We start from the raw sequence: 124,032 nt of genomic DNA, 5'->3' as shown, positions 1-124,032 counted from the left end.
ACAGACAGTCACCCGGTGGAAACTCACACAGACACAGGGAGAACACACCACACTCCTCACAGACAGTCACCCAGTGGAAACCCACGCAGACACAGGGAGAACACACCACACTCCTCACAGACAGTCACCCGTTCGAGACTTCAACCCACAACCTCCAGGTCCCTGGAGCTGTGTGACACTACCTGCACCAACATGCCGCCTTATAACTGTATTGATATAATACATTTTACATAGAAATGTCAGTATACAACTACATTATTATCGCAGTGCTGTGCTGATGTGTAAATAGGCTTCCACTGATATATATATCACAGAGTTCAGAATAATAACAAAGCCTGAGGGCTGATATTGTGAAAGCCTGAGTAAATTTGGTGTGAGGAGTGTGAATAGGTGAACTGTAGAGCAGTGGAGGGCTGTTGTAACAGGGTAAATCAAGCCTGAGGTTAATCAAAAGTCATCAAGAGCGCAGTGAAACTAGTCTATTGTAGAACTAGTGCTGTTTGACTGTAACGTTGTTAAGTGTTAAAGCAGCATTGATCAAAGATCAGGTGCTGAGTCACCAAAACAGATCCTACATCAGTGATAAGGCACACTTTATTTACTTCAGGTAATTTCCAGTCGTGGCTAAGTCCTGGAAGATTAGCACATATCTCCTCTTCTCTTTTCAAACCACCACTTTCACAGTGCCATTGGACAGCGTAACGTGCATGGAGGAGAACGCATTAGCTAACAGTTACCCACGCTGACTAGATCTGCACTGAATGATGGGAAGAGGGAGAGCAATCCCTTTCAGGAAAATTTATCATGGAAATAAGCATGACCATATTCCTATTCTATATATAGTTGATGTAATTACTATAGGCAGAGTTAGCACAGAGTCAGAATTTGCAGAGCGCTCCAGTTTGAAAGCATGTGCTGGGTTTATTGGTGGTTCCAGTGAGCAGGGCACTACAGTTAGTCTTTGTGTTCTTGGATGACAGAGTAAAGCTGCTCTAAATTCAGTCCTTGCTGCTCTGGTGGAGTTTACAGATGCTGTGGTTTTCTCTGCAGCTGACATTTACACTTGCATATATTTATTTCGCAGACATTTTTATCCAGAGCATTTGTATGTGAAACAAAGGAAAGAGCCTTGAGCAACAGCTCTCAGACTAGTTTCTGTGGCCACATCAGCAAAAAACTGTTAGAACTATTTGTTTATAAATATTAGATGTTATTAATCATTAAAATTGAATGTGCCTATCAATCACACACAATGGCCATCTGGCATCTGCTTTATTTAAAGTCATTTAAAGTAGTGGTGCTACATGTAGTGTTGGTGCCACACAGCTTCAGGGTCATGGGGTCCTGGGTTACATCTCTGGTCACTGTCTGTGAGGAGTTTTGTGTGTTCTCACTTTGTCTACGTGGCACGAACACACGTGTTGTTAGGCGGAGTGTGTGAATGTTCGATGCCCCGTGATGGACGGACACACTGTCCTGGTGTGTTCCACATTGTGCCTAACGATTCTAGGTGGACTCCAGATCCGCCACGAGTGGTTACAGGAGATAAATGACAATAGAGATCGTGGTGCATGAGGTAAAGAGAGTGGAGACATATAACTCTTTCCTACGCACTTCTGCCAAATACAAACCTCATTAGAGTTTGGTTTGTTTGTTTATACACTGCAAAAAAAACCTGATGATACTTTGAACTGTCATGTTATTGTGAAGGAAACCATGAGAGCAGACAGGAGAAAGGCTCGGAACATCGCCCAGGGCACAATTTACTTGATATTAGAGTCAGATTCCCACTGGGAGTGCAGCGCACATCTGGCAAGCCCCCAGAAAAAAATGACAGAATTAACTTTCATGCGAGGGAAACTTCCAGTTATTCACAGAAGCAGCCAACACAGGGTCATGTAAACAACCTTTGCTTTTTTTGTTCAAAGCCTCAGCGCTGTAAACACAGTGAACACCCTTCATTCACGCAGAGCCCGTTCTGCAGGAGGCAGATTCAACCTGCTGTTCAACTACTATTTCTCCATGGACGGTTTAGTCCAGAGGTTTTCAAATCTGGATCGTACAATAATCCAGTGCCAAAGTAAATGAGCAAACGAAGAACACTAACAATGTCTTGGCTGATCAGCTACGTTTGATCTAAAAGAACAGCGGTGCATATTTTGACTGAAGGAAACTAGACTAGACTTCGAAGTCCTGGTATTTCACTGATGTAAAAAAAATCACATTCCAAAATCAGGGACTAGAAACTGCATTTGAGGTTGAAGTTAATGCAAGTAACTTTGCACCATTTCTACTGATACATTTGTTCTGAACTTTCATCAGCTGCAAAAGGCAGTTTGTGTTTTATTCATTCACCTTCTGTAACCACTTCCTCCTGATCAGGGCTCTGGAAGGTCTTCCCAGAATCATTGGGAGCTAGGTACTAACCAGAGGCGACTGCTCTAAGACTGCAGGGGAAGCTCAGCTTCCCCTAAAATGTACAAAAATAAGTGATCAAATATATTCTGTTGTGTGTACATGTCATTGAATAAATATGCACTACAACGCACTCAACTTTTGTTCAGAATCAGCTTCTTATCACTGGTAAAGACGCGGCTTTCCTCTCAATCATTCCCGCAGCTTCACAGTGCTTTAAACGGTCCACAGAGTTCAATGGCGAAGCAGCGAAACGAGACGAGTCATTGGATAAATGCTGGGCTTTGTCCCGCCCATCGGACTCTCAGTGTCTCTGGGGGTCTATGGGGCAGTGGGCTGGCCTTGGCTGGCCCGGACGCTCAGCTTCTGCATAATGATTGGATGATCTGTCTGAGGCTGAATCCCTTTTTGATTGGCAGCGAAATGAGCGAATCAGCGATCCTTTGGCATAAAGTTCCGTGGGAGCACAGGCGGACACACTTCACATGGGCCAAGGCGGTTTAAGCAGCATAGCTCTGCTGGCCATTGAGAGGACACTAGTCAAGTCCCTGGAATAGACACCTTGTTGGTACGACAGGGTCACAGATCATTTTCTTCTGGGGGGCAAATCATCACAGGAAATGACACACTCACTCTGTGACTCAGTGAGACTGGAGTAAGGTTGTCTCAGCTGTGGATGCTGAGGGAGGAGACAGTACTGTTCCTTCACTCCCCTGACCCCAGTTTTCCTGCCAGTCAAGGGGATTGACCAAGCGACATTCCTGTTCCAATCCTGCTTCTCTAACAATACGCCACGGCTGCCTAATTGTAGTACCCTAGGATTAACTGGATCAAACGGAGAATCGAAAGCACGATAATAAAGATTAGACCACATGCCTCTTAAGATCCACTTCTGCTTCAAACCCACTGAAAATGAGCATTTCTAATAACTGTCAATTGTTGTAAAAACCTTCCCACTCTGCATGAGTGTATTGTTTATTTGAGGTCATAAAGAGCTTGTATTGATTATTAATATGTGCTAAAAATGACTGGCCTCTGTTAATGGCGTGTGCTATCATATTTCTGCCTTGTTTGTTTCCTCAGAGACTGCAGCTGGAGCTCCACACCTGAGAGAGAAGGACAAAGCCATTCATCTGCAGCAGTGACGTCAACACCGATCGAAGCCTGTGTATGTGTGTGTCCAGTGCTTTAGCCATTAGTGGGCAGTGTGTGGACATTCATGGCCTCTGCGGATCACCAGTGTGAGCGACACTCCCCGGACACCCACACACACGATGCCAGCCATCCTGGGGGTCTGGTCTGTCCAGTGCACAGTCCAGAAGCAGAGGAAGCCAAAAGAAGCCGAAAGGCTCTGGTCCGCCACCGAGACTACGTCAAGATCTCGGTGCCGGATGGCAAGCCCATCCGTCTGCCCATGGAGTGGTGGAAGACCCTGCTCGCCTTCATGTACGCCGGCTGTAATCTGGTGCTGACCACCGTGATGATCACAGTGGTCCACGAGAGGGTCCCGCCAAAAGATAGCAGCCCACCCCTGCCGGACAAGTTCTTTGACTACATTGACCGAGTCAAGTGGGCGTTCACAGTGACTGAGGTCAATGGTATGGTGTTGGTGGGGATCTGGTCCTTACAGTGGCTCTTTCACAGATATCGGTAAGTGGGTGGACACTCCCAGGATTCCTCGCATTATCAACCATGTGTTCAATCGCACATACACAGCTTGTATAATCTCCATAGAATAGCACTAGAAATGTCTAATGTGACTGTGCTCAGTGCAATGAAATTATATATTATTAAATAAAGTTAGTATACTTGTAGGTGTACTATTTCAAAACCTGGTGCTTTTTAATTTATAAAAGTATGCTTAAATATGTTTTTTGTAGTAGTAAATGTAGTAGTAAGTAGTACATTTTGAGTAGAAGACATACATAATGTGAACTAGTTATAATTTTATTTCACTTACAGTGGTAATGGATTATATTATGAATTAAGCCTGTTACAATACTATCAACCCCAGCCTAGTGTTATGGTGAAAATGGACAAATATTCTTAAAAGACCATTCCCAGTGCTCATAAATAGTTTACAGTGAATATCTGGCAACCCTGCGTGAAAAGGCAGCCTTAAAACTTTGCCTAACCCTAACCATAAACTTAAACCTATCCCTAACTCTGCACTTAACGTGAAGACTTAATTGCAGAGTCAAGAAGTTTAGAAAAGCCGTGTTTGTTTATGTTATCACTGACAAGAAAACCCTGCTGCATAGCTCTTCTTTGAGTAAATAACAGAGTTAGAGCGCATGCAGCGAAACAGCGCCACCAGTGGGTAGAGGCTCACAGAGAGAACACAAAATAAATATGAATTATGATGAAGTAAAATGCCCCCAAAATATAATTAACAAAAATTTGGAGGTATGTTTTTTTGGTGGTTTATTTACAACTTAGACTTGCTGAAATGTTTGAAGAATATTGAGTATAAAATGTGAAATATATATCTGTTAGGGTGACCAGATCTGAGATGGTGAAAAAGAGGACACTCCCCGGAAGAGGGGGGGGGGGGGGGGGGGGGGGGGTGATGAGCTCCCGCCCCCCTCGCTGCTGTTGTATGCTTAGCTGAACCTATATGTATTTTTAGGTCCTTTACACCTTTATTTGCTACACAAAACATGGGAATTTCTTTTTTAACTCATCCGAGAACTTACATTTACGTTTCGGCATAGCTGCTCGAGATGAGGGTAGGTAATGAACTTTGCCTGACGTAAACAAGGACTACTGACGTGCAGACTGACCAATTAAATGTTTACAGAGGAGGTTATCGACCAATAACGGTAGCTCTACAGTCAGACCGTCCAATCCGAAGATTTTAGGCTACTTCACCACGCCCCCTTCTCGCTCAAGCGAACCAATCGGAGTAGGGGAGGGCGGGACTAGTTTGTGAACGAAACGCTTCTCGAAAGTTCTATGTAAGCTCTAGAAAAACAAAATGCCGGACGTTTGTGAAATTCCGCCTGGACGTTTTTTTAAGTCTAAAAAAGGAGACATGTCCGGGTAAAAGACGACGTCTGGTCACTCTAATATCTGTGTACCTTTCCACCCCAAACTACAAGCTAAGTGTACATAACATTTTAATAGAATATATACTTTTCTTTAGTGTAGCTTGATCAAAAGATTACAAGTGTACTCCAGATATGCTTAGATATATCTGTATATTTGTCAGTATAGTGGTGTTTAGTATACCACTGATAAGTACATATATTAAACTGAATATATAAAGCTTATTCAGTTTAAAAGCACTATACTAAAAGGACGCTTCAATAAACTTCTACTTGTGAGGGAGAACTTCAAAAACAATCGTCCAAAACCAGTACCTAACCTCACTAAAGCTCTTGTGGCTGAATGCTGTAAAATCATCACAGAAATGTTCCAGCTACCAACATAGATCCTTCCCAAGAGGATAGAGAGAGGTTTACTGCAGTAAATGCAATCTCGGCTTGTTTGGGCTGTTACTCTTTTAGAAAGGTCTCTGGTTACATTTCATTGTCCATTGCTTTGAAATATGCTTCAGATTGAATCTGATTGGATGACACGAGCAAGAACACTGCGCCTGAAGGCTGAAATCGCAGAGTATTTTAAGACTGAATATAAAATGTAAGCAGGTTCAATGCCATTGATTGTCATTATGTTGTTTTTCTAAGCAGCAAATTGTTCTTCCACTTTCAGTGGATGATGTAAATGTTGCAACTGACTGCACAGTGTGGCTGTCACATTACTGTTTCCAGGAACAAATTAGGGAGGTGCCTGAGAATAATGCATGCAGGAGGTGCTCCATTGGAGAAATCATCTGTTTCTGGATTACTAGTAACTGTTATTGTGGCTGTGTTGTAAAATAATACACAGGAGTGAGTTTGTGAGGGACAGTGTGAGTGTGTGACATTGTCCACGGGTGTTGGAGTCCCAAGCATTGCAGTGTGGAGCAGTGGAGCTGTGTTTTCTGGAGACATGGATCTCCATCCAATACTTTTGGAATGAGTTGGAGTGGTATTGTATGGTGTAGGACTTACGTTTGGCACCGAACATGCTCACGTACATTATATTGTTGATGCTGATCAAAACTGGGTGCTGAATTTGCTACCATGTTGGTGTTAGTTCAGTATGACTTCACTGTATGACCTTTCACACACATTCAAAAAATTTGTTTCAAATTATTTGGCTGAAACAAAATGGGTGGAGCCAAAGTTGCACGTAGGATTTGACACCCTGCACTGCTTTTCCAGGTCCATTGTGGGCAGGAGGTTCTTCTTCCTGATGGGAACGCTCTACCTGTACCGCTGCGTGACCATGTACATCACCACACTGCCCGTGCCTGGCATGCACATGTCCTGCGCCCCCAAGGTAAACACTGACCACTAAAACTTCACTGACTACTCTAATAACTCCAACAGACTGGAGACACATTCAGACTGTGGAAAAAGCTGGGCTTAGGCTTATAGGATAACGTTAGGGCTCTCACAATTGGTCCATTACACTTCATCCATCCATCCATTATCTGTAACCGCTTATCCAATTTAGGGTCGCGGGGGGTCCAGAGCCTACCTGGAATCATCGGGCGCAAGGCGGGAATACACCCTGGAGGGGACGCCAGTCCTTCACAGGGCAACACAGACACACACACACACATTCACTCACACACTCACACCTACGGACACTTTCGAGTCGCCAATGCACCTGCAACGTGTGTTTTTGGACTGTGGGAGGAAACCGGAGCACCCGGAGGAAACCCACGCGGACACGGGGAGAACACACTAACTCCTCACAGACAGTCACCCGGAGCGGGAATCAAACCCACAACCTCCAGGCCCCTGGAGCTGTGTGACTGCGACACTACCTGCTGCGCCACCGTGCCGCCTCCATTACACTTGATTTATAAATATCATTATTTAATATCACTGTTTATTATATATTTTTTTATTAACTGACATTTGTTTTTTCAAATTCTAACAAATGTTAGTTACTAAATTGCATATCATTGGGTGTACTAAGTCTTAAATCGTTTTTTGGTGTATTTGTAATTCTGTATTCAAAAACATTCATTCATTCATTCATTCATTATCTGTAAGCACTTATCCAGTTCAGGGTCGCGGTGGGTCCAGAGTCCACCTGGAATCATTGGGCGCAAGGCGGGAATACACCCTGGAGGGGGTGCCAGTCCTTCACAGGGCAACACAGACACACACACTCACACATTCACTCGCACATTCACACTTATGGACACTTTTGAGTCTCCAATCCACCTACCAACGTGTGTTTTTGGACTGTGTGAGGAAACCGGAGCACCCGGAGGAAACCCACGCAGACACAGGGAGAACACACCAACTTCTCTATTCAAAAACAGTCTTGTTCTTTTTAAAAATGACATTCGTCATTATATTCCAGAAAAATAAATAACCTAAAAATCAGGTGGTTTGGAAATGGCAAGGAAAATGCACTGCACAAACATGTGCATCGATTTGTTCTGTTCTTGGAGTTAATAGTGTATCCTTAAATACATGTGAGTTTTGGTTCTGATGATGGTTCTCTTAGTGCTCGTGAATGTAGCATGCTTTACCTTTAAATCACAGCTTCATAATCGTTGTGATGCTCTACTGAGCTGTATGTGTATGCGCTGTTTTATGTTTGCACTAGTTGCACTTTAATGTTGTGTATTGTTTTATGTAGCACCTTGGTCCTGGAGGAACTATTTCGTTTCACTGTATACTGTAAACATTGTATACTGCTGAAATGACAATAAACTTCTTGAACTTAAACTAAAAGGGAGAATAGAGCCTCTGTCATTGCTACCCTGGGCTCAGCACTGCAGAAACTGCTCTATGTAACTTTTGGATGAGGGTAGGAAACCACTCCCTCTCAAATGATTTCAGAACATAATAGTAGTAAACATAATAATAATAGTAAACATTTGTCGTGGACATGTGTGTATTTTCTGTGAGGAGTTTGGTGTGTTTTCCCTGTGTCTGTGTGGGTTTCCTCCGGGTGACTGTCTGTGAGGAGTTTGGTGTGTTCTCCCTGTGTCTGTGTGGGTTTCCTCCTGGTGACTGTCTGTGAGGAGTGTGGTGTGTTTTCCCTGTGTCTGTGTGGGTTTCCTCCGGGTGACTGTCTGTGAGGAGTGTGGTGTGTACTCCCTGTGTCGGTGTGGGTTTCCTCCGGGTGACTGTCTGTGAGGAGTGTGGTGTGTTCTCCCTGTGTCTACGTGGGTTTCCTCCGGGTGACTGTCTGTGAGGAGTGTGGTGTGTACTCCCTGTGTCGGTGTGGGTTTCCTCCGGGTGACTGTCTGTGAGGAGTGTGGTGTGTTCTCCCTGTGTCTACGTGGGTTTCCTCCGGGTGCTCTGGTTTCCTCCCACAGTCCAAAAACACACGTTGGTAGGTGGATTGGTGACTCAAAAGTGTCCGTAGGTGTGTGTGTGTGTGTGTGTGTGTGTTGCCCTGCGAAGGACTGGCGCCCCCTCCAGGGTGTATTCCCGCCTTGCGCCCAATGATTCCAGGTAGGCTCTGGACCCACCGCGACCCTGAACTGGATAAGCGCTTACAGATAATGAATGAATGAATGAATGTGTGTATTTTTTGTCACATATTGTTTTATGTTGTTTTATATAAAATTGAAGGGTTTCCTAGCTTATTTTCCTGTGCGATGTACAATATAGCCAAATGTATTTAGACACTTGCTTGTACAGTATCTCTCTAGACATCAATGGGAGTTTCCAGTCAATTGGTGCTCTGCTGTAACAATCTGTAATCTTCTAGTAAGACTGGGCACGAGCATTCATGTTCTACAGATGTTGAATTATTAGTTCTTGCACTTCAACTCATCCCATGGAGCTCCATCATTCCAGGGAATGCAATTCCACTGCTCCACAGTCTGATGCTGGGGTGTTTTATACCCCTATAGCTGACACTTGACTTTGAATATGGTAAATTTAGGCTCATGTGCAGCTCCTCCAGAGCTTTAATCCCATTCCATTGGCAGTGCTTTACTGGAGAGATCACGTAAAAACCGACTGAACACAAAGTGGAATGATTAATCAGAATAATCAATATATCACTTGATTACAAACAATGAGAAGTACTCAAGAGGACGACTTAAATACTAATGTAATCAACACTGACAGCACATGTGGAAATCTGAGAACATTCTGAGAATTTTAAAGGACAATGATGGGAAGCTTTTATGTCATGAAATGGAAGACCACTTATGGAAATGTTTCTCTCTTCTCTCCTCACCTCTATTTCCCTTCTCTCTCTCTCTCTCTGTGTGTTTCCCTCAGCTGTACGGAGACTCTCAAGCTAAACTACAGCGTGTCCTACAGCTGATCTCTGGAGCAGGGCTGTCCATCACCGGCTCTCACATCATGTGTGGGGATTTCCTCTACAGCGGTCATACAGTCATGCTGACCCTCACATATCTCTTCATCAAGGAGTGTAAGTGTCTGTGCGTCTGGTCCACTTAGTGTCCAGCTCAGATCCATTCATGGTCAATTCTGAGGGCTGTTATAACCAGCCTCCACTTCCTACAGATTCCCCACGCTCCTTTTGGTGGTATCACCTGCTCTGCTGGCTCCTGGCCGCTGTGGGGGTGGTCTGTATCCTGGTGGCGCACGAGCACTACAGTGTGGACGTGGTGGTGGCCTACTTCATCACCTCCCGCCTCTTCTACTGGTATCATACCATGGCCAACGTACAGGTACGCCAACCATGACCAAGCCAGACCAAGATCAATTAGTATCCCCAGAGGCAGATTGTTGCTTTTTGTTGAGCTGTTAGGGAGCAATAGGACTGGAGAGGGGAGCATGCCATTGATACAACATGTCATATACCACCTCAAGTGAGTTTACGGTTGTGAGTTTGGGTTTGGGACAGTGCAAGGCATCCACTAGCTTAAGGGCAAGGCCAGCACAGCAGTTTCTCAATATGGGTTCTTGTGTGTTCTTATGTTCTTGAGTTCTTGTATGACATCATAGTCCACTGCTGAAGTTATGTTCCAGTTCTCAAGAACACAAAAGCCAAGAACAGTTAAAGTGCCCAGATGTTGTTCTCCATCCACCCAAAATAATAAGGATGCATCCGTATGTGACTTGAACGAAACCTTCCTTCTGTTTGGAGTTGCCCCTCGCCAGGGGTTCCCCCTTTCGTGTCCTAGAGTTCCAGAGTTCCTATGGTCGCACAAGCAAACCAGCTGCTACCTCATGACAAATAGCGTCTAAACTCAACAAAAATACAATCATGATTGACTTTTTACAACTCACACACATTTCCGAAAGGATTTTATGCCTGAACAAAAGATTCATATTTCAGAAACATCTGTTTTATCTGTTTCAGAAGCCTACTATATAATGATTTGTGCTTCTATAAATAGATGTACCTCACTCAGAATTCTCAGCAAAGTAATGGAAACACTGTGAATCAGATTATAGATGCTGGGCAGGAGCAAAAATATTTGTCAATAGCTGTCCATATTTATTCTGTTCTAAAAGTACTTGAGTGCTCAAATGCCATGGAGAGAATACAACCCTCACACACACACACACACACACACACACACCTATCCTCTAAGACCTCTCTGTGTGGTTTAGGAAGATTGAAGAAGCCCAGAGCATTAAAAATGGCACTGATCCTCCCGATGTAAGTGTTTACATAGCTCAGAGTAGTCTCTCGTCCATTACGGAGAGCTTATGAGCTATGACTCCCCTGATGGCCTTAAAGTGCGCCCTTACTCCTCCACACACACACAAATCATTTTGAGAGGTGCAAGTCAACATCAGCCTTGAGAGGTTTGACTAGGGTTCAAGTTTAGGAAAGTATACTTTTGAATATGTTCTTCTACCGCATAGGCTTTCCGCCCCCTAGTGGGAAAATGTGTGTATCAAATTTTCATGATCTCTTTTTCTGGAAGGGATGGCCTGATAAAATTGAAAAAAAAAAAGGAGGCAAGTATGTGGACCCTGAGTTGTTTTGTGGGTGTGAATCATTGTGGCTTTTTGTTGAGCTGTTAGGGAGCAATAGTACTGGAGAGGGGAGCATGCCTTTGATATAACATGTCATATGCCACCTGGTCAGTGGCGGATACTGGTCTTTCAAGGAGGGGAAGCTCAGTTGTGGCCTACATCATAAAATATGTCGGTTTATTTATACGTAAATTCTACCCTCCGTTCCTTTTCAAGAAAATGATCTGTGACCCTGTCGTACCACAAGGCGTCTTTTCCAGGGACTTGACTAGTGTCCTCTCAATGGCCAGCAGAGCTAGGCTGCTTAAACGGCCTTGGCCCATGTGAAGTGTGTCCGCCTGTGCTCCCACGGATCTTTACACCAAAGGATCACTGATTCGCTCACTTCGCTGTCAATCAAAAAGGGATTCAGCCTCAGACAGATCATCCAATCATCATGCAGAAGCTGAGCGTCCGGGACAGCTGAGGTCAGCCCACTGCCCCATAGACTCCCAGAGACGCTGAGTGTCCGATGGGTGGGACAAAGCCCAGCATTTATCCAATGACTCGTCTCGTTTCGCTGCTTCGCTATTGAACTCTGTGGATGCTTAAAGCACTGTGAAACTGCGGGAATGATTGAGAGGAAAGCCGCGTCTTTACCAGTGATAAGAAGCTGATTCTGAACAAAAGTTGAGCGCGTTGTAGTGCATATTTATTCAATGACATGTACACACAACAGTATATATTTGATCACTTATTTTTTGACATTTTAGGGTAAGCTGAGCTTCTCTTGCAGTCTTAGAGCAATCGCCTCTGCACCTGGTATATGACAGGTCACAACCAGATAGAATGTGACCAATTGCACCCTCTCTAAAATACTCAGGCATGGATAGCTGAAGCATCCCTGGAAATCAAACTTGCAGACCACTGCCCCACTGTGGCATATATACTGAAAACATGAAAGTCATACTGTCTATTACATCTCAGCACAGCTATATTTGAGGAAGGATGTGAACTGTTTTTACAGCAGGTGTTTATTTTAGCCAAGGATTCATTGCTCATGGGCTCCCCCTAGAGTTGAAGAGTGAAATTCACCTATTAAGCACGGTCCTGAAATCAAGTGGAAGGGGGAGGGAGAGGGTGTTTTTCTTGTGTTCCCAACTTTTTTGAAGCTATACTTTTAATGTAAAAATATTACCTAGTGTTGTTTTAAATGGGACACACTCTACACCTTTTCCTCAAGTGAACATAGTTCTGGGGTCTTAACGAATCAAATGTCTGTGGCCAAAATACCACAAAGATCAAACAACACAACAAATTTCTTACCCTGTCTCAACAGCCCTGTCCCGAACCCTGTTGGTAGGAGCTCCAGATCTTTTAAAACAATTATCTTTTACGTAGTTTTTATGAAAATATTGTGTTGCCGTCTTTACAAATGTCACTGGGCCGGTCAGGGCCTATGTTGTCTGGGGCTGGTCAAGTCAAAGCCTTTATTTGTCATCTCTCTTGGAAGCAGATAGAGGTCGTGGCCTGTAATCTCTGCCCTTGTTTACAGGCTCTGAAGTGCTGCCCCAACAACTACCTCACTCACACCTGGTGGAACCCCATCTTTAACTTTCTGGAGCGCAACGTCCAGTCCCACGTGCCTTGTTCTTTCTGCTGGCCGGTTACGTGGCCACCAGCCTGCCTCAAGAACCCCTGCAAGAAGTACTCCATGGTCCAGAGCGCTCGGGAGGAGTGAGCACTCCACATATCCCCCAGCAGTTTTTCTCTGCCATTATCACCATGCTGTATTTATGGCTGCTTAACATGCTGTAAATAAATCAGACCAAAGATTATTGAAGAGGCTGTGAGACAAGCATTGGCTCAGGTTTAAGCCTAAATAAAGAAATGGTAATCTTATTTAGTTCTTTTTTTTAAATATGCCAAATAAGGCCTTGACTTTTAACCTGCCCCTTTTTTAATACATAGATTATCCAATAAATATGAATAATATTCTTAAGTATTTATGTAGAGTTCTAGAGAGTTAGTTATATTCAGTCTTTAAAGGAACAATCAGTTACATTCGCCACTAAAAATTAGAAAAAAATGTAATCGTTAAATTGATTATTTATTATTTTTAAATATATTTTATAAAGTACAAATCACATGAGATGAAGAGTCAAATTAGTTTTTGATCCCTGAGTAAACAGTATTTTATTCCGTAAAGCAGGTCCCCGGGAAGGGACGGCCATGTTTAAAATGGGTTTAGTATCAAATGATCCATCCAAGTATCAATATAATGACTGTTTCATACAATCATTGGGGAAATTAGCAAGTTCCTTTAGGAAATGTTATTCTGTTTTTTCATCATTTCTATTTAATTTCCTCTTTTTGTGACCACAACCCTGTAAAAAAGGGTTATACCGTCCCAACTGTGCCTTTTAATGCATGCATGTTTTTAAATGTGTATTGTTCGTTATCTATTTTATATACAAATCTTGACAATAAACATTTAATAAATCAATGTCTGCAAGCTGTCTTTTATTTCCAACATATAATGTAAAATATATTACTGTATATGTGATAAATGTTTAAAAAGTTGAATATATATATAATATAGTATTATATATAATATAATATTCATTCGTTGTCTTTAAGTGCTTATCCAGTTCAGGGTCACGTTGGGCCTGGAACCTACCCGGAATCAAGTGGGAATACACCCTGGAGGGGGCGCCATTCTTTCACAGGGCAACACACGCTCACACATTCACTATGGACACTTTTGAATGACCAGTCCACCTACCAACGTGTGTTTTTGGACTGTGGGAGGAAACCCATGTGGACACAGGGAGAACACACCAGACTCACAGTCACCCAGAGTGGGGCTCGAACACACAACCCTAGAGCTATGTGACAGTCACACTACCTGTTATGCCACCATGCCACCCTATAATATAATATAATATAATATAGGGAGGCACGGTGGCGCAGCAGGTAGTGTCACACAGCTCCAGGGACCTCTCTCTGTGTCTGCGTGGGTTTCCTCCGGGTGCTCCGGTTTTCTCCCACAGTCCAAAAACACACGTTGGTAGGTGGATTGGTGACTCAAAAGTGTCCGTAGGTGTGAGTGAATGTGTGAGTGTGTGCGTTGCCCTGTGAAGGACTGGCGCCCCCTCCAGGGTGTATTCCCGCCTTGCGCCCAATGATTCCAGGTAGACCCTGGACCCACCGCGACCCTGAACTGGATAATGAATGAATAATATAATATAAAGTACATTCATAATATTATGACCACCACCTGCTTCCGACGCTTACTGTAAATTCAGCTTGTCTGATCATACATTAGCGTGGTGTAGTTCTACAGATACAGACAGTAGTCCATCTGTAACTCTGCATACATTCTTATCCCCGTTTCACCCTGTTCTTCTGTGACACTGATGTGGTGGTGGTGTTAGTGTGTGTTGTACTGGTACCAGTGGATCAGTCACAGCAGTGCGCCTAGAGTTTTTAAACAGTGTCCACTCACAGTCCATTCTATCCATTCTTGGACCAACCCTAAGGAGGTAAAGTCAGAGATTGTAGTACATTGCGGCATGGTTTGCGTTGTTTGTCCTCTATTCCTTTGTTGGACACAATGACACTACATATTTTTGCTTGATGAACTATTTTTACTACAGGTAGGTCTTCCTAACCCAGTGCTCGTTTAGTGTATATAATGCAGAGCAACAGATGGACTACAGTCCGTAATCGTAGAACTACATAGTGTACCTTTATGGTCAGTGGAGCTGATCAATTGAACAATGTGTTTAATAAAGGGGGTTGTTTTAATGTTTTGGTTGATCCGTTTATATCTGTGGAGGATTGTGTGTTATGTGCCTCAGGCACTGTGCAAAGTAAACACGCGTCCAAGTCGCAGCTGATTGGGCAGCGCCCGATTAGTGCGCCCGCCCATTTTGTTTGATCTGAGCCGAACGACCAATCAGGTTGTGCTGGTATCAGCCAATAACGGGCGGCAGAGGCGGCCACGTCCCAAACACAACAACAACCAGAGCAGCGGCTCTAAAGAGGCTGTACGGGCATGAAGAGGAGGAACTAGAGCTGGAGCTCCGGACTGGGCTCTGAGTCACTACAGCTCGTGTTAAGAACGGTTTAAGCCAGCAACGGCCGAATGGAGAGCGTGCTCCGGCAGCTATGGCAGGAGGTCAGTGTCTCGCCGCTATCTTCCGTCAACATCGCGGCCGCGGCGGTGTTTCTTCTTGTTTTCTTCTTATTGAGGCACTACAGCCGGGCAAGGCGCTTTCTGAACATCCCCCCGGGACCCACCCCGCTGCCCATCGTGGGAAACTTTGGCAGTTTGCTCGTACCTCCGTTCGTCCTGAAGCTGTTTGGGCACCGCGCAGATCTCGAGAAGAACCGCGGGAACACGCTCTCTCCGCAGGTCGGACTCATGCAGCTCTCCAAACTCTACGGAAACGTCTATAGCATCTTCGTTGGGAGCCAGCTCATAGTGGTGCTGACCGGCTACGACGTCATCCGAGACGCCATGAGCAACTACGCCGAAGTGTTCTCGGACAGACCCGACATTCCCATCGTCTCCATCATCACCAAGCGCAAAGGTAACAGGAGCAGAGCCGTGCATTATTCATGCCTTCAGTCAGATAGGCACCAGCAGAGGCCCAGGCCTTCTCCAGCTCCCAGAGCAATTTGGAAGTACACTAAAAACCACACATTTTGAAGCAATGTACAAAGAATAAAAAACATAAGCCTTCAAAGGGGCAATATGTAGTGTTTTTACCTTAAAATGACAGCTTCAAAATCATTGTGATGCTCCTCTGACCTGTAATAAAAAGAACAGAGCCTCTGTAATTGCTGCTCCGGGCTCGGCACTGCATTTAAGTCTGCAAAATAACGTTGCAACACCAGGCTCCTTGGCCCACATCGCACAAGTTGATGGGATTGGTTCCTTAGGATTATGATGTAATAAAACATGGGTGTCTGAATTTGGGGCGGCATGGTGGCGCATCAGGTAGTGTCGCAGTCACACAGCTTCAGGGTCCTGGAGGTTGTGGGTTCGATTCCCGCTCCGGGTGACTGTCTGTGAGGAGTTGGTGTGTTCTCCCTGTGTCAGCGTGGGTTTCCTCCCACAGTCCAAAAACACACGTTGGTAGGTGGATTGGCGACTCAAAAAGTGTCCGTAGGTGTGAGTGAATGTGTGTGTGTTGCCCTGTGAAGGACTGGCGCCCCCTCCAGGGTGTATTCCCTCCTTGCGCCCAATGATTCCAGGTAGGCTCTGGACCCACCGCGACCCTGAACTGGATAAGCGCTTACAGATAATGAATGAATGAATGAATGTCTGAATTTGCATATTTGAGGTTGCATAATCCAATATGGTGATTTTGCACCAAAAACCTGGACTGAGGAGTCAGAAAACCATCAATCTGTGCTTAACATGAGCGTCTAGGGCCTGAATTGTATACTGAACTTTTGACTCCAATACAATGTCATTGTTTTCCTTTGTTGCAGGCATTGTGTTCGCACCTTACGGCCCGATCTGGAGAAAGCAGCGTAGGTTCTGCCACACAACTCTGCGCAACTTTGGCCTTGGAAAGCTGAGCCTGGAGCCTTGTATACATGAGGGCTTTGCCATGGTTAAGGCAGAGCTGCTGAGGCAAAATCAAGAAGCAGGAGAGTCAGGAGTGGACCTGACTCCCTTGATTAGCAACGCCGTGTCCAACGTCATATCATCCATCAGTCTGGGCCGGCGCTTCCATCACCAGGACGAGGAGTTCTGCACCCAGCTCAACCACATGGCCCACGGGCTGGAGATCATCGTCAACAGCCCCGCCATCCTCATCAACATCTTCCCTTGGCTCTACTACATCCCCTGGGGTGTCTTCAAGCAGCTCCGCCATGTGGAGAGGGACATCACGGCTTTCCTGAAGAAGATCATTGCCCAACACAGAGCCACTCTGGACCCCGAAAACCCCAGAGACTTTATAGACATCTACCTGGTGGAGATGTTGGCCCAGCAACAAGCAGAAGATTCAGAGGAGAGTGGGTTTTCAGAAGAATATCTCTTCCACGTTATAGGGGAACTGTTCATTGCAGGGACGGATACTACCACAAACAGCATACTGTGGATGGTGCTGTACATGTGTCTATATCCTGATGTCCAAGGTACACACAGACACCTCGGGTTGGTAGGATAGGGTTACCGCTGTTGTGCATTAGACAGTTTGGTTTGAAATTCAACATGTACTTTTCAGTACTCACATTTCACCTGATATCACATTCCTGCTGTTATAAATTAGCAATCAAACACTTACAACAGTGGTGTAGAACTCCTAGGCTACGTTCACACAGCAGGTAAAAATGGCCCAAATCTGATTTATTTTTTGTTCTGCTGTTTACACTGTGTATATAATATGATCTATGTCTGATATCAGTCTGAACAAATCTGGCTCCTAAACTGACCCACATGCGCAAAAGGACAATCCTTCAGGCTCGGCGACTAGAGGGAAAGGTCAGTCGGTTCCCTCCAAAGCACTTTCGTCTTTGAAATTAAGGAATGGAAACAAACTGGTGTTTTACTGTGCAGCACTGTTTCACAAAACAACCAATTTCTTTATTCGATTCCAGCCTACCTGGAATCATTGGGCGCAAGGCAGGAACGGGGCACCAGTCCCTCACAGAGCAACACAAACACACTCACATGTTCACTCACACCTATGGACACTTTTGAGTCGCCAATCCACCTACCAATGTGTGTTTTTGGACTGTGGGAGGAAACCGGAGAACATACCACACTCCTCACAGACAGTCACCCGGAGGAAACCCACGCAGACACAGGGAGAACACACCACACTCCTCACAGACAGTCACCTGGAGGAAACCCACGCAGACACAGGGAGAACACACCAACTCCTCACAGACAGTCACCCGGAGGAAACCCACGCAGACACAGGGAGAACATACCACACTCCTCACAGACAGTCACCCGGAGGAAACCCACGCAGACACAGAGAGAACACACCACACTCCTCACAGACAGTCACCCGGAGGAAACCCACGCAGACACAGAGAGAACACACCACACTCCTCACAGACAGTCACCCGGAGGAAACCCACGCAGACACAGAGAGAACACACCACACTCCTCACAGACAGTCACCCGGAGGAAACCCACGCAGACACAGAGAGAACACACCACACTCCTCACAGACAGTCACCCGGAGGAAACCCACGCAGACACAGAGAGAACACACCACACTCCTCACAGACAGTCACCCGGAGGAAACCCACGCAGACACAGGGAGAACACACCACACTCCTCACAGACAGTCACCCGGAGGAAACCCACGCAGACACAGAGAGAACACACCACACTCCTCACAGACAGTCACCCGGAGGAAACCCACGCAGACACAGAGAGAACACACCACACTCCTCACAGACAGTCACCCGGAGGAAACCCACGCAGACACAGGGAGAACACACCACACTCCTCACAGACAGTCACCCGGAGGAAACCCACGCAGACACAGAGAGAACACACCACACTCCTCACAGACAGTCACCCGGAGGAAACCCACGCAGACACAGAGAGAACACACCACACTCCTCACAGACAGTCACTTGGAGCAGGAATCGAACCCACAACCTCCAGGTCTCTGGAGCTGTGTGACTGCGACACTACCTGCTGCGCCACCGTGCCGCCCCTTTATTCGACATGATTAAAGTCTTAGAATATTAAAACATGAACGGATGTTTGTTCACTCTAAGTGTCAATTTCCTGGAAATTTCTTGCAAAACACTAATTTAGTTTAATATTTCGAAGATCCCAATATTTTTTTCAAAATTAAATAGCTTTGACCCACAGTCTGTTTCCATGTCCTAAACATTTCAAATGAAAACAAATATACTTTAGAGCTGAGTCCATGAATCATTCTCAACGGTCAGTGAGTGACATTACAAAATTTTGGATTTCAATAACACACATGAAAGTGGCTCAAATCCGATCTAAAAACAATCAGATTCAATGCAATTTTTGCTGTTCACGTGACCAAACAAACGACACATCTGTGTCACATGAAGTAACCACTATTACCTGCTGTGTGTGAACTAGCTGGCAGATCCCTGCACAGTTGACTGACTAATTACCAGGTTTAGCTTGTGTGGTCAAGCTGAGAAGTCAACACTGTGCTGGACTCTGGCTCTCTGTGTAATGTTGTTGTTTCTTTGCCCTCACAGAGAAAGTTCAGCTAGAGATCGATGCCGTGGTGGGATCTGAGAGGGTTCCATCTCTGACAGATAAAGGGACACTGCCATACACAGAGGCCGTCATAATGGAGGTCCAGAGGATGACCGTAGTGGTGCCGCTGTCCATACCTCACATGGCATCCAAGACCACAGGTCGAGAAGTGAAAACACTAGAGGTTTTTCAAGCTGTTGGGAAAATCATAGTTCTGCAAATCAGTCTGGTCTTGTGATCCTTATATCTTGTTTCAGAAAGATGTTTCGGTTACTGCGGGCATGTGGAGAGAGAACTAGAAACCAGCTTTTTAAGCTGAAACTGTCTTTTCACAGAATTCCGAGGGTACACAATCCCTAAGGGCACAGTCATCATTCCGAACCTGTGGTCAGTCCACAGAGATCCCGCTGTCTGGGAGAATCCTGATGACTTCAGTCCTTCACGCTTTCTAGATGAACAGGGACAACTTCTACGAAAGGAGTACTTTGTTCCATTTGGAATAGGTACATATTAGTATTTAAATTCCCTCTTTTTTAAATGATTTATAAAATATAATTTGCAAAATTTGTAGGCACCTGAGAATATAAGCTCATTGACTTAAACATTACTAACAAAAATGTTAAGAAAGTTAACACATAGAAAATGCTGATTATTTGCTTATTTTAAAATTTGAAGTGTATTCAGATTCAAAATTTTAAAAAGTCACAAAACTTTTTAAAATATATTAAAATAAATAAAATGTATCAGAGGTAGTGTTGCAGTCACACAGCTCCAGGGACCTGGAGGTTGTGGGTTCCTGTCGTGCTCCGGGTGACTGTCTGTGAGGAGTGTGGTGTGTTCTCCCTGTGTCTGCGTGGGTTTCCACCGGGTGACTCTCTGTGAGGAGTGTGGTGTGTTCTCCCTGTGTCTGCGTGGGTTTCCTCTGGGTGCTCCAGTTTCCTCCCACGGTCCTAAAACACACGTTCGTAGGTGGATTGGCGACTCAAAAATCCATAGGTCCATTGGTGTGAGTGAATGTGTGTTGCCCTGTGAGGGACTGCTGCACCAAGGGTGTGTTCCTGCCTTGCGCCCAGTGATTCTGGGTAGGCTTCGGACCCACCGCAACCCTGAACTGGATAATCACTTACAGACAGTGAATGAATGAATGAAAGAAAATATATCAGTCAAAATTTAAAAGGAGTAGCTTGACTTTGTCAAACACACAAACAGTAATCAATCTTATTTTTAATAATTTAGTGTAAACAGAAATCCAAAATAAAATCTAGCAGCTGAACCTGAGAAGAAACAAATAACTTTGTCAAATACAGTCAAATAAACAAACATTGTAAACATGCAAACATTTAAAAAAATATACAGCAGCTGAAAATTAGAAATAGAAATTAATAGCTTAAATAACTTGAATTGAAAGTGAATGGATTGGACCCATTTATTTAACACAAAATACCTTTAAGATTAAAGTAAACCTAATTAATAACCATGTAATAAACAGATTTTAAAAACATTAATACACGTTTACAAGTGTAGTATTATTTTAAAACGGTACTGAAATCTTTAAGCAGCTTCAACTTATAGGGTCTAACTTAAATGGGTGGTTTAATATTTCTACACCAGCTTTTTATTTATGCAACTTCTGTACCTTTTTAATGTGATACGTCAACTTCATATAACTTTCTACAAGCTTAGCTTCATGGTAGCGGCACTGTATTACAGTCTACAAACTCAATTCAAGCTTTCTGATGGAAAGTGGAACAGAAAACCTGTACTGAGGGTGGTTGGTTGAAATGATTTTTCTGGTCTATGTTCAGGTCGGAGGGTGTGTATGGGAGAACAGCTGGCGAAGATGGAGCTTTTCCTGATGTTCACCAGTCTGATGCAGGCCTTCAACTTTCGACTTCCCGACGGCCATGCACCTCCCCCCATGCACGGGCGCTTTGGTCTCACTTTGGCCCCCTGCCCGTACAAAGTTTGTGTAACACCACGCTGACACGGGTTGGGCTTCGCAAAAGCAGACTGGCACAGAGATGACCAGCAGGTGGCAGTAATGAAACTTTTAAACCAGTTTTTGCTCAAAGTAAAAAGGATTTTACCACTTCAGTGTTTTTAGAAATAATTGACGCTGAACAGTACTTTGCACCTACACCTCAGCTGGCATTGGAAGTGGGCCAGCTGAGCGTTAAGATGTTGGTTAGTTTATGATTAAGCTGGACCACCAACCTGACTTTGATCATGAAATCACTTTTGAAAATGGGAGGGAAAAAATAATTGTCATAATTGTGTTTTCACCACAGTTATTTACAATAGTTGGATGTGAAATGGTTTATTGTACAGTCTACTGAGGATGTACAAACCCCCAGCCACCCATCTCAGGCTTTAGACACTTCAGACGTCTGGTTCCTGTCACCACGACTATAAAAGTTCTACAGACCTTGACACATTTGAGAATGACTTTATGCAAAATCCATGGTATTCTCCTTTCACATGTGCTCCAGTACATTTCAGTTTTAAGAAAGTTAATTTGAATATTTTTAATGATATATATGAACAAAAATCAATAATAATCATGATGTTTTTACCTTGCATTGATTAGTTTACCTTTTAATATGTCTATTATTCATTCATTATCTGTAACCCTTATCCAATTCAGGGTCGCGGTGGGTCCAGAATCATTGGGCGCAATGTGGGAATACACCCTGGAGGGGGCGCCAGTCCTTCACAGGGCAACACACACACACACATTCACTCACACCTACGGACACTTTAGAGTCACCAATCCACCTACCAACGTGTGTTTTTGGACTGTAGGAGGAAACCGGAGCACCCGGAGGAAACCCACGCGGACACAGGGAGAACACACCACACTCCTCACAGACAGTCACCCGGAGCGGGAATCGAACCCACAACCTCCAGGCCCCTGGAGCTGTGTGACTGCGACACACTACCTGCTGCACCACCGTGCCGCCCTATGTCTATTATAATCGTATTAATTATTGAACAATACCAAAGAGAAGTGGGAAAAACATGGCAATTAACTATTTCAGTTGTTGTTGCACTTTAAAGCCATTGTTTACTATTGAAACAATGAACGGTTCAAAACTCTTGATGGATGATGTTTATACATATTCTACTTGAACATCTTTCAGATCTGCACATTGCATTAAGTCTCATTGCACACAGCACTGAGAATTAACTTGTGCATCTCAAATTAGTATTGAATACTAATTGAAGTAAAATGATGTATGCTGCTTTCTTTCACGCACAATTTAAATAAAATGGTCTAGTGACTGTATTTTCATATGGAGTGGGCCAGCTTTGATAAGCTGCCTTACAGTGGAATGTGCTGTTGATGCAGCCCTAAGGTCCTGAGACTGTGTTACATTATTTGTAAAGTGTATTTTAATATATTATACACATTTTCCAGGCATTCTGCTTTTGCTAACTGTTTCTTACTGGTTCAGACTGCACTATCTGAAGTACTTTTGGTATGAAATGCATCTCGGATATTTGAAATTTGCATATATTTAATTACATTATGTTTTTGTGTAATCTGTTGTGTTTTATGCTTGATGCCTTGTAATGAGGGCCTTAATGGGACTGAATAAATTCACAACATCCATGAGTTCATTCATTACCTGTAACCCTTATCCAGTTCAGGGTCACGGTGGGTCCAGAGCCTACCTGGAATCATTGGGTGCAAGGCGGGAATACACCCTGGAGGGGGCGCCAGTCCTTCACAGGGCAACACACACACACATTCACGCCTACGGACACTTTTGAGTCGCCATTCCACCTACCAACGTGTGATTTTGGGCTGTGGGAGGAAACTGGAGCACCCGGAGGAAACCCACGCAGACACAGGGAGAACACACCACACTCCTCACAGACAGTCACCCGGAGGAAACCCACGCAGACACAGGGAGAACACAACACACTCCTCACAGACAGTCACCCGGAGCGGTGTCTGCCAAATGTCTGTCTGAGAACCCACAACCTCCAGGTCCCTGGAGCTGTGTGACTGCGACACTACCTGCTGCACCACCGTTCCGCCCTCATCCATGAGTATAAGTTTGTAAATTTCAATCCTTCATTCTCTGCAGCACTCCTTCATAACTGTTTTTTTGCATTTGTAATTTATTTGTCAAGGTATCAGCCATTTCTCCAGACATTCATCATATTATATACACACCTAGTGGCCTGAATGTGTATTAATGATGCCTTCAAGTTCTCCTCAGAAATTCCTACTAAGATTTGTAACTTGTAAACACAGCTTTTCCCCTTTCACACATGCACAGTAATACAGAAATATTCCTGACTTTACCCAGAAGATTTGTATGTGTGAATGCATGTGAGATTGGAGTTTTTTTTTGTATGGAAAAGTGTGTGAAAGGTCATGGCCTTGAAGTGAACATTGGGCAGAGAGCCTTCCTCCTGCACCAGACAGACAGAGCTGCACTGAGACTTTATACAGAAATGGCCTTCATCACTAAACAGTTCACCCGAACACTGTGTTCGTCTGCAGCGAGAAACACGGCCATTAAACATATCACTGTCATCGGAGGAGGATTAATGGGCTCAGGAATAACGCAGGTAAACGCAAACACGAGTAGTATGACCAGCGTCAATGTCAGCTAGCTAGCGGCTAACGTTAATTAGCATTGCTGCAAGCTTATTCCATTCTCCTGCATTTCCTTTATTTACAGTGCATTTTAAGCAACTATAGCGCTTAAGTCATAGTCTTTTTTTCAGTTTGCGTTGTCTAATTCGTTTTTACTTCATACACAAACTGAAGTTAGCTTATTTTTCCAACGTTCCGTTCCACCTTAAAAGGCGCCGCGGTAACGTTCAAAGCGCTAGAGCGAGTCACTGCACTCTACAGAGGGATTTAAGGTGGAACGGAGAATTTTAGAAAATTTCTGAATAAAGTGGGCACACATACCGAGGTGTAGCGTTTTAAAATGTGATGTCTACAAAAATACCGCTTATAAATCCCAAAGAACTGCAGCGGAATATGCGTTATTTATTTCATAGAATAGAAATGAAATTAAAGGAAAAATGTTTCAGAAATGTAACTTGCAAAGAAAACAGTATAACACCCCAAAACTCACAGAATTTCGCCTGTTCTTCAAAACTGTTGCATATTGTGTACACATAATGTGTATTGGTTTAATAAGGGCTTACTTCTACCGAGCCTTTTAAAGTGATGAATGGGACCCTAGATCAGCTTACAACACAAATACAACCATTTACTTCAGAGGACGCAAAGGGGGCTTTACACTTCTCTGGCCAATGCTAAAAGACACCCACCAGTGAAAAATGTTAGATTATGTCTCATGAGTGCAGTAAGCATTTCCACCCTGAAACTACATCATTCCAAAGACGGTTTCAAACAAGTCAATTCAGACAGAGAGGGTTTCTTATGTCATAAATGTCAAGAACCAATCGTGTCAACTTAGTTTTTTTTTTTTCGGTTTACAAGCTAGCCATGGCGGGTAAGTTGAGATTGAATGAAAGCGAAGGTGTAGAATTATATCTAAGCCACTTTTAAGGCAATTCTGTTTTATTTTTCCTATCGGTAATAACTTTTTACATGTCATTTTAATGAACAGAGACAAGCTTGTAGGGGTTAGTTCGTGTGCAGCTGTTTGAGAGAATTGCATTTGTTTTGGGGACAGCTTAAAGTAGCTGAATTCACTTATAATAAGGGGTATCTATAAATGTATTAAACAGATTAATAATGTAATACTTGTTTATCTGTTCAGGTTGCTGCAACTACAGGACACTCAGTGGTGCTAGTGGACACCTCAGAGGACATCCTGAAAAAATCTACCAAGGGTATTGAGGGCAGCCTGAAGAGAGTGGTGAAGAAGAAGTTTGCAGACAACCCTGAGGTTAGCTCTCAATAACAGTGAAGTGTCATGTAAAGCTAAGACCAATCCCAGGAGTGCAGGAGCAGCAGTAGAATTAGTTTTTTATTTTCTCTTTCATCCAGGCTGGAGAGCAGTTTGTTCAGAAGGTGCTGAAGAACATTTCCACAAGTACGGATGTCACCTCAGTGGTGAAGAAAACTGACCTTGTGGTGGAGGCCATTGTGGAGAATCTCAAAGTTAAACAGGATCTCTTTTCGGCACTTGATAAAGCGGCTCCAGAGTAAGCGAGAACATTAACTGAGACCAGTGATTCTCAAACAGCTCCACCGAGGCCCAGGAGTGTCCATATTTTAGGTCCAACCTAATTTGCAATGTACAAAGACAGTGTAAGCGTGGGCTTTATCATGCAGGATGATGTCAGTATTGGTCACATGATTAAACATTTGACAGCTTAAATTCTACACCAGAAGTGGGTAGTTGTATTGGCCCTTGGCTTCTGCGCTAAAATAAATATTTATTTATTCATTCATTCATTCATTATCTGTAACCCTTATATAGTTCAGGGTCGCGGTGGGTCCAGAGCCTACCTGGAATCATTGGGCGCAAGGCAGGAATACACCCTGGAGGGGGCGCCAGTCCTTCACAGGGCAACACAGATACACACTCACTCACACTTACGGACACTTTTGAGTCGCAAATCTACCTACCAACATGTGTTTTTGGACTGTGGGAGGAAACCGGAGCACCCGGAGGAAACCCACGCAGACACAGGGAGAACACACCACACTCCTCACAGACAGTCACCCTGAGGAAACCCACACAGACACAGGGAGAACACACCACACTCCTCACAGACAGTCACCCGGAGGAAATCCACGCAGACACAGGGAGAACACACCACACTCCTCACAGACAGTCACCCGGAGGAAACCCACACAGACACGGGGAGAACACACCACACTCCTCACAGACAGTCACCCGGAGTGGGAATCGAACCCACAACCTCCAGGCCCCTGGAGCTGTGACACTACCTGCTGTGACACCGTGCCGCCAATATTTATTTATTTTACTATACAATTAAACAGTTCACTAGAACACTGTGTTCGTCTGCAGCGAGAAACACGGCCATTAAACATATCACTGTCATCGGAGGAGGATTAATGGGCTCAGGAATAGCGCAGGTAAACGCACACACGAGTAGTATGACCAGCGTCAATGTCAGCTAGCTAGCGGCTAACGTTAATTAGCATTGCTGCAAGCTTATTCCATTTTCCAGCATTTCCTGTATTTACAGTGCATTTTAAGCAACTAAGGCGCTTAAGTCATAGCACCCGGAGGAAACCCACGCAGACACAGGGAGAACACACCAACTCCTCACAGACAGTCACCTGGAGGAAACCCACACAGACACGGGGAGAACACACCACACTCTTCACAGACAGTCCCCCGGAGCGGGAATCGAACCCATTAATAAATGTATATTTCTGAATTGTGAATATGGATATGGAAAAACATGGATATCGACATCAGATTACAACTCCCAGATCAGTGCATTCCTTATTAAAAGTGGGCATTAATCAATGCCACATAGGAATTTGTCAATAGAAGAGACACATATATGATCTGGGGTTGGCAAAGAAACAGTTTAAAATATGTTTTATGTTATTTTTACATGGAACCAGGAAGAAAAGTCTTGAAATTGAGATTTAACAAAGTCCATGCAGAATGTAGACTGTATGCAAATGTAATTATAATGATGTAACTAAGCAATATAAAACGAACTGTGCTACATTGTTGGTGCTGGGATAACAACTTTGACCACTGACCTAGAGTTTCATTACTAATCAACAGTGGGACCAACAGATACGATAAATACAGTCATATTAATTACACTGTGTTGTCTCTTTCTGTCAGACACACCATCTTTGCCAGTAACACATCCTCGCTGCCTGTTGCTGCCATTGCCGGCTCTACAGCTCGGTTAGATCGGTTTGGGGGTCTCCATTTCTTCAACCCTGTTCCCATGATGAAGCTGGTTGAGGTTAGTAAGGGTGTTTGGATGTTTTCACCAGGCCTTCTACATACAGACAACAGCCACATGTAAATACAGTCTTTAATATAAAGGGAACAAGTCATGGACACACAAAAAAAGCTATTCTGCGTTACATTGCTGTTGGATTAAAGCAACTTGTTGAACTAAGAAATATTCCCTTTATTTACAGTGTTAATTTATTCTCCTTCCAGGAGCACAATTACTTGACTGTTTGTTGGAATGTGCTTTATTCACTCTATTTCCCCTGATTTTAGGTGGTCCAGGCTCCAGGAACGAGCCAGCAGACATTTGATGCACTCTTTGACTTCAGCAAAGCTTTAGGAAAGCATCCTGTATCATGCAAAGTAGGTGTTACATAGAACACATTACGCACTATGGAGTATCAGGTGGTTTTGCATGGTCTGCTCGTCTTTTATAACATTGCTCTTCTCTAAGGACACTCCTGGCTTCTTGGTAAACCGTCTGCTTGTGCCTTACATGATGGAGGCTATACGACTACATGAGCGAGGTACACACTCCTCGTATACAAGATTAAGAAAAGCATGTTCCTATTACAGCGGATTATGGTTCTGTCAGTAGCTTTGGAAATAATTTCACTGTCTTTCATTAGGTCATGGTTCAAAAGAAGACATTGATGTAGCTATGAAGCTGGGGGCTGGCTATCCTATGGGTCCTTTTGAGCTTCTGGACTATGTAGGATTGGACACATCAAAATTTATAATCGATGGTGAGTTCTGAATATAGATAAAACATCCCTTACCTTCATATTATTTTGAAAATACGTTTATTTAAATGTTTTTGGTGGTGCACCAAGTAGTGTCACTGTCACACAGCTCCAGGGTTCTGGGATTGTGGGTTTGGTATGTTCCCCACGTGTCTATGCGGGTTTCCTCCCACAGTATAAGAGCACGTGCAGGTGGATTATCCGCAGTGTCCACAGCTGAGAGTGTGAGACTGACCGGGTGAGTGTGTTGTGCCCTGTGATGGACATAAATAAATGAATGAAGGTTCCTTTCTGGAATTATGATTTCACACTTCTTTAGATTTCCAATACTGCGTAGGTATCTTAGAAGAAACGATAAAAGCAGGCTATGTCAGGTGTGTAAGGCATTTGAGCAGCATGACTAGGAAATAAGGATCCATTAACATTTATTTATAGAAAACAGAATATAGTATGATGCTATGTTCTATTCAGAAAACAGGGTATTAATGTTTTTCTCAGTGCTAAAAACACATTATTAATTTCTGGATGTGGGATGTGGCCTTGTCCAAAGCTGGTACATTTTATACATTAAATCACCTAAACACATACAGACCAGTATCAGTACCGTGATTTGTGGTCACAATTGCACAGTGCCTTTTACGGTTTGATTTGAGTGGTTTAATCTCATACCGCAGTCTTGATATCGATACCACAGCATTAGAATATTCATTCATTCATTCATCGTCTGTAAGCGCTTATCCAGTTCAGGGTCGCGGTGGGTCCGGAGCCTAACCGGAATCACTGGGCGCAAGGCGGGGACTCACCCTGGAGGTGGCGCCAGTCCTTCACAGTGCGACACACACTCACATTCACTAATACACTCACAGACACTTTTGAGTCGCAAATCCACCTACCAACGTGTGTTTTTGGACTGTGGGAGGAAACCGGAGCACCCGGAGGAAACCCATGCAGACACAGGGAGAACACAGCAACTCCTCACAGACAGTCACCCGGAGAAAACCCACGCAGACACAGGGAGAACACAGCAACTCCTCACAGACAGTCACCCGGAGAAAACCCACGCAGACACAGGGAGAACACAGCAACTCCTCACAGACAGTCACCCGGAGAAAACCCACGCAGACACAGGGAGAACACAGCAACTCCTCACAGACAGTCACCCGAAGGAAACCCACGCAGACACAGGGTGAACACACCACACTCCTCACAGACAGTTCCCCGGAAGAAACCCACGCAGACACAGCGAGAACACACCAACTCCTCACAGACAGTCACCCGGAGGAAACCCACTGAGACACAGGGAGAACACACCACACTCCTCACAGACAGTCACCCGGAGGAAACCCACGCAGACACAGGGAGAACACACCAACTCCTCACAGACAGTCACCCGGAGGAAACCCACGCAGACACAGGGAGAACACACCACACTCCTCACAGACAGTCACACGGAGCGGGACTCGAACCCACAACCTCCAGGTTCCTGGAGCTGTGACTGCAACACTACCTGCTGCGCTACAGTGCCGCCCACATTAGTATATTTATATAGTGAATTATTATCAGACATTAATTTGATTTTGTTTGTGTGGTTGCAGGTTGGAATGAGATGGAACCTGACAACCCTCTGTTTGCACCAAGTGTCTTGCTCAATAAGCTGGTGGCTGAGGGCAAGTTAGGCAAGAAGACTGGAGAGGGATTCTATAAGTACAAGTAACCAGAACAAGAACGGAACTGACCCTTTCACCTCATCCAGAAAACAATGACCAGAACCAGAACAGCTTTATTTCACCACGGGTGTTACACATAGAAGGAATTTGCCTTGGTGAGTGCAGGTGTATGACACTCGTAGGAAAAATGACAAAAAATAAGTGTAATGAAGAATGTAAAGAAGTCAGAGAGAGCTAGTGGCAGAAGATCTTTAAACTGCAGTTGTTGTCTAACAGTAAAGAGAGAGATGCTAGTGCCTTGCTGTAATGCGCCGTAGAGAACAGACGGTCATGAAATTTGTCTGAAATCCCTCCATTTTTAACGTCAGAGATGCTGTACGATGGAATAAAAACAATTCTAATTCTTAGTGACGTGAACATGTCCTGGTTATTGCCCCATCAAGGGGAAGGAAACACTACTAAAGTCATTTATTGGCCTATATCCATTAACCCCCTATAAAAGTTGGAGTTGAGCCGTGTGTGTTTAATGTGAAATGCACTGTTCTGCAGAACGCAAAGATAATAAAAATAAAAAAGCTGAATTTTTGCATTGAAATTGAACAAAATTGTGAAATCCTCTGGAATTATCATTAAAAGGGCTATTACACCATCATCCAGCAGATGGCGTCAGTTCCCCATCTTGATCAGTCCGTAAATCAGCTTAGTGCTTGGAGGAGGACACCAAGGCCCTGTCCCATTACTCACACTCGCAGGTGTGTGAGGCTGCCGTGAGACCCATCCCTTTCATCTTCTGGGGCAGTAGTGTTCTTGAACATTTTGTGCCCTTCAGCAACATCACAAAAGTGTGCACTTCAAAGAGGAACTCTGGATCTGACAACAGCTGCCGATTGTGTTTTGTTAGCTAACGGACACCTGCATTGACCACTAAGTGGTGGTGGCAGAGGGTGGAACATCCAACCACCCAAAGAGAGAAGGGCAGTAATTAAACATATTTGGCCACCCAGCTACATATGAGGCATCACCATGAACCAAACACACAAAGAAAAGTCAGAGTCCACACATTCCTGTGAAGCAAATTGAGTTTCTGCTTTTAACCCATGTGTGGTACACACCCAGCAGCAGCGGGATGCCAGCCATAGTGCCCAGGGAGCATTAGGGCGATTAGGAGCCTTGGTCAAGGGAATTTAGGGGGAGGGACTAAGCACAGTTTCTTCACTGCCCCCTCCCTGATTTTTTTCTTGCCAGTCCTGGGAATTGAACCAGCAACCTTCTGGTCTCAGGACATTTTTCTGGCCTTAAAGGCACTGTCTATGATTCTGGAGAATCTTAGATACTCTCACAGCAAAAAAAAAATAAAAAATAAAAAACACACTCCTCCTGTCAGTGCTCCTTCAGAATCTCTGACAAACATTTGACTAAGAAGCCAACTGTAGTTTATTTTTTGTTGAAGCTGGACTTGCCTGTAAGTTTTATTCACTGAAATACCACAGAAACTCATCTGCAGCTTGAGCTGTAGCACTCTCCGTATCATAGTGCGTGCTGTTATGCAAAGTTGGCAACAGTTGCCCAAATTTTGTGTCTGTTCTACGTTAAAAAATGTAACTGGCTGCATCTATACGGTGGAACAAAGGTTCAGGTAAGAAGCAGAGTGTTCCCGTTCCTCCATCCTGTGCAGGTGCACAAAACCTCCCTCTTGCTGATTGGCCTGAGTCATGCTTTATTCCCATTTATCGAACCAGGGCTAAGTAGAAACATCAGAGCTTTTTTTTCAGCGCACAACTGACAGAAAATCAGGCAAACACTGAGGAAACAGTATCGCACTGAAATCATAGATAGCACCTTTAAGGCCACAGCTGCCCAAAGTACATTTACTAAGTACAAAATACTAAACACAGTTCTTCTTTTCACTTTCTTCACTCTTTCATTCCCAAAGCAATGGTCTCCAATTTCTCGGCTGCACCCAGTCTTGTCCCTTGGTGTTTAAACTCCTGAAAAAAAAATTTAATTTGGAGAGGTTGTTATTGAGGCGGGGATTTCCCTGATCACAGCTCCTTTAGCACTTCAGGCGAATTCCAGATACAAATTTAAGACTTCAAAAAGGCTTATGAGCAGCTGGTGTTAAAGGCTAAGCACCACTTAAAGGACCTCCATGAATATTTCACATTATTTTAGTTACTGACAGATATAAGTATGAATTAAAGTGAAAAAAGCAGCTCAAAACTGACAATTTTATTAAATTGACGATTTTATTAAATTGACAAATCAAAACTACAATTTTATTAAATTGACGGAAAAACCCGAGCTCGCTACGGAAAATCTTGAACGCGTCTGTGACGTCACTGGTGGACAACAGCTGAACAACGCCGCGGTAAAACACCGTTATGACTGATTGTTATGACAGTATCTAGCTAAATAACCAACATTATTCATGACAATAGCCTAGCAATAAGCTAAACTCAAATGTAGAGGTACCGTTATTCTTGTAAATGTGATCGAACTCGAATTCATCCGACACTATAAACCTCCGTAATGCAGCTACGTAGCCGAGTATAATCTGAGCCACCGAGTTTAGCGAGTCAAGCTAACGTTAACTAACACCAACTAAAACAGGCGAAGTGAGTGTCCTTACCCTGTTTACCTCCATGTTACAGAGGCTCTTGAACACCTTTCGTTGGTGTCCTTACATGCCCATATTGTTGGAAAAGCGCCAGTGAAATGAGCTACAGATAACGGAGTGAGCGGATGGTCCTTTCCAAAGTGCCCGTTTAAAGTTGACAAATTTAGTCCATTTTCTGGATATTTTGGGATCTTTGGGCCATTTGTGCACAGATGTCCCACTGTACATTGAATGATTGCAGCCACAAACAACACACCTTTTCATCATTTTGCATTAAATTAAGTGCAGCTTCTAGAGTTGTTGTCCACCATCTACGTCACAGACAAGACGCCTATTAGAGTTTCCGAACACCGTTGTGGGGGGGGACCAACGGTCTTTTAAACCTTATTCCTTGAATTAGTAAGAAATAACATGTTTTCTGACTATCAATAAACACAAGTTAGGAACTCAACTTCCACTGTATTTATTTGTTTGACACTTTCATATCGCTGGTGCTTAGCCTTTAACAGAAAACTTTCTTGGGTGGTCCAGGCTTGCAGTACAGGCTCCCAACAAACTCATCATCACAGCCTGAGATGGAGCTTCCTAATAAAGTTTGGAAGAAAACTGACCTCAAGGCCACTCCTCCCTTTTGTCTAATCACTTCCTATTTCTCCCCATCCTCTCATCTGCTGTCTTTGATGATGTTTTACACTGCACCACTTTCTCATCACTTTCTCATTTCTGACCACCCCCCCGAACTGGAAGTTGTTTTCGATGAGCAGAGCACAGCTTATTATTATTCATTTACATTCTATATTTAACTCAAACCTATTTCTACAGTAAATGTCCATTTTATCAGGTTTGCTGACTATACATGAGCACTTTGTAGTTCTACAACTGCAGGCTGTAGTCTGCAGACCCTCAGTGGCCAGAACCACCACGACACTGGTATGAATCGAATGGCAGATCGTTCTCAGTGTTACTGCAGCGCTGATTTGCTGTTGGTCTGAAACAGAAGCCCAGGCTGAACATCTCCATACAACTTCAGCATGAAAAAGGCAGGACTAACATAAATTTAATTGAAGGTTCATTATCTTTCATTCATTATCTGTAAGCAAGAACACAACACACAGACAGTCACCCAGAGGAAACCCATGCTGACACAGGGAGAACACACCACACTCCTCAATCCTAGTCAAATCCTAGTCAAATTTCAGTTCCAGGATATGGGCCCTTTAAAGATTAGTCACTTCAAAGGAAAGTTAATGTCTAAATGCCTTGTTTTGATTCACCACATTTGTCCCTGTGCGTTTTGGCGTCTTAAAACATCTCACTGATGACATCATTTCTGTTCCAATAAGTAATAACTGGCAAGACTTTGCATCAGATGACACCAAAATAACTTCTCTAGGCTGAAACTAGTGAAAACCTGTGGAGAAAAAAAACTGCAGCATTAGGCCTAAGTGAACCGAGTGGACCACAGGTTGCTAAGGCTACAAACACAAGATGGCGCTGTATAATCAGTTACCACAACACCAGCGCACACAATAAATGAACCGTCTGTAATTTTTTCCCGTTGTAAATGAACACTAAAATACAGGGCTGTAATTACACAGTGCAGTAAGAGAGTAATAATCTAGGCTACATTTTTAAAATCAAGGCCCTTGAATTGTAACCTATGAAATTAAAACACAGTGGTCATTCTCACAAAAGTTGACGTGTACTTCAGCTCCCGCAGTGGGTTCCACATCGGCGCTTTACTTCAGTATATTTTAAGCTTTCTCTTTTTCAGTATCATGTATTTAACCCTGTCTGAAGTTTGCCTCAGGTGTGGAATCTAGAAGCTTTTATTTGCTGGTTCATTTTCAGGAGCCATTTGAAGAGACTCCAGAGTAGGGTGACCAGAGAAGAGAAGGTTATCGACCAATAACGGTAGCGCTACAGTCAGGCCGTCCAATCAGAAGATTTTAGGCTACTTCACCACGCCCCCTTCTCACTCAAGCGAACCAATCGGAGTAGGGGGGGCGGGACTAGTTTGTGAACGAAAGTTCTCGAAGTTCTATGTAAGCGCTAGAAAAACAAAATGTCCGGTCGTTTGTGAAATTCCGCCCGGACATTTTTTTAAGTCTAAAAAAGAGGACATGTCCGGGTAAAAGAGGACGTGTGGTCACCCTACTCCAGAGCAGCACAGGTTTTTATAGGAAACCCTCACACCTTCTTCAGACATCTTTTCCCCTTCCTCTTCTCCTTAAAGGCCATATTTGCAAAAGGCTGCATATCTCCAAGTCCAAGCAGCACAAACAAAGGTATCAAAGAGGAAACCTCAGTCAAAGATTCCTATTTATTTTCTTTAAAAAAACAAAAAGGCATGTAGAAACACAGTTTAGATGTGACCACTTGGAAGCAAAGTGCCTAACCAAGATGACAGTGATTCAAAATAAGACAATGTTTTGTTTTTATTAAAAAAAAAGAAAAGAAATGCATCTGATAATACTAAAAATAGAACATAAAATTAATAAAATGTTACAGAAACGCTTGCATGTAATAAACAACATGGCAGAAGACCACACTATTACCTACCAGATAGAGAGGACAGAGGAACATTGCAATAAAAGAGACTGGCAAGTGCTGGGGTAAATATATATATATCTGTTTCATTTGTCAATTTAGAACAATAAAATATAGGCCTCTGAGTACCCACTCTAACACCTCTGTCCTAATGTCGCCTGCAAAAATACAGAGAAAAAAGTGACATATCCAGACATTTCTTTAGAAAGTACACATAGCTGAGCATTATTTTTTACATCTGAGCAAGACTGGGAGGTCACTGTTAGTTACAAACAGTTATCAAAACAAAACCAAAAAGAAGCCTTTCAATGTCATTTCTGCAAGATGCTTCAACAAGAAAAAAAATCCTGTCTCAAAGCTTATTCTCATATATACCAGTATATATAAAAAAAATTAAGATAAAAAAAAAATCACTTAAAATATACACCAAGAAACGAAATGAAAAGAATTTCTTTTTGGAACAAATTCAAAATGAACTTAAACCCTTAAAATAAAAGTTAACTCGGAACGTCGTTGATCCTTTTTTGCACCAACTGGTCAAAAAGTAAAATTACAAAACAAAACCATGTCTTGAGAGAATGTTTCCAAGCCCATGTACGAACCCTCCATGCTGCAAACCAAACTCTTCGGAAAGGGTGTGAGGACCCCTGGACTGCTACATAGTAGAGGAGTGAGAGGAGTGACAGTGTAAAGAGAGAGAGAGAGAGAGAGAGAGTGAAGGGGTTAAACAGTGCTCGGATTGAACTGACTGGACTGTACAGAGGAGCCAAATAACTTAAAATAACTTAGGGACAGCCGTGGAAGGTGGTGTGGTTTATTTCTTCCCTCTTTCTGCGTGCATGTGGTGATGCGTATTTGTTGTTTTACAAATTACCGGAACAGATCATCAGTGCAATAACTTTGGGAGCAATTTGAAGAGAGAACCAAAGAAGCCAAAAAACAAAAATTCAACAGAACCCCGAGCGACGGTGTGTGTGCTGTTTGTGTGTGTGTGGTGGGCTAAGCGTGTGTGTGTGTCTTGGAGAATAGTGATTGTCTGTTTTCAGTTCAGTGTCTCTACAGCAGGAACGGCTGAGAGCTGGAGCCCTCCAAGAGGTCGGCGGGGGTCAAGAGGTCACGGAGGGGTCAGAGGTTCGTGGAATCTAGCAGGCTTCCATCTCCAGGAGGGGCCCTGTAGCTGCTGCCTTTGCTTTGCACGAGGAGAAAGCGGCTCGTTTTCCTCCTGTTTGGGACACAGCACACACAGGGTGAGTTCACTGAGGGTGCATTGCTTTACAAACAAATCAATCACAGCTTCAAACAGGATTCAGCGTTATGTTAATGTGGTACATTATGTAAATATATCAGTCAAAGTTTTAGCAATGTTCAAAAACTTGTCTGAACTCAATACCGAACCAGAGGGCACTGCAGGGAACCTAAACTCGACTTTTCCGCTGGCCAAATCTGGTCCTGGTCCCTACAACCAAGCACTTTTTTTAGTCCCTGCTCGCGTACGGTTCCAACTGAGCCGAGTTGGTTATAAATTGTGGCGTATAAACCCTGTCAATCACCACAAAATGCAGAGCTCCAGCACAAACTAACCGCTTGTAAATCCGCTGAAGTTGCAACAGCTTTCACATTTGCTTTTATCCGAGTCACAAAGGCCGCTCGTAACGTTACCCCGAGGGGTTCTGAAGAAAATCTCCAGCGAAAGTCCAAAAGAACTAAAACAACCACGAATACACAACGAGTAAACAGCGTCTAACTGTTGTGGTTTTCAAAGCCCACGGTTCTCGTTTGAGATGGGTTTCCACAGGCTCCATTTCGTAGCTCGGTTTGTAACTGCACAGTTTACGTGTGTCTTCCTGTAGTCCATCAGTGGACACAGGGTGCCGCCCACAGAACGTTATCCTCAGTCGAGCAGCGCTGCTGTGTCTGATTCACTCGTATCAACACACCACCACCACCACCACGTCAGTGTCTCTGCAGCGCTGAGTGATCCTCCACCCAAACCATACCTGCTCTGTGGTGGTCCTTTAGGGGTCCTAGGCTTTTAACAACAGGGTTAAAGGGGGGTAACAAAATATGCAGAACAATAGTTTGTAAATGTAGAGCTATAAAGGGCACTATATGGTCAGTGGAGCAGAGAGAATGGGATTTACCACAGACTCTAGTAACTTTCTATGTCATTTTTCATAGAATCTGCTTCCATTCCAAGATCATCACGATCAGGTTTGCAGTGGGTCCAGAACCAGCCCTATGTCATTGACTACAAAGCAGTTACGCCCTGGATGGGGTGCCTGTTGATCCCAGGGCATCACACATTCGCCCATTGTCTCTCTCTCTCACACCACACACACGAAGACAATTACACACTCATCCATTCCGTGGACAGTTTCACACAGCCAATTCACCTACCATCATCTTTTAAGGAACTTGGAGCAACCAGAGGAAACCCACGCAGGTACTGAGAGAACACGCCTCGTGTTGGATTTTGGGATTGCGCAACCTGTAGTTTCTCCGTACACCTTACTCCCACATCGCGAGGAACAAAATACATCAAACGCCTCTTTGCTCAATTTATAATGACCCTGAACGGACCTGTGGTGAAGTCACGCGGGTCAAGGACCGGCCCGATGTTCGTGCAGAGCGGTCTCAGCCATTAAAATCCAGGCAGAGCAATCCTGTAAATACAACCCTGACCTATCTCTATCCGCGTATGATATATTTATGGAAAGCGGGAAGAACATTCTGAGCATTCATTGATGTTCCCTAACCTTCAAGTTCTCCAACACAGAGAAAAAACATCCTGACACAGCGCGTTAAAACCGATCAGATCCCCCACGTGTCGTAAAGAATTAAATGCTACAGACTCAGTTTCGGTTATTGACAAGCTTTACGGACGTATTTCAGAAGCGCATCAAATGGAATTCCTGATCAAAGGGAGACAATACAGAAAATACAGAAGCTCCCTCGAGCTGAGGTCCAGAGAGAAAGTCTCTCTCTGTCTCTCACACACACACACACCTATTAACGGCTTTGCCACATGTGGATGATGAGCATATGTGAATATCCAGAGAGAACTGACCTCAGAGTTGAAAGACTGAGAGCAAGAGTGGGCTGTGAGGGTGGGAGGGAAAGACACGTGACAGAAGTGGTGCTTTTCCACCGCATGGGTCTGGCTCTACACGACTCGGCACGCTTAAAGCTTATCGCTTTTCCACTGGCACAGCTCCCCCTCGCTAAATGGAGCCTGTGACATCTCTAATGGAATTGCTAGCTTTGAAAACCACAACAGCGGTAAAGTTAGGCGCCGTTTACTCATCGTGTGTTCGATGTACTTGTTGCACGTTCGACTTTCACTGGAGATGTGTCGGCCATCGGCCCAAGGAGCGTTTAAACCTCTTCAAAACCCCTCAAGATAACGTTACGAGCTGCCGTTGTGAGTCTAATAAAAATAAACATAAAAGCTGCTGTAATTTATGAAATTTTACAAGCGGCGAGTTTGTGCCGGATTTGAATGTGCTCTGCATTTTGTGGTGATTGACATGGCTCTGGCCAATCAGCGCTCTGCAGGGTTTACACGTCACCATTTAGTACCTACGGCAAAAGAGACGAGCCGAGTCGAGTCGAGTCGAATCATGTAGGTTCCAGTGGAAAAGCGCCAAAAGATGGAGAGATAGAAAAGAGGAGTGTTTGACAGGTGGAACGTCAGACACTTCAAAAACGTACCTTATGAAGGAGATACAGAACAGAGTGTAAGCAAAATAGAAAAAATGGATGCACAGCAAGAGTGTGAGCTTAGAGAGAGAGAGAGAGAGAGAACATGGCAGCAGTGACCAAAGCCTCCCTGGTGCTTTTATTTACCTCCTCCATGCCCTCTTTTCATCCCTCCACCTCAAAGCTCCTGTGCCCTCTTTCCTTCCTCAAGCACATGAAAAAGAGCCGGCCTGCCCTTCCGGCCCACCACACACACACACACAGCCCACCACCACAAAACACACATGTGCACACGCACACACACACCACACCTGGCCTTCTACCAGATACACACACACACACAGCCCATCACCACAAAACACACATGTGTGCACACACACACACACCTGGCCTTCTACCAGACACACACACACACAGCCCACCACCACAAAACACACGTGTGCACACACACACACACACACCTGGCCTTCTACCAGATACACACACACACAATCGGTGACACATAGAGCAGGACTGAAGAGCTACTCCCCATTACAGCAGAGGAATGCCTCGGCTCAACTCGCAGGAAATGAAACGCTCCGGTGTTTACCAGGAGCAGTCTGTCTTTCTCTCTGGCTGACTGTCTGTCTCTCACTTACTCTCCCTCCCTCCCTCTATTTCTCTCCCTTTTCCTCCTCTCACTCCTTTTACCTCACTCTGTCTCCCTCTCCCTCCTCTTTGCATCTCTCACTCAAGGTCTCAATCTCTCTCTCTCTCTCTCCTATCACTCACTTGTGCTCTCATACTCTCCTTTTCCCCCTCTCTCTTTCTCTCTCTCCCTCCTTCCCTCCCTGAGACGAGTCTCTTTGAAGTGTGTGAGGTTAAGATAACTGGCACGGCCTCTCGTCCCTCAATCGGCCCGTTCACCTCCCAGAGCAAATCAAAGAGCCTGCAGCTGGAGCCGCAAACCCACCGCTCGTGCTCTCTCTCTCTCGCACTCTCTCTTGCTCTCTCTCTCTCTCTCTCTCTCTCGCACTCTCTCTTGCTCTCTCTCTCTCTCGCACTCTCTCTTGCTCTCTCTCTCGCTCTCTCTCTCTGTCTTTCTCTCTCTCTCCCTATCTCTCTTTCCCTTTCTCTCTCTCTCTCTCTCTCTCTCTAAGCTAAGTGAAAGAATCCCACATGCACAGCCTTCAGGAGAATGGGTGAGAGGGGACAGAGAAGGAGGAAAAACAAAGATAAAAGATAAAGAGGAAGAAAGGTAAAAGAAAGCATGAGAAAAGGAAAGAAAGAGGAAGAGTGAAGTAAGAGAAAAAAAAAATAAAGTCAAGAGAAACCCCTGTCCCAATTCTTGCCCTAAGGCCTTCCTTGAAGTGCACACTTTGTTTCCGAAGGGTGAGCATGGGTCTGACAGCTTACAGTAGAAATGGGGCACGCTTCCTGTGTACATCACACCATTCAGCTGGTCTTACCTTTACACGGGTTAATAAAAGCTTCCACAGAAACGTGCTAAACGTTGTTGAGATCATGTTTCATAACTCATTCATCTCATTAATGTGTGGAGGCACTTGAGTGACCCACAAGCCCTTTTCATGTCCTGCTCATCTGTGACTACACGGACACTATCACCCGGGCACGGCCGACTGTGAATGCCTTTCTGAAGAGAACATGTGCACAGTTTTTCTGTTTAGCATTTTTTTAACTTGAAGTCCGAATACCAGACAGCGAGGGGTTAATTAATGTATTTTCTAAAAGAGCACGTGAATGGCTTTAACGACAGTACAACAGCACCATTTTATCAATCAGACCCTATATAGAAATGTAAGTGTTTCTACTTAAACGGGGCATTTGTTAAAACTCAAACTACACTTAAAGACATAATTATCTCTATTTAAACAGGTCTTTTCCTTCACAGAGTTGTCATCTGATGCAGAATTACAAGAGGGCTGCATCAGGGGCGCTTGAGAGAACGAAAGAACTGGGACAACCAACAGCCATCCACACTAGAACAGGCACGGAGAAACGAGGGGTGTGACGGTGTAAATGTGAGTGTTAGGACATAGAGAGACATCAGAGACAGAAAAAGAAATTAGAGAGAGAGAGAGGGAGAGAGAGAGACAGGGAGAAAGAGAGAGAGAGAGAGAGAGAGATAGGGAGAAAGAGAAAGAGACAGAGAGAGAGAGAGATAGGGAGAAAGAGAGAGAGAAAGAAAGAGAGAGAGAGAAAGAGACAGAGAGAGAGAGAGAGAGAAAGAGACAGAGAGAGAGAAAGAGAGAGAGGGAGAGAGAGAGAGGGGGGAAACAGTAAATTTGTTGACCGTTTCTGCTTCATCTCCTCTAAGTGAGCCAAGGCCACAGGAGACAGCGGGGTACCTGCCCAAATCAGCTCCAAACTACAACTGCTCACTCTCACTACGCTATAGGGACTAGATCAATGAAATGGGAGAGAGAGAGAGAGAGAGAGAGAGAGAGAGAGAGAAAGACACAGAAAATAGTGAAGAAAAAAGATCAAAGTCTGTATGACATCACAGTCTGACTCTGGCAGGCCTGAGTATCTTAATAAAGCGCTGAAAGTGTGTGCTGCAACAATGAGAGAGAGAGAGAGAGAGAGAGAGAGAGAGAGAGAGAGTGCATAATCTGGGTTGTGTTAAGTCCAGCTGGGTGGAAAGCCCCTCTCTCTCTCTCTCTCTCTCTGTACTGACATGGTGCCAGTTGCCTGGCCTTGCTTTGCGTTTTCTTTGGCGACGCCCTGCGAGGCAGTGGCCAGTCCATAAAGCCAAACGGCCGCTAAGAAGAGTCCAGCGCTTGGGGGAAGCCGCTAAAAAAACTGGAGCCCAGCAATAAAACAGCACCTGGAAGAAAATGATGTTAAAAACAAAGTGCTCCGTTCTGTCAGCAGTTCCTCTGGCCCTGAGACACTAACATTATAGAGAAAAGCCCCCACACAATCACCCCTTTATAAACCCACTGCCACCAACCACGCTACAGGAAGAGGAGGGGTTCTCTCTCTCTCTCTCTTTTTCTCTCTCTCTCTCTCTCTCCTCTCACTTTCATCTCCTCTCACTGCCCTTTTACTCCCTCGCTTCCCCCACTCTCCTTTTTTCTCCCGCTTTCTCCTCTTTCCCCACACTTCTATTTCCTTCCCTTTCTCTTCTTTCCTTTTATTTCCTTTCTTCTCTCTCATTCCTTCTCTTCTTCCTTTCTCATTCCTTCTTTCTCCTCCCTCATTCCCCTCTCCTTCTCTTTCCCCTCTCCTTCTTTCTCCTTCCCTTCTCTTTTCTTTCTCATCCCTTTCCTTCTCTTTCTCCTCATTACTTGTTTTCTTCCTCATTCCTTCTGTACATCCTCTCTCATTTCTTCTTCTCTTTCCTTCTTTCTCCTCTCTCCTTCTCTTCCCCCTCTTTTCTTTACCCTCTCCTTTCTCCTTCCCTTTCCTTTTCTTTCTCATCTTTTTCCTTCCCTTTCTCCTCATTCCTTCTCTTCTTCCTCTCGTTCCGTCACTTCATCCTCTCTCATTTCTTTTTTCCTTTTCCTTCTTTCTCTTTCTCTCTCCTTCTTTTTCCCATCTATTCTTTTCTTCCCCCTCCTTTCTCCTTTCCTTACCTTTTTTTCTCATCTCTCCTTCTCTTTCTCCACTCTCTCCTCTTTCCTTCCCTTTCTCCGTCTTTCCTTCTTTCTTCTCTCTCTGTCCTTCTTTTCCCTCTCTCTCTCTCTCTCTAAGCAGACCCCGAAAAGACAAACAGAACAAAAATGGAGAGGCAAAGAGAGGGAGAGAAAGGAGGGGGAAAAATGGCATGTGGATGAAGGTAGAGCTTGAAGGGAGGCGACAGGCTTTCACAAACCTCAGGCATGTGGCTGAGGGAGAAGTGTGTGTGTGTGTGTGTGTTTGTGTATGCATGTGCATGTGTGTGGGTGTGTGTTGGGGAGGAGGATGAGGGTCTATGGGCTGTGGGTTGGGTGGGGGCTGCCCACATCTGAGGCTTGGCGGGTGGGGGCCAGGGCAGCAGCAGTGTGGGGGCCTGGGGCCGAGGTGCTGCGGGCCAGGGGCGGCTCTATCAAAGCAAAGCACAATGACTGCACTCCTCCACCGGCGGCCACTTCAAAGAGCCTCCGCCACCACTCAGAGGGCGGAGGGGTGAGGGGTGGAGGAAAAGGAGGGGGGGGGGGCTGGGGGACCCGCCTGCATTCACAATAGGAGCCAGATTTACTCCCAAAGAGAGGAACTCTACGGCTGGAGTGTGAGCGATGAGAGAGAGAGAGAGAGAGAGAGAGAGGGAGAGGAAATGGAGAAGACATCACAACACACAGGGGCGTCTCGACCTCCACGCAGCTCCAGCAGCTGGCTGAAGTCTGGACAATAGATCTGTGTGTGACTTAACAGCAACAGAAACAGCAGCAGCTCCAAATTAAACAATAAACAAAAATAAACCTTCCATATTTAGAATAGAAAACGAAGCATTGCTGTGAGGATTTGATGGCACTCAGATTAGTGAGGTCTGAAACCGATGTTCTATATTTAGGTCTAATTCACAAACAACACTCCGACACATCCCGAGCCTATCGGGTGGTGCTTTATCACTCCAGAGAACGTTGTTATTCCCTTCCAGCCTTTGCTTACTATTGGGCGTAGTCCAGATCCCTACGAGTCCTAATTGTTTGGCTGGCACAGAGCATTCCATTGTATGGTCAGTTCTTGACTACAAAGAATTTAAAAGCTCTGTCAGCAGTCGGGTGAATCAGATTCATAATTAAGGGTCACTCTGGAATATTTCTGGATATACAGGAGGTCCTCGGGTTACGTCAGTCCTGAGTTACGATGTTTCGTGGTTACGACACATCTCCCATTTACTGTATAAGGCCTTGTTTCGACTTAAGTGGTTTTGCGTCGTAAACGTCGTAACGTGAACTTCGTGTTTGGTGTGCGTGGCGCGGCGGAAGAATACACGGTTACGTGGCTCGGGACCGAGGAGGATGGGTGTTAGGATAGGAGAAGTGCTTACAGTATTTTATTTACGTACAGTATGTACGTATGTTCCGACTTAAATCGGTTTATAACGCGACGTAGGAACGGATCAACGTCGTAAGTCGAGGACCCCCTGTACTGTGCAAAAAACAGAAGTATTTGATATCTGTTACTACTAACGGTAGCTGCCATCAAATACCTGCTATGGCTAACTTGTAGGGCACATTTCGGAGCGTTTTTGGGGGCGTTTGTCACTAAAAGCACAGTGTATGTCCGGGTTAATCTAAGGTATGAAGGTGACAAAATGAACTACATTGTAAACTGTATGTAGGCTGTTTCAGTGTGTTAAGGCTGATTTATACTTCTGCGTTGACTAGATGCAGAGCCCAATGTTTATGCTTCGCTCTGCAATTACACTGCCACACCACTAGGGCTGAATCTGAAACATCTTCCTCCATACTGTGTAAAATGTAGTGGTGTAGTAGAATTACTTTTATAAATCTTTAAAGTGAACTATTTAGAGAGGTTGCTGTTGTTTGGGACAGAGCACTGTTTACATGAGGCGCCAGCAAAGAAACAAATACAAAGCCGGTACGTTTTCCCGCTTCTAGTGGAGTTAGTTTTTCCCCCAGAGTCGTCCTTTTTTTCCCTCAGTTCAACATTTTAATTAATCCCTGCCGTCCACTTCAGGTCTGAGGGAATCTCTTGCTATGAATTTGCTGCTGTTTGTGGTCTCTGTGTGAGGAGGAGGGGAGTTCATGTTCCTGTAATACTTCTGTCCGATATAAACAATGTCCGTCTGACTACTGACCAATCACAGTCGTTGCGGTGTGCTTCGCCTATAGGCCATGCTTTGCCTATGGCGTAGGTTCGACACAGAAGTATAAATTGGGCTTTAGGCACTTTTGTACAGAGAAATAGATCGATGAACCTGAATATGTGGGGCGTTCGGGAGCGGAGCAGAGCACTGTTTATAACGCTGAAGAGCCTGAATATGGGTGGTGTGGAGCATTGAAAAAAATTATAAATTAATAAAACTACAAATAAATCAATTAATTAAAAAACAAAAAAACCCAAATACCAAGCCAATGAACGAATAGCCAAATATTCAGGTCCAGTCCCACTTTGCAGTTAAACTAGAGTAAATGAGGTGTGTTGAGGTTTGATTGGATTCATTCCCATTTAAAAACCATCCTTTGCTAAGATGATGTTCTGAGACTGTGTAGCACAGAAACACACACACACACACACACACACACACACTTCAGTCACTCGTGCAGTGCAGCAGAGGCTGGGTTTTGGCTCTCGTCCTGTTGGTATGGATGAATAAGAAGGCTTGTGCTCCTGCCTGCAGTAACGCTCGCTGGCCTGCTGCCTGTCACTGATCCTGCAGCTCCTCTCTCTCTCTCTGTGTGTGAGCGACTCAGGTGTGTGAAAACAACTGTCAGACTGAACTGAGATCAAAACTATATATTCACAAAGCTTCTCAGAGTAAGAGAGCTGATGGCGAATCAGGTTCTGCTCTTATTTAAGATGACTTTACGGACTGAAAAAGGGCCCAGTCCTACACTGTTACTCTGAAACACTTCAGGATAGGGTTAAATAAAAGTGTGACTTCCCAGATGCTGTTTAGTTCCATGTCTACTACTAGAAATTGTAACACCTAGACAGCTCCGTGGGGACTAATCAGAAGCACAGCAACACTTAAGCAGTGGACTGTGGCAGTCAGTGTGAAAGAAGGTCCAGAATGCATCTACAAACATCTACATGTCAACATAAGAATGCATTAGTTACATGAGATTACAAGTAGATTACACTCCTGCTGTCCATAACCACCTCAAGATGAAGCATCCACCACTAGCCGCTGTTTGTGAGTTGAATGTGCACAGTTCTAAAGCTGCACTATGTTTTACATTTCCTCGTGTTATATTTTCATAATGTACAAAGCATCCAAAGCATTCCAATGTATAAGCTGTACAGGAGTTATTACCTCCACCCACCACACCCAGGGGGTGCAGTGCAGGTAATGTCCCCCTATTGTACATTCATGCCATAGGGGGACATTGTATATAATTTAATTGCTTAGGGGATTAAAGATAAATAATGGTACTTTTCCAATGCATGGTCCGGCTCTACACGGCTCGGCTCAGCTGGCTTTAAGCTTGTTGCTTTTCCACTGGCAGGGCTCCCCCACAAAATGGAGCTGGTGATGTCGAAAAAACCTGTCTCTAACAAAAATTCAACAACCGTGACGGTAAAGTTAGACACTGTTTACTCATCGTGTAGCTTTCACTGGAGATTTTTGTCGGGCATTGGCCCAAGGAGCGTTTAAACCTCTTAAAAACACCTTGAGGTAAAGTTAAGAGCCGCCATTTTGAGTCTGATGAAACAAATGTAAAAGCTGCTGTAAGTTATGAGATTTAACAAGCAGTGAGTTTGTGCTGGATATGAATGAGCTCTGCATTTCCTGGTGATTGACATGGCTCTGGCCAATCAGCGCTCTGTAGGGTTTACACCATTTAGTACCTACTCGGCACGGTTGGAACCCGGAGTGACCTGGGACTGAAAACTTCCAGGGACCAGGTTCCAGATTTGGCCAGTGGAAAAACAAAAGAGCCGTGTTGGTTCCATTTAGTGCAAAAGCGCCGTAAGTCGTCTCTAGTTTAAATAAGTCTTCCCTAGTGCCCTCTAGAGACTACTGTCATTGAAGCACAGTCAGCTAACTTGCCAATCATGTCCCATATCCAATTACAGTACACTATCATCCAGGCCTATTGAGCTATCAATTACTATGAGAATAACCAGTAAAAATTAATAGTTGTGCAACCCCTAACTGGCACATTTCACTCAGATTAAAACACTCTCCTGTCCAATTATCTCAAAGTGTCAGAAAGGCACCGAGATTCATTTGGAGTGGAAGGGTTTTGAGAAGGGCTAGAGCTGATCCCCGCTTAATTGCAGCACTGAGAGAGACAAGCTCACTGCTTCACAGAAGAGGCAGAGAGCTCTCTCCCTTCTCGCTCTTTCTCATACGAGGGATTTTCATTTTTGGGCTCCCTCTCCCTCTCGGATGCCCTTGCTCTTCTCCCTCATCAAAGGCTGACAGCTGACTCCTGCCCTCACACATCAGAGGCCGTGGACGGGGCAGTGCGAGTGGGGCTGAAATTCAGACTGGAACAGCTCTTCCTTTCATGACTGAGCAGCGTCCTCCAGAGCGCCCCTACCTCCACCACTTTCCCACACTGCCCCTAGACAGCCTTCACACACCACTCAAAGCCCTTTGCAGCCACGCCCAGCTTCAGGGCAAATCTTACCCAACTGCCTGCCAGCAACGACAGTAAATCCTGAACCTGTGAGGAAGGGTAAAGCAACAAAACTATCCATGTAACAAGTGACTTCTTAATTTACGAAACAAACAGTGCATGCCATTTGGCCCCATGCACTTCCTGTAGTGAGCTGCACTTTGTCAGACAGTGTGAATGATATGAACATGGAAGACCACATTTTTAACTAAACGTTCTGATGCTTTTCCGTAATCAAGTCCCTGCCACAAAACAAAAAAACAATTATAAGCTCATAACTGCATGTGCTGCAGCTTCTATCCTGAGTCAGAGATCAGGTGGCCCCTAAAGGAGCATGCTCTGAGGAATCAGGCTGGGGACTGGTGCTTTAAACCCAATCCCAGTCTAACAGCCCATTATTGTTCCACAGCTTTCCTCTCGCCTGCAGCAAAGCCACTGTGATGAAGGTAAGAGACTGGAAGGTGTGTGTGTGTGTGTGTGTGTGCATTTCCCCACACAGATCCATCCATCCATTATCTGTAACCGCTTATCCAATTTTAGGGTCGCGGGGGGTCCAGAGCCTACCTGGAATCATCGGGCGCAAGGCGGGAATACACCCTGGAGGGGACGCCAGTCCTCCAGTCCTTCACAGGGCAACACAGACACACACACATTCACTCACACACTCACACCTACGGACACTTTTGAGTCGCCAATCCACCTGCAACGTGTGTTTTTGGACTGTGGGAGGAAACCGGAGCACCGGTTTTTGGACTGTGGGAGGAAACCGGAGCACCCGGAGGAAACCCACGCAGACACGGGGAGAACACACCAACTCCTCACAGACAGTCACCCGGAGCGGGAATCGAACCCACAACCTCCAGGTCCCTGGAGCTGTGTGACTGTGACACTACCTGCTGCGCCACCGTGCCGCCCCCCCCCCACACACACAGATAATCATCTGAAAGCCTGTGAATCAGAAGGCACAGACCCATGAAGCCCAACAGGAGCAACAAAAGTCCAAACAGCCAAAAAGACACGGAGAGTGATAAGTTATTTGATTATTTTTTTAGCGCTTAAGCTAATTGTGGACCTTTCTTCAACTCAGAATGAGAGAGTTCCAGAATATAGGAACGGAGACAGAGGAAACAGTATCTCAGGTTGTCGTTTCCGGGTTGTTATGCCAAATGTTTTGAAGAAGAGAGAGAAAATAGTCTGTTTCTGACTTCAAAGGCTCATGCAAGAACATTTTATCTGCAATTTATTTAGCTCCAAAAACAATAAAGGCAATGTTTCTATAATGGCGAAGGCCACAAACCTATCCGTGCGAAAAGAAATCTTGACCAAAAAATATAAGGAAGTTTACATTAAGTGTAAATGGATGCATGCTATTAAAAACAGCCGAGTTCCCTTCCTCAGAGAGCGCGAAGGCGGATAACAGAAATAGACAAATAAGTTCATTTAGAAGATGTTTTCTGGAGTCTACGCTAAGCTAACCTCAATCCAGCTCTTGGGATCTGCATAAATTGAGGGCTTTCAGGGTAGCAGCAGTATTCTTGGTATTATGCATATTAGTTTAAGGCTGTCACAATGAATCAGCAAGGGTGTCCATCCCCCGTCTGCTCTGCACTGCTAATTATTGGATCAGAGATAGACTGCTTTTTCTCGCCAGCGGCCCCGAGCCCACGAAAGAAGAAAAGACGAGGAGAAAAAAGCGCTCCAATTTAGGTTCAGAGAGAGCCACGGGGTCGTGAATCGATCGACCATAAAACCTTTGTCTGGTAGCTTTCGTCTCGTCCGCCAAGCAGATTTGTCACATCTGCGTGGCTTTTTCGCTACAGAAAGAGGAAGCGGAATAACAGGATGCAGTGACTCTTTAAACGGGAAAAGAGAAGGAAATTAGGAAGACAGAAGCCTTCTCGTTTCATACTGGCAGCTGCTATGTTCGCTTCTATGGACTATTACCTAATGAAGAGGAGCTCTTCCTTGTTTATAGTGCTCTGTCTTTTATGGGGGCTTTATTTTTTTTAAGCCATGTGGTGGCTAGTTTCACCGCTATGGTGCGAAAAACCAAGCGCAAGCAGAAACTGCTGGCAAGGCCACTGCTCATTCATGGTGTCGGGCCGATTACACATGGGGGCCATATGGGTGAATGGTAGGAGAGCGGTTACATCTGGCCTTGCTCTTTTAAAACCAGCCCAATCACAACATACTCTCCTAACACAAGCTTGGCTATGTGGCCATGCCTCAGCAATGTGTGCTGGAGATCTATGCCAGAGATTAAAAAGCAAGATGGGGGGAGAACAGAGCTTGAACCACACTAGATTGTGACTCCTAATAAGGAAAGATGAAGTGTAGCCAATGTTCAAATGTTCAAATACCTCTGGTCAAATTACATTCTAAGAGAAAAAAAAAACAAGATATGTCACTGCAGAGTGTGTTTCATAATGTGTAGTAATTGTTCCCTCAATATTTTTTAATTTACCACATAATACACTGTGTATAATGTGTATCTGTAGAGCATTAGTACATCTAATCACTTAGAAAGCCAACAGTAGGTCAATTGACCAGGACACCCATTTTTTGCATCTGACACTATTAGTATCAATCTTACAGAGTTCTTCTGTGTTCACCTTGTAACCACCCATCAAGTGGCATTTAACATACTACAATTTAATATTTTTATTTATTTATTTTTTTTGCATTAGCCACTTAACTTTGAGGTTCCGTAGCTCTCTTCCTATTGAACACTGCACTGCGAATTACAAATAAACTGCAATTAATTGCAGTTCAATTTTTTTATATAAACTTTTGGAAATTTGGTTTTCCCTTCCATGGTTTTAAATGTTTTCCCTTACATGTGCCCTTTGGGAAATTACAGTTTTATAGTAGTGTTTGTACTGAGTAGTAATTTTGTTTGAAAATGTTCAATCTGCGAATTGGCCAGAGGTCGTCTGCTTTTTTCATTGTGATTCTGTTATCACTGGAGATTAATGCACTGTTACATTACCTGGCTAACTAAGAATAATTCCTGTGTTATGACAGAACTCTTCAGATGAGCACAAAACAGCATCAAGTTACATAACAGGACATGCAATGCAATGCATTGGATAAAGCGGTGGATAAAGAGATGACACCCACTACCCAACAGAACGATGAATTAAAAACAAACAAACAAAAAAATAAACCCAAATGCAAAAAATTAAAGTAATATTGTCAGAAGAACTGTCAGAGCATGGATGGCACATAAACTGAGGAGCTCAGTATGGACCTTTAGGATTAGTCTGTATTTGAGTGTCTTTTTTTTTTTTTTTTTTTAAGCACAGGAACATATACATTTGAATACAGCAAGAGAGTCATTTGGACAGGGATGGGCGGGGCCTTACCATTGCTCAGATGTACGCCGTTTTCATTCTCTGGCCTGTACCTGCAGAAAATGGCAGCTTTTAACAAAGGGGGATGGGTCTCCTAACATACTGAACTTGATGAACAAAGTCCATCTGTGGTTTTACAGTAGTATCCTGATCAATGATGAAAATTACTGTTCTCAGTCTAGTTGCATAACTGGTAAACAAGTCTACAGTGTTACTAGGCCTTTCTACCAGGCCAGCCATCAGGAAGATGATGGTTTATACATAAACATACAGTATTTTAAACAGAGTAAGTGCAGAATATTCAAAAAGGAACTCTACCAAATTTTCTAAATTTCTGCATATGCAAAAATAAGTGGTTAAAATGCCATTGATAATGTTCTGAAAAGTGCTGTAAAATGCTTCTTATATAGTGTCAGAAACCTGAGTTGGAACTGTTCACAGTGGTGGTGATAGGAACCTCAAAAAGTCTTACAAAAGGTTATAAGAGGTTTAAATTCTTGATGTAATTTTACCCCAGTTCTAAAAACTGATTTTTTTATTCAAAACTACAAAAAAACTCAAAAATATACATATTCATTTACTGGACTGGCATCCCATCCTGTGTGTGTTCTTGCCTTGAACCCAATGACCCATTATTACTACGAATCATAATGGTTTCTAAAATATTAACGGTTCAATACATTATTATATTTAAAAAAGCTATTCAAAATATACAACTGTTTCTATCACCATCAATGTAAACAAATCAGGTTTTCTTTAATACAATAGATTTCACACCAAACCAACCTGAATGACTTTGATTACACGCCAATAATTCTGAATTACGCAGAAATCTGGAAAAATCAGTGGAAATCCCCTTCAAATCGTAGCAGGCCAAAATTGCAGCACTGAAGAAGCTAAAGAGACAGAGCACAGACAGAGCGAAGGAGAGAGAGAGAGAGAGAGAGAGGAAAGGAAAAGCCTGAGGGAGTTGAGTTTTATCAAAGAATGGACAGACTAATCCCAAAGTCTGTGAATCATATGGAGGAAGGGATGGAGGGATGGATGGAGTGACTGTGGTGGAAGTGCATGTGCTGCTATAGCACAACAGCGCTCTAGGATCCAAAAGCCCACACTAGTGGTACTTCATGGCAGCTGTACTTGTCTGTACAAGGAACAGGCCAAGCCGGCTACTTAAAATGCTGAGTGGTTTAAAAGCGGAGTGTTCCCTGAAAATGCACTCAAGTCATAAAGGACTCGTATAACACCTGTTTATTACGTGGTTACTGGAACACGACCAGCATAATCAGAAACCAGAGAAAGACGCAAAGGCAGACATGCAGTATACATAAAAGCAAACAGTGGGAAAGAAAGGAAGGAAGGAGGAAAAGAAAGGAGGAAGTTGTGTGGACGGCTCTTACCTGTGGCAGACTCCTGGAGCTTCTCCCTCTTCCTCTTCTTCTTCTTTCCCTAGAAAATATCCGGGAGAACTTTTAAAGTGTGGCTCCAGCACTCACGGCCACTAGACCACTCTAAACCATCTGCCTTTTGCTATATTCGCTCATCCCCTGCTGGACACCACCGGCAAAAGCTCTGCCAATCGCCGTTCCGGCCAATCAGAGCACTGAAGGCACCTTCTTGCGGTTTTCAAAATGGACTGTTGCTATCAGACCTCATCTGACCCAAACTCATATAAGCAATATACGGGGGAATAAAGACGGTTGGTGGCCCCACTTCCCCACAGTGTAATTAACCCATCCATGTTCCATCCACTAAAATCCCATCCAGATTAATTAGAAATTAGCACACACCAAATACGGAACGCTGCGCCCTGTCCAGGGTGTGTTCTCGCCTTGGGGCCAATGGTTTTGGGTAGGCTCTGGACTTACCATGACAATATTAAGAATAAAACAGTTACAGTATATTGATAAATAAATGTATTATGTAAAAAATCAGTGTAGTCTTGTGATCATGTTCCTGAGTTGTCAGCATGAAGGGCAAATTTGGGCACTTGGGACTTGGTCCATGCGTCATGAAATTTGTGAAGGACAGCTGCTGTGTGGACCAATAGAAATGCTCCAAAACTACGCATATAAAATCTAAAATAACATTTTTACACTGACCTCCACTGCAAGTTAAACTTTTTTATCCTTATCCTATAAAGTTTCTATTTTCAAGATACATGTCTTTCTTTGGACAGCAACGATATACAAGCCAAGAATCATTTTTACATTTTTATAGACGTAACATCTAAAACCGATCTAGAACCTAAACTCCAGCCTAAATTCATTAGCTTAAATGTTACGACTGCGTATGGCTTGTCCGTCTCTGCAACCGCTGCTATGAAAGAATGCCTTGTGAGGGGAGCATGGACAGGTCAAGTGCACTGCCTGCACTGAGGGAAACCCAAATTCAATTCAAACACTCATCGTTAATCCTTCCGCTCAACATTAGGGCGTAATGATCAATCAAAAAGTTACACACACACACACACACGAATGAAATAACTGGCCTACTCTAATTTACATGAACACTGGCTGTTGAGCCAGAAGTCTGGATTGGTTGAGGATTTGTAGCTTACCCCTAAATCCCCTAGCAGGGTGACTATAGGTATAGATAGCTCTGTGCCGTCATTTTGCAGTCCAATATGAGGCACGCTTTGGTTGCCTGCTGTAAAAGTCTGATAATCCACTTATTCAGCAGCTAATCTGTGTATTCTAGCTGCAGTTGACAGAGCCATGAAGCCCAGAGCAGGGAAAGGAGAGAGAGTGTGTGTGTGTGTGTGTGTGTGTGTGTGTGTGACAGAGCAAAGATGTGCTCAGATCGCTTAACACTGTTAAATACAGCTGTATGCCCACTGCTAATGGAACCAGCCGAGTGGAAAGTTCATCCTTCTTTGAAGTGTTTCTGAGCCCCTTTTTGCCCCCATTGACTTCCCAGCCAGTGACTGGTTTGAGCGCTCACTTCCATCGTCATATTCCCCGAATCACAACATTACAGAAATAGAATCTCAGTGAGGTTTATATAAGTGAAGGCTACTGCTCTAGCTCAGGTTAGCATTTTTCACGTTCTACTCTGATGTGCCCCGGCCAGCTTCTCTCCGGAGTAACTTTTGGGAAGCTGGTTAAATTGTTTATACACGAGTCCTTTTAAAAAAGGGCACTAAAATAGCCATTTAACTGAAGCACAGCGAGCGCACTGGTGGTGATGCTGTGGTTTGGCCTGTACGGAGCCCTCAGCGATCCGAGTGGCCGCAGCGAGAGGGCCGTGCCGGCCGTGTCCGAGGGGAGCCAGACAAACAGCGCAAAACGCCTCAGTGGTGGAGTGACTGTGAGTGCTGGAGCCACACTCTTGACACGAGTAGGCAGACTCACATTCAAAAAGACGCACGCACATACACACAAACATAGACACACAAACACACGCAGCGCTGCACAAGGTCGGCTAAATGCAGCTTTGTCATGCATTCCTATTTTTAAACAAGCTACGTTTCCCCATACTTTTGATGGGCAGACACACACACACACATACACACACTTGCACTGAGAAAGAAATCCTGCCTCTAATTGTCTGTGAACAGACATCTACATTTGCTATTACACTGACAGAGTAAAGCCAAGGGGTCAGAGTGTTGAGAACACACACACAGACACACATCAACTTAAACATACAAGCATACACACACACACACACACATAAACACACACCTCATCTGCCAGTGTGTCTGTAGAGATACTTACATAATTGTCTCTGGCAGACCAGCCTGGGTATAACTGCATGTGGAGCTGCCGTTCCTTGCGGGCTAATTCATAATACTTAGCTTGCTCTTCCCGAGATAAAGCATGCCACTGTTTAGTGCAAAGGAAGATTAGACACAAAGAAAAGAAAAAAAAAAGTAGTCAGTCAATTACTCTCCTGTACTTTCAAGTTCCCAGCAAAGAGATGCATGCAAGTGTTTTGGAAGTTAAAAAGGATTTTGATGCAAATGATTTGTATTGGGGGGTGGGGGTTGGGGGGGGGGTGAGTACAGAGAGAGAGAGAGAGAGAGAGAGAGAGGAAAAAAAAAGATGGGGGGGGGACACGATGAAGAGATTAACTTGCGCACTGAGGGGAAAAAAAAAGAGAGGGGGAACTTTGATTTCATATCAAAACACTGGTTCCAATTTAGCGGCGCTTTACTTCAAACTATGTCAGCGGGCAATTACCCCACACAGCCGCAGAATGCTGCTTTGCTGTGGCTGGCTGCCTCAAACCTCTCAGGCTTTTGGTTAAGGCATTAAACATGCTCAGTGGTTCCTCGTTTTCCGAAAAGAGGAACACTCCTTGGCAAATGCTGGTACCACTCAGCCTGCCTTTTTCCCCTAAAGGGCCAAACTGCTCGTAAGGTAAGGGCTCTGCGTTTTACTGGTTTTGCCCCTCTGTGCTGGAATTAGCTTGGCCTGCATTCACAAGGACTTCTTGAGGCATCAATAGTCTTTAGACAGTTACATCAACATTTCAAACACACCAGTGTTTCAAAAACGCAGGACTGAGAACTTGATGTGAGGTCTAGATATAGGATTAGAAGGTATTTACACGGGCTCTTAACACTTATTAATCTTTCAGCTATGTATATATACCGTATAAAGACAGAGAAAGAAAATTCGACCCCTTAAACTATGATGATTAAGCCTTGTCCTAGGCTACACAGCACCCCTTTCTACTGAAAGTCGATGTTTTCTTGGACTAGGACTGATTCCAGTCTGCGGACCTGCCCTTAAGGTCTGTATATGCGCCCACATGTCAGTTCTCGACTCTACAGCGCTGACATATACGTTGGACAGAAAAGGCACATTAATGTGAATGATAGTTTGGAAAAACCCGTGGGCTTGAACAAGTTATTGAATGAGAAGCTAAGGAGTTCCACAGCAGAAAAAACAGAAGGTCTGATACTCGCCCTTCTGCCCAGGATCTGGTTGATGGCGGCGCTCTCCTTCAGCGTGCACTCGGCCACAACGTTGGCTCTCATCTCTTTCATATAGAGCATGAAGGCGTTGAGCGGCTTCTTAATGTGAGGCCTCTTGGGCTCCTGCTCCTTTCTCTGCTCATGCTGAGGCTTCCTGTAGAAACAAACAGAAGATCAGAAGGTTAAAACGAGTGGGATTCAATTATTAATAATATGCTTACTATTCTGTAACTACTGTGAGGCATATGACAAAGGATGGGGAGGCTATCCAATGATTGAAAAGATGATGTATCAAAAGATCTGTGCTATTTCAAACTATGAGCTCTGTGCTCAACTGTTCTGCAGTGGTCAGGACCCCCGCAGAACCACCACAGAGCAGGTATGATTTCAGAGGTGGATCATTCTCAGTGCTGCATTGACATTGGTGTTGTGACTGTATGCAGAGTGGATCAGACACAGCAGTGCTGCTGGAGTTTTTAAACCCTGTGTCCACTCACTGTCCACTATAGTAGACACATAATTGTTGGTCCTATAGACGTAAAGTCAGTGACACTGGCTCATCAGAGGCTGTACAGTTTGTGTTGGTCATCGTTTTGTGATCACTATACTCGGCCCACAGGACGCTGCTGGCTGAACTATTTTCTCTGGTGCACTGTTCTCAGTCCAGCAGTGATATTGAAGTGTTTAAAACTCCACCATCTATGTCTATGTCACTGCAAAGTGACACTGACACTCAATGAAGAATGGAAGTCTGGATCAACTGATCTTTAAGGGAGTTTTAAAAAAAAATGCGTGTGGAGTCACTGGGGCTGCCGCCACAGTGACGGCGGCAAGTTTGAGAATTTCAAGTGTCTGCTTCCATCGTCCAATGGCGGAGCAGCACGACTCACTGGTGGAACGCTTTTAATCACGTCCAGTTGGGTGCTTTCATGCAGAGAAAGATTACTTCACCAGTAATGGCAACCAAAGCCTCCGTTTCTCTCTCCTTCTGCCAGTGACTTAAATGCAGAGGAAAGAGCCCTCCTTCCATGGGGCTGAACGGCCTTTGTGTCCAAATCTAAGACCATGATCAGCTACCTGGGGCCAAATGGAGCAGATAGTCTTATCTGTTCACCGTGGCTTATCCAGGGGCCATCGAAGTTAATAGAGGCTGAAATTCTACAAATGTTTCGCCCAGCCCTGGCCATGCTCTCTGTCTGTCCGTCTGAGTCCTCTCTCTGGGATTTAGCACAGCAGGACTGTCATGAGTAATTGATTCAAAAATTAAATAAAGATAGTATTTTGTGTAGATTTTCATGTTTAATTTTCTTTGGTTACTATAAATTAAAGGGCTTAAATATAAGGGCAATTCTTACTTATCAATATACTACTCAACAGCATCTGGTTTCAGGCTACACTATGAACTATTTAAAGGGTCAAACTAGTGTTACTGGCTTGTGGGAGCATCCCATGTGATTAATCACCCAGAACAGAACGTGCTGTTGTGCTCAGAAGTGTTCAGGTTGTATTTCTGGGAGTAAACGGAACAGAAACAATGGGAGGATTAAGATGATGAGGGATAACTTACATGTGCATCAGATCCGTCTCGTGTGGAGGCTCATGCTTGACCTGGGGGTTGACGATGGCAGGATGGGGAATACCTGTGGCATGAGGTCCAGGAGGTCCCGGAACCATGTGATGAGAAAACCTTGAAAAAAAAAAAAGAAAAGAAAAAGAAAAAGGAGCTAATGAATATTTTATAGTGTAATATTCATGCCATGCCATGACTTCATTAATGTATTACCTAGGAATATTGCAATTGCTATACACGTAGACACAGGGAGAACACACCACACTCCTCACAGACAGTCACCCGGAGGAAACCCACACAGACACAGGGAGAACACACCACACTCCTCACAGACAGTCACTCGGAGGAAACCCACGCGGACACAGGGAGAACAAACCACACTCCTCACAGACAGTCACCCGGAGGAAACCCACTGAGACACAGGGAGAACACACCACACTCCTCACAGACAGTCACCCGGAGGAAACCCACGCAGACACTGGGAGAACACACCAAACTCCTCACAGACAGTCATCCGGAGGAAACCCACGCAGACACAGAGAGAACACACCACACTCCTCACAGACAGTCACCCGGAGCAGGACTTAAACCCACAACCTCCAGGACCCTGAAGCTGTGTGACTGCAACACTACCTGCTGCACCACCGTGCCGCCCAAATTATGCTCAAAAATAAAATCTTAAATTTTCACTTCTCTTTTCCTATTATACAGACATGACACTGGGCTTAAGTTATCTGGCTTAAATCTAGCTAGTAATCTCAGATAGACTTGTTTATGTTGTCACTACCCTGTATGATGTTTATGTATAATAAGATATTCATATTATAAAATGTCATTGCACTTTACTTGTAGCAAACTTAATTTCTATTTTAAACGCCAATTTTATTTTATTATTTACAAATTTTATTTTACAGATTTTCTCCTCAATTCCATGTGGTTAGCTAGGACTCCCATAATCACAAGCTATGCCACCTACCTGGGAGGCCGAGGGCAAAAACATGCTTCCTCTACGACATGTAAAACAGCTACTAATTATTTTCAAATTGCACCTAAGGCAATGCCAATGGACATCCCAACACACCTGCAGGAGAACGTTTACTGTCCTTACTGCCTGGCTAACAGACACCCACACTAACTAGTGTCGTGCTTCAGATTAAAAATGAGAAAAAGGGCCAACCCAAAGAGCAAGGCCAAATTTTCACATCAATAGACCAAGTAGAAACAAAGATGTAATTAAAAACTGAAAAAGGACTGGCGCCCGCTCCAGGGTGTGTTCCAGCCTTGCGCCCCGTGATTCCGGGTAGGCTCCGGACCCACCGCGACCCTGAACTGGATAACAGTTACAGTTTCTATTATCGTGCAGCCCTAGCTTCAGAGACTGGTTTTAGGAGTCTCTTCTTTCAAGGGCCAAGACATGCATGCGATTCCAGTGAAATACATCTCGGTAAATCTTTGTTCGGATCACTTCTGGATCAAATGTGTAATGGAACTCTTCTCAGAGATGTGACAGCATTTTGGTTATGACTGTGGAACATCAACAAAACTTTATACAAGGAAAAAAACTCATTTGATGTGTTGTTGTCAGTTTGGTCTATGTCCACACACACTTCAGCTCCAGTTACTCTCTCATTTGATCTGTGGTGGGCTCGTTCGGCCGAGGCTGCTGCCTGTGGTCTGATCCTGTTTCAGTGTGTTTACATGCAGAGTTTTGGGCGCTTGCAGAGGCAGCAGGAGAGACTGGGCCAGGGCTTTTTTTGTTGTTCCGTTTCTCGTGCTCACATGTGTCTCCACTCACAGAGGCCTCAGCAGCAGCCAGGGAGAGGCACTGCCAGCAATGACTCAGGAGAATGCCTGACATGTGCTCCACCAGCACACATATTCGGCTAAAGCCCAGGGCCTGGGGCCCAGCCTGGTGTCTGCGTGCTACAAGTATGAGTTCGCTTTGGGTCGACTCTCAGGGAGGGAGAGCATCTTGATGCCATTTGATACTATTATTTTTTTATTTTTTGTTATTTTATGTGTGTGTGTGTGTGTGTGTGTGTGTGTATCCACTCACCAGCCCAGTGGTGGGGTGATCTGTCCAACCCCTCCAGGGGAGAGAGAATAGAAGTTTGGAATATCTGGACCAGAGTGATGCCTGGGCATACCTACGAAAAAGGGAAAGAAGAAGGTAAGAAGAAAAGGCGAAAAAAATAAACGATTTTTACTCAGTGTTTCACATGCTGCAATCAATCAGTCTGAACAGGACACATCATGCTGTTATTGTAAAGAAGAAAGCTGTTTGGTCAGTGGTTTTTCAGTACAAATAATCCACAATAATAAACACTGTGTGATGTAATGTGACACATAAAGTATCACAACGACCAGCAACCTCCAGGTTGTGTGTCAGTTAGTAGCTAAAAGAAATAGTGTTCGGACATGGCGAGCACAAACTGATATGATCTGTCATGGCTACGCAGGTTTTCTTTCGTTCTTCTTTTAACGTGTTTGTGTTCGTGTTGGCAGCAATAAATGGACCTATAAATGAACAAAAGCAGACAGTCAGGAGTGTGTACAGTAGACTGCTCAGGCCAGAGCTCTCTGGAAGCAGATGATGGACTAATTAAGAGCTTCTCTAAAGCTCCCTACCGATACAATTCACATGAGAGTGACAGAGATTGTGCTCAGTCTTAAACCCATCGCCAACACAAACCAAGGTCAAGAGTGTGTGCTCAGCGTTAAGGAGGAGAAGAAAAAGCAGAAAGGCAGAGCTGGAAGAGGATGAATTAACTGGTCTATGGTGGAGTGTCTGTACGAGTGCTGTCTCAGGATTATACACCCCCTACGCCACGGTCCAGATTAACGACAAACACATTATAACAGGGCCATAGTTCAGACACAGATTGTGAAGAGGAGGTGAAAGAAAGGCAAAGGTAGAGACGAAGCAAGAGGAAATGAGAGACCACAAGGGAGAAAGGGTGAGCAAGAGAGAGATAGAAAGGCAGACATGAATGTGTGTGTGTGAGAGAGAGAGAGAGAGAGAGAGAAAGAACACAAGGACAGACAGAGAGAGACTATGACTACCACCTCCTCTGTATTTATGCTGAACTCTTGAATCTAAGTGGCTCAATAAGAGTCATACGAAAGTGGCAGTAGCCTTTTCAGAAGAAACACCAATCATTTACATTGTTTACAGTGTGTTTACAGTTATTACTGCAGTTTATCTGTTTCTAGGTGGTGTAGCACTCTTGGCACAACAGTGACACTGACCTGGTGCGGTGTGTGTGTGGTTTTTAAACACCTCAGTGACGCAATTTTAAAAGAAACTAGAAACCCTACCACGTCTGAAGCCACCAACTTCTCACAGGAGACAGTAAAAGCACAGAGGCATTCCATGTGTTGGACACAACTCGAGGATATTAATAGCTCAGCAGACCTCCACCATATCACCACATCCTCCCCATCTCTCTCCCTCTCTTTTAAGTTGCCGCGGAGACGAACGTCAGCCGGAAGGAGCACATATGGAGTTGCGCTCATGTGTAGGACCGTTTGCCAAACACCCCCCACCCTCCCCTCCCACCCCTCAGCCCCCAGCTGCTTTGAGCAGACCCCCAAACTGAGTTTGCCGCCACCCCCCCCCACCCCCCCGCTGAGCTGGAAGAGAAAACAAAGCTGAGACTGTACACATCCCACTGCAGCGTGCTGTTCTGGATTCAGTCCTGAGCCATGACACCCTAATTATAATTAAACCCAGTTATTTCAAATAAAACCCAGCTGATCGGCAAGCTAGAAAACTGGGATACAAGCTCTACCACACTGAATGGCATTTATTATCAAGTGCAGTTATCCGTCTATATGGAGATCTTAGTGTTTGTTTAATTTACACCAAAATTTTAATGTGCTAGGTGAACTACATATTATTCCTTTATGTTTAAGTGACTTATATGAGAATGTGGTTTGGGAATATTTGTTATAACGTCTACACAGTGAAGCCTTTCATCTGGATACTTCTAGGTTATGTTTATTTATCGAGGGGAACTGCCGTTTTACACTTTTTTATTTTTGTCCTGCTTTTGTCAGTTTGCTGCTCATTGATTTATCATCACTGTCCAAAGGAAAATATATACATGTGTGAAAATGTCACGATAAATGGGCCAATTATTTAAATTTAAATATTTAAATATACATTAATCAACCCTTAATACATCGACTTTTATTGAGAGTTAACGTGCTGTTTCCCCTTTCCTATAAACATAATATTTTAGAGATATGTCCTATGAGGGTCTAGGGTAGTTTGGATGAAAGGGCTAAAAAACTGGAGCAGTTGGGAATGGTATAAAACAGGGAAATATACTAAACACTCAAAAAATACACTCTTAAAATGATGATTCCACAAGGGTTGTATATTACAGGAAATGGTTCTATATAAAACCATCTTTGCAACATTCTCCATCAATCTAAAGAAACACACAATGCATAGAACCCTTTAATAATGCAAACGGTACCTTAAATGTTAATGGTTCTATTTAGAACCACTTTCTTTAATACAGAACCCTTGTAGAACCATCATTTTTAACTGTGTAGGTGGGGCTTAAAACATGTTGTGTTCACATGCTGATAACACATCATCAATCACAATACGCGATGCTAATGGTATTTTTAGATGCATGTTTATATATGTCATATACTCAGTCACTTTTAGTAATCGCACCACAAGGGGTAGCATTTCTCACATAATAACTCACATTAAGTGAATGCTCCAAAAGGGGGTGCTGTAGTGCTGAACTATAGTGGTAATGTGTGCCCTTGTTAAAGTGCCAAACGGTCAAACTGTTGCGCAATTAACAATAACAGGACAAGTGTCTTTGGAATAATATGAAATATTATATTTATATCTGAACATTCATAATGGTTACATCCCTAAAACGTGTACCTTGTTTGGAGTTGATGTCTTGCGGATGGTGTCCAGAGTGTGGACCCGGGGCGAAGTGTTCGTCGCTGTAGGTGATCAGTGGCGTGAGGGGGTGAACTGCGTGCGACGGCTGTACCACTGGAACCTTATTTGACTGCAGGACACACAGAGACAGGGGACAAATGTTAGAATGTAACACAACACAGCGCAAAGCTGTTTTTAAAAGGTGCTTGTTTGAGGGGTTCCTCATTAAGGCCAGAACACTGTGACCAACCCAACAGTAATTAAATTTAAACGCCTGGCTGGTGAGTCACACCATTCTACAATGTTCTTCTCACGATTCATATGGGTCTAGGATGTTCTCCAGTAAGAGTGGTGTGTCGTTCTAGAATTGTCTTCCATGTACTTAGACTGTTCTAAAATGTCTTCCAACTCACTTCCAGAATGCTCATCTCTTCATTCAGTCCTAGAGTGAACTTCCCTCCATTCACACAGTTCTAGAAGGTTCTCCCTTCCATGCACCAAGTTCTAGAGGGTTCTTCCCTTCATGCACAAAGTTCTTGAGGGTTTTTACTCCATTACTTCAGTTCTAGAGACTCTTCTCTCCATTAATACATTTCTAGAGGGCTATTCCCCCCATTCACACAGTTCTAGAGGGTTCATCTCTCCCTATTCACAGAGTTCTAGAGGGTTCTTCCTTCCCTATTCATAGAGTTCTAGAGGGTTCTTTCCTCCATTAATACAGTTCCAGAGAGTTCTTTCCCCATTCACACAGTTCTAGAGGGTTCTTTTCTTTATGAATACAGAACATGAAGGGTTCTTCTCTCCATTTGTAAAGCCCTAGGGATCTTTCTCTCTATTCTCACACTTTAGAAAATGCCCCTTTCCCATTTACATGGTACTAGAATGTTCTCCCCTCCAAGCAAACAGTTCTAGGATGTCCTCCCCTCCATTTATTTTCTGTTTTCTTCGTTTACACTGTTGTAGAATGTTCTGCAATATTTAGGCCTACACTACTGCACAATTTAAAAAGCAACACAGGCTCTGTATCACTTTCACTCTGGTTCTACAATTATTCTAAGACTTTTCACACTGCTCTTCCTCTTTTCTTTCTGGCTGGTCAAGAGACCTTTGTTAAAAGATTAGGAAAGTGATTAGCTCACATGCTGCACATCATCCACAAAGACACACCACACATGCCAAAATATTCCACTGCAGTACTTCTGGGGCAGAGGGATTGAGGGAGGGAGGAAAAGAAGAGAAAGGGGGCCGATGGAGGGAGACAGGGAGGGAGAGAGATGGAGGGAGGGAGCGCCACAGGGCAGAGGCAGAGCAGAGGTCTTGGGGCTGGAGATCAAAGGGAATCATTAGCCGGTGAATAAGGGAGTTCATTACAGAGTCCCGGCCGTCTGCGGTGGAACTAAGCAGGGTTAATCACGTCAGCAGCGGCCTCCACACACACACACACACACACACACACACAGAGGACTGACTCACAAAGCAATCGACTTGACACTACACAGCACACACTCGTACACACCCACACAGGGACCCCCTGCATCTGAGTGTATATTATTATTATTATTATTAATATTATTATTATATTTCAATGATTAAAAAAAAGACACCTCAATAACACTTCGCAATTATTAAATTTGCAGAAATTATAGGTTAAAACATAAGCCTTATATTTAACTGTTTTTAACTGTATATTTAATAGCTCTTAAACCGCATTATAGCACTGAGCTGTCTAGTCCTCGGAAAACAACAACTTAAATGGCATTCCGAGTGGAGAACTCGGAGATCACCCTTCATTTTTAGTGCAGTACAAGACAAGTTGTTCCCTGCTTCCTTCCACAACATACAATGCCTCAGAGAGATTACACTACACCAGGATTTAACACATTTTAACATTCACTGCAACAGCAGAGCACAATTACTCATCTGATACAGCGAACTACACCACGTCTTGACTCTTTTTTGTACAAGGCCAGGCAAGCCCAGAATGACCGTGTGGTCCAGGAGGCAGGGCTGGGCTGGAATGAGTAGTTTGTTCTAATTTGTGAGCAGGGCTTGACATTCCCGACCCGCTAATTGGCCCGAGAAGCAGAGAGGGAGGTGGAAGGTACCATTACTACTTCACGAGACGCTCTGGTTTAAGGCTGTAGGGCTGGGGGTGTGTGTGTGTGGGGGGGGGGGGGGTGTGGGAGTTTCTCGCGGCTGGCACCACACTGCCCTGTGGAGCTCTGTGCTACTATCCCTGCCCTTAAGAGGAAGAGAAGTGAAGGACAGTGGAAGGAAGGGGATTCATAAAGGAAAACCTGAAACACTGTTACACTGACATTGTTATTGATAAATAAAGGCTTGAAGGGGGTCAATTAGCAGCAGTTTGAAAATAATTAAATCAAATCTGACCTTTCATTCATTGTTAGCCATTTGGCAGCTTTGGGGGAGGAAGTTCTGTTGGAACAGAATTTTTACAAGTGTCCATCGTTTACCTCCGTTGACTTGTAGGTTGCTAGCAGGTAATGGAAGCTTAAACCCATAGTGCAGAGCAGTAACAGGTTGAGTTTTATCTCAAGGCCGAGACTCAATGCAGAGCCTATGCCATAGGCGACATATAAGCCCTATGTCTTTGTGAGTGTTTATACATCTGCAATTACACCACCACACCACCAGGGCTGAGTCTCAAACATCTTCCTCTACACTACGTAGTGCACAATGTAGTGGTGTAGTAGTATTAGTTTTATAAATCTTTAAAGAAACACTACATAAGATTTGGGGTTTTTTTTATTGCTCCTGGGGCTCCCCCTTGTTTAGTTTATTTTAACAGCACTGTAGTTAATTCAGTGGGAAGGGGGTTGGTTTCCTACCTTCCTCCAAAAGTTACATAGTGCAGTTTCTGCAGTGTTTAACCCGGAGTAGCAATGACAGAGGCTCTGTTCTCCCTATTACAGCGCAGTTATCAATGATTTTGAAGCTGTTATTTTAAGATAAAATAATTACATATTGTTCCTTTAAAGTGCACTATTTAGGAAGTAGATTGTTGTTTGGGGAAGAGCATAGTTTACACGAGGTGCCATGAAAAAAACAAAACAAAAACAACGCCGGCCCGCTTTCCCATGTGGTCCCTTTTCTCCTTGTGAGTTTGTTTTCCTTTCATAGACGTCCGTATTTTTCCTTTGTTTAAACATTTTTATCATCACTGACGTCCCCGCCGTGTCTGAGGAAATCTTTTGCCATGAATTTGCTGCTGCCTGCGTCTCTTTAGTGTGGAGGAGAGGAGTTTATGTTTTTGTACTTCTTTGGTTCAACTTTGATTTTGGTTCGGAACGGTGGCGCAGCAGTTAGTGTCGCAGTCACACAGCTCCAGGGGCCTGGAGATTGTGGGTTCGATTCCCGCTCCGGGTGACTGTCTGTGAGGAGTGTGGTGTGTTCTCCCTGTGTCCGCGTGGGTTTCCCCCGGGTGCTCTGGTTTTCTCCCACAGTCCAAAAACACACGTTGGTAGGTGGATTGGTGACTTAAAAAGTGTCCGTAGGTGTGAGTGTGTGAGTGAATGTGTGTGTGTGTGTCTGTGTTGCCCTGTGAAGCACTGGCGCCCTGTGAAAGACTGGGTGTATTCCCACCTTGCGCCCAATGATTCCAGGTAGGCTCTGGACCCACCGCGACCCTGAACTGGATAAGCGCTTACAGATAATGAATGAATGAATGAATGTTTCAACTTAAACAATATCTGTCCGACTACTGACCAAACACAATCCTTGTCGTCTGCGTTGACACGGCACATAGTTACATTTCTGGAGAGGTGCATGTCAGGCTACACCGTAGATGTACATCGTGTTGACACGTTGCCTACAGTGTAGGTTTGACACAGAAGTATAAATTGGGCTTTAGGAGGACCTGGTTACAGAATGGGGGGCCGTGTGGCAAAGCCCAGAGACATTCTTAAAAGATGAAACAGACAAAAATGTTAACATACCAACTCTTTCACAGTTAAACAAAATTATCCAGCTATTTTCAAAAGAGAGAAAACTATTCTGAATGTTAAACACGTGATCTTTCACCTTGCATTTTTTTGGCCAATACTAATATGTACTTCAAAGACAATCTCTAGGGAGAATGATTCAAGAGAGCTATGTTCTCAATGATTACTATGTACTACAGTCAGGTGATCCTACTCACTCAACAGGTAACAGCCTATAGGGCTAGTCAAGATCCCACCAACAATGTGCTTCCAAGGTGGAAAGCATAGACCCTCCAGGCCCCAAGATTGCTATTTCTCTGACGCAAATGGTATAAACTTTCTTCTTAATTTGAGAAAACCCAACACACACACACACACACATCAGTTGGAAACACAAGCACTACTGTCATTTCTCCAACACCTGTGTGACCATGAGAAAATGCATGTGTGTGGTTAAGTCAGTCTCTGATGAAGGTCAGAGGTCAGGGCTAATCTAGGTGGAGGAGTAGCTTTAATGGGCCTTATCCTTGCTAAGGAAGCTTAATCGCTGCCCAGCTTCTCCTAATAATATGTGACCTGGGGCCTGTAGCCACTGAGGCAGGGCCAACTAGAGGCCTAGACGATAGCATCCGCGCTTTTTCCTTCATTTTACGCCTTTCAACTCCTATTGGCTTCTCCTGTGGGAGGAAGATAAGAAGCAGGCGGATTTTCCTTTAAGCCCCCAGTCTCTGTCTCGGAGTGGGGTGAGGAAGAAGAGAAAGAAAGACGAGTAGAGGAGAAGAGAATGGGGTTGGGTGGGGGTAGGGGGGGTGACCATCGTCAAAACTGCATATGAAAATGAGCCAATATCTCTCTCTAAGGCAGTCACACATACCCAATGCGGTTCTTTTAAAGCTCAATATGCCACTACGAGGCTGCTGACTTCTAGCACCCTAGAAGTGTGAAAGGCTTTGCGCTTTGCTTTGCCACCGTATTGGATCTGGAGCTCCTTTGTGCTCTCCCAGGCAGAGCTGTCAAAGTGCATTTCTTTATAAACTGGCAACACCGTGTAGCACTCGAAGCTCAAATTCCTGTAGGTAACCTCCTTGACGGTTGCACACACACATACATACGGTTGTGTGGGATCAACAACAACCAGTATCTTGTTGTTTTTCAAATAAACAATGGTGTCACTATATGAGATTCTATCACTGAATAAAGAACTGGGATTAGAGCTGGACGATATTTCCAAAATCTATATCACAATAATGTTGGTCGATACTAATTCATTCCAATATCGATATGAACAATATAAAAGCCACAGAAAAACTGCCAAGAACAAACAAGAAACATGAGATCCTGGTCAAACAGAAACATTTTGGCTTTGCCAGTATTAATATTTTTAAACTTACTTTACAATGGACTGCAATTAACTGATGGCAGTGTCCTGTAATGAATGTCTGTCACTGAGAGATGCTGAAGAGTGGTGCAACAGGTGTCGCTGTCACACAGCTGCAGGGTCCTGGGTTGTGGGTTCAAGTCCCACTCCAGGTGTCTGTGAGGAGTTTAATGTGTTCTCCCAGTGTCCGCGTGGGTTTCCTCCAGGTGCTCGTTTCCTTCCACAGTCCAAAACCACACATTGGTAGGAGGACTGGTGACTCTAAAGTGTCCGTAGGTGTGTGTGCGTGTGAATGAATGTGTGTGTGTCACCCTGTGAAGAACTGGCAGCCCCTCCAGGGTGTGTTCCCTACTTGTACCCAGTGATTCCAGGTAGGCTCCAGACCCACCGCAACCCTGAACTGGATAAGGGTTACAGACATTGGATAAATGTAAATTGATAATGTATTATTGTTCCGCCCCTTATTAGGAGTTTACTGGGTGCTGATACAATCCATTACAACCCATTTTGACTGAACTGAACTATTGTTTCTGTTCTGCATCCCTTTATAGGAACACATCATACCACTTTTTCCCAAGTGAACACAATGAGTCTTAATGAAATGTCTGCGACATATTTCACTCAACACTGCAAGGATCAAACATCACAATCTAATCCGCCCCTTGTTCAGAGCGACAGTTTTAAGTGCATTACTATTGGTCCATTTATCTTGAAGGACAGCTGCTTTGTTCAAATGATGTAGTAAACTAAAAATCCATAAAAATGGAGATTCATGTTTTTCTTTGGACAGTGACAACATATACAAACACAACTGCCGACCCCATGTCCTGAGAACACCTCGCCCCCCCACAATAACATTTACTATACTGCCTGAACCAACGTCCTTGAGAAGCAGGCTCAATGAAATAAAAAATCCACAAAATATATTCACTGTGGACAGTCTGCTCCTCAAAGCCACAGTCTTTAATAAAGCAAAGGGTTTGGCCCTTCCATTTTGACATTTTCATATGGAAAGCCAGGAGTCGCTGGGCTAATCCAGCAGACTGGAGCTCAGATCTTTCCAGGTGGTTTCAGGAGGAAAGTCCTGGCTCCATCCCACTCGTATTAGACTAAAAACACTTTTACGATCCGGTGGAGGAAGCGGCTGCACAGGCCCATCTGACCGCAGGAAGTGGTCCGGCCAGCGTCATGGCAACTCATCCCCGGATTCCTCGCAAGCCAGGCTCTCACAGGCTGGGTGGCAGGGTGGAGGGCGGCCATATTGGAACTCCCTCTCTCTGTCTCTTTTTATTGTGAGTAGAAATAATAGGCTTAAGGCCTTTCTATTCATATTTGAGAAAGGGGGGGGGGTTTGGGGCGGGGAGGCTGTATGGACTGGAAAGAAGCGATTCCATTTGGAATTTTATAACCAGCCTTGGCTGGGACTGCTACGCGAGAAACCTCAGATGTGGGTTTAAGAGAAATTTCATTGTGCGGAACTCAGGCTGGACGAAGGCCTACAGAAACTACACACAAACACACACACACACACACACACACACACAGAGGCAATGAAGAGTGAGATAGAAGCAAATAGAGTAGGAGAGAGGTAGGATGACTGAAGGGAAGAGAAGAAAAAAGGAGCGACAGAATGAAGAGGAAAACAGAGAGAGAGGGAGAACAGAACTGAAAGAATAAATGAGGCAAAGGAAAAGAAAGACAGAGAGAAAACCTAAAGGGCCTGTGTGAATGTACACACACGTACAGTATGGAAAGGTAAAACAGGCGGCCAACATCAGCTTTCTCCCATTTCCAGACCCAATTATCTGGTTCCAGCTGCTTTGACAGTCGCCACAGAGCGAGACTCGGTGTGTTTCTCCCGACGCATTCCCTCACGCTACCAGGTCTTTTGTGCTCCACTCAATTATCAGACTTGTGCGGTGCGGAGGGAGAAAAGAGGAAGCGGGACTTTTATAATAATCGCTTCCCACTTCTGTAATTTATATGCAATGAGGACTCCTCGTGCCTGCAGCTACAGTCGAGTGAGTGTGTGTGTGTGTGTGTGAGAGAGAGAGAGAGAGAAAGAGAGAGAGAGAGAGAGAGAGACACGGTGTTTCACAAACAGTCGGGAAGAAGGAGAGCCAAGTGTTGACAACAGATTCCCATGCTGCTTAACGTGTGCGAACGCCCTCGTAAACTGTCCTCACACTGATCCCAGCGCTTGTGAACCCTGCCTGCACTTTCCTGCACACCTACAGACAGGCAGGCAGACGACAAGGACAGTCCAGACAGAATGAGTAAGAAACAGGACATGAACTGTGCAGCATTACCGAACTATTCATGCTCCACCCAGAAAGGAGTCGTTCCATAGCTCTAACTGGTAGAAACACAATCATGTGACTGAAAGGCTTACAAATCACAATAGAATCTTTTGCATATACTTTTACAGAAATGTGAACTGTTCAGAGAAATCAAGCTTTTGTATAAACACAAAAACCTTCTCTAAAACATTAGGGTTTAAAGGAACACTAGGCAACATTTGGTGTTTTCGCTTCCTGGGCTCCACTAGAGCTGCAGAGTGTATATCAGTTTTACAGCACTGTCCTGCAATCTAGGGGAAGGGGGGATGAAGAGGGTTGTGGTTTCATACACTTCTCCAGAAGATCTATAGTGCAGTTTCCGCATCAATGAGCTCAGAGTAGCAATGACAGCGGCAATGACAGATAGCGTCATAATAATTTAAGCTGTAATTATAAAGTAAACAATCTACCTAGTGTTCCTTTAAGTTATAACACAACAAAACACACCCTGGTCCAATGGTTCCCAAACTTTTTCTGCAGTGCCCCCACTCTGTAGATTAATATATTTTTAAAGCCCTAACACGTCTTTCACTTCCAACCTCCAGTGGGCCGTATTATGACGTCATTACATAAACAAGTCTGAATATCACTGTATTTTTAGTTAAAAAAATTATGACGATATTATTGCGAATGATGCGAAATGACACAGCCCTAATGTGTTATATATAAATTAGTTTGCCTTGCTGCCCCCCACTTTGGGAACCACTGCACTGGACTTTAACACTTTCACTGCTCCTCTGGCACAGACTAAGGATCTGAATTTACATTTAAGACGTGTATCAGGCGCTCTTATCCAAACCGACTTACAATCGGGGCTTCACTGTTTACTCAGAAAATATCCTGGATTTACAGGCTACAATCCAAAAGACACCTCGAGCTTAGCTTAAACGCTGCCAAATACAAAAGTCATTATGGATACCTAGATACGCAGTGCTCAGGAACTATATTCACCCGAATTTCAAACCAGGTTCAGTGCATTTTAGTGCTTCTTAACCTTCGAAGAAAACAAACACTGCATAAGCGAGATGGCAAATTAAACCCTTGTCATCTCCAGCCTGCCCAGTTTAGATTACCCACAGATCCCAGTCCAGTTTATCAGTGTAACCACTTAATGTGGAAACAGCTTATTGGTTATTTAACAAGAATTGATCTGTGTGCTTTGCAAATGCTCTTCTGGATTGGATGGGGGTTCTACCAATGGCGTTTAAAACTTTTCTATCACTAAGAAAGAATGCACTCAGCTGGAGTCTGGACACTTGATAACAGCAGATAATCAGTTGGAACCGAGATTTTGCCTCGTGGATGTGCGAGATAAGGGTGAACCCAACGAGCAAAGCTCAAGATGAGAGACAACAGCTACCAAAGGTCCCCTGTAATAGTGTGTTACTGCGTGTTGGGATAATATTATGATTTAACATTAGATTCTGGACTATTTAGCATCTCAAACAGCCAAAAAACAAACACAAACCAAGCCCTGACAGTACATCAGGGCCAGGCCAGGTGCTCCCACTCATATCAGCTGGAATGCACGACCTTTACATAACAAAAGGTGAACACACATACACACACTCACCCCCAATTCAACTGTACTGGTACACTCAAAAGCATGCCCACCACACCAAATAAAGCCACACAGAGCCGCTCCACTCGTTTGGGACAGAACCAAGAAGGGAGAAGCTTAAATAAATAACCAATTACCATACTGGAATATGAGCAAGGCCCCGCGGTCTTCACTGGAGTGTTGAAAATGGAATGTGTTATTGGCAGGATGGCCTTTTGGCCGAGGGGCTTAATGTAACCAAACCCAATTAATGGAGAAGAAAGGGAGACTTGCAGCACATGCCACGTGCCCAGGGTAATGAGACGAGAGAAAGAGAACGAGAATGAGAGCATGCAAGAGAGAGAGAGAGAGAGAGAGAGAGAGAGAGAGAGAGAGAGAGAGAGAGAGAGAGAGAGAGAGAGAGAGAAATGAATGTCAGGAAGCCTGGCCTGGAGGGTGAAAAAAACATATTCACACCAATGAAGGCCCTCTCAGTCTCTCTTCTCTGAGAGTAGTTTGTCTTTTCCTCCGTCTGCCCTTGACAGACAAACATGAACTGCCTGTCCTCAGATGACCAGGAGCCTGAGCATGCCACCCATGCAACACACACACACACACAAACACACACACAAAAAAGAGCCAATCTTTTATTGTTTTAGCTTTCCACTGCCTTTTATGTCGCAGGGTTAATATAAAAACATTATGAATCATCCCCACATTCATAACAGGGATTTAACTCATCATCTCTCCCAGTCATCACCTCACCACAAAGTCACATGACCAGCCCATGCCTTCTGACAAACGCTAACCAGAAAACAAACACATGCCCATACCTCCCCTGGCGGCCTGCCAAAGGTGAAACACATGTACAGCTACAAAGAGGAGCGCATTGATGAAAACTTCACTGACAGCTCTGAAAATAAAGACTGGTTCCACCATGAGACTTTCTTCAGCAGACCACACTAACAGGGGTTGAGTTTGGAAGCTCAGAATCAAGAGAATGTGTACCACACTTCTACTGTCATTGCTTAGCAGTAAATTTGGATTGCACATGTAACCCCTCTGTGGCAGTAAACACACACACACACACACACACACACACACACACACACACACACACACACACACACACACATACACATACACACAGGGTGCATAGGGTGTTAAGGTGCTTGAATATATGTATATTCTATTTTAATAGCATTCAGCTTCTGATTGGCTGTCTGGAATATGCTGTTAAACACAGGCTGAAGACTGTGAGGTAATATCAGTGTCTCTGATTGGCTGCCTGGAATGTTTACTGGTGTAAGGAGGATGGGAGAGAGACTTGGGTCTTGGGTGGAGTTAACCTGAATGTTTATTGGGATATGGAGGATGGGCTTTGATACCTGCGATTGCTTGGGAGGAGTTAGTGTAGGTGTTGATTGGACTGGGGAGGCTGTGCGAGTATATGATTGGCTGTCTGAAGGTTGTGTAGGGGTTGTGTTAAAGTTTGGCTGGGCTTTCCAAGGCCTCCTGCAGCTTGGCCGGCTCTCAGCTTGTGCAAGGCTCATTAGCACAGCAGGACTTGGTCACATCAAAGCACCGCTGAAAGGTCAAACATTCCACTGGACTGGCCCAATCAGCAGGCCAGGTTGCCCCTTACTGACCAAACACACACACACACACACACACACGTGCGCATGCGTCTGCACGCATACACTCTACACCATTAATTAATATTAAAAACCCAGCAAGGCTGAACCAGCCCCTCTCTGGAAGCCAGTGAAGGTGATGCGAGAAATCGAGAGTCGTGGTCTGTGCTGATTTCCATGTAAACAGCTAAAGCCTTGATGACCTCTCCAAAGCACGAATGAATGAACAACTGTTTACTCCCTTTTCTCAGCTACAGCCAGCTTTTTTTTTTTGTGCGCTATTTATAGCAGCCACGCTCTGCAGCAGTACCCTGCCACAGTTAGGTAGCCGGGGAAGTGCTAACTATGCTAATAAGCAAGCTGCTGCTCCATTTACTGTATATGGACAGTGTACACTGATGCTGATATTAAATCCAGGCCATTTTCATGTCTCCTATTTATTCCCTTTACATCATTTGATGTCAGAAGCTCTACTTTAAATGCAACAAATAAGTAATACAGAGTTAAATTATTTTGATGATGATAATTTTGCACAATATTGCCTTCCATATCGAGAGAGAGAGAGAGAGAGAGAGAGAGAGAGATTTTCGCAGGCGCTAAAAGCTGGGAGGAAGGGCGTGGGGGGGGGGATTTGCCTGCTGTGTGTAGATAGTGTAGCAGCTGCGTTCACACAGGTACTCTGCAGTCTGCACGTGAATGCCTGTCAGTCTGGATTTGAGGAAACTGGCGGCGAGGGTAGAATGGAGCCTGCAGAGGGCTTTGTGCCTCTACCTGAGTGGCAGCCTCCTTCTCCTCCAGCTCTCTCTCTCTCTCTCTCTCTCTCTCACACACACACACACACACACACACTCATCTCTTGCTTATTCTCCCTCTCTCACAGCTGCAGGGCTGGTCTCGGGTTAATGTTTGAGCTGCGGTGGTGACAATGTGGGCTGTGTGTGTGTGTGTGTGTGTGTGTGTGTGTGTGTGTGTGTGTGTGTGTGTGTGTATAAATAGCACATTAAAAAGATGAGAGACTGGGGGAGATGCGAATGTGCGCTACCTCAGATGCCGGATAATGACCTAGTTTTTAGCACACACTCTTGCCATTGCTTTTCTGAAGGGAGACATGCTTTGGGGGGGGTCAAGCAGTGGGGGCAAGAGAGACACACAGCACATTCAGGCACAGGCAAAGTGACTCCTTCTGTTCTCCATCAAAAGCCGCTCGAGTTGCTTGCGTGTCTTTGCGCCTAAAAGAAAAGCCATTGAGATAGATCTCCATCAAAGACACAGATTTCTGCCCACGGAGTTGAACTGGTAACACTGAGCCACCTGAGCAAAGGCCTAAAAAATCCCTCCCCCACTGCCCACCCACATCCAACCCCCGCAAAACCTGCTGCCACAAAGCTCTTCTTTTGTCTTCCAGAACATGGTGTGTAATGTGTACAAAGGATAGATATAAAGAAATGCCCGTTTCTTAACGACAGCGGTCATTAAAAGGCTATTCTCTCATCAACCGAAGAGAAAGCAGAAACAAAGTAAATGAAGGACATTGTCCTATTTGTCTCTCCGTCCTAAGAACCAGCCGCTCTCATTCATCTTCTCCCAGGTCTCTGTCTTTCTCCACCACCATTGTGGGCTGTTTTATTAGGTAGGACAATACAGCCCTACTAACACACCGCCATTGTGGGGGATTAGCTAGTTAGCCCCAATACAACTGCTTTTGAGTTCGGTATTATCCGGTGAAAACCTCTACTCTGAAAACACACACACACGCGGTCTCTCTGTTTGAACAAATGGCTTTTCCCCACCCATGTATGACTAGCAAGCACTTGGACAAGCTCTTGAGTGCACACACACACACACACACCTCCCCCAGCCAATAGATACTTTTGAAGGAGCGGCTCTGAGACTTGTAGGGGCCAAAGCAAACGGAACAAGCCTCTCTGCGAAAGAAGGCCACGCTCTGCAACTTGTAAGACACAGGTACACACAAGGCCTTTGCTGTCCTGCACCCAGTGTGTGATTTTAAAAAGGAGAGCGTTTGGAGAACTGTGATACAAGCCAGGTATTTTAAAAACCCGGCGTGGAACCTGAATCCAGGGTCAAGCTCTGAAGATCTCTGCTTTAAAAACCAAAACACAGTGTACCTTCAGTGAGATTCAATCAATTTGACCACAAAGATAATCAGCTATGACAGCTAGGGCTCTTGCTACACACACAATGTGATAATACAGCACTATTGACCAGCCGACCGCAAGGAATGGCAAGTGCCAACTGCCACCACAGCAATGTATATGTTGTTTACAATGTAGTTTTATTATTTTGTATAAAAAAAAAAGGGAAAAATATTAGGAATGTAAATTTGGCATCCTGATTGCTGCGGCTGAACGGCTGAGTGCCAGTCTTCGTTTTATAAACTGGACACAATGGCAGCAAACCTAGCCGCAAACCAAATGCAGCTTCGCCAGTTTGGGAGCATTTCGGGAGTCGAATTAGACGAGGAATGGCCGCTGTGAAACGGGGAAATGTGAACTTGAGATCTCATCTAGCTACCTATCATCCAGCTATCGAAGCCCAGCCGCCTTCCACCAGCACCAGAGTCATGGAGCAGCCACAAAAGAACAGTTTAGGCCAGTTCCAGGTGACAGCTAGGAGTCTAATTTGGGGCGGTAATACCGCATACTGCAGTGTTGAGCCCTGTTAAATCACAGCATGGGAAATTCACTGCGACAGCCCTAATGACAGCCCAGTAATGGACAAAGTACAGAACTGAAAGGGTGCGTGTGGATGCTATAGGCACAAAAGAAGGTTTTGTTTCCGTAAACAAAAAGCAGTGTGTGAATTCGGGTGAGGGTACGAACATGTATCTGAATCTTCTTCAATGAGTGAGTTCAATGGTCTGGAAGCTAGCTCTGGTAATGTTTAATACAACTGTTTCTTTCAAAACCGTATTCACCCATTGTGTTGAAGCAGCAACCACACACGCACACACATCTGAACTGTGTTTAATGTGTGCAGGCTCTCCCCAGCATTAGCAAGGCAAGGGTAAACCCTGAAATGTGTGGGAGGTGTTGGGACTGTTTTAGCTCGAATTGAAAAGACTAAGAAAAACCCTGGCGAGCCTTAGTTTGTCAGAGAATCAGGGACAGAGGGCAGGTGGGATCGATGCGATATATCTGATGTATTTGTGTGTGTGTGTCTGTGTGTGTGTGTGTGTGTGTGTGTGTGTGTGTGTGTGTGTGTGTATGTGTATGTGTGATGGCAGGTAGCTCAAAGTGCCACCAGGCTCTCTGATGTCCAGGCTTTGAGTGAACATGAAAAGCTCCACCTGGCTGAGTGTGTGTGTGTTTGTGTGTGTGTGTGTGTGTGTGTGTGAGAGAGTGACTGAGTGAGTCACGCACACCTGCAACATAAACCCACACAACCCAAATAGCAGAAACCCAACATCCATGCGACAAGGGCTGGCTAATAAGATAGAGTATCATTATCTGAATAAATTACATCCCATGGTGCTTTTCTGAGCATAGCAGGGGTATGGCTAGGATCTCCAGAACACTACAGATTTACTCCAGTGACACACGACCTGCAGAAGACAGCCCCACCAACCTGTCTATGGAAATGGTATTTATTAATTAATAGGTGACTGGATGTAATCGAAGATAACAAAAATATAATGATGAATGAGATGATGTCATAATGCATTATTGTTAACAATAGGTTCAGTCCAAACAGCCTTTGGGTGACTGTATTTCCAGAAATGTAAAACTAATCCCTGAGTCCTATCGCTCATATATTACAGATAATATTTACCACACAAAAGGAATGAAGCGAAATTCGATTTTATTAATTGTATAATAAATAATCTACATTTCAAAGGGTGAATAACTAGAATGTAATATGTATTGTTTACAGCATTGTTAACATACAGCATACTGAATAAAACACCAATTGTTTTATTCACCAACACCTAATGTAGCATAGGTTTGTATTAAATTATGACTTTTGATTCCTAATGTAGCATAATGCTTGACTAGCATGACTAGCATGTTTAGCTTAGTCTTTTCTTCCACTTTGTCATCAAAACTGAGAATTAAAAATAAAATAAAAAAGGACACATACTGTGTAAATATCTTCAACTATCAGGATGTTATATTTTCCCCATATTATCCACCCTCCTGTTCATCTGCTTTGAGGAAGTCTACCCCTCCACAAACGGGTCAGAAACAGAACTCGGAGGATGTTCCTCTCCCCGGTGTTGACAAGGCTGTAGACTACAGCCAGCAGACGACGTCATCGTCAATATCTTCCACGCTGCTCTTAACAAGGCAGCAAATCTAATTTCCTTATTACGTCTGCACATCCCCCAAGAAACAGAGATGCCTTTAACGGCACCACAACTGCGGATCAAAGAGTCGAGCAACACAACAGCAGCCTGATCTGATGCACTCTCTCACACACACAAACATTCTTGCGGAATACTTTTATGGGTTTCATCATTCTGCATCAAGTGACTGAGGAGAGTAAACAAAGACGCACTCTTCAACTCTTCAGCTCTGACATCAGCAGAGAGGGAGAGAGCAAGAGCGAGAGAGAAAGAAACAAGGTGAAACAAAAGCAGAGGACCAGGGATAAAGGGCAAAAGTAAACAATACAATATAAAATAAACTTCAAAAGACATTAAGAGAAATTAAAATGGTGGAAGGAGAGTGCGAGGAGTGAGGAAGAGAACGCACAAAAGTGAGAAACAATATGTAAGAAAGAGCAAACACAAAAATCAAGAGAGACAAAGAAAGTACAAAGAAGTGGGCGAGAGAAAATAATTAGAAAAAGAAAGGAGAAAGATTTTCAACATCAATAAAACAAGTCTGGCTGTTCTTGAGTCCTTCTAGAGCGCATCTGGAGCTTTGCGCACTCCTATCACAGAAGCGCGAATGTCTGAAGGGCTCTTCACTGCTTGACGAACCTGTGACCAAACACTCTAGGCCTTATTGCCCAGGCACGATTTATGCAGGTCTAAATCAATTAGCGAATGAGAGAAACCTCGCCATACCGGGGCTCAATAAGGCTATAACAGAAGTTAATCAGACATTCAGAAGATCAAAGATCACATCAAAGAGCCAACGCCACCCATTTGCTTGATGAACCTTCTCAACAATTGGCTTTCGTGAAGAGGCACAGCCAATTATCAAACTTTATATAGCAACAGTCGGAAGAGGCGGCGGGGCTTGGCTCCATAGCAACAGAGAAGTGGAGAGCGAGATGGGACAGTGCGGTTCGCCTGACCGCGGCCGTGTCCACAATTACGCCTTATTCACTACACAAGGGACTGTTGTGCAGCACTGCTCAAAAACATATTGGGAATATGAAATGCACACTTACAATCCCAAAATGCACCACAATAAGTAGTGTAGTTATTATGGGTATTTCATGGTAAATTAGTGTGGGAGGAAAATCCATATTTATGAAATGATTTACTTAAATTATAAACTTTGTTTCCAGGTACTGCACTCCATTTTGAGCTCGTTATGTACAGTATGTAGCCTACAAAGTAGTTCCACATAGAGCTCCATTTAACTGTGTTCTGTAGCTCTGTTCTACGGCTGTGTCTCAAATATCCTAAATGCTGTCTAATGAGGCAGTATTCTGAGCGAAAGAAGACGCCAAGTCATGTCTGAATGGACCGTGCCAATGTTGTAATTATTTGAGCTATTTGTGCTGCATTTGAAACGTGTTTTAAATACAACAGGTCAGTTATGGTAATGTCAAAATGCTGCATTCTGTTTCAGACACAAGCTAAATTTTAGCGCTTCCTATAGCAGTGTCCTACAGAGCAGGGTTTCTTAACCATTCGAGTGAAGCACCCTCTGGCGGTCCTCAAGCATGTACTGAGGGCAAGCAATTGGTCCGTAGGGGGCTTTCAAAGGCACGCTGTCATAAAAATCAATCAGAACGTAATTGGTTAGTGGGTTCAGACTGTAAACAATACGAAAACCAAGCCCTTGAAACAATAGAAGTGTTTCTGTGGGTCTTCATGTACTTTGCTGATAAATATGGGGGCTTGAGGTGGGTAAACGCTGCTGTATTCACGCTCTCCTTTAAAGTGTTCGATGTATAGCTCCCTATATCAGCGTCCTATATACTGCTCCTTATATTAGAGTCCTATATGCATCACTGCTTTATGTAACACTCTTGGTTTTCGTATGTAGTGCGAGTTGAGCCTCCAGTCAGACCTGGAGCTGTTCACGTTTTTAGTTTTGCTGTTGCACACTGCACGGCTTGAGAGAGAAGGAGCCAGGGTGGAAGGTAGATGACCAACAAAGGCCAGTAACAATTAATTATAGTTATTACAGTATTTATACACTATCAAGGACACCGTACAAAAATGACCAATACCATGTAATGCCACTTAAGCTCGTTTTAAACTTTACGGCCTCGATGTTGCCGTGGCATCCCTTCTACCTGCACCTCCAGCTGAGGAGGAGTGGCGGAAATGGGTGGGCAGAGGCCTTAACATTTATTATGTTATTTATTAGTTGGCTACTTATTTTATTTATTAGAATACTGGGACGACACACATTAATTAAAGGCGTCAAAGTTAGCCAACTGGCTAATTTTCAATTGTAGAGCCTTGTTAGCTCCATGGCAATAAGGCCGCCCCCGCCTCCGTAACATCACTGGCTGTAAATATAGGGACATCTGCAAGTGTAATCACCCCATTGTGCCCCCATTTTCTGCTCTGTTGGACAGCAGCGGGGCAGACTGCTTGTCAACACTTCTCCCTTGCTAACTCCCTCCCTCTCTCGTTCCCTTCTTCCCTCGCTCCGCTGGCCAGGCATCCCCATCAGCAGGAGCGAGAGATGCAGGCGCTCAGGTAACAAACGCGTTAATCTGAGGCCACACCGAATTACACATAATTACTCCTGAGCTCTGATTGATTTCAGCCTGGAACGGAAAAGACACTCCCCTCCAAGCCCCCACTCATTTTGCCTTCCTTCATCCCCCCCTCCCATCCTCATCCTCCTTCCAACATACACAACCCCCCCCCCACACACACACACCCCCCATTCTAATTCCCCCCTCCCCTTTCTCCCTCTCTCTCCCGCTCTCTCGCTCGCTCGCGAACAGCAGCCAAGACTCTCCATCTAGTCGGAGGCAGGAGGCTTTGAAGAGATCAAAGGCAAGGCCGGGAGCAGTGCGGCGCTTTGGGAATACGGCGAGCCTCTCTGCTCCTCAGCCCCATTTTCCAGCGTCATGTCGGATTGCAGCTGGATTGCATTTCGCCAGTTTTCTTAATGCTCTTGGTTTTGACTTTGACATCAGTGATCCCCCCCTCACCACCACTTCTTCAAAACAAGAATGAGGAAAAGTGGGGGGGGGGGGTGAGGGAGGTATGAAAGAAAGCACGAGAGAGAGAGAAAGAGAGAGAGAGAGAAAGAAAATATAGGGGATAAAGAAAAAGAGGGAGAAATAAACAGAAAGAGAAATGAGGAAGGGGAAAAGAGAGCATGAGAGAGATGGAGAGAGAGGGCAAGTGTGGGAAATGGGGGGAAAAGAGAGGGAGATAGATCATGGATAAAGAGAGAAAGAGAGAGAGGGATATGAAAGAAAGCATGACTGAGACAGAGGTAGAATATGGGGGGAAAAAAAGAAAGTGGGATAAAAGTGAAAAGGAGAACAAGAAGATACACAGAGAGAGGAGAGGGGGGGTGTATAAAAGAGCACGAGTGAAAGAGGGGAAAAGAATGAATGGAGAGAGAGCGAGCGCGAGAGAAAGAAAGAAAGAGAGATCGACAGAGTGATTTTTATTTTCACAACTCCATAATTGGGCAGTTCAAAGGCAGGGGGAAAAAAGGGAGCATTTGTTTTCAATTCTGTGGCCGATATGAAAGGAGCGACAAACTTTTATGAGTTTCCCAAAAATTAAAGACAGCCTCTTTTCACATTCAAAAGAACAGAGTGTTTTTTAAAGCCGAGACCACACAAAATGAACTGATAGCAATAACCCCGAGAGAGAGAGAGAGAGAGAGAGAGAGAGAGAGAAAGATAGCACAAGTGAGTACAAGAGAAAAAGATAAAGAACACAGAAAAGAGGGAAGGGAAAGAAGAAGAATACGAAGAAGAAGAGAGTGTGAAATAAATGAGAAACACTGAAAGATGTCTAGAAAGGAAGAATTAAGAATCAAATAAGGACAGAAAGAAGCAGGGAAACAGAAAGATATAATGAGCAAAAAAAGGAAGCTGGAAAGAAAAGAAGGAAAGCAGAAAAACAAGACAGACACAAAAGGAGAAAAACATGGATGTGCTGGAGGGGTCAGAAGAAATGAGAGAGAATGGGGGAGAGAGAGAGAGAGAGAGAGAGAGGAGAGGAAGATGCAGAGGGAGAGGGAGAGAGAGAGAATAAAAACAGAGCTGTATCCATACATCCATTAAAAGAGGAGGCCTAATAAAGCCTGGTGGCGAAGCGTCCCTTTGTACTGCAGCTCAGCCAAGACCCAAACCAAACTCCTCCAGCACACGAGGCATGAATACTTCAGTGCTGTCAGATCCACAGAGCAGACGAGCCTCTTTAACTCACACACACACACACACACACACACACACACACATGCGGACACACACCCTGGCAAAAATAATGAGCTTTTGAAAGAGAACGAAGCAAAAAAGAGAAAGAGAAAAGCCTCAACCTTGTGCAGCACAGTTGCTATTGATCATCTTTGCCACTGAGGGGGACACTGTCCTGCTTATTCCAGCCTGTGCAGTTCAGAGGAGGAGTGGGATGGGATTTCTCTCTCTCTCCCTCTCTCACACACCATCGGCCTCGCTTTTTTTGAGCATCCCTCTCTCGCAGCACTGCGATGTTTCCCTAACAGCAAGCATCTAGAGCACATTTCTCTTGTTGCAACATCGCTGTACAATAAAATACCCCCGAAACGAGCCGAACTCGCCCCCATTTTACAATTTTCTCCCTTGTACAAGAAGCTCGGCTCACGAAAGTAGGGTTAATGTTATATACGCTGAAAGTGGATGTAGCTTTGCACCAGACAACTGTTTCGATCTGAAGTACATGAACAGTGAGCTGGATTTTAGGTCATCTGAGGAAACAACTGTCAAACTCTAATGGGGGGAGGGGGAGGGGGGGACGAGACAAGACGAGACGAGACGAGACGAGAGAGCGGAGAAAACCAAAAAACACAAACATTAAAAAAACAGAGCACGAACGCTTGGGCCTGACCAAGAAACAAGTCAAAAAAGCTTTTTGAGGTCACCATCACCATCTGAGGCCACAGAGTCACAACACAGCGGTGTGATGACAACAGAGGCGTACTCAGACAAAACACGGAGCTGCCTCAGACGCCAACGCGCTCCCTTCATCCTCAGGAGGAGAGGTGAGGAAAGAGACACGGGGGCAGATGCAGGCTGCAACACTTCTGCTACCAAAACAACTCCCTACCAGGACAAAAGTGCAGAGTGCAGAGTCTCCGCCCCAGGGTGAAAATGCATAAGGGTGTGTGCCAAACCGGAAAAAACATGCACAGAATACAACAACAATCTGACAAATGGTAAAAAAACATATTGAGTCAGATCTGACCTGAGTCTAATCTGAGTCTAATACTAGGTTTTAGATTGTTGTCAGGTCAGTTTCATTATAAATACATATATGACTTGGGTTTGTTTATTAACAAAGCAGTAATAATATTGGCAGTGCTGCGTTGAACTGGTTTGAATCTCACTCACTCACTCACTCACGTTTAGCAGGTTGAAAACTGCACACATGGGGGCGCCACTAGCAGTCAAACAGGGTTTAAAGCAGTACATTTAATGCATGTAAAATGGCAGCGCAGTATAGTACATTTAAAGGAACACTGTAATATTTTGTACTTAAAATTACAGCTTCAAAATAGTTGTGATGCTTCATTGTCCTGTAGAGCCTCTATCGTTTCTAATCTGGGCCCAGCACGGGAAAAACAGCACTATGAAACTTTTAAAGAAGGGTTGGAAACCACCCACACTCCCTCCCCCTGCCCTAATGATGTCAGCACATTCATTCATTCATTGTCTGTAACCGCTTATCCAGTTCATGGTCGCAGTAGGTCCAGAGCCTACCCAGAATCACTGGGCGCAAGGTGGGAACATACCCTGGAGGGGGCGCCAGTCTTTCACAGGGCGACAAAAATAAATAAATAAATAAATAAATAAATCTCATCTAGTGATACTTTAACGCAGTTAACGTGTGGTTTACTACCATCCAGACCATCCATTACATCACTGTCAGCACCTTCCATCCTCCATTTTTCCCATCAATGTTGCAGCATTTCTATTGGTGGTGTTTTGAAATTTGGTTAAGGAAAAAAAATGGCATTGATTGAGATACAATGATTTGTTAACTAAATACAGCACCTCTTAGCCTCGGGGCTTGGAGCGAACATTTTCCCTGCAAAGCTGCCAGCTAAACCACATACAAATTGCACAGATCCTGACACTCAGGTGAATAGCGCTGTTAACATACATTTGAAGCGAATTTCAAAGGAACAATGAAAAAGGAAGGGAACAAAATGACTTGAGCTTATTTTCATCCTCCCGCTCTCAAAGAGGGCCACATGGCTTCAATAGGGCAGTGGTTAGCTGGATGCAGACGGAGTATCGATGGCTGTGTTTATGAAGCCTGAACGTGTACCAGCACTTCAAAGGCCTGCGGGCTGCCACACACACTGTGAGGTCTGTGAGCCGCGGCGGTGTTCAGACCTGCTCAGCAGATGACACTGCCGCCTGCATGACCCTCCAAACTGGCTCGGTGTGTTGTGTATGTGTGAGAGAGTGGGGAGGCTTTATTGCTACTGTAATTTGAGGAATACAAAAGAGCTACAATCCTAAGGAACATGTACAAATCACTTCTAAGGCACAGTCCTGGCTTACGCAGCCACTTCAAAGCAATGCTGAAGCACATTTGCGTTCAGTTCTATTTTACCTTGACTCTAGACGACTCAGAACAAACAGGGATACTAAAGCTGCATCCAGAAGCCCTTTCCTGCCCATCTTCCTTCACTCCTCCTGCTCTGTCCTCTTCTCAGTTCCTTCCTACACATTCTTCGGGAGCAGGACAGAAGACGTTGGAGGACAGATGGAGGACAAGGGCAATAGTGAAAGATTCTGAATGCAGTCGTAGTGTCACTGAATAGGTCCCTTGTGGAGCAATTGCTAAATGTGAGTAAGTATGTGTGTGAGTGAGATACAAGTTAGTGTTCAACGTGGTGCTATGCTTCTTAAAAACACAGACTGAAAAAAAAACAGGAGCACTAAAACTGCTGACAACACCACTGAGGATACAGAAGCAACCTTGGCAATATCAACCAGTGCTCAGGAAGTAGGGCTGGACACTGGGCTCCTGGGAAGTGTTCTTTGCTGACACTGGCGGAGCAGGGCCTGGGCACAGAGGAGGACGCAGAGGGTGTTAAATCTTGTTAGGTAAGTCCGGGTTTGGGGGGGTTGTGATTCCACGGCACGTCCACGCTGAGGAAGAGATCCGTCACGTCCCACATCAAAGGGGAGTCTGTGTCTGAGTGTGTATGTGTGTGTGTGTGTTCTATCGCCAGAGGCCGGTCAAAGTGGGGGAGGGACAAGGATGGCCTCTGCACATCCACCAGTACCATCCTCCAGGGTGGACATTCAACTATCAATCCACCAACAGCAGTAATCTTTAATGAAAGCCAAATCATTCTATTTGACTATGAGTGACTACAAAAATATATCACATATTTAGCCCAATTTTTTAAAATACGTTTTAATTTTATTATGTATATTAATAAACAAAGAGAGATAGTAGACAGCTCTGGCATTTAACACCTTCCAAAATTCTTTTTAGATGCAAAGCACCTCATGGAAGTGTGTGGTAACTCACTCACTCACATACTCAATCACATTCAGGAAATGCTCCACAAGGGGCGCTATTCAGCACGTTGAATCAATGACACCAAGTGCGAACATATCACTGTTATAAAAGTACAGGCTCCATTACGTTTTGTTACACGTTATAGTTTCTGCTCCCTAAAGATGGCATCAAGGACTTGTCTTTCTACCTATTGATCAGGATAATGAGGTTTTACATGGACTCCAACCTGTAATTAATTAGTTCTTGAGCATTTACTGCTCTGGGTACTCAGTGAGAAAAGAGATTATAAATCAGACGTCTAATATCTGTCATAAAAATCAAGAAACATCCATATGGTTGTCATTTCCACTGAGCTGCCACTCCATTACCAGTAAATCATTTGTTAATCCTTTCAGTTAAGGGCTATTTTCTCATTTTTTCCAGATACAATTTTCAGTTGGCCGTAACTTCGGCACATGGCCAGAAATTTAATGTGACAACATTATCATGTGTTCAGTATCCCTACATTAAAAAATAAATAAATAAAATTGGCATAAAGTAGCGATGGGCACATCTTACCTTTCAAAGTGGTGTATTACGGAAAGATTATACAGTGTCTAATATGTTACAAGGTTGCGTTCCTGAGTCGTTCCTTGCAGTCTATGCCTTCTCAAAGACAACATGCTGCACTCCCCCACATTTTCATGTTATTTCCATCAAGGGATGTCTTACTACTGGCATCTTTAATGGTGTAAAAATCTGTTTAATAATTCAGCTACATTCCCTTTTGTGTTGCTGGTTGAGTTTCCAATTCCCACTCGGTGCTATTAAAAAAGTTTGAGGCTTCGAAACTAGTATTCAACTTGGATTTAAAAAAAAAAAAGTTACACAACTCAATGCCAGCCTGCCGCACTTATAGCAGAAGCCCATTAGCGAAGCAGGGGCTGCAGTGCACACTGGAGGACTTTTGGAATTGCTCCTAAAGGAAGGTGTTTGCTAATTGAGGTATTAAGGACCAAACTTGTAACTTCTTTTTTTCGCAAAAGGTCCCTTCAAGGCACGAAAAAGATGAATCAGAGCGCAGACTGGATGCCGACATGCTTGTTTCCTTGTTTTTTTGTGTGTGTGTTTTTTTTTTCTTATTGCTAAGCTTTCGTACTCCTGTGCCACCGCCTTTCCGCCAGCGGCTTCAGAAGAAACGTGAAGCGTCGCACATGGACTTGCTTTAAATAACCCAACGCGACCTCCTGCTGAACGCTCAGCGAAGGGAACAGGAACAGAACACACAGCCAAAAGAAATCCAACCCCTCACCACCCTTCTCTAGCTTTTCCTATTTCTCCTACTCCTTCTCTCCCTCGCACTCCTTCCTTCCCTTTCGGAATCCTCAGACGAAACAGAGCTTCTAGAAAAATAGAGATAATTTAATGCTAAATGAAACTTCCCATTTGTGAGGAAGGGAGTCGTTTTAATTAACTGAGAAAATGCTTGCGTTTTTACACATAAAGCTTTTCTCAATTCCGTTTTCTCTAAAAGTAACTTCAAAGCTCCAGCATGAACAACACCATCCTGTCATACACGTGGAAACATTCCCCGGAGACCTGTAGTTAGATGGCGATCTAGGAAGAAAAAAAAAACAACAACAAAAAAGGCCTGATATCATTTCCAGAAGGCTTCACCAGAACATCAGAGAGGCCCTACGTCAGAGGAGCATGTCCAGCCTCCGCGGATCACGGCCTCTGGATGTTAATAGCTGCACGGGTCACTGCATTGGGCTCCTCAAACGGTTTTGGTCCAGCTGCCTCACTGTCGAACCCCTGACTCCACCATTGTTAGGTACCGGCGGCCCAAATCTGCTGACCGGCAAAAAGAAAAAAAAAAAAAAAGCCCTGGTCCACGACTGGGTGGGCGTCAGGCAGTGGAATGTCATGGCCAATGGAAATCAATCCAAACTTCGGGGAATGAAAGGAAAGGGGAGGAAAAAAAGGGAGGGGGGAGGGAGGCTGCCTTTGATCTTAGCGAAAACTGATCCCAGGCCTTGGAGATACTGTGTCCGCATATTTGATCTTCACAGCAGAAAGAGAACGAGGAAAATAGAGGGAGAGAAAGAGAGAGAAAGGAGGATATAGAGAAGGAAAACCAACATGCACCACAAAAGGGGCCATTTGCATTGCTCAGGTCCAGTAGCACACAGCTGGAATACACAGATACGTGGCCTGACATGGTGGCCGTTCAGTAGGAACATGGGGTGAAAAGGGCAAGGCGGCACATGTATAAATAAATAGCCAATTAATACCAGTAATGACGCAAAGTAAAAAATAAGACAGAGGGAATTTTTTAGGACTAGAGTCTGCGATTTGTGATGATCTTCTGAAATTAAGGTCGAGGCAGGAGTGCACCATAATTCACACGGATAGTGGTGACCATTTTGAGAATGTTGCACTACTGTCACAAAGTGTTTTGCCATATCCAGCCATATGCCTTTTTTTAGTCAAGAAGAATGGACCCCAACAGTGCACATGTAGTTCCAGACTCCCAGTTAACTAGTACTCGTGGTTGCCATCTACATATCACATTGCTTCTGATTGGTCCAACTCCTCCCCAAGCCGTTCCAAAGCCCTGTGTTGTACCCCGAGTTAAACCTCTCCACTTGATATCATGGGCAGTAATTACAAACTACAGTGACTGCCATTTGAAAAGCACACTCCTTAAAACAATAACTTTAATATGAAAGAAGATCATTCTTTCCGCCCTAATGACGGCCGCTAATATGCTTCTAAATCCAAAGGCCACGGAGTAACAGTCCTGGATACACTTGTGGTAAAACAGCCCTATGGAGAAAAACAGAAAAGAAGACCACAGAGCTCATCCTTACACAACACAAAGCCACAGTAAAGCCTGTGACGGAAGCAGAGGCAGTGTGTGTGCTCCACGCTTCCTACATCACATCATCGGAAAAATGCTCCTCGTGACGTACATCTGAAAAGACGATACGTACAGGACTACACGCTCTCGCGGTGTGAAACAATAACGAGGCTTCGGTGCGGCTAAAAGCTTTAGCTGACTTTACATACCAACATCCTTCAAATGCACAAGTAGCATAGCATGGTGCAGTGGGGAGAATCACACAGTCAGGAGACACACAGACACACACACACACGCGCGATCTCTGTGAACAATGGCCGAGATGAGCCGTCTGTGGGCTCCTGTGCAGTTCTGCGGCGGCACGGGGCCACAGGCAGACAGGGAGCCTTCCCCACACAAAACCCTCCAAACAGGATTAGGGTGGACAGCTGCTAGCGTGTCCTCCGTCGCTCTCCCTCTCTCTCTCTCCCTCTTTTTTTCTACGGGTTTGCAATGGAGGCAGACGGAGAAAAGGGTGGCACCAAACAAATTAAGAGGAAAGATACAGCACCACGTGACAGCTTGTTGTATAACCTGATATTACATAAAAGACATACAGGATGGTATCGAGGTATTGTTACAATCCAGCATTATGATACTTTCTAAAAATATCTCGAATTCAGATGGTTTTAAGCTCACGTTAATGCCTCCTGACTGCTGATAAATGATTGAAAATGGCTTACAATACCTTGAAACAGCTTTTTCTTTAATATAATTTTCTCCTACAAATCCACTTACGCAGGATTGTGGGATTCTCTTTGGCGATGTTTTACAAGAAGAAATCAAAGTGAAAAATTGTAATCATTCGTCACACAGAAATCTGATTTGCAGAAAGGAAACTCACTGTCGAGTGATATTTTTGATATGTACCAATATGAATGATATGGAAACCAAATATTGTGCCTCAACACTAGTTCCAGTGTAATATATATTTATCACCCATTAATATGTAAAAGCAATACCAATTTCACATTGTTTAATACTGTATTAAAGTCCTGCGGCCATTGTGTTTTATCAAAATTGGATTTACCAACTGTGATGTTCATACCAGGCAAAAATAATATAAAAAATCATATATGCACTGTGCTGTAAATATGCTTGGTATGACAAGAATTTGCCCCCCCTCCCACAACTCATGGGTAAGGTTGCCAAGATACTGGCCACAACAGGAAGAATACACTGTATGCAACTTCAAAGTTCAAGCTTGAATAAACCTGAATAAATAATCTGAATGGTGTGCTCTGAGCGGGCTTCAAATGACAAACATTAACAACAATTAATACTGACTTTACTGGATACTGGAGTCTGGAGCTCCTGAGAGCTCTGAGACCGGGCAGTACTCACCACTCTGGGCATGGGCGGCGAGAGAGAGCCGTTGTTCATGTAGGGTTCGTTGTTCATGTTGGTCATCATGATGTAATTGGGGTAACTTGGGTAGGGGTGGCCTTTGCTGTAAAGGTCCTGGAGCTTTCCTGAAAGTTTAACAGAGCTGTTTAGTTTCTTCTAGGGGGTGGAGGATCCTGAGGATGATAAACTATGGAATGATAAGATTTAAAGTGAGATTAATGAGCATTTCAGTTCTTTCAGAGTGTTGAATATCTGTGAGAGTCATTAATCAAGAAGTAAGTAATAGGTTAATGCTTTGCTCTGATGACCTCAACGCCAAAGAGTCCAAGAGACCAAACGTAGCCTTGTTTTGGCTTAAAGAACACAACCAATTTATTTTATATTATTATTTTATACAGAACCAATGCTTTTTTAGATTTTCTATACATTTAATCATTTATGTAATTTATTATTTTAAACCTCAGAATAACAAGGTATTATATAAGATGCATCTTTACCAACTGTAAATTATACGTTCGACATATTGCCATGTTTAGTATATTTAGGGACACAGCCAAAACTTGCTTTGGTTATGGATTCCTGCCATGTGAGTAGTATTTATGTAAGATTGGATGTGCACTGCAGCACAGGAAATCCAAAATAAAATCACATGAAAAATGATAAGACTTCCTCTAAATGGTTTGTGTTCGTTTTTTATTGCCACAGTCATAAAACTAAATTTGCTATCAAACAAAAATGCAATATTATGTTTTATTAAATATATGTGTAGCTTCTGCGAATGTATTTTTATCTGAAATATTAACAAAATCTAAAATCTAAATCTGTCATTATATGTATATTTATATATATTATTTATTTATTTATTCCCTTTTTTAAACCAATATCTATTTGTCTTTTTTCCTCTAATAATTTCAGACCATTTCTATTGGTCAACGAAACTCGTAAAGCGCAGCAGACATGTTCCAAACATGCAACACATTCTAAAAACTGCTAAAATGCAACACAGTGCTGACACACTTCCAATAAAGTCTGTAAATTAAAGCAGGACATCGATTTGCCATCTCCCAGTCTATGTTCTCCTTTTCCACTGATCTTTGAGTACAATCCTGGTTTTCAGGAGGACAATGGAGCCCCTCTGTGCCAATTAGCAACAATTAACACACACTTTCACACACCCCCACACCCCCAGTACCAAACACAGACGACCCCCAGCTGTTTACTGGGGTCCTCCAAGAGTGTGTATTTGTGTCCGTGTGAAAGAAAGAGAAAGAGTGTGTGACTCATGGGGGGGGGGGGTTGGGGTGGGTGTGTGGATGTTTCTAAAGAATAATAGACAGAGCTCACACTTACGCCCATCTCCCTCAGTGAGGAAGAGTGACGGCGGCTCATAGAAACCGATCTGCTTGCTTTAAAAAGAGGGGGTGTGCTGCGTGCTATTCACAACAAGCACAGGACAAAAAGGAAGAAAAGCCCCCTCCATTGTAAGCTGCACTGTTCCAGCGTGGGCCTGACGAGCAATCAGCGAAGATCAAACGAACTCAGCAGCCACACGGCCGTGACAGAAGCGTCTGGAGGCCAGAGTGTCAGTGGGAGTGGGGGCAAGAGTCCGCTAGACCACCTCACTGCCACGTGTCTTTTGCTGTCAGCAAAACACATTAGGAGCTTTTCTCTAACAACTGTTTTTAAAAGGCAAATCACGGGTGTTTTTATGTTTTTATTCGGTAATAATAATAATAAATATGAACATGAACGCAGGTGATGTTTACATGGCTTTTCCAGAACTTTCAGATAGATTACACCCACTGGTTACAGAAGAAAATGTTTGTTATATATTCAGCCATTTTTAACAGATATGCAGCCATATTTTAAATAAACAAACTGCTCCATGCTGTTGCCAATATATGCGTTTATAATTGTGAATAACAACTATTTTTAGATGTTTCAAATATAGAAAAACTAATTATAAATAAATGTCAGTCCAATGTAAACATGAGTGCGAAGCTAATCATTTTGTAGCAATTATCAGCTGATTGTGATGTCATCACAAACGAAGATACTCTTGTAAACTCTTGGTCATATTTACTAACAGATTGTCCGTTCGCTTTGTTAATTGTGACATGTTTACTAACGAACACAAACAATACAAGTCATTTCACATTTGGTTGTATCAAAATATGCAAATATTTAGTCACTGATTTTTTTCTATTCACAAACTCTGCACAATTTGGTGATTTTGGTTCTTTAAATAAAATTTAAACTTTGAAAACAGTATTGAGACACGATTAGAACATGATCCGTTCTTCTAATTTCACAGCAATGAAACACAAAGGCGTTAACAGTAAAAATGGAGCCGAAGAAGACCTTTACCATACATTACTTACCATCATCTGGGTGCTCTCTGTGTTTTTCATGGTATGAATCTGGAGTTATTTGGGACTGTCTAGCTGCCTGTTAAATAAAGAGACATGAAGGAACAGGGGAAATGTGATCAGTTAGGTTTTGTTGCACATATCAGAGAACCTGGAGAGAAATAGAGAGACAGAGAGAGAGAAAAGAAAAGAGTAGAGTGAAAGAGGGGTGTTTTATTGTCTATTTTCCTCTGTACAGAGAAATGTATCCTGTTCTCCAAGTAGGTTATACGCTTAATTACATGACGTGCCCAAAAAGAGACAGATTCTACCGAATATTCATCAACAGCCATCTCCTGACAGTGAAATAATGTTCAGGCTGTTCCCACTTGCTCTGATAAGGTCATTTCTGTTCTGAAACGGGGGGGGGGTTCAAAGCAAGTGTGCATTCTGCATCCACATCAGCTAAACAGGGAAGCAGTGATGGAGAAAAATAAACTAGATTTGGAGTTCAGCTCCCTCAGGGTGCCTTCCAGCGGAGTCAGGGAGCTGCAATGGATTCTCAATTAACATTTACCCCATCACTTGATTCTTCCTCATGTCACTGCCTAACCCTGAATTTCGTGGATGCCAGGAGGGAAGGCATTTCATTAACATGAGCTAATAAAACGCAGCTCCAAATATGGCATGCTTCCCTCTGCATTCTGCCTCTGAACTCGAGTGAAGGGATTCTCACTTTGTGACAAAAGAAGAATTACCGTTTATTTATACCTGCATTTATCGTTAATACACAGCGGCTAGTGATGTCACACATATACACTCCGCACAAAGGACAGGATGAAGGAATGTACTGATGCCAGCTCTAATCGTTTGCATCCATGGCAGCTTTTCAGAACAGTGTGTGACAATTTTTTTTTTCCAGTAAAAATGATCTTCACAGGGTGAAGAAGCGGTAAACGTTCACAGACAATTCAAACGGTTGATGGGAGTAATAACACGGTGTGGAGCTGAGAGAGGAGAGGGCATGGCTGTCTCATCAAAGCCCTGCACTTAATATTTCCAGTAAAATAAAAGAAGTTCTAATATTTCTCAAACAACAGAGGTAAAAGCTGGTGGATTAAATACTACAACATTTTAACTGTTTAACCTTTACTTCATCATAAGAATTTAAAAAATATAAATATATATTAAAAGAAAAACTAATAACTCAGAATGAGTACAATTTTTTTTAACTAATTATGAGATGTACATTTATTTTAAACAAAATTACAGTGATTAGTGGAAGCAATTTTGAAAGAAAAATTAAATTAAATACTGTACAATTGATGTGCAATTCTCCAGAACAAATCTGAAAGAGAAATAATGCATTCTGTGTTTAAAATGTTTAAGCGAATTAAATTCTTAGTGGTACATTGTGGACAGACTTTGGTTTTCTAAAGAAGGACAACGGTGATTTGTTTTAGGTCATCTCTAGTTTTCTGCCCCCCCACCCACCCCCCAGTGCCTAAATGCCACACTATTAATTATTGGTCTTATTCTAAACATAAATATAGTGACTTTTGAAAATAAAATTGAATTGAATCTGAAAATTCTTACATTCATTTTAAAATTTACATTAAATTTAAACTGTATTACTGTAGAGAGGGATTCTATATATAATCTGTGGCAGTTTGAAGAAGCCCTCCATGGCTATAGATAACGAATAGGTGGTGGACTATGTTGTATGACCGTGAAAATGATTAAAACCCAATGATAAATAAGATAATAATTAAAGACATCATACGGTGAAGAGATGCTCAGTTACAGTGGATTATATCGATGAACAGAATACAGAAATAAGCTGTGGAGCAGAAGCTTGTGATTATATCCAAGGGACGGTTATTTTATAACGCTAAACGAAAATCACAATGTTGAGGGTCGATTTTAAACAAGACTGAAAATGACCGATGGAGACGTAATTACAGAAGTGGACAGATCCTGTGCCATTGGACGTGTGGTGATAAAATGGATGTTTTTGAACTGATTCTCTGTTTTTGCTAATGGAGGGAAATGCCTACACTCACAACAATTATACAAAGAGTAGGAGGTTTATTTTAGGATGTGATGGTGATCATGTACAGAGCCACCAATGGCCTGGCACTGATATTAATCATGTACTAAACAGGTGACACTTTATTTTATTCAGACATTTTTAATCCAAATAAGTCAAAACACAGCACTGAAAAAAAATTTGGGGGCAATTCACCAATAATGATATTAATTATTATAATAATTAATGATTTTATTTATTTATGAAGCAATATTTAGACAGTGAATGTGTATAAGGAACTACAGAAATTGAACCTAATTTTATAACGATTTTTGAAATAACAACATCCAAAAAAAATAAAAAATACTAATAAATAGATGTCATTTTTTAAAGTGACTGTTTAGAAGGAAATCTGAAGTGATCCAAAATACTAATAAAACAGGGACACATATATTTCAGAAGGATACATAAATATCTTAACTAATTTATGGCAGTTTCACCCAGCCAAAGCCAATCTACAGTGTAAATAAATATGTCTAAAATGTATTACAGAATTTTCCAGTGTCAAGGAAGTGTTCAAGGAAGTTTGGGACAGAAAATCCCAAAGAACATGCTAATATAGATCTAAAGGATTGCTATATCAAACGTCTGAGACGTTTGGAGCAGTTATGGCCACAACACACAAAAAATTATAAAGAATATTTACGTCAAATTATGTGTAAAGGGACTGTTCACATACTGTGAGAATTTCTAGAACAATCCTGAGGCACTGCGAATGCCAATAAACAAACTAACTATCAGAAAGTAAATTTCAAGAATTTTAAGAGGATGATAGAAATCTGAAGAATTTCTTAAAACATCCGGAGGCCATTTTGGACAGCGCTGTGTTAATTACATACTTATAATTAAAGAGGATATTTACGTAAAATTATGTAAAATGGGGCTGAGGTTTTTCTAAAATTTGAGGCAGCTTTGAAACAGCAACTGTAAAAATGACTACTAGGGCACACTTAAAATTCAGGGAAAATAGGAAGCTTCTGTTTTAATTTGAGGCAGGTTTTTAACAGCAATCTCCAGAAATGGACAACTACTTAATAGGGCATACTTACTTAAAAAGGACTTTAAAAGAGAGAGTGAGAGAGAACTCTTGAGAGTTTCTGAGGTAAATGGTGGCAGTTTAGAGCAGCAACACCGTCGCCCATCACTGTTTCCCAACGGTTTACTCACGTCGTGGTTGGAGTTGGGACTGTCCTCGGTCTCGTTGACCAGAGAAGACTTGATCTCGGCTAGATCTCCCTCCTCCTCCGAGTGGCTGATCTCGGCGAAGATCTGCTCTTTATGCGGGTCTCCTTCGTCCTTGAACGGGATCATTTCATCTGTGGCACAAAGCTCTGGATCTCCACCTCCACCGCCTCCTCCACCTCCAGCGAGCTGGGGCATTCTAACACGCTCAGGTCCCCCCCAAAATCCCCCTCAGAAAAAAAACGAGCGAGCGAAACAACACACTCCAAGCAAAAAAAACTTCACGTGAGACCGAGGCGAGTGCGGGAGCAACAGGAGAGCCCGAGGCTCAATGTGTGTGTGTGTTCAAGAAAGAAATATTAAACTACAGAATTTTTAAAGTTGACGTTCTGAGGGAAAAAAAAACTTGCCTCACTTTCTCCACAAGGTGCAACCAAAACAAACCAGCTCGGATACAGCGCGTGCTTCCTTCTCAGCTGTGTGTGAAATTGTCCTCTTGAGGGGAAACGTGTCACAAAATAAGTCGAAAAACGAAAACAAAAAAAACAAAAGCGAACGCGCCGAACGCGTTTGAATCAAAAGTCGCGAAAACGTGAAAACATCTACGCTCGCGTGACTCGAACGTGAAAAACACAAGTCGCTCGAGTCAAAACACAAGAAGTTTGTTAGTGGTCGCAGTTCGGTCTGAGAAGAGGTCCATTGGAAGAGAAGCGAGAATTTGGAGTCGATACCGATCACTGGTAGAACTCAAAAATGTCGTTTCTTAAAAATAAAAAGATTTAAAAAAAACGACGTCGTTGAATGTCTCCAAACCGGAGCAGCTCCTCGCGAGCCGCACACACTGACTGACTGACTGACTGACTGAGAGAGTGTGTGTGAGAAAGAGAGAGAGGAAGAGAGAGAGAGGGAGAGAGAGAGAGTAATGTAGCTTTGCTCTCCCCCCTCTCCTGCTTTTCTTTCCTATCCTTTCCTCCACTCTCAGTGACTGAGAGAGAGAGAGAGAGAGAGATGAAAGGCGAGCCGCGAAGCTGATTGACACCACAACGATTGACACTCCTGAGGAGGAGGAAGAGGAAGATGATGATGAGGAGGAGGGGGGGTATCCATCTCTCAGCAAATGGCAGGAAAGGAAAAAGCAAAAACAGTGAGAAGTGAGGAGTAGAGAAGGAGAGGTGGTGGGGGTGGGTTCAGGGTGTTTAAAGCCTGTACACACATAAGCCCGGGGAAACTTACAAGTTTTTAGAGCTACAGCTCTTTAAAAACTTTTCAAAAAATGATGCAAAGGCATCCAGTACACGTCAGGGAGACGTTTTAAAGCTCGTGATCAATTTTAACATTAACATGTGCTCTATCGGAACAACTTCATCTAGAAATGTACATTAAAAATCAGAAATATTCTTATTCTAATTAGTAAAATTTCTAAACTGAAGTCAAGCACGCGGCTTTTCAGCTCATTAATTAAAACAAGAACAGCAAAATTATCTCTCACAGCCCTGAAAGATAGGGAACTGCGGATTTGAGCTGATTAATTGGTCACACAAGGACCACAGTAATGAAGCAGAAAATTAGTCTGTGCTGGTAGAATACGGATTTTTAACAAATCACTAAATAATAATAAAGTTTGACAAAAATATAAAATCATGGCTAATATATGCAAATATATTATGATATTTTGACCTTTTGTTGTGTGTAAAATTGATGAAAATATGTGTAATATCCAGTTGTGATTAAGACAATTGTCATAAATAAATATACAAACAAACGTTTAATAAACGTAATTATATGCAAACACACCGCGCGCGCATCGGTTACATTTTAGCGTAAAAGCCCTGTTTAGCAACGTGGGCAAGCCCTTTGTGTAAAAATAGTTTGTTTTATAGGCTTAATGAAGCTAGAACTTGATTGTGATTGAGCTTTTAGGCTTGGTTTGCACGCTGAAGGACAGAGTCAAATAGAAAAAGGGGGAAAAAGGATGTTTAGGCTGGGAAAAAGAGTGCAAAACTGAGGGAAAGAAAAAAAAAACAAATGACAAGCTAAAATGAAGGCCGTCGTTCAAACGTGTAAAAGTGAACGGAGGAGGTAAACTGTGCAGAGTAATAAATAACTGCATAAACCTCAGTGACTCAGTGTGTGTGTGTGTAAGGGGTGCGCGTGTTGGTCTCTGGTTGCGTGAGAGTGTGTGCGACGGGAGAGAGAGGTGGGCTTTATAAAGCAGAAGGCGGAACCGGGGGCGGGGCCCCGGCTCCCTTTGATCTTCAGGGCGGCTCTTTCATCTTCACCCCCCCCACACCCCCCACCTCCTTCTTTGTGTGTGTAAATGTGGAGGGAGGGCGACCACGTGCACGCGCGTCCCAGCTGAGGGGGGAGGAAGGGGGGTTCCTCTTCCGGGTAAAGGAGACTAGGAAAAAAAAAAGATCAAAGGAGTTTGGGTTTGGATCCGAATGAGAGGGAGAGGAGGAGAAACACACACACAGTGCTCACATACACTAACCCAGATATATTGTACACCACACAAAGACAAACACACTGCATTCACACGATTCACATATTATACACAGAGTACACACATATAATTACACATTATACACTACATACTGCACACACACGTACACTACAGACACATTTACACAAGGTGCACAGACACACACCTACACATGCACAAACAAATGCTACACAAAAAAATAAGCAGATACATTCACTGTACTCACACTGGAAACACACACACACACACACACATGCACTAAAGCATAAACACACAGAACACACGTATAAATACAAATAAATAATAATATATCTACAGTACACTTGAAATATTAAATATTATAATGAAACTCTGATGCCATTAATAAAATGAAAGGATGCACATTTAAGCAACTGGAATATTATATTTTCATATATTCTTTGTATACGTTTCTGTTATTCTAATATTACATGAGAAAATCAATTGAAACGTTGAATATAAATGTATACAATTATCGCATTATGATGTCACTATTTCACCACATTAAAAGGTTTTTGTTCATTGGCTGGAATCTTCAGAAACATCAGACCAGCAAATGATGAACAGGACTGGAGATTAATCCAAAGGATTACTATTAAAATAAAACTTCAAATGTATGATTCAATACCTTCCCATGTTTAATTCAGCCACAGTCCTTTATTTACAATTTATTATTAAGTGATTTAACAATACGACAAATGATTTCATATATTGGAATGTTAGTGAAAACACAAGTACATAAAATAGCAGAATTATTAAAGGCTACATGCAAGTATATATTTGTTTACAGTTTCAAATTCAGATATGAAATATAAAAATAATGCTAATAGTAAAATAAAGAACATTTTCTATGAAAGATATCAGATATCAGACACTTCACCTGCTGCCCTCAGCGAGTTTTCTTGTTAAGAGATCCAAAAGTTTGTAGACACTCCTTATAATGAGTGAGTTTGGATGGTTAATGTGCACCTACTTTGGGCGCTGGACTCTGTAATCTCTAGAGAAAAGCATCAAATGTTAAACACACACACAAAAAAAGAAAACACTTGAGCAGCTGCACATGAGCCTACGTTCACATTGCTCAATGCAGAGAGTTGGCAAGAGGGGTATAAAAGCCATGGTCATAAGGCTATTAGCAGTGGAACAGAATCCGGAATTACTGAGCACAAGGCGGGAACACACCCTGGACAGAGTGGCAGTTAATCTCAGGGTATTACACACTCACCCAGTCATTCACAAACTCACACCTGTGAGCAATTTCACACACTCACCCGGTCACTCACACACACACACACCTGTGGACAGATTCACACCCTCACCCAGTGACTCACATTTATGGGTAATTTTACACACCCAGTCTCTCACACACATCTGTGGACAATCACACACTCACCCAGTCACTCACACACTCACACCTGTGGACAATTTCACGCACTTACTCCATTACACACACCTGTGGACAAACTCACACAGTCTGAAACATTGCTTTATGATCATTGTAAGGAGGAACAGTCCCCAGAGAAAACATTGTATGTTTTAAAAATTCTTTTTTAACATCAGCATCAAAGTATATCTCCTGGGGTTGCAGCTGACCCTGCACTTGTCCATTCCGTTTACCTCTGTCTGTCTATCTATCTATCTATCTATCTATCTATCTATCTATCTATCTATCTATCTATCTATCTATCTATCTTTCTAAACGCACTGCATTGGTTAAGTGTTTTATCCATTTGTGCCGTATTTGAATAGTATTTAAACGAAGAGCTCACAGACATTTTCACAGACATTGTGCATGAAAAATGTACTCTAATTTAATTATCTCTAAGGCTCACTTGTCATGTTGCATAGGAAATATGTCGCACCTTGTTCCAGTCACTGCTACTATAAAGTCTTGGCCGTTTTATTCAGGTCTTAATCTGGAAAATCAGTGCATTCTTCACAACGACAGATACAGTACATAGACTTTCAATGGAAATGCACACAACTCCTTTATTGCTACATAACAGTGGGTTTTTACCATGATATGAGCTGATGTTGTGCTACTGATGACACTACCCGAACTCCTCGGCCCAGTCTAATCTAACCCCCACCCACCCACATCCCCAATACAATTATCAGAGGCAAAACTGGAGAGAGAGAAAAAAAGCAAATATATAAAAAAGACAACATTTGCATTTCTTGTCTTAATGAGTTTGCAGGAGTGACCCCTCTGGATGGAACATGAAAAGGAAGCTTTCCTGCTGCGCTCTGACCTGAATTTAGTTGTCTCCCACATTGGGCTAATGCATATTGAGCATTATATAACCTTGGAGGAGCAGTAAATGTATCTATATTGGGGCATAATTTATCACAGCACAGTTAAAGCGCTGGTCTGCAGATCTGGGCAGGACTGGACTCTTCTTGCTGACTCCAGATTTCATCAGTTTATCGATTATAAATAAAGATTGAGTGTAACCCAGTGTGTACCCACTGTAGCTGAAATAAAGGCATTTTACAAGAATTGTTTAGCAATCAAAGATTTAGCTACAGATATTTGCTATGGTTTTATCAGCATGACTAAAAACAAATGGACAGCTGACCATCAGATCTATATGAGCATGGAACTCTGTAGTGTGAATGTAGAGCAGTAGTTTCTAAGCAACAACACTTAAGCACTCAATAGCTATTAATCTTATTTTATGTACCTGTCAGCCAAGGATGAATCCCTGAAACACTTAAACACAACATTCACCAGTCTAATGTGTTTACAAAGTCCTAGTGTCTGTGAATACACTGTAAAAAATTTCTTGTAAATTTTACAGTAAAATACTGGCAGCAGAGTTCCCAGGTATTTACCGTATTTTTACAGGAACTCTACTGTATTTCAAATTTACAGCATATTACTGTAATTGAATAATACAGTAATTTACTGTAAATACTGTGATTTACAGTAAAATAGTAGCAGCAGAGTTCCCAGCCATTTACCGTATTTTTACAGGAACACTACTGTATTTCAAATTTACAGCATATTACTGTAATTGAATAGTACAATAATTTACTGTAAATACTGTGATTTACAGTAAAATACTGTAGCAGTATACAGTGTAGGTAAAAAAACAAAAACAAACCAAAAAAAACAAAAACAAACAAAAAAAAAACAAAGGGGCTTGGTCCATTATACTAAGATTTATCTCTTTGTTAACGACAGAGAAGGGCATTTGCTGGTATTCAGACAACAAATAGAAAAGCATGAACTGAGATGAGCATATTGCTCTATTCCTGCTCCATAGTTGGGTAATGGAGAAAGTGCTGTTCCTTCACTCCCACCACCCCCAAACTTCCCACCAAGCCCGGTGACTGCATCAGCCACCTTCCAGTCCCAAGCCTGCTCTTGTAAATGTAGACCTTGATTTACCCAAATTGACCCTGAGAAACACATTGAACACTGTGATTTCAGCCGGCTCAGAGACTTGATTCCTGGAGATTTGAGTTAAACGGCGGAGAAATCTCTCCTCTGCGGGACACCTGCTGCGCCTCTGACACGTCCCTGAGCAGAAAAATTACAGCCCAGCACCACCGCCGCCTAAACGACAGGAAACAAACAGCACATTAAGATGAAAAGAGCATGCAATTAAAGTTTGAGGAGAGAAAAAAGAGGGGAGAGCCGTTCATCAGCAGTCAGTCAGTCTGAATAGAAAAAAAAACACAGGGAAGAGGAGTGAGACGAGAGGGGAGGTCTAGAGTGAGTGATGATATTTTTTTACCTCTTTTTTTCTGTTGGATTGGAGCAAGCCCAGGTGAGGCTGTGTGGAGGAAAGTGTCTCGGGGGGACGCTTTAGCGCCCCTGCCCTGTGATCTGCTGATTTACTGCAGCACACACAGACACACTGTTATTAAAATAAAATCATAAGCCGTGGGACGGGAAGGGGGAATTTGTTAGGAAAGACAGAAAGATTCATAGACTGTGCCTTGCTTTCTCTACCCTGTGCAAAAAGGACAACTTAGGACCGCCACTGACCAGTTAGTTTTTAGCTAGAATACAGCAGTTACATGTATCAATATATCAGACACAGCGGTGTTGCTAGCATTGTTAAATAAATTCATTTTACCACTGGGCTGAGAATGGTCCACCAACCAAACATATCCATCCAAAAGTGTTCTGCTTTAAGGGATTAACAGCAGCCATGATATCTTCAACTTTATCAGTGCAACAAGAACTCCAAAGGTGTGAACACGTTACTTAAAAAGAGCAGTCTTTATATTTGTAACAATCCCATGTATGATTCATTTTGTTTGCATGATCATTAATGATGCTTTCCACTTCAGGGTTCCTGCTCTACACGGCTCTACTCACTTTATCCCTGGCTGCTTTTTCACTATAAAGCCCCCACAGCCAAAAATGTAGCCCGAAACCCCATCTCTAATGAGAACTGTGGGCTTTGGAAGCTACAACAACAGCAGCCGTAATATTAAGTATTGTTTACTCATTGTGTATTCGCTTGTAGCTGTTGTTGTTTGGAACTAAACAAAGCTCCACGCCCCAGTCCAGATTTCCTTGTTGCTCTGTCTGGCTCTTTCGTTGGCCAACAATCCACATAGGATTTGTACCTCTTCAACGTTTAGTCCCTACTTGGCTCATTTGGAATCAGGTACAGGCTGGAACTAAAAAGTCCTACTTTCAGGGATCAAGAGTCTAATGACGATTTCCCATTGAGTGGCATCATCTTGGTGGTCCCTTTTACTGTCACTGAGGTTGTACATCTCAGGTGGTACAATGAGGTGGTGCAATGAGATGGTGCAATGGTACATCTTCATTACCTTTAACGAGATAACATTAATGTACTATATTCTATATTAATTGTAGCGTTTTAAGTTCTATAGGATTTGCACAGGATAAGCTCACATTTTAGGAGTGGCCGTTATAATTTGTAAACATTGTACATTTCCTGGGTGGCACGGTAGCGCAGCAGGTAGTGTCGCAGTCACACAGCTCCAGGGACCTGGAGGTTGTGGGTGTGATTCCCGCTCAGGCTCTGTCTGTGAGGAGTTGGTGTGTTCTCCCTGTATCTGCATGGGTTTCCTCCGGGTGACTGTCTGTGAGGAGTATGGTGTGTTCTCCTTGTGCCTGAGTGGGTTTCCTCCGGGTGACTGTCTGTGAGGAGTGTGTTGTGTTCTTCCTATGTCTGCGTTGGTTTCCTCCGGGTGACTGTCTGTGAGGAGTGTGTTGTGTTCTTCCTGTGTCTGCGTGGGTTTCCTCCGGGTGACTGTCTGTGAGGAGTGTGGTGTGTTCTCCCTGTGTCTGCGTGGGTTTCCTCCTGGTGACAGTCTGTGAGGGGTGTTGTGTGTTCTCCCCGTGTCCACGTAGGTTTCCTCCAGGTGACTGTCTGTGAGGAGTGCGGTGTGTTCTCCCTGTGTCTGCGTGGGTTTCCTCTGGGTGACTGTCTGTGAGGAGTGTGGTGTGTGGTGTGTTCTCCCCGTGTCCGCGTGTGACTGTATGAGTGAATGTGTGTGTGTGTCTGTGTGTGTGTGTCTGTGTTGCCCTGTGAAGGACTGGCGCCCCCTCCAGCCTTGCGCCCCCTCCAGCCTTGCGCCCAATGATTCCAGGTAGGCTCTGGACCCACCAAGACCCTGAACTGGATAAGCAGTTACAGATAATGAATGAATGAATGTACATTTCCTGGGAATTCACCGTGGTATGCACACCTGATGATAATGATAAAGTTGTGGTTAATCTGAACCATTTTACGTTACTATACCCTGAGTATTCCTCTCAGACATGAATGGATTTTTAAAAAATGTGGTTTAAGCCAAAGCCATGCAATAAATCTCAGTGATGTAGTTTTAAGAGGCATCTCCAAATATCTGGCTCCTATCATCATTACTTTGAACAATTGTGTCCCAAAATGGAGCATTTCACTTCTAACCATTCAGAATGAATGAAATCTGTGTGCAGTTTAATGACTTAATTATGCTATAATAAAAAAACAGGGCGATTTCTCTTTAAGTGCAGTTAAATTAGGGCTATTCCAAGTTTTCTGAGATTTGTCCAACTGTGACTTAAACGGTATGTGACACATTTCTGTCACCATGTGCTGTTAAATATCCGCCACGTCTCCTGAGGTGGGTACATTAAAGAGAGCCGTGTCTGACAGTACAGAAGGTAAAATGGAAGAGGATTAGCACGTTCCCTTGACGTCTCCTGGCTGCAGTATGTGCTCTGAGTTTATAATGAAGGCCGAGCTTTTGTCTGACCTGGCTCTTCGCAGCAGAACACACTAGTTATGCATGTGCTGAAAGAGTGTGCAGCGTGGCCTACTGCGAGTGTGCATGGTGTTGGAGGGAAAGGAAGTGCTCTGGTCGCCCAGTGGGCTGCCCTCGTCCTTTCATCCCACCATCCTTTTGGGGAATGTACGGGGTTTGAATCAGGGCCTGCTGAGTAGGGATCAGAGGTCAATCCTGACCTGCTGAGAAGGTCACCTGACTCCTGCCCATCTGTAATCAAGCACACACATACACACAAACACAACACTTAGATGCATCTCTTCACATGCTCTTATGTGAATTACATATTGTAATATGTACTCAGGATCCTGAAAATATAAACCGATAGCATTCTGTAGTATTCTTTGTTTTGTACTGGGACTTCAGTTTGGGACAAAATGGGAGTATTTAAAAAAGTATTTAAAAATGCTAATTCCTGTTAGCATTGAGCTCAATAAGCAAACCTGGAAAAATAATATATCTAGAACATCCAAAGTTAGATTTTTCCTCATGTAATTAGGACCCCAATTCTTAATATAACTTATTTATATTATATTATATTATATTATATTATTCCTCTGTCACATCCTGTTATCAGTCAATATCGAACGCTATGCTTTCTGTCCGGATCCTTAAGGCCTTACCACCCGCTATTTCTATCTGCAGAAATATGACATACATTTGTTTTGAAATTGTATTTTCTCCAATGATTTAAAAATGTAACGTCTTGTCTCTGGTAAATAAGTATTAAGATGTGGATTCTATTAGATAAAAATATCATTAAAGAAGACCCCGAGGGCATATGCACACACACAGACACACACACACACACACACACACACACACACACAGACACAAAAACACACACACACACACACACACACACACAGATCAAACAAGCTTTGTTCCCTACGCTATCAGAGACTCAGTGTCTGTATCTCATCAAGTCCACTATGAGGAGTAAACAGTAAATAAATAGCCAGTCCACAATGTGTGTGATTGCGTGTGTGTGTGTGCATCTGTCTGTCTGTGTGTGTGTGTGTGTGTGTGCGTCTGTCTGTCTGGGTGTGTGTGTGTGTGTGTGTTTGTTCATTTGCACCGAGGACCATATGTTTCATTTAAAGGGAAACTTCACCAATTTTTAAAATTCTGGTGTCATTCAAAAAAAATATATATATATATATACACCATACTATACAAATATAGCTGTATTATAATATAGCTGAGTTGCTAAGTAGCTGTATTCCTATAATGTAAAATGCACAGGTCCCAGGTAAAGAATAACACTATGAATGTACCCCTTAACCAACTCAAATATTCATGGCCTGTGTACCCCATATGTTGTCGTTATAGTGCATATATGTTATAAAGCTTTTAAATCATCCATTAAAAAAAGGAGATATTAAAAGACAGCTGTTATTTATATGAAATATGAAATAGGATTATTTTCAGTGTACTACATTTATAAGCCATGAACTCTTTTGAACAAAATGGGTATTTTTCCCCTGCCATTTGTATTAGATTAATAAAAAATATGTAATGATTTACAAAAGAAAAAAGAAAAACGTATGACGTATATTCTAACGTTTCAAATGTAGTGTATTTATTTATGTGCGGAACCTTTTTTTGTTTAACAGAATGGGTAACAGTTGAGTGGTTGTGGAATAACTCCTAAGCAATGGTGTGTGAAGCTCCAGAGCAGTGATTGATTTTTCTCTATCTGAGAGGATTCAGCCCAAATCCCACTACTATCTCTGTCTCTCCCTCTCTCTCTCTCTCTCACACACACACACAAACACAGGGCTTTCCCCAACACACCCCACCAAACACAGCCATGGATTAGTTCGACCTCCTGACTTTAACGCTTTGTACATTTGAAAGACTTCATTCAGACAGCTCCGAAATGTCAATAAAATGAAGAACCTCTGGAAATTCCCTCCCAGCCAACGACTTGATTAAACAATATAATAAAAAACACACACAAAAAAAGCAGCAGAAACAAAGTCTGAGTCTGAAGATCTGTTGCGGGGAACCAGCTCATTACAGAGAATAAATGTCCTCCTGTCCATTGTTGCTCTGAAAGGGAAAGTGGCTCCTCCACCACTCGCCTGTTTCTTTTTCATCTCGTCCTTCCAGAGCTACATGAGTCATGTCTTCTTTCTCTCCACCGTAAACACTCGACACATTCGATTCATGTTAAACACAGAACAATACGGATATAAATCACCTCGCGTACAATAGAACAGGAGCTCTACTGAGAAATAATGATCGGTATCTTTCCTCTCATTCATTTCATATTCAGGACCATGTACAGCAAAAGTGCAAAAGTTTGGGTGACTCGGGTCATTTAACGTATTGTTTAGACGTGTCTACGATAACCACTTTGATGTCTGGTTCCTATCACCAGAACTGTGAAAAACCTCTGGGGAAAAATAAAAAAAACGTGCTGCTGTAAAAGATTTCAAATGTTAAATAGAAATTAAATTAAAATGTATATTTAAATCAGGTAACATATTTTAACATACAAATCAAACACATTTAATCTGGGCAGTGTGTCTAAAATTAGCATACGGCTGTATGTACATTTAATAAAACAAACTCTCTGTTCTGGATCTTTGGAAATTACACTGTAAATATTTCCACTGTGGGTTCGATTCCCACTCTGGGTGACTGTCTGTGAGGAGTGTGGTGTGTTCCCCCCGTGTCTGCGTGGGTTTCCTCCGGGTGACTGTCTGTGAGGAGTGTGGTGTGTTCTCCCTGTGTCTGTGTGGGTTTCCTCCAGGTGACTGTCTGTGAGGAGTGTGGTGTGTTCTCTCTGTGTCTGCGTGGGTTTCCTCTGGGTGACTGTCTCTGAGGAGTGTGGTGTGTTCTCCCCATGTCCGCGTGGGTTTCCTCCGGGTGACTGTCTGTAAGGAGTTTGGTGGATTGGTGACTCAAAAGTGAGTGTGTGAGTGTGTGTGTTGCCCTTTAAAGGACTGGCGCCCCCTCCAGGGTGTGTTTCCGCCTTGTGCCCAATGATTCCAGGTAGGCTTTGCACCCACTGCGACCCTGAACTGGAAAAGCTCTTACAGATAATAAATGAATGAATATTTCCAGTGGCTCCTAATGATCTAAAATTAATATAAAAAGTATTAAAGAAGCCTTTCCTTTTCCTGAGAAAATGTTATTTTCTGCAGCTATATTGTTCTGAGTGTGTCCTGATATTGAAGCTATATAGATAAGTTTATTAATCCTCTGAGGTCTCTGAACCCAGCCATGTCTTAAATTCAGTGTTTTTATTCATATCAGAAATAGAGTGTGCACTTTCCATTCCATCTCATCAACATCCGGAGTTCTGAGGTCATAAACAGGGCTTGAGATACACAAGATGCACATTATTTAGCTCTCAGTTGCTGGATTTGTTTGTCGGTCAGTGCTGTGTGAAACTGACCGATGGACAGCTAATGAGTTAAGGTATGTTTTCACAAGAGAGTTTTAGGATTAGAGTCACTCCATCACTCTTCACAGAACTCTGATAGGAAACGACATCAAAAGTGAATTAAAGAAGATATGCGAATATATAGAACGTGTCCTTAGACCCATATATACGTTAATGTATATATGAATACGTTAATGTAAATGTGAATGTTGCACACTTAAATGTCATTAATTGAATAAGATTTAAATATCAATCCCATTCGAATTGGTTTAATGTGAAATTAAATAATGCTTCGTTGTAGAGAAACTTACGGAGTTAGAACTGGAGTTCACAGTGAAGGTGATTGGAACCAGACGTCTGATCTCAGACTGACCAAGTACCTGCTACATGCAGCATTCCTACAACACAGACCCTCCCGCAAAAATCAGGAGCTGGTCGGACCTTTATTGATGTACTTCGTCAACACACTGAAGGGTAGATAATGCGTGTTTATACTTTTATACCCTTATAAAAATTAAAAAATACCCATATATACCTGTGGACTAGGCCTAAAAGGGGCGTCCATGTTTTTGGACTTTATAGTACAGTAGATATACACACAGCTTTCGTCACTAATCATGAAAGGCTTTGAAAAGGGGTCATTGCCTTATGAATGATGCTCTGCATAAAAGCAATAGACACCTCTGGGTTTCTGGAACAGTCTGAAGTTTTCCATTTTAGTTTTAAAATTTGCAGTTAAAGGTAAATGATGTAAATGAGTGTCGGTTTCCTATCGTGAGCGTCGTGATTCTCAGTTATAACTTCTTGTAAGCCTTTCAAGGGCCTTTCATCTGTACTTGTTTACAATTAAAAAACTTCGGGAGAGTTCTTCTTAAATTTCCAACGTGACCCAGCGCCGATGTGCGATATAAACCTGATACAAACGGGCAAAGCCCACTGCGGTATCGGCTGTAAATACTGGCTTCTGTAAATATTTGCCACGGTGCGTGTTGTGATGCCTTTGGACCTGGGGTTTGGCGGGTAAACAGCGTGCTCTTTTTTCCGAGGGGAGGCAGAAGATGGCCCGGCAGTTTGTTTACAGCGTTTACACGCTTGGATGGGTGCACTCTTGATGTCCTTTTTCTGCTTCCCAAGGGCCCCTCGCTTCTGCCTCTATCTCATCGCTCGGCCTTCCTCTGTCTCTATCTCCTCCTCATCACCCGGCCTTCCTCCCCAGCCTCCTCCTCCTCCTCCTCCCTCTCCTCTTCCTCCGCTCCGCGCCTCCAGACGCCATGTCCAGGCTTTGATTCCTCCTGTGCAGCAGTAAACACGCCAGCCCCGATGGGCTTTCTCCATTTCTTCATCTTTAGACTGTTTAGTCAGCGCCGCCACTTTGATATGTCTGGAGAAAACTGATTCAACCGCGGATCGGGTCTTGTTGATGTGCACACACACACAGAGCCACACACACTACATCTTTCATCTGTGGGGACATTACAAAGACTTTTAAACAATTTGTCGAGCATTAACATTAACTTTACCCTAAGTACAACTAGTTTAACTCTAAACTTAATCTTAATCCAACTGTAAAACATGTCTTCACTTTAAAATGGAATGATTTACGTTGTGGGGACGGGGTAGTGGTCCCCTCAAGGAAGACAATACCCATAATGTAAGTGTGTAAATGGGTTTTGGTCCCCACAATGTGATATATACCTGGTACACACACATACGCATTTTTTGTACAATGTTAGGACATAGGGTTAGGTCCTAAATATATTACAATGTGAGAAAATGTGGGAAAACCTTTGCGGGAAATAAACTAGAACAGCAGTCGGTTTTGTTTATTTTTTTAGTGAAATACAATTTTTTCGTGTTATAAAAAATACAGTTTCAAAAAAAAAATCTGCAGGACATTTACTTGGGTTCTCATCATCTAAATAAACTCAAACACATTCAGTGAGACTGAGGCAGCTTGCTCAACACCATCCATCCATCCATCCATCCATCAATTCTTTCATGCATTCATCTTCTGTAACCGCTTCATCCTGAACAGAGCTGTGATGGGTCTGAAGCCTTCACAGAATCATAGGGCGCGAGGCAGGATCACACCATGTACAATGTGCCATTCATTCACAGGGCATCAGCCCCTTACACAGTCACTCTCTCTCTCTCTCTCTCTCTCTCTCACACACACACACACCTGTGGATTTCACACAGTCAGTCCTACTAACAACATGTGTTTTTTGGAAGAAAATTGGAGCCCCTTGAGGAAACCCACACGGAGACAAGGAGAACTCCTCACAGAGGCAGGCACTGAACCCAGGACCCCGAGGCACTGAGGCTGTGTGGCTGCAGAGACAGTGACTCAAGCCCTGGATACACTGGGGACCCTGGAGCTGTGTAGCAGTGGCACCTGACGCATCACTCTGCTGCCCCAGTCCAACACCAGCAGAGTCTTCTCACATTAGAAAGATTAAGAGCAACACCAGTGGACGTTTTGGATCTGAAGCCAGAGTAGAGCCTGACTTTTCTCCTCTCTCACAGATTAATGCTTTATGTTTTTATCTGATAGGGTTTTGGTGGCCTACCAGTACTACATTGTCTTTTTTTTAAAACCAATTTTCTCAATACATTATCAATTTTCGGGACCCCAGTGTTAGAAATAACCCTAAGATTAACCTCGAAACCAGAAAAAAAGTGTAGAGAAACAAACAAACAAACACACTCACACACACTAAAACTCACTCATACTTAGGCTCTGAGTCGCTGGGTGGAGGCGTACTGAAGACAGAATCAATCATAACATCTGTCACATGGAGGCAGCCCAAGCGCAGTGATGTTTCCTGTGTGTGCGGACGTTTACTAGTTGGGGTCAACACATTCAAGGCACTTGTATTCTTTTATTGATCTTCTGTGTCTCATCCCCTCCATCGCTCCCATCTTTCATCTTAAACAGTGATAGCAGATCTCCCCCTGCGCAGCTATAAAAACTGCACTTACTGTTTTTTCCAGCTGCAGATTATGGCTACTTTCTGTCTGTAGAGGATTTTCAATGGAGAATTAAATCACAAAAATTTCATTTACAGAGAAGGAAGGACAGTTCATTCACTCCAAGCTGCTGCAAGTATTAACTGCTGCAAGTATCAATTATAACACCTACGCTGTTATAGCAAAGGTAAACTGTAATTACCATAGCCATTAAACACAAAACCCATTCCCAAAAAAGTTGGGACATGTTTTGAAACGCATCTGTCATTTGGTAATTCTCTTGTACGTTTATTAGAAAGCAGGACATCAATTCTGAGCAGAAATGCCACCAATGTTCCCCGGCCCGAGATCATCTCAGATCGTCTAAAAGACGATGGACCAGTGGAAGTGTTTGCTGTGGTCTGATGGGTCCATGTTTATTTATTTATTTATTTATTTATTATTAAAAGAATGTATTTTTTGAAATGAATAAAATGTTCAATTCAATCACTGAGTTCTCAATGAATATTAGTTTAATTTATTACTCAATTTGAACCTTGTAGCCGTAATTTTTTTAAAAATTATTGGGTTAAGGCTCAGCCAATCAGACAATTTTGCAGCTGCTCCTATGCATTTTATAAATGTACATCACCCACAAGAGGCAATCAGTCATATTCTCCATGGATTCTTCATGTTATGAAACCAACACTAATGGCCTGGAGGTTTTAGGAATAATGGCCCGATGTGTGTGGCCCAACTCTATGGAGCGTAAAATGTTTAATTTAGCACGTACAAAACAACTGGATTTTGATTTATAAAAAGGCCTCATAAAAATTGTTAGTGCCTTTTTTAGTGTTAGAGATGAACTAATGCTGTAAGATGTAAGGGTGCATTTTTGAAGTTAAATAATGACCCAAAATAGAATAAATCTCCACTGGATTGAGGCTAAAAAGCACGGATCTCCGCCTATTTCGTCCCAATAAAGAGAGCAAGCGTGCCAGCGTGTTTAAGGGCCGTCTGTGCGATCGCTCTGGACTTGTCACGATTCAAGTGGTTTAGACTAATCAAAACCAACACGAGCGCAGGAGCGGCTGATCAAACGCAGGGAGGAGAGGAGCCCCCTTAACGAAGGGATATTTATTGGATGTGATTCTGCGCTGGGGGGGTTGTGATGTGGCCTCCCAGGGGGGTGCTAACTTTGGCAGGGGAGAGTGGTCTCTCTCCGGAGCGGCCACATTTTTCCGCAGATGAAAGGCGAGTGGAGGGGAGGAGAGGAGAATAACAGACCGCTCCGTTCAGATGGTGCCGTTAAAGGCCAGCAGAACTCTAGAGATGGAGCTCAGAAAAACCACGTCACTCACGGCGTGGGTTTCCACTCTCCTCTCTCCATGTGCCATCAAATGATTCCGATTAAAAGAGAGGTCCACACCAGAGGGGAACCCTCAGGGCCTTCTAGGCCTGATTATTAATCTCATGTCATTAATAGCATTAGCATGTTTGTTTTGTTTAAGCTCTGCAAATGTTATACGGTAGAAACATGATTTGTATTTTGTGTGCTATAGGTAGATGTTTCCATTTAAGCATTTAGGGAATGACAGGTATCAGCCAATCACAATTGATTCACAATGAACAGGAGGATATAGAACTTTAGCATTAGCATTAGCATTAGCATTCCCGTTCCTCTCCATTCATTTATGCCATATTTACCCAGTGCTCTTATTTCTCTGCTTTTGTTTCGTCTGTTTTGCGCCCAGGAGCTATGATAGGAGAGGCTCAGATAAGAAGGAGCGACAATTCTAAAGTTTCTGCACTTGACATCTGAAATGGAGCAAATTAGGGACACATTTTCTGTTTTGTCAGCCCACAGAAAACTAACTGGGTGATCTTGTGTCACGGTTTGTGGGTTTGGTAGGCCCCAGATCCTCAAATCAATGTGCACATGCACTGAACAAGTAATTTTGTCATAATATTGTCTCTTAAGGCTAACTGAGGGACAGAGACATTCGGGACATGTTCCTGTTTGCAGAATGTCCTCAAAGCCTAAAGAAACTGCTAGAAAAGTTGGTGAGAAGGATATTTAATGCTGCTGCGTGTCTGTGTCTGGAGCACATTACATTCTAATTCAAATCACATTCATTCGGTTGAATGTCTTCATGTTTGTTGTTAGCTTTGCAGCACATAAATGTTTCTTAATTCTCTCTAGAAGTGAGACAGGAACAGTGTAATCAGTGAGGGCAATGTAGTAGATCACAGTGTGCTGATGACAGTCATTGCTCCCACTCGTTGCTCTCACACACAAACACTTGTGTGTGAATAAGCTGACAACACTCACATTAATGTAACCAGCCTGTTTTTTGTTGTTGTTGTTGTTGAAGCCACATTCATAGGTCCCTGTAAACCACCCCTTACTTTTTTTTTTTTGGGAAATTATTTCTTGATTCAGGGCGGCACAGTGACACCACGTTGTCGCTGCCACACAGCTCTGGGATTTTCGGGTCATGTGTTTGATACTTGCATTGGGTCACTGTCTGTGAGGAGTTTATTGTGTTCTCCCTGTGTCTGCATGGGTTTCCTCTGTGTGTTCCGGTTTCGTCCCACATTCAAAAACACAGTATGCTTTAATAGGTGGATTGGCTATGTACAATCTTTAACAGGAGAGTGAGTGTGTGAGTGACTGGGTGAATATGTGAATTTATCCACAGACGTGATTGTGTGCATCACTGGGTGAGTGTGTGAAATTTTCCACAGGTGCCAGTGTGTGAGTGACTGGGTGAATGTGTGAAACTATCCACAGGTGCCAGTGTGTGAGTGACTGGGTGAATGTGTGAAATTATCCACAGACGTGATTGTGTACATCACTGGGTGAGTGTGTGGAGTGTGTGAAATTATCCACAAGTGCCAATGTGTGAGTGACTGGGTGAGTGTGTAAAATTATACACAGTGTGAGTGTTTGAGTGACTGGGTGAATATGTGAAATTATCCACAGGCGCCAGTGTGTGAGTGACTGGGTGAGTGTGTGAAATTGTCCACAGGTGTGATTGTGTGCATGACAGGGTGAGTGTGTGAAATTGTCCACAGGTGTGATTGTGTGCATGACAGGGTGAGTGTGTGAAATTTTCCACAGGTGCCAGTGTGTGAGTGACTGGGTGAATGTGTGAAACTATCCACAGGTGCCAGTGTGTGAGTGACTGGGAGAGTGTGTGAAATTATACACAGGTGCCAGTGTGTGAGTGACTGGGAGAGTGTGTGAAACTATCCACAGGTGCCAGTGTGTGAGTGACTGGGAGAGTGTGTGAAATTATACACAGGTGCCAGTGTGTGAGTGACTGGGTGAATGTGTGAAATTATCCACAGGTGCCAGTGTGTGAGTGACTGGGAGAGTGTGTGAAACTATCCACATGTGCCAGTGTGTGAGTGACTGGGAGAGTGTGTGAAATTATACACAGGTGCCAGTGTGTGAGTGACAGGGTGAGTGTGTGAAATTATACACAGGTGCCAGTGTGTGAGTGACTGGGTGAATGTGTGAAATTATCCACAGGTGCCAGTGTGTGAGTGACTGGGAGAGTGTGTGAAACTATCCACATGTGCCAGTGTGTGAGTGACTGGGAGAGTGTGTGAAATTATACACAGGTGCCAGTGTGTGAGTGACTGGGTGAATGTGTGAAATTATCCACAGGTGCCAGTGTGTGAGTGACTGGGAGAGTGTGTGAAACTATCCACATGTGCCAGTGTGTGAGTGACTGGGTGAATGTGTGAAATTATCCACAGGTGCCAGTGTGTGAGTGACAGGGTGAGTGTGTGAAATTATACACAGGTGCCAGTGTTTGAGTGAATGGTTGAGTGTGTGAAATTATACACAGGTGCCAGTGTTTGAGTGAATGGTTGAGTGTGTGAAATTGTCCACAGGTGTGATTGTGTGCATGACTGGGTGAGTGTCTGAAATTTTCCACAGGTGCCAGTGTTTGAGTGACTGGGTGAGTGTGTGAAATTGTCCACAGGTGTGAGTGTGTGAGTGAGTTGGTTATTGTTTGAAATTGTTCACAGGTGTGAATGACTCGGTGAGTGTGTGAAATTATCCATGAGTGTGAGTGTGAGTGACTGGGTGAATGTGTGAAATAGTCTATAGGTATGAATGAGTGGGTTATTGTGTGAAACTGTACACAGGTGTCAGTGTGTGAGTGACTGAGCGAGTGTGTGAAATTTTCCACAGGTGCCAGTGTGTGAGTGACTGGGTGAATGTATGAAACTCTCCACAGATGCCAGTGTTTGAGTGACTGGGTGAATGTATGAAACTCTCCACAGATGTCAGTGTGTAAGTGACTGAGCGAGTGTATGAAATTTTCCACAGATGCCAGTGTTTGAGTGACTGGGTGAATATGTGAAATAGTCCACAGGTATGAATGAGTGGGTTATTGTGTGAAAGTCTACACAGGTGTGAGTGTGTGAGTGACTGGGTGAATGTGTGAAACTATCCACAGGTGCCAGTGTGTGAGTGACTGGGAGAGTGTGTGAAACTATCCATGGATGTGAGTGTGAGTGACTGGGTGAATGTGTGAAATAGTCCATAGGTATGAATGAGTGGGTTATTGTGTGAAACTGTACACAGGTGTGAGTGTGTGAGTGACTGGATGAATGTTTGAAATTATCCATGGGTGTGAGTGTGTGAGTGACTGGGTGAATGTGTGAAATACTCCACAGGTATGAATGAGTGGGTTATTGTGTGAAAGTGTACACAGGTGTGAGTGTGTGAGTGACTGGGTGAATGTGTGAAATTATCCACAGGTGCCAGTGTGTGAGTGACTGGGAGAGTGTGTGAAACTATCCATGGGTGTGAGTGTGTGAGTGACTGGGTGAATGTGTGAAATAGTCCATAGGTGCCAGTGTGTGAGTGACTGGGTGAGTGTGTGAAATTATCCATGGGTGTGAGTGTGAGTGACTGGGTGAATGTGTGAAATAGTCCATAGGTATGAATGAGTGGGTTATTGTGTGAAACTGTACACAGGTTTGAGTGTGTGAGTGACTGGATGAATGTTTGAAATTATCCATGGGTGTGAGTGTGTGAGTGACTGGGTGAATGTGTGAAATAGTCCACAGGTATGAATGAGTGGGTTATTGTGTGAAACTGTACACAGGTGTGAGTGTGTGAGTGACTGGATGAATGTTTGAAATTATCCATGGGTGTGAGTGTGTGAGTGACTGGGTGAATGTGTGAAATACTCCACAGGTATGAATGAGTGGGTTATTGTGTGAAAGTGTACACAGGTGTGAGTGTGTGAGTGACTGGGTGAATGTGTGAAATAGTCCATAGGTGCCAGTGTGTGAGTGACTGGGTGAGTGTGTGAAATTATCCATGGGTGTGAGTGTGAGTGACTGGGTGAATGTGTGAAATAGTCCATAGGTATGAATGAGTGGGTTATTGTGTGAAACTGTACACAGGTTTGAGTGTGTGAGTGACTGGATGAATGTTTGAAATTATCCATGGGTGTGAGTGTGTGAGTGACTGGGTGAATGTGTGAAATAGTCCACAGGTATGAATGAGTGGGTTATTGTGTGAAACTGTACACAGGTGTGAGTGTGTGAGTGACTGGATGAATGTTTGAAATTATCCATGGGTGTGAGTGTGTGAGTGACTGGGTGAATGTGTGAAATACTCCACAGGTATGAATGAGTGGGTTATTGTGTGAAAGTGTACACAGGTGTGAGTGTGTGAGTGACTGGGTGAATGTGTGAAATTATCCACAGGTGCCAGTGTGTGAGTGACTGGGAGAGTGTGTGAAACTATCCATGGGTGTGAGTGTGTGAGTGACTGGGTGAATGTGTGAAATAGTCCATAGGTGCCAGTGTGTGAGTGACTGGGTGAGTGTGTGAAATTATCCATGGGTGTGAGTGTGAGTGACTGGGTGAATGTGTGAAATAGTCCACAGGTATGAATGAGTGGGTTATTGTGTGAAACTGTACACAGGTGTCAGTGTGTGAGTGACTGGATGAATGTTTGAAATTATCCATGGGTGTGAGTGTGTGAGTGACTGGGTGAATGTGTGAAATACTCCACAGGTATGAATGAGTGGGTTATTGTGTGAAATTGTTCCAATTTCAAATCTTTTTTTTTTTTTACTTTCATGTCATATTTGCTCAGCTTTGACATCTGGATCTGGTGTTTGGCTCTGGGGCTGGATGCATGGCAATAACTGAGGGGGCCACAGAATAATGAGTAACAGCAGAAGAGAGCTGAGGGTATTTACTCAATCACAGTGCCTTCAGGAACCATTCAAAATGTCTTACACAGAAATGACACTCCTTTTATATTTCACATTATCGTTCACAGTATTAATTTCATAATTTGGCTTCAAACCTGGTGCGGCATTCTGTTAAAAATGAGTAAATGATGCCTTCTGCATTAAAAAAGGCTGAAAGAATATTTCAAACCGCTAGACATTTGTACATATTTAAGTAATTACTTAGAAATAAGAAAAGGCATTGATATTATTATTATTATTATTATTAATATTATTATTATTATTTGTCTGAAGCGTACATAATTGTGGCCTTCTACCGAGGCATATTTGAAACATTTATTACTGATTTTACAACATGCTAAAAATGTGATTAAAAAAGCTGAAAGTTGACATCTCGTTTGACAAATTCTGAATGATTAAAACCTGAATGTTAAATACAAAATGGCTGGATCAAAACAAAATGTAAAATTTGTGGCATAAAGCACAGCGTTCTGGTTTAAAGATTTTAATTTGGTGATATATTCAGGTTTTTTTTCTTTTTTAAGTCTCTGTAATGCATCTGTAAAGTACATTTCAGTGATAAAACAACACTAGTGTTAAATTTACACTGTTATTTTTCACATTAATTTAACTCTAACTGCATTTTTGACTGTATACAGACAAACATAATCATGATCTTCATTGTTTTGTAAAGCAGTAGAGGAAGCGGCAGGTCTGGACAAAGACTGGACATGAGGCAGTGAAGCGAAACTTCCCTTGTGGCCCTCGTCCTGAGCAGAGTCCAGCATCTGCCTGATGAAGTCACTGGAGGACCAGCCGGACGCTCCAGATCAATCCCACTGATACTGCAGCGTCCTGAGGGGAGCGCAGAGAAGAGTCGGATTGGATCCCAGGGGGCATCAAATTAATCCCCGACACAGCCACAGGCACACACACACACACACCTCTATAGTGCTGCCTGGTTGCACTATAGCACAGCTCCTTGTCTTTTCTTCACACACACAGCTTCACCCAAAGTAAGAAAAGCAAAGTGAGCAACCAGAAAGCCTTCTTTTATATATTTATTAATTTCGCCTGCTTTCAATTAATTACAGATCAAATGTGATCATTTCAGAGACAAAAGGATTCTTTCAAAGAGGCCGAAATGAAGGAGAAAAGGAGATATTCTTTGGAAAATCCAATTAATACCCAGCGTTTAATGTATAATTTAAAAACAGGATGAATTAATAATATAATGGCCTTCCACTTGTGAATAATAATCTTATCATTTAAGTTCGGGCTGTCGATCGTGGATCAAATGAAATCAAAAATAAAGAACGAAAGTTCAGATTAAACAAATCAAAAGAATGCAAAGGAACGATTTCTCCTTAAACTACAGTGTATTTGTGCAGATGTACTGTACAGAGTGAAGATCTCCACGGTCATGAGAACAGAGGCCTAAAGCTCAGTCGTCTGCTCAGAATTTGCCTTGTTCTGGTTTTGTTTTGGGTTCTTTTTTTTGTTTCACTCAATGCCCATGTTACAACTGGTCAGAGGATGAGGAACTGGAGCTTTATGTGTTTTAACTTCTTTTTATCCTGAGTTCCCTGTGATGGATTTGAAGACGTGAACACATGTAAAATGCAGTCCGTACTGTTTTAAAGCATGTCAGTGGAGTTCAAACACTCGTAATACGCAGTGTGTGGGCTGTGTATTAGAAATGGAGGTGTGCAAATTTGATGGGAGTAAACAAAATGCTTCAGGTCACTGTCGGCGAGGAGTGTGACGTGTTTTCCCTGTGTCTGCATGGGTTTCCTCCAGGTGCTCTGCTTTCCTCCCGTTATCCTAAAACACATGTAAGTAGTCATTGTCTGAAACGTTCCACAGGTTTGAATGTGTGAGTGAGTGTGTGAAACTGATCAGAAGTGTGTGTGTGTGTGGGTGACTGGGTAAGTGTGTGTGTGTGTGTGTGTGTGTGTGTGTGTGTGTGTGTGTGTGTGTGTGATATCCTGATTGTCTTGTGCACAATGAATCCATGTAGGCTTTGGACCACCACAACCCTGAACAGGATGAAGATATGAGATAAAAAGCCACATGTGTAACTGGATTGAATCTGGCTCTTTGTATATGATTCACAAACCTTGTGATTAATGAAGAAGAAGAGTGAATGAGGCTTGGCAGTTGAGCTTTATGTAACTTGTTCATGTTTATAATGCCCCCAGCTCCAGTGTGAGACCACCTCCAGGTCCACGGGCCGTTTTTCTACCTTTCCAGGTCTGCATTATCAGATGAGATCAGAACAGTGAGATGTCTATTTAATCTGAATACCCCCTCTCCACCACACACACACACACACACATGTCGGGGTACAGTGTGTGTTACCAAGGACAGAGTGTTTGTTACAGAAGCCCCCATTGTGGCATGTTAATGTTATTCTCTTTGTGATGGGGCTTTAAGATGACTGACAGCTGCAGTAATCCCCCCCTTTCCACAATACACACTACAAACAGGCCAGAGCAGATGGAACCAGAGAGAGAGAGAGACTTGAAGAGGAGAGAGAAAGGGAGTACAAGAGATGATGAAAAGGTGGAAGGGATGGAGAGAGGGAGGCAAAGATGGGGAAAAGGGAGAGACATGGGCAAAGAGAAGAGGGAAATAGAAAGAGAAGGGACAGGCGAGAGACGATGGGAGAGATAGAGAGAAGAGAAAGAAGGGAGGACAGAGGGAGAGAGGCAGAGGGAAAGCGAGAGAGTGTGGAAACGAGAGAGAAAAGGATCTTGTGTGTTTCAACTCCAAACCACAACACCTTCAAACACTGCGTTTGATGTTAACGTTTCCTGGACTGTTACATAAGTGCGTTGCTGGTTTGTGGTGCTTTGACGAAACAAATGTAAATGCATTGTGTCAGTAACTCAAAGAGATGGAGAGAGAGAGAGACAGAGAGAGAGAGAGAGAGAGAGAGAGAGAGAGAGAGAGAGAGAGAAACTGAAAGCCACAGTAAAGCTGTTGCTCTTGGGAGGCTGTCGCTGAGCCAGGCTCTGGTTTGGTTTTTCTGGAGCTGCTTTACTGCTTCAGCCCTGCGTCCATCCCCTCAGTGTGTAGTTAGTGCGGTCAGCTCGAAGCGTGCCAGGGAAGCCTTTGATTGGAGAGCGACTCTCTGTGGGACGAGCGTGAAGCACAGTCTGCTGGGAAAAGCCCAGGACACCACAGACCATCGAACAGCCTGTATTTATTTACACTGGAACCCCAGAATGATATACAGGTCCGCTAAGAGGGTTCCTCTGCAGTTTGGAGAGCATGTGTTTTCTCTAGTCTTGCTTTTCTCTGGTTAAGCTTCACTGAATCATGAGTTTAGTCTTTACACAACGAGAATGTGAGTGTCACGTAGGGTTAATGTTGAGGTTAAAGATCCACTTGATATGGATGGGTCCGCTCTATGGTCATTTACTGAAATTTTGAAAGTCCCCACTTAACAATGTCTACTCAAGCTTTACTCTAGATCCTGGGAGTGATGTAACACTGCTGTGAGGATTTGATTGCAGTCAGCCTGGAGGGAGGTCTGATGTTGGAGGATTAGCTCTGGATCCCAAACACCACTCACCACAACTCATCCCAGATATTGGATGGAGCTCCATTGATTCAGGGACCTCAGATCCACAGCTCGCACCCCGCCCAATCCTGAATGATTTACACCCCACTAAACAACATTTGGCATTGAGCCTGGTTAATGTAGGTTCGTGGGTAGCTGCTCCAGAGCATTCCCTTCAGTTGGGCCATGCTTGCTATGGAACTATACTAGACTTGGCCCTGAGGCCCTAACCCTGGTCCATATCTCAGCTCTCTTGGTGGTCAACAAGGATCTACCAGATTGCTTGCTATCGATCGGAACATCTGGAGTTTAGCAGCAGGGGGCCACCAAAATAACATGTGACTCTGTATTGTGTTGGCGATGCCAGTCAACCATGGTTTAATTACTTCGTATTTGGCGCTGCCATCATTTGCATGAGGCAAACAGTGGAAGAAGCCCCCCCCCCCACTCCCAAATTTGATGTTCATATCTGGATAATTACTGGAAGTCTTAAACCATAGCATGATCTCAAGGAACCCAAACATAAATGACAGCTCTTTGATTGTGGGTGAATGAGCCCCCTCACTCCAGACTTCAAATGAAACATAAAGCAAAGGGATTTGAGAGTGAAACAAACTCCATTGATCTTCCAGCTTTCTTCTTAATTTTTACTAAACCGTTGGCTTAACACCAAAAAGATTTTTTTGAAGCCTTCAAAACAGTCATTAATTCCGGGCTGGTAAACCAAAATCCGGCGCTGAGCGCGTCTCAGTATCGCCGAATCCTCCTCCATTCAAACTTCATCCAGTAAAATATTTAGCGACCGCAAGTCTTCTAGCGTGCACACACAGGCAAGCAAACAGATGTCCGAAATGATAGAGGGAAAATATTAAACATTTAGTTCCAAATTTAAGCTGGAAAGAGAAGCCTAGGGAAGGGAAGTCTTCAGAAGCACATAAGGAATCAATCTGAACATTGTGACACAGACATATTTCATTTATATAAGCCTCAGTGTGTTCAAATGCTGTATCGGTTACTCAGAGCCCTGATCTGATACTCAGCGTGGGTATCAACACAATAGCCACAGAAATGTTGGACTGAATAATGGAGGGAAAATGAGGAATTCTGATTCTGTAACAAATCTACCCTATTGTTTGTAAGGCCGAGGAATAACAACAGTATGCAGAGCGACAAGCAGATAACACTTACATTGTTGTCCATCTGTTGCTCTGCATACTTCATTAGCTACTGATGGCTAGCAGCCACAGAGGACCTCCAGAGCAATACGATTCTCAGCGCTGCAGTGACACTGAGATGGCGATGTGCATCAGATGAGCTACCGTCTCTGACTTTGCCTCTACATGGTGGACCAATAGGGTAGGTGACCAGCAAGTGGGCACAGTGTTTTAAAACTCCAGCAGCACTGCTATGCCTGATCCACTCGTACCAGCACAATATCAATATCACTGCAGCACTGAGAATTATCCATTGTGGAGGCCTTGGCTACTGAAAAAACAAGGTGAAAGGGGGCTAACACATTCACAGCCACAGATGGACTACAGTGTTAATTGTAGCAGACACAATAGACAATGAGTGTCAAAACAAGACCATTTTAACGCCATATATCACAAATGTTATTGAATGTTAGGATAAGGAGACGACCATAAACAAGTACAAAGTGCATTTAATGGCTACTGTGGAATCAGTATTGCTTCTGGATGTCATTTAAAGATCCTGCATCATTATCCGAAAAGGAAAATTGGAATTGTTCCAGTCAAAGCAGCTGGTGTATGACCCCCGACATACAAGTCACATGAGCTTCAGAGTGGAGCTGAAGTGGTCGCTGGTCTTGGGCGGTAGACTCATCCTAATGGCGGGGTAGGTACTACTCTATTGCCTGCTGGATAAATTGGTTGGAAAGAGGACAAAAACAGGGAGCAAAAGATGTTTTGCTTGAGTGTACAAATCCTGGTTTGAACTCAAGGGGCAACACAAGCCTTGAGAGGACTGACGCCTCATTCTTTGTGAGTGACTGTGCAAGTGTGTGTGTGTGTGTATGTGTGTGTGTGTGTTTTGTATGCATAATGAAAAGCGGTGAGTGAGTGGACCATATCCATTGCTCTGAGTGGCTGGCTGTGGCTCTTCTAATTTAAGAAGGGATTAGGCCTGAGGAAGCTCACTGCACCCCCCACCCCCCTCGCTCTAATTGGCCATGGGTAATAAGCAGACCCTCCAAAAGGTCCGCTTTTTCATCTTACATCCTACAAATGGACTTTAAACATTGGGCCAATTGTACCATATCCATCCAATCACTAGCAAGACCTTGAGCTTGTTGCTTCTCTAGTGTTTTCCAGCCATCAGTGATATAAGCACTTACACTGATCATGTTTTTCTGCTCTGATGTTGTCATTCTCTTTAAAATGATTCTGGAAATTCAGCCAAAATAAGAACAGTTAATGAACCTTCAGTTCCTTTGTACTTATCTCAGGAATGATGTCATATAAAGAAATAGAAAGTTAGGAATACATGAATATATACGGGGTGGGGGTGGGGGGGTCAGTCTCAGGTCTTCAGAGATGCACATATTGTTTGTTATTGTGTGTAGATTAGACATAGCAGGTTTTCTTGAGTTTTTAAACCCAGTGTCATTGCTGGACTGTACGGTTTCCAGTGTGCAGCATGCTATATCCTCTGATGAAGGTCTACTGAGCTACTGTATCTGACTTTATATCATGGCGGAACAAAGAGATAGGTGTAGCTAACAGACTAGACAGTGAGTGGACACATTTAGGTCATTTCCACCAAATTTTCCACCATTTATTCACCTATTTTGTAACTTTTCAGTACATTCCCACCAATATAAATAGGTTTCAAAAACCCAAAATTTCATTTCCAGCTGGAAAAATAGATTAGTAGGTTCTTCAGCGCGAACCATGACAAAAATGCTGTGTCTATTTGTCTTCTGAGGCATGTTCATGATCTTACCTTGCTGAAAACAGTGGATAAACCATGACTTATTCCTGTCTTTGTCGGTTTTCTGTGGCTCTGGAGCAGACACAGCTTTAGTTTCCATCAAAACTGGGGAGGAAGCTGGATAGTTGATGTGTAGCACCAATGTTCTAAGAATCCTGAATGGAACCCGTTGAAGAACCAGAGTTTATTTGGTCAGAAACAGCGACCTCACCTGTAATAGTTTGCATTTCCACAAATTATCCATTCATAAGACGTAACCAAATGTGTGTACTTAGTGAATTTGGGTAAGGAGACACTGCTATAGAAAATTATAATATGCAATAGGACACTCTGCAGCACCTGCAACACATGAGCATTATAGTCACGTCAAAGTTGAGAGCCTCCAGAGCGATGAAGCTCCATTCCAGTACATTTGAGATGAGTTGGATTGGCATAACTGATCCAGAACTAATCATCCAACACCAGTACCAGACCTCGCTAAAGCTTCTGTGGTTTTACGCCATCCAGTCCTCACAGGAATGTTTCAGCATCTAGCTTCAAGCCTTCCCAGGCTGTTACTGCAGCAAGAGAGGGAACACGGGCTGAGTGGGTGTCTACAAAGTGTTGGTCTTAGACGCCTGGTCAGATATTCGAGATGAAAGTTACTTGCAAAAACTTATTTTTGAGAACTTCTTGGCGCTTGCCTTCCAGCTTGTTGCTCGCTGCTGGCCTGGTATACGCCAAGGCAAGTCCAAATAGTTCATGGTCTTTGAACCACAGCCCTGCAAAATATGGCGCACACTCAACTGATGACTAACCGAATGGGAGCAGGATCGAGCCACGGAGCTTCAGATTTGGGGCGGAGCGTCCTTTTGACTCGGTGAAGCGGCAGAACTCGTGCTAACGACCGAGGCCCAACTTTTCTCTGCCTTTTTTTTTTTTTTTTTTTTCCTGGCGGTGGTGGGAAACTTCTGGAAGTTTATGGGAGCTGCACAACATCTATGATGAGAGCACAGCGCTGGCCTTTTAACAGCTCTCAAAGGGTACACACTTCAAACTGCTCTCAGAAGCCTCGCGAGCAGACCCCCGCACCAGCCCGAGAGAGCAGACACACACAGAGATGGAGAGAGAGAGAGATAGAGAAGGAGAGTGAGGGGGAACTCAAGGAGCTGGAAGAGTGCAAAGACATCTCTCACCAAGAAACTCTAAATAAAAGAAAAAGGCCAAAAAACTCAGCTTTTGCGAGAAGAGCCTGATTGGACGGGATAAGGCCGGGGCCGCCCGCTTTCCCCTCTTCTTTTCAACCCCCTTCTTCCTCTCTCGTCTTCTCGCAGCTTGCTGAAATAAGGCGTTTCTTTTTCCATCTGATTGAATGTAAGACTAAAAGAGGACCAGCGTGAATGTGCCCACTAGCTTTTAGTCGGTAGCCTAATGAGATCCTGAGGGAAGGGCCACTGTCAATCATCCAGCGCTGCCTTTTTCTTCTTCTTCTTCTTCTCCTTCTTTTTTTTCTCTTCTCCCGCCAACACTACCATGTCGTCCTGTACCGCAGAACCAAGGGGCATGAAATAATTAGAGATCACCAAGTTACCACTACTTTATGCTTCATACTTTATTTATTATTTTTTTCCCTTCTACCACGCGAGGAACACAGGCGCTTCATTTGCATGTGGGGGCTGGCGTCTGAGCGTGGGGGGCTTCCAGAACATTTTTCTGAACAACTCCCCGCTCCTGCCAAGAGACGGAGTTGCCGCTCGGCATCTGCAGAGGCTCTTTTGGCTTCAGTTCCACTCTTCTTTACCCCCCGTATGTTGTTTTTTATGCAGCTGGTTTAATGCACATGGCTGTA

At 43.5% G+C, this 124,032-nt stretch overlaps 4 protein-coding genes across 14 annotated transcripts; 3 read left to right on the top strand and 1 right to left on the bottom strand.

Annotated features, from left to right (window-relative positions):
• Nucleotides 1–3,498: 3,498 nt before the first annotated feature.
• Nucleotides 3,499–13,836, top strand: sgms2a (sphingomyelin synthase 2a). Of its 6 annotated transcripts, XM_066679399.1 has the most exons (6): nucleotides 5,392–5,522; nucleotides 5,975–6,057; nucleotides 6,684–6,801; nucleotides 9,729–9,882; nucleotides 9,978–10,144; nucleotides 12,940–13,836. In XM_066679399.1, the coding sequence occupies exons 2-6, from the start codon at nucleotides 5,990–5,992 to the stop codon at nucleotides 13,123–13,125; spliced, it is 693 nt and encodes a 230-aa protein (XP_066535496.1). In that variant the 5' UTR covers nucleotides 5,392–5,522; nucleotides 5,975–5,989; the 3' UTR covers nucleotides 13,126–13,836. The 6 variants fall into 6 exon arrangements, with proteins under 6 accessions (XP_066535494.1, XP_066535499.1, XP_066535497.1 ...); XM_066679397.1 differs by lacking the exons at nucleotides 5,392–5,522; nucleotides 5,975–6,057 and adding an exon at nucleotides 3,499–4,065; XM_066679402.1 differs by lacking the exons at nucleotides 5,392–5,522; nucleotides 5,975–6,057 and adding an exon at nucleotides 5,034–5,144.
• Nucleotides 13,837–15,411: 1,575 nt separating this feature from the next.
• On the top strand, nucleotides 15,412–23,219 carry cyp2u1 (cytochrome P450, family 2, subfamily U, polypeptide 1). Its single transcript, XM_066678912.1, has 5 exons — nucleotides 15,412–15,982; nucleotides 16,890–17,543; nucleotides 19,617–19,778; nucleotides 19,953–20,120; nucleotides 21,423–23,219. Exons 1-5 carry the CDS (start codon nucleotides 15,535–15,537, stop codon nucleotides 21,599–21,601), a joined length of 1,611 nt encoding a protein of 536 aa, XP_066535009.1. The 5' UTR covers nucleotides 15,412–15,534; the 3' UTR covers nucleotides 21,602–23,219.
• Nucleotides 23,220–23,983: 764 nt separating this feature from the next.
• hadh (hydroxyacyl-CoA dehydrogenase) lies at nucleotides 23,984–30,526 on the top strand. Its single transcript, XM_066679114.1, has 8 exons — nucleotides 23,984–24,201; nucleotides 25,374–25,502; nucleotides 25,604–25,761; nucleotides 27,396–27,522; nucleotides 27,789–27,878; nucleotides 27,970–28,042; nucleotides 28,145–28,261; nucleotides 29,854–30,526. The coding sequence occupies exons 1-8, from the start codon at nucleotides 24,085–24,087 to the stop codon at nucleotides 29,970–29,972; spliced, it is 930 nt and encodes a 309-aa protein (XP_066535211.1). The 5' UTR covers nucleotides 23,984–24,084; the 3' UTR covers nucleotides 29,973–30,526.
• Nucleotides 30,527–34,865: 4,339 nt separating this feature from the next.
• On the bottom strand, nucleotides 34,866–95,184 carry lef1 (lymphoid enhancer-binding factor 1). Of its 6 annotated transcripts, none has more exons than XM_066679462.1 (11): nucleotides 94,327–95,184; nucleotides 91,104–91,170; nucleotides 88,720–88,847; nucleotides 61,791–61,923; nucleotides 58,935–59,025; nucleotides 56,876–56,995; nucleotides 55,300–55,462; nucleotides 54,104–54,211; nucleotides 51,785–51,833; nucleotides 50,397–50,437; nucleotides 34,866–36,314 (listed from the first exon to the last, which is right to left on the bottom strand). In XM_066679462.1, exons 1-10 carry the CDS (start codon nucleotides 94,537–94,539, stop codon nucleotides 50,403–50,405), a joined length of 1,107 nt encoding a protein of 368 aa, XP_066535559.1. In that variant the 5' UTR covers nucleotides 94,540–95,184; the 3' UTR covers nucleotides 34,866–36,314; nucleotides 50,397–50,402. The 6 variants fall into 6 exon arrangements, with proteins under 6 accessions (XP_066535559.1, XP_066535560.1, XP_066535561.1 ...); XM_066679463.1 differs by having other exon boundaries at nucleotides 51,785–51,827; XM_066679464.1 differs by having other exon boundaries at nucleotides 51,785–51,824.
• Nucleotides 95,185–124,032: the final 28,848 nt, after the last annotated feature.

This window comes from Hoplias malabaricus, chromosome 8, assembly GCF_029633855.1.
Source record: "Hoplias malabaricus isolate fHopMal1 chromosome 8, fHopMal1.hap1, whole genome shotgun sequence".
Lineage (NCBI taxonomy): Eukaryota > Metazoa > Chordata > Actinopteri > Characiformes > Erythrinidae > Hoplias > Hoplias malabaricus.
The sequence above is the reverse complement of the archived record's forward strand: the minus strand, read 5'-3'. Positions and strand labels throughout refer to the sequence as shown.

What these genes read in the sequence shown, in the direction of transcription:
- sgms2a (XM_066679397.1), top strand. Translation starts at nt 3,635, where the DNA reads ATGGCCTCTGCGGATCACCAGTGTGAGCGACACTCCCCGGACACCCAC. An exon ending in ACATGTCCTGCGCCCCCAAG is followed by an intron (nt 6,802 to 9,728) that starts GTAAACACTGAC and finishes TGTTTCCCTCAG; the next exon opens with CTGTACGGAGACTCTCAAGC. An exon ending in ATATCTCTTCATCAAGGAGT is followed by an intron (nt 9,883 to 9,977) that starts GTAAGTGTCTGT and finishes CACTTCCTACAG; the next exon opens with ATTCCCCACGCTCCTTTTGG.
- cyp2u1 (XM_066678912.1), top strand. Translation starts at nt 15,535, where the DNA reads ATGGAGAGCGTGCTCCGGCAGCTATGGCAGGAGGTCAGTGTCTCGCCG. An exon ending in TCTATATCCTGATGTCCAAG is followed by an intron (nt 17,544 to 19,616) that starts GTACACACAGAC and finishes TTGCCCTCACAG; the next exon opens with AGAAAGTTCAGCTAGAGATC. An exon ending in CTTTGTTCCATTTGGAATAG is followed by an intron (nt 20,121 to 21,422) that starts GTACATATTAGT and finishes GTCTATGTTCAG; the next exon opens with GTCGGAGGGTGTGTATGGGA.
- hadh (XM_066679114.1), top strand. Translation starts at nt 24,085, where the DNA reads ATGGCCTTCATCACTAAACAGTTCACCCGAACACTGTGTTCGTCTGCA. An exon ending in TGGGCTCAGGAATAACGCAG is followed by an intron (nt 24,202 to 25,373) that starts GTAAACGCAAAC and finishes TTATCTGTTCAG; the next exon opens with GTTGCTGCAACTACAGGACA. An exon ending in AGTTTGCAGACAACCCTGAG is followed by an intron (nt 25,503 to 25,603) that starts GTTAGCTCTCAA and finishes TCTTTCATCCAG; the next exon opens with GCTGGAGAGCAGTTTGTTCA.
- lef1 (XM_066679459.1), bottom strand. Translation starts at nt 94,539, where the DNA reads ATGCCCCAGCTCGCTGGAGGTGGAGGAGGCGGTGGAGGTGGAGATCCA. An exon ending in CAGAGAGCACCCAGATGATG is followed by an intron (nt 88,848 to 91,103) that starts GTAAGTAATGTA and finishes TTAAACTTTCAG; the next exon opens with GAAAGCTCCAGGACCTTTAC. An exon ending in AGACATCAACTCCAAACAAG is followed by an intron (nt 59,026 to 61,790) that starts GTACACGTTTTA and finishes CCTTTTTCGTAG; the next exon opens with GTATGCCCAGGCATCACTCT.